General features: G+C 40.5%; 1 protein-coding gene across 4 annotated transcripts; it reads right to left on the bottom strand.

Moving 5' to 3' along the window:
• Nucleotides 1-1,563: 1,563 nt before the first annotated feature.
• NRP1 (neuropilin 1) lies at nt 1,564-115,746 on the bottom strand. 4 transcript variants are annotated; one of them, XM_054818693.1, is made up of 18 exons: nt 115,606-115,746; nt 114,922-115,407; nt 111,476-111,650; nt 69,004-69,185; nt 64,063-64,290; nt 56,276-56,431; nt 53,376-53,542; nt 35,724-35,879; nt 32,982-33,126; nt 31,212-31,543; nt 26,479-26,623; nt 23,453-23,536; nt 20,365-20,424; nt 12,991-13,128; nt 8,881-9,152; nt 8,283-8,376; nt 6,610-6,666; nt 1,564-5,359 (listed from the first exon to the last, which is right to left on the bottom strand). In XM_054818693.1, exons 2-18 carry the CDS (start codon nt 114,986-114,988, stop codon nt 5,070-5,072), a joined length of 2,748 nt encoding a protein of 915 aa, XP_054674668.1. In that variant the 5' UTR covers nt 114,989-115,407; nt 115,606-115,746; the 3' UTR covers nt 1,564-5,069. The 4 variants fall into 4 exon arrangements, with proteins under 4 accessions (XP_054674668.1, XP_054674667.1, XP_054674666.1 ...); XM_054818692.1 differs by having other exon boundaries at nt 8,881-9,155; XM_054818691.1 differs by having other exon boundaries at nt 23,432-23,536.
• Between the last annotated feature and the right edge of the window lie 28,433 nt (nt 115,747-144,179).

Here is a 144,179-nt window from a genome sequence, read left to right on the forward strand (position 1 = left end):
CGTACGTTTGACCGGTGAAATAATAATAGGGTTTGCTTGTGTCTACCTGCCAAAGATCCTTTTTACAGACCATGACCCCAATATTTGAGCCTCAGACTTATGCACTCCTGGCACTGGTTGTCTGTAGCTGACCCATCTGTTATTTCTATCTGCTTTTCTTTTTCTTTCAAGTTTACAAGTTATGTTCTGAAATGCGCTTCAGATCCCATTGCACCATTTTTGTATTTCCTTTATGCAACTTATTTAGTGTGGAAAACTGAAGGCTTAGTGCTAAATAGATGTTAGCTTCTAGGCTAATTAATTTCCCCTAAATGAAAGAAAGAGTTAACTTAAAATACTTGTCTCTCTTTTCTGAACTTCATCCTCAATGGATTCACTTTACAGATTTCTTTTTTTCACTAATTAATTCCATTGCCATTTATTTTCCCTCAAAGAGCCCCACGGCTGATTATCACAGAAGGAAACACAGTGCAATGAAGTAAATTTCTAAGGAGCTGGGATGCAGTGATTATATGGACAACAACCTTCACAACTGACTTTTGAAAGCAATCCCTATTTCGACCACAAAGCTAAGTTTTACTCAGGCGCATTGCTCTAGTTCCATCTCATATTTTAAACAGGTACCCACAACACTGCTCTCCTGAGGAGGAAAGATTTGATACTTTCTCTTCAAGTGTAGCAATCATCAATTATGTGGTAATAAGTACAACGTTATTCCCAGGAGTAGTACATTAGCTGAAGTAAAATGTTTGTTCATGAGCGCTCAACCTAGTGACATACTGACAGTATGTGCATTGTTCATATGCGCAGCTTAAAGAAAGGATTTGGCAAACTTTAATGTGCAGACTGCTCAGTATTAAAAAGAAACAAATAGGTAAGTACTGCATAAAACAGGAAATGTGCCATCTAAAGCTTATGGTCTGGATGTAAATTTCTTGAAGGTCTCCCTACCCATGGTTGTATGTTCTACAGATGAGTTCAATACCCAACTGAACGCTGAATCAGGCCCAATGGGCTGCTCTTGAAGCATTTGCTCCCATCAGTAACTTCTGCTCTGCATTGGCAGATTTGACCATGGTTGCGTAAGTCCTGATGACTTCAGTCAACATTTGCAGGGAGCTCATCAGTGCAAATCTTACTACTGGAGCAGAGACATAGTGGAGCAGCTATGTCCCTGGTGAAATTCACCCCTCTAAGAGCAAGCCACAAGGCACGTGCATGACCTACGCAGGGTGTGCGGCTTGGGCCTCCCACAGCAGCAAGGTGAATTACAACCTGTGAGCAGTGGTGGCACGTTTGTCCTCTTAAATCCCTAGTGTTTGGCTAAAAGTTAGGCATGTAGTGGGAGTGTCTTCCAGCAGGGAGAGAGAATTGGGCAGGCAGTGGGTGAATCGCTCCAGCCTAAACCATGAATGGTCCCACCATGGTGTGTGTTTGTTGGAGATGCCTACCAACAAATGGAACCATGATTAAAACATTGTGTTTGTTGCAAGATGCTAAATAAAACCAGCCATTTAAAAAAATCAATCTGTTTTAGTATAATAAAATACATCAGGTATGGGATATTTTATGAAAATGTTTAATTCAACTGTTTCTTTGGAATGTAGTAGTCATAGTTTGGAAATTTAAGTTACAGTTCAGTTCTATGTGATTTTTTTTTTATGCTACTCAGTGTCTGAGAATACAAATGTCATTTAAAGTTAAGGCTTCGCTGTTCATTTTGAAACAACAATTTACAAGTGTCTTATTGTCATAGAAAATAAAAATTTCTGTAAAAAAAATTTGCACAAAGTTTTATGATGGTACAAAACATGAAGCAATAATATACCAGTAAAATGAAATCATTTTACTACAGAAGATTTTTATAGTTTTTCAATAAAGAAAAAAATATGTTATTTTACACTTTAAAAATTATGAAACAATCTAAAACAATATAAACTGAACATTTTGTAACACTGCCTTTACAAATTAATAACTTTATAAACATATAATTTTTTTAAATATATTTATCAGTGCAAGATACTTTTCAATGTAAAGTTGCAGTATCATTTTTCCTTTATTGAAGGGCAACTTTCATTCTATTACCTTCAGAGAAATCAAATCTTCAGTGCTAGATCCTCATTATCATAGTAAGGTCTGAAGACCACAAAGGAGATGTATTTCTTTTTATGTTCACTATTCTCACCATGTTAAAAGAAGAAAAATACCACCAACCACCAGCTTTACTGTTCAAATAGATCAAGACCAAGAGCTGGTCCAGGATCTATTGAAATCCATGGGAATATTTCAAAAGGTTTTGGGCTCAGGCTTCCCAATGGGATTTTCTCTTCAAGGCAATATATGTATGTAACTCGAGTCAGGGTAGTGGACTAGAAGTTTTTTCGGCTAAGGAGAACAGACCCTAACACCTGAATCATGCAGTGGTGGTGTGCTGAAAATAGTTTTGAAAAATCCATTTTTTCTTTGGGTTAATTAATTAGCTGCTGCGATACCATTATGGTCAAATTACACTGTTGGATACAAATGAAATTTCTGCCTCTGCCAAAGTGAGTTTGTCACTCGGGACATTTCATGGACTAACTTTTAGGCCTAACTTTCAGGCCTTAGGTGCTGTGTCTTACCTTCTGGAGGACCCAGGGTCTAGAGCCTGGGGAGGTTACTCTTCCAATTTAGGCATCTCAATGGGTATTTGAATATTCACTATAGTCTCTGTTGTTAGGACTCCTTTGAAGTAGCAACTGTCCACTCTTTTTTCTATTGGATCTTCCTTTAAAATATTTTCAGTTCCCAAACTCATATTTTTTACCTCTAGTGTCCCTCCCTTTTCTTCAATTTCTAGGTTACTGGTGGATTTTCTACATGTTTTTCTGGTTTATCTTTTGTATTGATGAAGCGATATGCTGCAAAACACTTAATTGATAAATAGGCGTGGATTCTGTTGCTCTAGTAATTCAAGGCTGAAGTAGCCCTTCTTTAGTCCTAATCCTGGACAGAATACTTCATTGCTCTACTACAAAAGCAATTGTGGAAAAGACTAACTCAGAAAGTCACAATCACTTCCCTGACTCTACTTGAGGAATTCAGTGAGGAAAAAGATGAATTCAGCAGTTTGCAGCATGTTCCTTTCCCCACGTTTGCGCTGGTTTTAGCTGCTGGTTGGTAGATACCGAGGGGAGGGTTAAAGCTGCCTTCTTCCACGGCCTCCCCGGTTATGGCTGTGCTGTGTGCGGGTCAGCGCAGAAAACACAGAGGTTCCCCTCGCTCTTGCAGGAGGGGACCGACCCCTCCAGCCCCTTGCCTCCTCCTATGGACCCCTGCGGGAGACATACTCTCGTTTCTTTTTACCCTGTTGGACCAGCTGCATAGGCTGTTGAATATTCTTTATCCAATAATATTTGTCCTAAAATATTAAAAAATTGCCACGTAATTGTCAAACACATTTTTCTGACAGCTTAGGCTACTCAGCTCACTGAATCTGTCACTATCTGCACTTCTGGTCAAACAGAAACCTCCTGGTATGAAATGCCAATTGGGTATAACAGGATGGTAAGAACATACCCTACATACACTGTGGGATTTTATTCTGCCCTCAGTACCCATACATAAGCCCAATTAGCATTGATTAGCATGAAAATACACGTTTACTGAGAGAACAGAACTCTGGGTTCAGGTAGGGGCAGGAGGAGGAAACTTCTCATTTTAAAGGCAATCTTTTCAGTAAGAAAATCATTTTCCCTCGTGTAATTAACAGGCAAGCTGTTCAGGATAAAAGACATGTTTCATGACTTCAGGAAAAAAGATACTGTCACTTTATGCTGTTAAGAAGAAACCCAAAGTTCGACTTTGGAGGGTAAAGTTAAGAATTTTCCCTTATTTTTTAACACAAACTCTAATAAAATCCTTTGCCATTACCAACAAGTTAAAGCTGCAGTTTTCTTTCCTTGGCAATGGCAAATGCTTATGCAATCTAGTCAGAGAGAGAAAGAGAGAGAGAAAGAGAAGAGAAGAGAAGAGAAGAGAAGAGAAGAGAAAGGGAAAGAGATTTTACATTTGAAAATACATTCTATATGAAAGAACAATAAAAGGGGATATTGCAGCTTTATACAAAAGGGTCAAGAGACATGAAGTTGAAATACAGAAAGCAGAACAATCAAGCCAGGTTGTCAAATCTGTTTAGCCCTTGCCTTGCTGAGGCTACTTTCTTACACTAAAATATACTTTTCTTTTAGCCAGTGAGCCATCAGAATATGATTAAAGACAAGGGCATAACTGCAGAGAAGCAGAGCTGTAGTTAATGTTAACACAATGAGAAGCAGTACAAACAAAAAGGCACTTGAGAGGACATACACTAGCCAGTGCCAAGGACTTTTTTTGTTTAGTTTTTAGGCAGTACACTCGGTTACCAGTTGTGTCTGATGATGGCACATACTCTTTTATGGAGTTCACAAGCACAAAATTTAGTACAACACTGAAAAACATCAATAAAATTTGACTGTATTGCTTCGTAAACAGAGCTGACACACTATATCAGTACTGATGCAGCAGTACTTTCAAAAACATCCTAACCCTTCTTTGCCTATGCACAACACGAGCAATTATACACAAATACAAGTGCGGGAGTCCACTAATTGCTGTTACTCCAATATTTTCTGGGCACTGAGCTACAGACAGCATGTCCATCCAAGGGACCCCACTGAATACATTTTGTGACAGCATCTTGGATTTTGCACAGTAAAAACAAAATTATCCATTAACGGAAAACAAAAGAGAGGGAGAGAAAGAAAGACAAAATGAACTATAAGTCAATCATACTTGGTCTCAACACCAGCATTTGATTATTTCAAATAAAACCAACAGAAAAAGCAGACTGTACATGATTCAGATTGTTAACACAGATTGTTGTCCATGTTTGTTGGTTACACACTCATTGAAGCTCCTGAGAAAAGCTTGGCTCAGTGTCATCAATGCACTTTTCAGCCTGTACAGTAAAAGATCAACAGTTCCCCAGCACGACCGAGCTATGTCCTTCCATCCCGATTCTCTGAAACTTCTCCAGTCGCTTTATACCTTCATGCTTCTGAGTATGAATTCTGTGTGTTTAGTTTATCTTTTTTCAGTTTTACACCATCGACCAGTTCAAAATTGTAGTTCTCCAGTGCAGACAAGTTCCTCTCTGACATGCCATTGTGCCAACAGGCACAGTACAGGACAACTCCACAGATGGCTCCTAAAAGCACCCCGAGGGCACTCATGGCTATGATGGTAATAAGGATTGGATCTAGGGTCTTCAGGACGTTGCCTGGTTTCCTGGAGATGTTATCATCGTAGTCCTCGCCTGTATGGTATGGAGGCGTAAACCCTGAAATGGAGTAAAGAATTGCAAAATTTTCAGAACTGATTCTAGTTAGAACTTCGATGAGTTGGAAATTTGGAGAAAAGACATCAAGTTTTTGACATAAATTGCTACGTAATTTGAAAACCTAGCTTCTTGGAGGTAGTCATATATAGCTGAAAACTATAACGTGGCCCAAATAGTTGTTGATTTTTTTAAAACAGTTCTTCAATCCTTGACTCTGCTGCATGTTAGTAGGGGTCAGATTCTGCCTTGGACCAAGTGGGACTCTTGAGAATTAATAACCAGACCTTTTGATTATATTTTGTCAGCTTGCAGTATTTAGTTCAAAAATGGTAATTACATCTTATTTGCTCAGTGTGAATGTTTATAGCCTTAGACATTGGGTGGGAATCTGCAGCCATTTTGCATCCATCTCCACTTCATTGACTTCAGGATTGGACCTTGAAATGGAAATAGTGACAGAACTGACACAGAGAAGCACTCTACCCCCTTGTATAAAATATTCACTGGGTATAACAATGTTTTCCCTCAACCCTTTCAGTTTATGAAAGAGATCCAATAAGCTTGCAAACCCTGCTAATTATTGCAGGAAAAGCCAGAAGTCTTTTTGGACAAACTCTGCTTTCACTGAAATCAATGATAGCAATCCCATTGACTGTAACAGAAAAAAATTAAGCTCATTGCCTGCAAAATGCAAGTACATTTTATTATTGGGACAATATGACAATTATGATCCATTTAATGATCCATTTACAGCTATCATCATTGAAAATGATAATGCTTTGGTAGACTGGTCATAAAATGACATTTTCAGCCAGGTCTGTGAAACAATTAGCCTGAAGAGTTTTGAGCCTAATTACCTAGACACTGTGCGAGTCATAAATCGTAAGATATAATGATAGCTGTTTCTTCAGCTGTGGACTAACCTTCTAGATAACAAAATATTAGAGGAGCTATAGTGTGCATGCATATATATGCATGCAATGTAACAAATTATGTATATAAAATTTGGAAGGTTTGAGATAGGTATAAATAATACAAAGTCCATAAGATAGAGAAGACATAGAAGAATAAGACTATTATGTCCTTTGAATAAATGTAAGCCTTCTTAGCATCTGATCTAGATAAATCAAAAAACCTTAATACAATATGCAGTTAGAGATCTAATCTATAAATAAATAAATAAAATACACAAATTCACATGAAAATACACTTTAAAATGCATTCCCTCTTAACAATAACACAATTTTTACCTGTTTGATTACTTTCTGGGTCTTCTTCATCTATTTCATTCTCCACATCAGTTGATTCTAATGAAGCAAAGAGAATTGACATTGATTATTAGGGTTACAAACACTGATTGACTATCATGCTGGCAATAATGGTATAGCAGATTTTCCTGTGTCAGAGCATCATTATGTCAGCTTGACAGAACTGTTCATTATGATGGGCTCTGAAAATTAATGGAGGGAAAAAAAAAAAAAGATTTAAAAACTCCTCTCCGCCCAGTCTTGGCACAGTTTTAGTTATCAGCAGGGGTTTTCCATGCCTGGGAAAGAGAAATCAGTGTGATGAATTAGCATCTCATTCATTGTATTTACAATTTTGGAGCCCAATTCCATAACACTTCATCAGCGTAGGCATGGTTAATCACAAGAATACTTTCACTGACTGCAGCGAGACCACTTGTGTTTGGGCTTCAGACTGAGCTTTTGGCTTTAGCTCCCACAGGCCAAAATCTTTGCTCAGCATTCGGTTTGAACAACCAAAGCACGTGGAGGTAGGAAAGAAGTTACTTTCCTCTCTCATTTTGGAGGCAGGTAAATACCATCACTGTGGTCCCAGCAGCCTCTTGGCACTGAGGACACTGCAGGAGGACCAAGAGGTGTGTCCTGCCTCTTTCCTCATAACTGTCACTCTGGTGGCGTGTGATGAACCCCAGAAAATGGACTGTCATAGAAAGAGATTGTACAGGTTTCTCATCCTGCAGTGAAACTACCATGTAGCTGAAGTCTGTCATGTTACCCTCAAAAGGGTGTTAGCTACAAAAGGTGAGGAACACCCTCCGTTACTGCTCTCAGTTATGTGACCAACTCACATGGCATAAGCTTATCTTCCGAATGCTGAGGGCTCTCAGTTCTATTCCCTCTCCTACGTAAAAGTCATTGCTTCATCTCCATCATGAAGGACAGGGTTCAGTTGCTTGCATTTATCTGGGGTTGCTTCTGCCAAATTATGTGCAGTATGCAATGTGCATACGATCTGCAGTGACTGGAATAACTCAAGACTGGCCAGAAATAGAAGGACTCAAATAGCCTCAAATAGGACCTCACTAACAGCCTGGCTCAGACGTGGAAAAGGCCACATTCTAAGATTACTTTGTGTCCGACGTGCCTGGGAGCTGGTGACTACAGCAAATGAGTCACAGCAAACTCAGAATTACAGGACAGCAGAGGACAGAGCAGGGGCCATTTCACCCTATCTGTGTATCCTGTAAAGGTTTGATATGGTCCATTAAAATAGAATTCAAGTAGGCTTGGTAATAAGTGATCTAAAAAGGGTGAAGAAATAAAACTGGATTTTGAGCATTAGTTAATACAGAGAAAAGCATTAGGAAAAGCAGAGAAAGGTAAAGAAGGCAGCAATGTAAAATACAGGGGGAGATGTGAGAATATGAACATGCTGTGACCTATGTCAGTAGGATGCCAGTTCTGATCCAAAAGACTGCAGTTGCTGCAGTACTGAGATGACACCAGTAGCAGTTACTACGAATAAAGTTATGGGCCAGATCAGGACGTTTTCCATGCAAAACTTCCTATATAGCCAATAATTATCTATCCCTTTCTCACAGATAAAAACAGCTATCAAAACAAAATAAATAATGTTTTGGATGAGATTTCTATATGTTCTTGCTATTCATACTTACTTCGGCAATCCTCTTGTGCTACGTGATTGTCAATTTTAATATCATCCACAGCAATTCCTCCAGTTCCTTTTCCAATTTCTCCCTCAATAACCACCTGGCAAAACAAGATAATGTTCACATTGTTTTCATGTTAACACACAATTGCAGCATTCAGGATATCTTACTTAGTTGTTAACACATATCTTCACTTGTCATTATGCCACATTTACATGTACTTTGATTGTGGCCTGCCAATCTGCACTGCATGCCTTTATGAACTTACATATGCAAATGTTAATTTATATAATGTCATAACTTCATTAAAGACTTTTACATCAGCAGCAAAACTGTGGCAAGGATGCAGTTTTGTGACAGATGAGAAATTATTTCTAAAGCATTTATTTGGCCTTCGATAAGAAATTGCTTGTATCACTGTCATCTGAGATACCATGAAATATGCCACTATTATTACTGTCACAGCAACAGCACCTCATCTGTAGGTATAATACAGTCTACACAAATACTTCAGTGACATCTTCTGCTACGGTGTATAAAACATGACCAGCAAGGTCTTACTGGCCTCGGCTCTGTTGGTTCAGCGAGGAGCAGCCAAACTCACCTGATAGTGCTTCACGGACTTGTGAAGAAGAACGCGTCCTTCCTTCCAGAAGTTTGCCTGGTGCCCACTCAGGGTCCACAGCACCTGGTCGTATTCATCCGGCTTTTGGTACCGCAGTTTGATCTTCAGGGTGCCTACGTGTGCGCCGGACATGTGGTACCAGAAAGTCATGCAGTGGGCAGAGTTCTGCGAGTAAATCACGGGGCTCAGGAGTCGGGCAACTTTGCCTTTCTGGCTTTCGTCAGCTTGCGAGTAAATGAAATTGCCATCTCCTACTGCGACAGAAGGACTGTGTTAGGAATAGCCACCAGTTTTCATTTTCTTTCTTTACCCAAGAAGCCCTGACCACCCTTGATCATTTTGCTTTCTTTCCGTGCTGATGGGTCAAGCCTCACAACCAAGAGAGTCAGAGGGTGTTGGTTTGGGAGCTCTAGGAAAGCTGATGTGCTCTAAGGAGAGGGCCACAAAAATGATCAGAGGGCTGGAGCACCTCTCCTATGAGGACAGGCTGAGAGAGTTGGAGTTGCTCAGCCTGGAGAAGAGAAGGCTCTGGGGACACCTTATTGTGGCCTTTCGGTACTTAAAGGGGCTTTTAAGAAAGATGGGGACAAACTTTTTAGCAGGGCCTGTTGCGATAGGATGATGGCTAATGCTTTTAAACTAAAAGAGGGTAGATTCAGACTACATATAAGGAAGAATTTTTTTACAACAAGGGTGGTGAGGCACTGGAACAGGTTGCCCAGAGAGGTGGTAGATGCCCCATCCCTGGAAACACTCAAGGTCAGGGTGGATGGGGCTCTGAGCAACTTGATCTAGTTGAAGATGTCCCTGCTCATTGCAGGGGGGTTGGACTACATGACCTTTAAATGTCCCTTCCAACTCAAACTATTCTATGATTCTGTGATTTCTTCTGGCAGTCTCCTTTGATGTTCACTGGGATGCTTTGTGCCAAGAGTGAACTGTAAGAACATGTTCACTATGTGGCACACACAGGGCATTTGCTTTTGCTCAGGGAAGGAGGCGAAGCATGTTTGGTGTGACAGCATATGCTCCATTAGTCAGCATGCACCTCCTGAAGAGAGCCAGCCCTAGTTCAGCAGGCTAGACAGAAATCCCTGGGGCCTACTCTACACTAATTGTGCAAAGAGCTATTTTTAATATCTGTTTAAAGTAATCTGTGCTTGAGAAGGCAAGATTAGAATGGGAAGAACACTGGAGGATAAAATAGCTTTGAACAGCTATGGTCAGAGATCAGGAACTGAAATCTAAACAGTGCTCCCCAATAGAGTCTGAGCATTGTCATAAACGGTGCCAGAGTTATTGCCTTGATTTTTTGTAATAATATATTGGGCTCTGTATATTTGTGAGCCGTTTCCCAAAAGAGTAAGATTATGGCTGGTATTATCTGAAGAGCACAATGGATTTATACACGTTGAAATCTGAACACCTAATACCCTTAACTTGGAAAATTACTTGCTTAATCACACTGGGAGAGAAGCACGTGGGAGTGATTAGTTTGGTAACAGAAAATTGCTAAGTAAGATACTGACTACGGAGAAGTGCTTCTGATTTACACCAGCCAGGCATCCATTCCAGTCAGCTTTTGAACAGCTTCTTTGCAAAGAATTACGGTAGAAAAGTATGAAGTTCATTCTGATGTGTGCAAGAATAGATTGCACGTGTAATGCACTCGCACAGAAGGATGGAGACAGCATTTACTGGCATTGATATAAAGTTGTAGGAAGGAGAAAAGTAATAATAATAAATGCTGTTCCTCAAATGCTGAAATAAGTATACATATTTCTGTTTATACCAATGCGTAAACAAAATAAAAGAGGCAAAAGAAGATATTTTGGAAGGGTGGTGCTTTATCAATATTGTTCTTTGCTTATACATGATATTCTTGAATTTCATTTGAAATAATGTATAATGGAGACTTGCTGGATTGTAAAGGTATAGTTCTGCATCAATGAAGAGGGAAGATGAGCATTTCTACTCTGGGAAGCATAAGAAGGACAGGGTAGTAAAAGGTGAACCAGGATCAAAGAGAGGTGGGTTAAACCCAGTGGCTGGAAGGAGTGGGCCTAATAAATGAGAAAGAGAAATATGTCTTCTAACATGAGACAAGGATGTTTTCTTTTGTTTGGATTTTTCTGAGGGCAGTCAGAGGTATCCTGGCCAATATGCATGTGGAAGTATCTGGTCTTTGAAAGAATTTTATAGGGGAAGATGATATTAAATTGCCAAAAAAAATTAGGCTTTTTTTTTTTTTCCTTTTTTCTGTCTTACTGTAGCAACATCTTGTCCAGCTTCTTCAGCAGCAGTGCTTGTGCCTGTATGTTCTTTCCAATTTTGCAGAGGGCTTTTCCTTTGTGCAGAGGGCAGCACAACATGTGCAAATCTCATCAAAGAATGGTGATAGGGAAATCCAAAGGGAGGAAAAAAGGAAAATAATCACAGCATTAGGATGGCTGTCTCAGTTGGAAGACCTAACTCTGGTCAGATTTAATCATAACATGTATAATTTGAAGTGACATACAGTGTGTCCTGCTGTCTTAAAGCAATTGCTGTTGAAGATCACTTCTGTGGAGTTTCTTCAGCTTTATACGTGTGCAGCTGAGAGCAAGATATGCCTGGGAGCTGCTCAATGCGGTTCTCCCAATATGTAGGGTGGCCTTGCTGTGTAGCGGTGACACTGAGGAGCTTGTCTGGGACATCGGTGCCATTCAGACTGCTCATGGTCTGCATTCACACCCACCCCACTCATTCCGTACCTGCTGGGAGGCGAATGGCAAGCCTGGCAGGTGAAGGTGCCCTTAGAGTTGAAGGAAAATTTTGGAAAATATTGAAAGTTAGTGCAGTAAGGAGAAGAGGCTGCCTCGAAGACTTACTGAAGCTACAGCTAATGGAACAAATAACTAGTAGGGCCCAGTGGAAACAACAAAATCTCATTTGAAGAATATAATTTCTTCTTCTCTTGATTGAAGACAGGTTCAGTCTCTCTATAATCCTTGGTGGCAAAGTGCAGATAGCTCTCATTTCCAGAATATTATTGCAGTGCTGGGTCAGGAACTCTGTCTTCATTGTCTTAATTAGAGCTTTACTTATGCATGCCTTTTAGATTTTGTCAGTCTCTGGCTAACATAGCTTTTAACCTCCTTTCAATGTCAGATCCTACTGAGCCATTTCACTTTACTCTACATCAATTTTTCCACCATTACAGCCTTCACTTCAGCTAACTGCATTTAGTTAATTTGATGCCATTTATTTGTACAATGCCATTTATAGTCAAAGTATTATAAGTTTTTTTTTTCCCTGAAACTACTGTACTTGTCTTAAGATTCAATTGAAAGTGTCTCAGAATTTAAAAAGTCCAATTTTGTCTAATTTCCTTGTCATTCTCATTAGGCAAAGGGGTTGCAGAAGTGGGAAGGGGGATTCATCTCAACACATTTGATTAATCTGCACGTATGCAAGAGAGAACACTAAAGTGAGAGGCTGTGCAGGTCACGCAGTGCCCTCCCTTCTCCACTAGCCAGCAGCATATTTATTGCCTAATTATGCAGAGCCATGAGTTAGATACTACAAAACCAACCAATCAATTTCCCAGGGTGATATTTCTGGAAAAACTGTGTGAGCAAAGGGATGGCTATAATCTCTAACTCCTGCTGGAGAGGAGAAGGGCATGGAAATACATCCATCTGGGAAGTTTCACTTAGAATACCTTTCTGTGGTGGGCAAACTCCCTGTAACTACAAACAGGAATAATGTGAGGTTTGTTCATGTCTGTATCACTTGGTAAGTGATATTAGCAGAATATTTGGTCATTCAGATTTTTTTTCTACCTCAGATGATGGTTATCCAAAGGCAAGTCAGGGGAAGGGAAAATCTTCAATTCCTGACAATAAATGATCTTTATTCCCCAACAGAAAGGACAATTATGGTCAGTTGTGACTGCATATAACAGATTAGGTCGCCTAGAGAATCATCTTTGTGACTCCTCATATTTTAGGTATAATTCAACTCTCCTACAGTTTTGGAAGGCATGCTGGAATTAAACAGAACAACCTCTTCCCATGTAAAATGGCTAAATCATGAACTCATGATTACCTGTGTGGTCTTGAATCGGCCCAGTTTTGCTGGTCAGGATTGCCCACTTTAAATCCACCTGGTTGTCATGCTCCCAGTGGCACAAAGTCTTTTGGGATCCCCAGCCAAAGGCACAGTTGAAGTTGTATAGTGGCAGCTCTGCAGGGAAAGAGGGAAAAGGAGGGATGAAATGTGATTAGTAATTGCATAATTCAGATTTTGTACTTCAAAACCAAATGCATGCATCTGACCATTAACAGAACCATTCCTACCTGAAACTCTGAGAAGCTATAGCAAGAGCAAGCCTGCTGGGAAACAGATGAAGAATGACTATTTCTAGTAAATGGTGTAGTTGTTTCTTGTCTCTTTATGACCCATATTTTGGAATTTTTTCTAGTTAGATTAATTCTTCTGATTTGCCCACATTAGCTGATAATTGTGCTGTAACATATATGACTCAAAAAGAAAGCTCTGGCTTATTATCAGATAGATTTTCTGGTTGCTAATATCTATTTGTGCCATAATGGTGCAACATTTTGCAACAACTCACAATAAGATTTGGACAAAAATAAGAAAGGGCAGAAACACTAATGGAATGTCCTTGGCAGGAAAGGATTTCTGGTGAAATGTATAGTATGTGGCTTCAGTAAGGGACTTATTTCAGCATCTTCCAGACAGTTAAGTAGGCCCACAAGATGGCAGCATTGAAATGGACAAATCGAGATGGAAAAGGGACAAATGTGGCTGATTGCCAAATGAACTCAAAATAAGCTTCAAAACAAGCTCCACGTAAAACAAGGGAAGTCTGGTATTATGGTCAGGATGAGATCATATCTTGTTTTCAGCTTCTCTTCAATTCTGCCCAAAGGTTTAATACATAGTAGCTTATTTTCTTCAATAGGACTTGGAATTTGAATGGAAAGATTATACAAAGATAGTATATAAATCCCTTGCATTTCTTATTTTCAGAAGCAGTTTGAAATCTTTTGGGCTTTTGGTTCCTATCCCATTGGTATGAACTTTTACCTCACCTTGAGCAATGACAGCTCCTAGCAGAGCAATACCCTTCCCACAGCAATGTGACCAAATCCTGAAGTCTTTTCTCAGGCATGACTCACGCCTTATTAAAGGAATAACTTAGGTTTACTTTAATGAGATGCTTTGTGCAAGTATGAACTAAGAACAAAGGACTGTGCTCCCATCAATATAATCTCTGGGGGAAGAATTGTGTTTCTTGCTCATGACTAAAAAAAAAGCCAGGAAAGATAATGCAACCCCTAGAATGTGTTTAGTTTATTGTGGGAAAATACAGAGAAATATGGGAAGTGTGTTGGGACCTGTGGCTGGCCAGACCTTTGAGGTGGAGCTCTTCCAGTCTGAAGAGGCAAAGACATTCTCCACATAGTGAGCTTCCCAGGGAAGATTGGAAAGGGTTTTGAACTCACAACCCAGATTTTAATGGAAAGTAAACTAGAATAATCATTGTATCAACACAGAGAAAACCTCAGGTGAGTAGGTTGAGACAGAACAGATAGAAAAAGGGTTCATCTATCATTCTCTCCTTGCCTGCTCTGTTCTTGTTTGGTGGGTCCTTGCTCCCAGACACAGTTTTAACTCAACTCACTGGATTCCTGCACTGCAGCCACTGTACCCTGTCCCCTCTGGCCCCTAGAAAATGTCTTTATATCAGCAGAGAGGTCTGAGCATGCAGCAGCTCCTGCCCCTCTCCTCCACCTGTCAGAACCTCAACCATGCTGTGGCATCTCTCCACGCTGAGCCCTCATTCTTCACTCCTTCCTTTCATCCGCCCCATCCTGCCTGCTTCCCCCCTCCCTCCCGCTGGCCTCCGGAGGGGTCTACTCCACATTGTCACGAATACGGCATCCTAGCTGGGAACAAATGAATTAAACAGATAATGTCTGGCACAGGAATTCAATGTGGAGAAAACATGTTTCCTGGAGGACCCTAGCCCTTTCTAGGAATAATCTCTCTTTGGGCTCAAAGCGTTGAAGAAGCCTGTGTGCACATGAGTGCAGAAAGGCAATCCATTATGCTTCTTTCTTCAGTATATGGTCTTTTTTTTTTTTTTTTTTCTAGACAATGGGGCCATGATCAAAGACATCTTGCCCAAAAGGGGACATCTGAAAATCAAGGGGAGTTTTTCAAAAAACAGAGCGACATTGAAATGAATTAAAGGGTTTTAAGTTCGTGAAAAATAGCCTTTCATTGTCAAGGAAGCCTAGGGAGAGCTATATTGCATGGCTTTGACATCAGAGCCATGAAACAGAACTTTAGTAAAGGTCTTAGAAAACGTAAAACAAAATTAATCTTATTAATCCCGAAGGATTATATCATGCAAAGGTAGTGATAGCCTGTGTGGTATTCAAACCACAAGAAAGGAGAACAGTGGTAGACAGATCACATCAATCTGAAGATATCACACAGCATAAATGAGCACATAGCACAAAGAGATTGAAAGGACTGGTTTTGTTCAACTCTGAATAAAAATAAATAGCAGAAGACACAGGAGAAGTATGTAAATGGGTGAAGAATCCAGAGAAGGAAGATTACAATATTCTCTTTTCTCCATTTCATAGTCTGAGAACTGTAAGATAATCCAGTGAAGTTCAATGCGGATCAAAGGAAAAAAATTCTCATATAATGCAAGCGATACTTGTTTCCTTCAAATGCTGCTAAGGCTGAACACAATTCAAAGAGAATTGGACACTGAAATGGATAAGGAAAATATCCAGAATTTAATTGTTAATTCTAAAGTGCTGGGAGTGACAGAAGCCTTTTGCTTCATGGTCTGGAGCCAGTTCTGAACATTGGGATTAGAAGGTGAGTTTCAAAGCAGAGCTAAATTTCACAGCATCTAATAAAGAATTTCTTACACTTTCATTTGAAATATATAGTCCAGGAAATTGGCAAAGAGCCTAAGTCTGATATGCTTTGGCCATGCCTGTATTCCTTGGCTTTGGACTCACAGACAGCATGGTGTAGCATAAAAATGAACTTCTTTTCCATGCAGAAGTTAGGAAGAATCCCCTGAAATTGAGCAGAATTTGAGCAGTAACCTGCTCTCAGTTAGCTATTTCTTTCTAGGTTCTTATTGTTTTCTTAAAAGTGATTGTGTTAATATATTGCTTAGACAATCGCAGCAATGGGATTGAAGGTCAAAGGCAAGGCATTTCAGAGTGCTCTTATTTTATGGGCTCCTTAAACATGCCATCTCTTATTGTCTATTCTTATGTCTCTTCCAATGCTTCTCCCAGGGACCCATAAAAAGAAAAAATAGACCTGCTAGCCAATTAATAATAGACACTTGTAGCATCAGGATAGGTTCATTAGTCGTATGGACAATGGATCTGCCCCAGCAAAAGACAGGGTAGTTCAGCACTTCTATTAAAGGTCCCAGGAGGCTGATACAGCAGCTCACAGTAAGCTACAGGCAATCTGTCCTCTTCTTTGCCCTTGAACCACAGCTTGGCAGCTCTGGTGGGAGGAAGGAAAGTAGGGACGAGTAGGATATGGTGGGCTTCCTCTGCAGCGCTGGCCCGTTCTACTCGTAGGATAATTCTCCCGCCAATAGGTGATTGATCTCCAGGTTTGCGTGGATTGAGAGGATGAAGAAAAGCAGCTATTATGTAACCAAATAGCAGCAGTTCAGATGAGAATCTGGGAGGGAGGTGTGACGAAATCCCATATGCCTTTTTCAAAATGGAGGGTACGTGATACTGAATTAAAACAGATTTATCCTCTCAAAGAATAACCAACAGCTGTACTTCTTGACCACATCTTGCTCACAGCTGGAACCATTACTGCACACGAACAAGAAAGTCATTTGAAAATCTACTTGAGTGAGTTTCTTGCAAGTCCATTAATCTTTCGTGGCCCACAGACTTTGACATATTTTTATAACTCCTCCAACAAGAGGCAAGAAGGAGCACGATGGCATTAAAGATGCTATGAAAATTCTCTATAGGATCCTCTTGCCAAAGTGTAAATCAACATTAAAATGGGAAATTACAAACATAATTTGGACCACTTCAAAGTAGTATATTGGTTCTGGTTCATATTTGCATTTCACCTTTTTATACCACTTATCCTGGCAGCACAGAATTACCTTAAATGATAGTAAATGATAATTTAACTGCTTTAATATCCCTTTATTGATGCAAAGTTGTCCCATCGTAAATGAGAATCAGACCTATTCTACTTTTAAATGATTTCTTAGCAGAAATTTTAACCTCAGGATTTCTTAGTTATATTTTTCTGAAATAGCTATTACGTGTGTGAAAAACAAGATACTTTGCTTCTTGAACAGTGTGCTTTACAAAGGACTGAGCTTGCATGCTGAGAGCACATAATGTAAATGAACAGCTTGCTCTGTATGTAAATAGCTAAGAGTCAAGCGTTACAAATAGTCCTTTGGAGTTGAAAAAGATGTGTTCAAAAAGACTAGACGTTGGTGAGTCTTAGGACTGAGGTCTGAAAGGTATTTACCTTGATAGACAGATTTGTTAAAGGCATCTTTTTAAGTTTGAGGAGGAAAATAGATCCTCTCTTAAAAAAAAATCCAAACCTTTAAACATTTTTAGCAGTTTGAAATCATGATTTCTTTTTTTTTTTAATTTTCTTACAATTCAGTGCCCTTAAAATGAACTGTAAAAGTCTCCTTGATGGAAAGCTTGTTTATACATGGAGGCTTTCCAGCTATTTGCTCTTAACTGTTTCCACAGTGTATGAAAGCTGGTTGGAATAGGATAATCTCTGGCTTTGACACACACAAGCACGTTAGTCTGGGATAACAAGATTAGAGGTGTTTGCAGGCTTGAATGCAGGCAGGAGGACAGCAATACACAGCGTTAGCACCTATTGCAAAAGTATCTGCACCACGGCAGGTGCTGCTACTGAGAGAGCTGGTAAATCTCTGTCCCCAGCCATCGTGGCACAAGCTGCTGTGGCCAGCACTGGCACGACATGACTCGTGCAGGGGTACCCGCCAGAGCCTGCAAGTGATCTGGAATAGCTCTTTGGCTTGGAGTTCATTATTTACCTCAAGGTGTATTAGCATCTTGGTTGACGGTTGGACTTGATGATCTTAGAGGTCTCTTCCAACCTTAATAATTCTCTGATTCTATGATCTTAAGGTAAACCAGCCCTTAGAGGGAATTAAGGCTGAAGCTGAAGGCTCAGTCCTTGGCATGTTAAATTCATACCTTGTTCATCTTGAGAATAGCTGAAAGAGCTGGAATGCACCGATCCCCTGATCCTCAGCCAGCTGAGGGCTGGGGGGCCAGGGGGGCCCCTGAGCAGCTCTGTAACTTCAAGGCCAGGTTAAAGTGTTATTCGTGGCTGCCGTAGCAGACTCTCGCTCCCAGCTGCATGGCCCCTTGTTCTGATGTGCTTCATCATGCCAGCCAGGTCCAGCTGTGCCCCTCTAGCAGAAGGAAATGCTTACAACACCTTCATGCCAGGAGGGGTTTCCTCACGTCAGGAGGAATTTCTGTCTGCCCCTTTTTGGGAGTTTTCTGGCTCATTTTCAGTGAGGGATTATGAAGCAGCTGGAAACCTTTAAGTCTTAAACTAGAGATTCTGGAAACCTTATTCCTATTTATTAGCATCTGACTGATCTCTATCTATGATCTCTGTAATGTGCTGCCATGTGGGAGCCTGGAGTTTGGGATGTGAACTTGTCCCTTATTCCCCGGAAGGAAACAGTTCCTACCAGCACAATGCAGGGAAGTAACATTGGCATGCTCTGAAGGGAACCTCAGAAACTCCTTTAGTAAAGAAAAAAACTTGGCTCATCACAGAATAAGCGAAGGTGGTGCAGGAGGGAAGTAAGGAGAGAAAATGAGGATATCTTAATCTCTGGCAGAAACAATCTGTTACTGGAGAGTCCCACCCAAGCCAAGGGGACTAAACGCAACCTGCAAATGCAACTGGCACTCGGGAGGAGGGAGGAAAACCGCACTGCACAGAGGCACTTTGTGAATTTGAAATTTGTTTAAATGCAAGAAGATAGTTAAAAAACCTGTAAAAAATCCTTCATCTCAGCAAAATAGAAAGCCAAAAGACCATTTCAGACATAAAACTTAAAATGTTTTACTCTAAAACCACTGCACAGTATCCTTTCTTCCTTTGCATCCCCCATCCCTTTCCAAACTGTGGGATCCCCAGCAGCCCTCCAGCCCCTCAGCAACGCGGACTGTGGTAGAGCAGCGCGGAGAGGTGTCCCGCGAAGGCGGAGCAGCCTGCCGTCGTCTTTCTCATTGCACCGGTACGCCACAGTCTCCCTCTGCTCATAAAGCAGGGCAGAGCTAGAAATAGTGTATGCTGACTAAGCCAACTGGATCGCCCTGGAGACAAATTCTGAGAGGAGAAAAGCATTTGCTTCTGCAATATCAGAAGGCCAAAGCCAAGAATGGGAACAGCGCCTGAGCTAAATCAGCTCGCTCTCTTAATCTGGTCAACGCCATCAGTGTCCTTTAGGAAACTTTTGCATTATTAGTCCCTTTCTTTTACTTGAAGCAAGAGCGGATTGTGTCACATGGTTGAGGAAACAATGATAAACACTTACCCACCCCGTTAATAAATCACTTGCAAGACCGTGCCTGACTGTGCTTTAATGGAGGAAATGGGAGTAACTGAAAACTGACCTCTTTACGGCTCCACAGTTATTAATGAAAAGGATTTTAAACTGGTGCTCATAGTTTTTGGAGTTTGGATTTTCTGCCCAAATCTAGCCTCTCCCCCACTCCAGTAAACTGTACAGGATATTAAAAAATAGTATGAAAGCTGTGGAAGCAGCAAACTAAGGATTTTAAAAGCTGCTAGTTATTGTATTGATTAAGTACAAAGGACCTGCTGCCAGTGACAACTTGTTTTTCCCTTTTCAAGTTTAGGGTAGCAGTTTATGTAACCCCATTTTGAGAAAACTTGCTAGGAAACAATATTGTAAAACCGCCAGCTCCCTGGTGGAGAAAACTGGCAAACTTTACTTGTCTTAGTTTTGTAAAACCATGGATATAAATAGTGAGTAGGCCTGTGTGGCTGTTTTTGTTTTCCCGGAGTTTGCAAACACACTTTGTGTCACTGACATGCCACATTTAAACAGAGTGCACTGTGTGATTAAGTTAGTTTAATTTTGTCAGCATTTGGCATTTGCTGATGCAGAAGGAAATCTTGTTCTCTGCTGTGTCTACATGTGGATGAAAGGAATAAAATATTTACTGTACAGAGCTGAGAGACCAGATGCTTCTTTACTTCAGAGACTTTTAGGGAATGGGAAATCAGGAAGTGCTGCAATTCATTATTTTGTCTCTGGCATAAAATTTGAGTATGGAATTTATTATGTTTTCAATAAGAAAAAAAATTATTTTTTTTTACCTGGTTGTAATGTGTTGTCTATTACTGTTGGCTTTTCTGTATTCAGCACTGTAGTACCACCTGGAAAAGAAATTATACATATCATGATACATGGGACACAACAAAAGACACAGCAGTCATTAGGAATAGCCTATATATAAATCTGAGATATTACCATCTTTATTAGATGTGTAGGTAACTGAGTATGTGAGCTTAAGCCTGAAAATACGACATTAAAGATCTGGTTTCCTTTATCAGAAAAGAAAACAAGAACTCATCATTAAATAAAGCTGTATATCTTTGGAGTCCTTGCAAACACCAACTGATCAGTCCTCACCATGTCCCTGTGGCCGTCCTTGTTTTACAGACACTGATTTGCTCCGAATCACATGGGAAGTCAGCGACTGATCTCCATCGCACCTTCTGACAGTCACCAGTTTGTGCATTCACCCATGACATGTTGTTTCTCGTACCAGGGACGTGAGGTCCTCCAGCCCCTGCCCTGCTGGGTCCTCCTGGTGCGTAGTTTCACAGCTGCATCGAGAGACCAGCTCACGAGAGGTGCATGGGAACTGCCCGACTTTAGGCTATAGTCTAAGGCAGGTTTCACTTCTGTCTCAAAGAGCAGGAGGAATTAAGGACTTCCCCTTTATTGTCTTCTTCAAGCAGATGAACAAGAGGTGAGTGGGGTCATGGCCCTCTCCTAGGCTCACTAATTGATATTTTTAAAATACTTGACTTTTTAAAGAAAGGCTCATATTGATAAAGGAAACAAAAAGTAAATTAGCACAATTATAAATGCGCAGTGGGGTGCTGATTACCAGTCAATGGCTTTTCTCCAGCAAGCAAGTGCTTAAAGCATTATAGAAAAGATGACTATGATGACTTCCAGTGAGAATGAATGCCCAAGCTATATCAGCTTTATGTTTGTGAGAATGATCTGATGGGAAATGCTATAAGGCACGCAAATAGAGTAGCTCTGTATGGGGTCCAAATAGAGCAGGAAGGAATCTGGCCTACAGCACAATTACGGTTAATTGCAAGGGAGGCTTCACTGTGATACTCACATATGTGCAAGTGCTATCAGGGAAGCGACTCTAACAGTCGTACCCATGAGAACGCGGGTGCCACACGTGCATCGAGAGTGGATAAAAGAGGGTAAGGCACCGGTGGAATCCCCTCTGCACTGCCCTGCTATCCTTTATGGGCCATGAGATTTACATACTTTCCTTCTATGCATTTTGGAGGAAGAAGAGAACGTTTACAATGAAGTTATTGGTAAAATCACTTCTGTGCATTTTAGTGTTACAAGTAACATCATACATACAAAGCAGCGTTGTTACAGCATCCAGAACAACTGGGCACGCACTGCTCAGGGTTTCTAGGTGGTATAGTGATAAATTATAGTAAAGTGTCTGCGCTTTTGTTAGAAGGGCAATGTAGTAATTTTCAATTTTAGTACCGAAATAGGTTCAGTTTCCCAAAAGAGCTGGTGCTCAGGAAGGCTGGTGACTGTTCACTTGTCTTACAGATTATAAACTGCTCCCTAAGCACAACCTGCAAAAATTGCCAGAGGGAGTTTCTACTGCTCAATAAGGTTTCCCTAAGGGACATGTGGGATGCAGTCCTGAGCTCCCCGAAGTGCAGAGACTATGCGTGAACAGGGAAGGTGCTTGCATAGATCTGTCTCCTTCCCCTCACACAGCCTCCATCTATGTGAAATATGTCTCTACCTATTGGGCTTTGCAAGCCAGCCCTCAGCGTAGGGCTTTGCAGGAAGCCCCAGTGTTTCCTGATCTGACTCTTTCCTTTCAGAAAAATAAATAAATTACAATGTTTAGTAACACTGAAAGCTTTCTGACCTACCTTAACACAATACAGACTATTTTATCAGACTCCCTGCATGGCTGTTTTCAAAAAGAATAAGATTCATCTGGGACACTGATTTGAAAAGCAGTGACAGTGACCGTGCGGCGTCTTTTCCACTCAAGAATTGCTTTTCAATTTATGATTTGCAACATGCATTTACAGGAGACATTGGCAAAGCTCAGAAAAGGTTTGATGCTGAAACCGCACTTTCATTTGTATCTGTTTTCAGATGTTCTACTTGGCTGCTTCCAAAAAGACAATCTCTTACCTAAGGTTTCCCAGTGTCCTCTTGGACAGCTATTGCCAGATTTTAATGCTATTTTATATCATGTATATAAGAAGCAATAAACATTTATTAGATAAGCACACCAGAGAGCAGTGATGAAATAGCTTGTGTCGCTGTGTCCAAAAATAAGCTCAATTGCTGTAGATGTATAGATCTGCTACAGGAAGATCTCATCAAACAGGCCCAGAGCTTTGTGGAGCAAGTGACCTCCAAGAAGAGATCAAAAACATAGTGGTGCAGTGTCAGGTCTCTCAAAAGGACAGTGGTTCTGTGCAAAAGTGGGAGAATATGACAACTAGCAAGCTTCTTCCATTCCAGATGCAGACTATGTTATGTCTCCCCCTCCTATTTTTCTGCTAGTGATGGCAGTTTGGAGAACATCAGCCCCTCTGTGGCTGTAATGCAGCGTTGGTGGGGAAGCTCATGGAAATATTTCTGGTGGTATATGTGTGAGTATGCTTTGATGAAACCAGTCTGCTTTGTTTCTATCTGGGAAAGGTTTGGGGCTGAGATTTGAGTCCTATACTAAATTTTAGGTATGGAAGTGTGTACGTATCTTGAACCTTAACAATATTTCATTTTGACTTCTTCAATCTCAGACAATAAACCTCAAAAGGTTTGTCCAGCTTTTTTCTTAATAACAGAAGGTTTGATTAGGACATTTGATTAGACACAATTCCTGCTCAAAAAAATTGCCCTCTCTTCCAGCTAGTCACTATTATTTGCTTCAAAAATTACATAGCTGAGAAAACAATCAAAAGTATTGTCATATGTAAAAGGCAGATGCCTATGTTTTGACAGCACTGACAATATGAACTGCATACCAATGTCCATTTATGTTGAGTGATTAAATCAGTGCAAACGTTTAGCTGGTAACGGGTGATGGATATGAGCTACAATGAAGCTGCAATGGAATGAGGATGGTTTCTGCACCTGTCAGTTGGTAGTCATCACCTGTGCCACTGTGACAGTTTGCCTGGTCATCATCGCACTCATCCATGGGTTTGCCTTCAGAAACGGTAGGGACAGCAGTAGGAGCTGAAACAAAATCCAGTCGTTCAGTTAAAAAATGTGCTGGAGAATCAGCATGCAATTGGCAGTAACATTTGATAAGCACCGTATGCTGTCTTCATGTGTTGTATCTGAGGAAAGGAGCAACTCTGCTTTGCAGGTTAGTTAGTATTTCTTTGCAATGGGACGTATCCGTTCTGCCTTGTTCTGCCAAGGCACTCTGCTGCATCTGAGCTCAAGGGCTGAGCAGAGTTGGGCAGCAAAACTGCAGACTTTCTATTCACTAGCTGATGAGTGTTTGTTGTTTCTACCAACAAAAAGTGACAGTCTGGCAAGGCAGAACAGGAGGCGTGGGGAGGGGTAGAAACCCCATCATTTTATTGCAGGCCAAAATGCCTGTGAGTGGACCTGTGCAGAGGAGCAGGAGAGGTGCATGCTCAAGGTGGCACTTCTCCAGCACCCACCACATTGCTGAAGAAACCTCTGCAGAGCACATGTAAGAAAGGAAATGTCTGAGCAGAGTCCTGGTAACAGCAGCAGGAAGGCAGTGGGATGTAGAATCGCTTTGTGCTCAATGAGGAGATCTGGAAGGAGTTTCTTTTGTTTTTGTTGAAGTTATAAATAAGACATCAGTGATGTCAGTCATCCCTCCCGGCCACCTGCCTGCTTCTCATTGGTGATGATTTTCCGGTAGCTGCTGCATAACCAGTAAAAGTCTGACCATTGTTATTACAGTTAAAAGTTTGAGATTTGTGCAAGGTGCCAGAAAACATATCTGTACCCCAGAATCTGCAAAACATATCACATCTGGAAAATCAGAATACAGATACTTGGTGTTATGTTTAGGTTTATGTTTTATGCTGCAAGTATAGTTCCCTGGCTTAAGATAACCACTCCGGGAATGCAATCCAGGCTTTTGTCTGTTCTCACCTACTGTTATTTTCATTAACAATGTTTTACTCTCATTATAAGCTATAACATAATGCATGCCTTTTTTGGATTCTTCTTTGCTCTTCTACTGCCCCCAGAGCCTGCTGGCCACGTAAGATCTTATGCACTGACATTTTGGCCTGAAAATGTCAGGAGGGATGGTAGTTTCTGAAGTAGCTATATTCTGGGATGAAATATGGCTCTTTAGGACCCCGACCTATGCTGTACAGGTACAATCTAGCCCTAGTTAAAGAAACAGTTCTGTACCTGTTATGAATTATGCAGAGCCTCTGTTCCCCACATCTCTTTAAAAACCGCTCTGGGAGCTCCCTCTAGCTTTCTACATTGAGTTAAGTTTCCTGTCTTGATCTTCGTGCCCCTGTATAGCCTCAAGCTTGCCTACATCTCTGCCATCATTTCATATAAGTCCCCTGGGATGCTTTGAGCACACAAAGCTTCTCCTTGCTCATTACTGCTGGAGAGCTGATTTCTACTCCTTTCTGTGCCTACCTCCACGCTTTTTTTCCCCATCTCAACTCCTTTCCTGTTCAGTAAATCTCAAGTGACTTCTCTTCATTCAACTCCCTCTTGTTATAGTTAAACAACAAAGTTTTCTTATTATGCTTCTCCCACAGGTAAATGGGAATTGACCTCACTCGTCCATGGGTGACCTACAGTTGAGCACCCTTCAAAAGTACACCATAGCGGGAAGACAAATGGTAGTAGATGTGTCCCAGGAAAAATTATACTTGCCACTTCAGTTTGCCTAAAAGCAAAGGTGTTTTGCCTGGTCGGTCTCCTTTTTTGGCTCCTCCATCTCACTGAGCAATGTGTTCTTGTAAGGTGGTCCAAGAGCTCACTTCTCGATGCCTAGGTGGCTACAGGAGCCCTGTGGCTGAAGGACTTGGCCCACAGGTTGTGAGTTTACTTAAGGCAGGTGCTGGGTTTTCTTTTTTCTGAGCAAGTAGCACAATAGTCTGCAGGAACTAAGCATTCCCACAGGAAATGAAGACTTCCTGCAGGAACTAAGAAGTATTTCCAACCTCCCCACTTTCCGGGCCAAGTAAAAAGCACACTTACTCAATCTGGCCTTCACTAAAAACAACACAGAACTCATGACTTCTCACAGCTAATGCCTCCCACTCTTCCGCCTTGGGGGAGAAATGACGGGAAATAAATGGAGGCAGCGCAGTTGGTTCCATTCATCTTGGGAGCCTGTTCAGCTACTTCTCTATGAGGTATCATATGAAACCCTGAATAACATGGTTTGTTATTCTGTGTACTGTTAAGCTGTGTGGTTTATAAACCATGCCACTGTCCCATCATCCATCAGATAAAATCGTGAAATTCACATGGTGTTATCTGTAGTTATCTATGAAGTTAAGTAATTATTGTTTATATAACAAGAATCAAAGCTTGACTTCATATCACAGTCCAAGGATAAATGTCTAAACTTTGCTTTTCTTGGTCTTTCATCTCCTACATAGTCTTGCAAAATTAAAGCTTGGTAAGGAACAAAGAGGCCCCCTCTTGTCCTCAAAAAGGAAGAGCACAGAGCCTGTCCAGCCAAGTAATCATTGCCCACCATAGTGTCTGGTGTGACTTTCACGTCCTTTGAAGGAGCAAGGGACATAATTGCTCTATTTGGTGCAAAGCTCCCTCTTCATTCTCAGAAAACATCTCTTCCAGGGTTGTATCATGGTAACATATAATATAAGTTCCTGTCTTTATTCTTTCCTAATAGCTCTATGCTTCTTGAAAGTGTAATCACAATGCTGCTTCACGGAACAGAAAACCATGTGGAGAATATCACTGTGATTCAACAGAGGGATGGGAGAAAGAATAATATTTGTGCCTTGGGCATATTCAAATGTCTGCAGAGAAGGAACTGATTAGGCCAAGAACAGCATTAATGGCAGTCACGGAAGCGAGAGTCCGATGTGCTGCCTGTACAGACACAGCAGTGTTCAGCAGTAGTCCAAATGTAGGATGTATTTATGAAAACAATAAAGTGCATTCATCTCTAGCAGAGCAATTACCTTCGAGTTCACAGCCCAGCAGCTCCATCCGCAGCCCCAGTCCTCCATGTGTGGCTCTCTCAGGGTAGACGCGGATGAATCTTGTTGATACAGGTTCAAAAGTCCGCAGTTCAGGCGTATCATAGTTGGTGTTGCCTTCAAAAGTCTGCAAGGCATGACAAATGCTACTTGTTAAAAAAAAAGCAAGCTATTTTCAACACTCGTCTTTTTCCCTTCATTCTCTAGTCTTTGAATTCGGTGAGCAGTAGGCCAGATTCTAAGCGCTTAATAAGTGTCAGGCATTCCTGTCCTAAATGAGAAGGGAAAATACATAGTTAAAGCTTCTCAGAAAAGTAATGCATTTCATTTTTCATAAACTCAGTAGCAACCAATCCATCAGGGTCATAACAAGAGCTGAGTGTTTAATGAGACATGTTTTTAAATGGCGCTCTGATCTGGGGTTTAACTGGGTGACATTTTCAACACTTCTCAGGGAAAAAAAAATGGCTGAGGTGAAGATCCTGTCACCTTTTAAGTGGTTACAATAATAATCCAACTATTCAAGAGAAAATTTCAATCTGGTTTCCCCCAGTGACAGAGTTTCACAAGTTGTAGTTATTTCAAAAGGCATAAATTAAACTCCAGGAACAGTAGCTGCAAGAGTTCTTCCAGTGAGCTTGCTATTGAATAAGAATAAAAAGAAAGAAAGAAGAAAGCTGCTTCCTGACAAAACTGCAATATAATCTAACGGGCAAGGCAGGTCAGCAAATGTACATTTCAGACAAAAATCCCTTCTCTGAGTTGCACTCTGGGTTCTTCAGCCATAATGCAGCTCTCAATGGCATTTGTTTGATACCTTCAGCTTCTCTTGTCAGTGATCTTTTGCATATGGAACAAGTTATAATTTGTACTTTTAACAACACCTCCAGTGCCTCCATGGAGATGATTGGTCCTTAGAATGAATTAATAGTACAAAGAAGCAGTCCTTGCCGCGAAGACTTTATAACCCAAGATAGGCAAAAGGAGTTATTTTCACCCTATTTTATGGTAAAAAGACAACTTTGGAATATCAATAGTGACATTTAGAGACTACTCTAAAGTACCAAATATGAAAATGTGTGTAACAATGAAGTAAAAGTATTTTCAACTTTTCTTTTCTATGAATTAGTTAAATGGCAAAACATTAAAAAACATCTTCTTTGAACTGGAGTTCAAATTTGGGATTAGAAGTGCTATTTATAAGATACTTCTAACTCATGGCTGCAAAGCCTCAAAGCCTTCTTCAGGAAGAAACCACCAGATGTCCTTCATTTTGGATGAGAACAAAACCCAACCTGCAATGAACTCCCCTTATTGATCTGAGGGCAGATAAAACAGAGGCCATGGGAGAAGCTGGCTATATCTCCCAAGGCAGAAAACCAGCATAGGTAAAACTGATAGTTGCTTGTATTTTCAGTGCTGTCCTAAAAGCTTTGCTTGTTTTTGCTATACACCTCTATATTATGACCCAATGGTCCACAAATCCTTCTGGACATTGGTTAGAGTGCCAGTCACAAAAGCCAATAATTATAGGAGACTATGACCAACCAAATAAAAAAAAATAATTTCAACATTAATGCTTCTGCTCCTATTTCCTCAGGGAGGTTGTACCTCCAAGGTGGCTTCAAGGGGCACTGGCTGACCTGGTGTTCTACCAGTGCTTGGAAGACAGTTGTCAAGAATTCACATGTAGATAGCCTGTCAGATCTAATTAACATGCAATTACATATTATTATATTTGAATAGCAATATAGTGCAAATGATCAGAAAAGCTACCTACCATATAAGAAAGAATGAATGCCATTTTATGTGTAAAAAGTAGACAGACACATGTATCTGCGGAATCCTTGCTTCCTTTTTAATAGTAGTCTTAATAGCAACATATAATAATGAAAACTGTTTTATAAAAGACATCAGTACTGGAGTACTGACACATAGACATTAGAATTCAATAGGCATCTAGAATTGTATTGAATCATAATTATATTGAATCATTGTCCTTTGTAGTGCAGAGCTGCCTGTGATTCAATTTTGACTGTTCATTTAAAACACGTACTGATATTCTTTGTGGGGGAGGAGAGAGGAGTACACAGTAAAACTTCACTTTGTGAGTGTCTTTTATACAGGCTGTGTCACAAATTGCTTTACTTCATTGCAAAGATAAGCTATAATAAATAATAGCTAAACAAAAGAAAAGCTAAACCGGTGAGAGGAAAAAAATTCTTCCTAATATCTTTTTAAATCAAAATAAACATGGCAGAAAAATTTAAAAAGGTTGTTCCAAATGGCAGGATAGTGAGAAGTTTCTTGTACCAGAAATGATGAGAGGAAGTGTAAAAAACCCCCAAAAAGTCATCAGTAGGTAAGTGGAAGGAGGAAAGAAGTATGAAAGAGAAAGATGACTTTATGGAATAAGCTTGAGTAAGACTCTGGAGAAGAAATACAAATTGTATCTTGAAATGAAATGGGGTTCTGTGTGGTTGTTTGAGGATTTGAGTGATGTTCAGTCCTTTGAGTGCCTGAGCTAGGCTAAAGGGGGAAACTTCTGCACGTTCAAAAATAGCAGAAATTGGGTCAGCCACAGAGGAAAGGGTTATGGCAGTCTTAGTGAAAGGAGCTGCAGGCACTGATGATAAGATCATGTTGAGAAACAAGGTGATGTTTCATCTTTTGGACATATTCCATTGTTATGTTTAGCTTGTCATTGCTCTTTCTTTTCCTAAAATGCAGTTGTTTGTTTATTGAAAGTCAAGACTTTAACCAAGTGAAATGATGTGTTTCATTTCATATAACAGGGCTGTTTCTAATCCACATTCCTGCTGTGACTCATTATAGAATGCTGTCCTATCGAGCTCACTTACATTTAAAAATTCTACATTCCAGTATTAACATTTTAAATCTCTGAGACTCCCAAATCATAGGATTTATCTGATTCTCTTTAAAGACAACTTGTGCTTTGGAAGAAAGTTTATTAAATGTCTTGAATTTTTTGGGAAGGATTATAATTATGCCACAAGAGATTTGAATTCCAGCCCTCTCCATTCCATTAAGCTTGAAAGTTAATTTCTGGTAGTGATGAAAGCTGAGGATGGGCTCAGTGCGTTAGTTAGCACACTAGTTTTCTTGTCAAACTGCTAACTTCTGACAATGACGGCAAGTGCTTGTATTAGAAAACAGAGAGCCATGCAGCAGACGGCGCACTGCTTTGAAAGCATATGGCATTATTTTTTTCCCTCTTTGAGCCACAGTGAAGAAGTACATGTCAAAACAACCTCTATTTTAGAAAGAAAATGGTTAGATCCCATTGTTGATTTACACTCTCTTCACACTTTATGATGAAGTCAAAACTCATGGTAACAAGAGAAAGGCGCTGACTGCAAAGGCTGAATTCATTTAGTTTTAATCCCTAAAACAAATGATGAAAAGTGATGAGAAGTGAGAAAATGCAGACATATTCAGTGAGATTAAAACAGGAGAGAATGAAGTCCAATATTTACCAAATGTGCCTGGAAAAGCTACATCCATGGGCCCACTCAGCTCTTCCTTTAAGGAAACACAGGTTTGTCCAATGGATGAGTCTACATAGCAAAACAGCTTTTACATCTAATTTTCAGACTAACGCAGCTGAGATACGGAGCAACTCTCAGGGTTCCTATCTGCCAAGCACCACACTGATTTGCCTTTTGAGGACACATTTTTGGTATATGATTCCCTGATCACCCCAGCACCGCAGCACCAGTTCCTGAACAGGACTGCATGCCCACTGTTTTCCTCAAGGAACAGGGTAGGAGGACTAAAAAAGGGTTATGCCTCTTGAGGCAAAAATGCACTTTGTGAGCGATGATAACAAAACAGGATAGAAGACCCAATGAATGGGATTTGGGGTAAATAAGCTAAACAGTCATGTCCTGAAAAGCCTATATTCAAAGACAAACCAAAATAGGTACATTCCCAGAAACTTTTCTGGACCACACTCATTTTCTTTTCCTTGGCATCTAACCCAGCAATTCATTTGGCCCTCCTCTGTAAATGTCTTGCAGGTTCTGCTTGGACCTATGAACCAGTTGCCCTATTTTCCCAAGCAACCTCCAAGATGCTTCGCTTGTGAGAGTACGATAGTACTTTTCACTTCGGATGGGACAACAGGCCAAAACCGCTATCACTTTCTTTCAATGGAACTTGGATCAGACCATTACAGAGAGCCTGTGAAGCTCTCAGAGCAGTCTACAGGCAGTTCAGAAATCCAACAGGTACCCCATTGAGTTAAAGAACACCATTCTCATTCTACAGCTCAGACAAAAAAGCAGCAAAGGAAAATTAATTCAGTGTCTCGAAAAAGTTCATTCACTGTCAGTGGAAACACTGCAGAGGAAACTCTACTTTTTTGGCAGTGTTGCATATTGCCATTGCATGGGATTTTGCAGTAACCTAGGAGCCACAGAGGTGCACCACCCTTGTCAGAAATCAAGTCTGAACTAGCTGTAGAATAAACAAAACCTTTGCCATGGAGGCGAATGTCCTAAGGCCAGCTCCTACCCTCAGGCATGGGATGGTTCCCACAGCATCCCTTCAGGGCTGCTGCCCTAGGAGTCCTCCTGCTTGGCCTCATCCCAGCTGTTTGCCTTTTCTAAGGTCAGAGATAGATGTGTAGAAATTTAACACAAACTTTTTTTTTTTTTTAATGCAATGTCTTTTTAGTGCAGAGCTTTCCTCACCTTTATCTTTTTCTTGCTGGAATCCATGATCATTTTCCAATCCGATCCATTGTTGCTGTAGCCAATTTTGAATTTTTTCATGAATACTTTGTTTTCTCGGTGCTTGCCTCCTTGGACAATTATGCCCCTCACTTTTTTTTCTTCACCAAGGTCTATTTGAAGCCATTCATTTGTATATGGATGAGTAGTTGGTGGCAGCGCCCAACCTGAACGGCTTGTTATGAGGCGAGCATTTTCTGGGATCCAGTTTCGATCAACTTGAGTAGATGCAGTAATCTGAGAGTCAGGAATGAGCCCAGACACCATACCCAGCATCCCAGAGCAAGGATAATCTACAGAGAAAACAACAAATAAATAGTTAATCTGAACAAGCACCAAAACAGAAACAGGACACATCAGTCAATTCAACTATCACAAGCAATTACTTATTTCTTTCTTCTATCCAAAATAATCTAATTGGATTTGTATATAATTTTCATTTGTTCAAACTTGCACATCCTAGTTTTGGCAGGAAGTACAAAAATACCACAAGTATTTCTGGCTTGATGAGAACCAAAAGGATCAGAAAATCCTATTCTATTCTTGTTTTCTATTCTTCTTGCTAAGGCAAAGAGTGCAGGGTCACATTTGAATTTGTGAATACATCCCTAGAGAAAACTTCCAAAATCAGCCAAAACCTGGTTGCACATTACTTAATTTTGGTGACATTGGAAATGGAAATCTTTTACACATTCTGTAAAATATAATTTATTGCTGAACTTGGGATTTTCCTATTGTATTTCTTTGCACTCTCAGGCTTTTTCAAAGGACATAGAAGCTAAATAGTTGCTTCTTTTACCTTTTCCTGAAAGGAGGTTGTAGCGAGATGGGTGTTGGTCTCTTCTGCCAAGTAACAAGTGATAGGACAAGAGGAAATGGCCTCAGGTTGCACGAGTGGAGGTTTAGATTGGATATTAGGAAAAATTTCTTCACAGAAAGGGTTGTCAATCACTGGAACAGGCTGCCCAGGGAAGTGGTGGAGTCACCATCCCTGGAGGTACTGAGAAGATGTGTAGATGTGGTGCTTAGGGACACGGTTTAGTGGTGGACTTGGCAGTGCTGGGTTAAGGGTTGGACTCGATGATCTTAAAGGTCTTTTCCAACCAAAATGATTCTATGATTCTATGATTCTTTTATGGTCCCACATAAATATAAATTAGAAATAGGAAAAGCTGCTAACAAGGAATGAAGATTTCCAATATAGAATGTAACAGCAGTTCTGTTGGTATTACCTTTATCTAATTTGAAAAGATTTCATAGAATGACCTGGAATTCTATAACATATTAATCAATAATCTTATTTTCCTGATGTATGGAACCCAATCCTAAGAAACATTTTCAAGACTAAAGAAACACTTTGAGGGAAAAAAATATATCCATAGTGCCAATGAACTGTATTAAGTGCTATAATATGGCACTAGATACTTTTTAGAAAAATCAGCTTTGTAAAAAATATTAAATTATTATCATAATTGCAAATAATTGCAAGAAAAGTAATTAAACCTTATTTGTTTTTCACTTCTTAAAGCTGAACACCTAAAAGATAATACTAGAACAACATTCAGATAACACTGGGTATTTGGGTTGTCGTGTATTATTTTCTTCACCTTTTTTTTTTTACATTTCAACATTCAGACCACAGTGGAAATAGTGAAGATGCATTTCACTCAGAAAAATAAACCCCACAGCATAGGCACGATAAATTCCATTGGTTTTAAAACCAAGACCTACCTGTTATCTTGCAGCCATAAACTTCAAATCTCAGTGATACTCCATTTTCCCAAGACACAGGTCTAATTCGCACAAACCGTGTTAAAACTGGTTTGGCAAAAGGTCTGTAAACAACGTCAGTGGGATTGCTATTCCCTTGAAAAACCTTTGTGTGGAAAGAAAAAGTAAATATTTGTTAAGCTTTCTCTTAAATGGTGCTTATAATTCTACGGTTTACAGATACTTATGATACAAGGTCTAACCAGGGCTATTTTCGGGGGAGATAAGACAAAAGACTTGCACGGGGAGCTATTTCATTAAACTCCTAACCAATTTTTCAGACAGATAAGCTTTCCTTGGGGAGGAAAAAAGAAGATGTAAGGTAATGATACTAAAAAATACTTGCCACTTGCGGAGCCCCACAACACACCGTAACGCTGCAGAGCTGAGCAGAAGTCAGGGCCATCCTAAGAGCAGGAGTTCACCTGAGCGCAACAAGGGTCTTTCCACTCCCTGCCTGTTTTGAGGTGTTCCTAATGCCCAGATCTATATGCTGTCCTAGGGCTTAAGAGTTTTGCAGAGTGTATCATGCAAACCTTGCTTTGTTAACCTTCCATTTTTAAATCCTTTTTAACAAGTACTCAGACTTTCTTTCTCTTTGCATACTGAGGTGGAAATCTATTTAAAATCTATATAGCAGGCTCTAAGATTTTCTCTGCGTCCCCTGAGGCTAGCAGTCAAATTAGATGAACAATGAGACTTCCACAAGAAGGGACAGGATTGTGCTGTGCTTTCATGTTGAGGATCCTGCAGACGCGCTCCTTCCTAGCAGAGCTGCAATGTTCTAGTCCAAAGAACGTGATTCAGTTTCCTGCTTCTTCCTCACGTAGAGAGGACCAATTTCCTGTTGTTTTCCATGGATATAAACCCCTCTCCTTTTATGGGAGATTCTCCCATTTCTTACACACACTGTCTACTTTCCTGTTTGTTACTTGCAATAACTGCACTAATTTGGAGCGGAGGCCAGCAGCGCACAGCTGTCAACTCATCAGGCTCAGTTATATCTAGAGTAATTTAATATAGGAGTTTCATATCCAGCAAAAGATTTTAAATGGAGCTACATTTCTTTTCAGCAACTTTTTTTTCTCTTGGAGGACCTGCTGTAGTTTTCTCAAGGTCTGCATCTGGCAGAGGAAATGACTCTTTTCTCAAAAGTACACAACTCTTTATATGTGGTTAGCGCAACACTTGTGTGAGGCTACCTTGAAGAGATCTGCGGCTGCCTGCTTTTGTTGATCCTTCAGTAGCCAAGTCTCCTTAACTTTTCATCTGAATAAAGATAGTAGTTTCTGTCCTGATCAACAGCAAAATATTGCCATTTTAGAAACCTGACTTTTTTATAAACCCTTTGAACAAATAAGAGGTTTAGGAACTGTTCTTAATAATTAAGCATGCAAAATACACTCTTGGAGAGTTTAAAAATTGAAATTGGTAATGAAAATCAGGCCTGGCCTGATTTTGAAAGAGGCATTTGTTCAGATTACAGGAACCAGGGCCAGGAAACCCTGTGTCTCATACCAGCCACAGCCTTGGCTCCTCTTGTGACTTGGGGCAAGTCAGTTATTGTACCTTTATACATCATTACACAGTGCCCACATTGTGGCTTTTGACCTTCTAAAGTTCCTTGTCTGTAAAACCAGGATAATACCTGTCAAAGAGAAGCTTTCAGGGTTCATTTTTTATTGTTTTACAAAGTGCTTCAAAGAAGAAGGATGTATGCGTTAAACACTGCTACCATTTTGATTAGATAAATGCAGTGGACTTGGCATAGAACTTACAGATGAATCAGGGACAAACCAGTAACCAAATATTTAGAGCTAGATATGGTTACACTGATAGAGTTTAATATTACATAGCTCTTCTGGGTCCTCACAGAAGGGTCACAAAAAAGCTATTTTGAAGGGAGGTACCACAAAACCTTTCCGGTTGCATCAGCCCCTGGCAGCCCCTGGGGCTGCTGCTCCTGGGTGCATCCTGAGCGAGGTGGGAAGGAAGGCACAGCCTCACTGGGACTATTCATGTGAGAGTTGGAGCAGAACTGACTTCTCAGTAACGAGCTTTATGCTCATGATAGAGGATAATGAAGATTTTTCTTATGAGTGTCTAAAGCTGTTTCATTACGAGGTCACAAAGAGCAAATCCACTGATAAAATGGAAAGGTGATAAAAATCTATAAGGATGGAAAGATGTGCCTAATTATCTGTCTGCATGACCCCCATCACCGAGACACTTGGAAGTCTAACAAACTACTAATGACTTGCTAGCACTCCTGCAAGAAGGCATGGCTATGCACAGGGAGCTGAGGAGCTGACACACTGCATATCCCGAGCTTCACTGCAGATAAGGGACCTACCTATTTTTTAAAAGGTTTCCCATAATGTTTTTCTCAAGGTCACATAGAAAATCTCTGGCAAACTGCAGCACACTCCAGGGAAAGTACCCAAACCACTCAAATTATGATAGGTACAACAGATGGGGCAACACCTCGCATACTTTTCAGCTGCTCCAGGCTTTGGATAAACAATTTCTGTGGCCCATTACTACTGAGGCAACAGCTATCTTTTGGATTTGGGACACTGTTAACCCTGATCATGCTGATTAAACCTGTGATACCTTATTCCTCTCTTTTTAACAACTGATACTAACCAAACAGTTCAACAGCCTATTTCTTGGCCAAAGAGAGGTAAAAGAGAACAGACTTACAACAGGCTTGTTTCCCTCCTTCAGTGTAATCCAGTCCTCTCCATTGGAGCTGACATCTACGCGGTATGTTTTCAGGTAATATTCTTTCTTTGTTTCCTTTGAGATGGCTCCTTGCGTCCCAATCCCAGAAACAAAGCGGAGAAGGCCTAGATCTACCTGTGGTAAGGAATTGGGACTTGAGGACAATCAGTTCAGAGCATAATGGGAACGCAGAAGTGACACTCCCTCTGCCCCGCCATGTTTTACAGAGGTAATAAGGATTTTATGTAAAAGAAATCACAGCATATTGTTGATAATAACATAGCCATAATCTCCTCTTTTGTAAACAGTGTCATCATAGCAGACAGGAACATTTGCCTAATTAGCCAGGAGGGCTATTCATGTGCCAGGGAATTATCTTTCCTCTGTCGGGGAGGAACCAGAGACCCCCATCAGCGCAAGTGGGAACCATCAGACTGCGAAGAAGTTACTGGAGAAGTTCCTCAAGGACCGTTATGGTGAACAATCTTACTTAATACTTTCATTAACTACCTTGCACAGATGCTAATGAAATTGGCTGAGGACACAAAGCTGCAAGGCATTGTCAATACAGAGGAGAGTCGTGCAGTGAGAAGTGAATGACCCTGAGGACTGCAGTATTAGAAATGGGATGAAATTTAATCGTACAATGCCAAAGTAATGCACTTAGGGAATGATAACAAGAATTCTGCTAAAACCCAGGAGTTCATCATTTGCAAACAGAAGAGGAGAAAAGAATCCTGCAGTGTATCAGTTAGTCACAAGGTAATTAAGAATCACTGTGTGATTTTGTTGGGAAAAAGGCAAATGAGTTGCTTGTACCATATGACGTATTTGAAGAAAACAGAAAGAAGCATTAACACAAGTGCAATAATTCTGTTCCAACTGTCAAACATAGCGAACCTTACTCATTAGAAAATAATGGTATTTTGAACTTGCAGGAGAAATGAGTGCTACGGTGTGCACATGAATGTGTGTTAGAGGCCTTCTCTCTTCTTCACTTATTCTTTGTCTTTCTCCTTTCATGAAGTTACATTGCAACCAAATGGACAAATGCTTTAGGTTAACCTTCCTCTCCCTCAGTTCTTTGTTTGTCATCCAGATCTGTTTCCTCATCTAGTTCGTCATGTGGCATCCCAGAAGATGTATCGGCGTAGCTGGGAGGATGATGTAGGGTGCAGGAGTGCGGTTACTCCAGTCAGTTCTGCTGGCAAAAGAATCCTTTGTCCTGGTGCACAAGTCCAGATGCCAAATGGCTGAAACTAGGCACAAAACTTTCTTACAGCCAGGTTGGTGACCACAGCTTTGAAACACCTGCCATTTCCTTACAGCCTTTCTTTAGCCATAACAACAAACCAATTAAAATCAAATTCATCACCCTCTTTCTATGCAGCTAGAACCTTCTCTTTGTTACCTAAAGCAAGCCATTTAATTTCAATATAAAATGACACTATTCACAAAATATTAATTAGAGTAATTTATTCCCCTAAAGTTCAGTTGTCCAGACTTTAGTAGGAAAATAATAATAGGTTGCATTAACCCTTCTCAAGTGAATGTCCCATGAATGTGTCAGGCTTTTCCATTATTTCCAAAGTACGCAGGATGCAGAATATACATCCCCTGTGTCCCACAGGCATCCTTTTTCCTGGATGTATGTCATATATCCAAAGGCGCTGGAGCAGTTACATCAACACGCTCTGCATTCTCTCTCAAAAGGCTGAAGGAAGTGCTATTGAGGACAGACTGGCTGCTCTCTCAATGCCCATGTCATATGGAAGGCATTTTGAAGCCTTCCAACACAAGAATAGCAGCCTTGTGTGTGACAGATAGAACTAGCTTTCAGGGCAAAGCCCCTGCCCCTGCCCCAGTTTTTAAGGCTGGTATAGTCTATACGTAACATTTTAGCCCTTGTCTTTCGGGGTGAAATACTGCAACACTTTGTTTTGTCGTGATAAAAAAATTCAGTCTTAAAAAAAATAAAAAAACCCCACCACCGCCTTACAAAAACAATCAAGTGATTTAAAGTAACTAGAGAGTCTCAGATGTTAGATTGTTGCAATCTGAAAGTTAATGGGGGAATCTGGGCATCATTGCGCTGAGCAATCTCAGCTTAACTTCAAATGCTCTCCAAACTGTACTCTGCTGATTGTAAAGTGTGCTGCACTGAGTTATGTCCAATACCACATTCACTTCCAGGCTGAAGTGCACTTGAAAATCTGGAAGTCTGAGGGAGTGCAGAGCTAAGTTATTTAAATGATCTGCTTCTCTTACAATTTGAAACAGCTCTTCAGTTTTGAAATGATTAGGGTCCCAAGCCTGTACCGTTCCAACTGATTTGAAATGATTCTAGTAGGGGCTTGTTAATATACAGTAAGTACTTCATTGTGAATAAAGTCAAGCAATGGCCTATTACAAGAGTTCTAGGTATCTGAAACCAAGTTAAAATTTAACATCGGGGGTTTAGGGAAGTTTTGATTAGTTGATGCCTGAGCTAACAATTACACCTACCAGTCACTGACCGTTCAGACGACTCAGGCTTGTCCCATCAAAGAAATTCAGGTGCCCAGATTTTTCTCAGTCCCACGTGCTGGTATTCAACATACCCCCTTAACTCTTGCAGCACTGAATATCCTACAGCGTCTATCCCGCTGCCCAGAAGTAAGTCCTAACCACACAAAGGATTTAGACACCACCTTCGTGCTTAAAACCCGGCAGAATTCAAAAGGTAGGCAGAAATTCTCCTGCCAGAAGTTAGCAGCTCACTGGGGGAGAGAGAGACTCTGAGAAGACATCTAATTTATTGCCTATAGGTAGGGAAGAAGGAACCTCATTAGTGCTCCTGGCTCCAGTAACTGTGTCATACAGTACAGGAGGAGGGGGAGCTTCTCTTGTCCTTAGGGAGAACGTCTCTTCACATAGAGGTGCTCTCTCTGGATCAGCAAATCTTTACGTGCTTCTTGCAAATGGGAACTATGTCAACAGCAGTCCTCTCCTGGAGCGCCTGGAGGCTGATGGCTCGAGTGTTCAGCTGCGTGCCACAGCTTTAAACCCCTCGCAAAGCAAGCTGTGACCCCCGACCTCTGCATGCCAGGGGTGTTTGCTCACAAGCTGATAGAGGAAAAAAGAATAAACTTCCTCCGTCAGTGTTTTGTGAGAAAGGAGCAGTGCGAACAAGAAAGGTGGGGTTAAGCAGCAGAGAAGCGGAAGGGTTGGAGTTTTCAAGTGCTAACTCTGTCTCAGAGCAGAGGTCCAGGAGAGAGGTAGAGCTTAAGGCATTTTCCTCCATTTGACAGCTCTCTGCAGTGGCCTCTGGAGGAACTGCTCCTCTCCAGGTGCATACAAACAGAATTGCAACACTGAGCACCCCTCTGTGGTGCCTAAGTATGTTTGTAAATCAAGCTCTAAATTTACTAATCTTCTTCTCTAAGTGAGGTGATAGAAATAAATTATGTAGAAGACTACCTTGGAAACTGCATGACACATCTTAAGGGGCTGTTAAGCTCACCTTCATTAATCACTTTGTGATGTATTTTGTTTTCTTTCCAATGTCTTTTGAAAGTTTACCTTCAGTAAAATGCAAAAATTGTGCATAAAACACACATTCGAAATGTCACAGGGACTGCTCAGAGCTGACGTTCAACCATACCAACTGCTTTTAACAACTGGAACCTGAAGGTACCAAAATGCAGCTGTGGTGAGACACAGCTCTTCTGTGGCATGTTATCTGGAGGAATCGTTGCAAAGCACAGCAGCTCTAAGACAGCTGTGTCACCGAGCAGATAGGATGTTCTCATGCTTTTGGGAGGCTTATGCTTATAGAGTCCAACTATTTGTGTGATTTCCAGTCAGCTTAGTATATCCTCTCCACAGAGGTCTCCAAGTGTTAACATGACCAGTGGTAACCCGTTTTTCTCAGATCTAGTCTCCTCCAGCTGAGATAGTAATACAGCTCTTTAACAACTAGATGTTTGCTTTGGGCTTCTTGTCCTTTTTCTGTTTCAAGAACTTGTGTTTCATGTTAAAATGAACTGTGGAGAGAGGTGGTGATGACCTACAGTACTTTTGAAGATGAACATCAAATGAGTTTCCCTGCAATTATTTGACATTTAACTTTCTGCACATATGATAAACAAACATCTGGTATTTATTTTAGAGGATGCGAACAATTTTCTAAGTTATTGCATGCTGTATGGCTGTGATCCGAGATAGGCAGCTGTCTCCAAACTTGAAATCATGACATTTCATTTCCATGACCAGTTTTAGCTTTGACTAACTGCAGTATATTGCTAGCTCTTTTTAAAAATTTTGTTCACTTTCATTCAGATTAAAAAGCATATCTCTTCCGGAAAATGATGCCTTCGGGCCTTATCCAAAAACACAGCCTTTGATAATTGCCTGCGTTGCAATGTGACCGCCTTTATTGGTTACGTACAAGACTGGGAGCAGACTTGCCTATCGGAATTAGCCCCTAACTTACAAGAAATGAGGAACATCTCAGGTGTGTATTTTTTTCCAGGAGAGAAATGTTCATGTAAAAAAAGTCCCAGTTGTTCCTACTTCTAAAATCAATTTCTTTAATGTGAAAGCATATTGCAAGACACTAGCTGTTTCTACATATGAATTACTTCTTCTCTATTTATTCTGCAATATCTTCTAGCATCCAGGAAAAATACTTTCATTACTGTCTTCCTGACTCTGAAAAATGTGGGTGGGTGACACATTTTTAAGACATAGATATGCAAGGGGTGGCATATGCATTTAATTAGAGACAAGTTAAGGAGAAGGAAAAAGAAAAACATTTAGCTCTGCACAATATATCACGCAACAAATCTTACCAAACTGCTGGATAAGGGGCAACATACAACATGCACAACTTGAAATAAATATTGCTGCTTCCTGTCGTCATACATAACCATGTCATAGCATGGAAGACCTTATTTTCAGAATGAAAATCTGCCTTGCTAAATAAAATACAGTCATTGAGGGAGCTGTAGCAAGGGAGCAGTTTTACCAGCTTTTAACACTCCTACTGTAGGTCTGTTCAACAGCCTGAGAAAATAAAGGACAAAGTGCTGGAGTTTGATTAACAACAGGAAGCTTTTTGTTGTGGGCATCTCTTGTGGCTTGAAAAGCTGTATAATCCATCACTTGACACAACATACCAAAGTAAATATTTTTAGAGAACTGTGTCATTTCCCTAGATAGCATACAGTGCTCTGGGTCAGATTAACTGTTGTGACGCTTCACTGTTCTTCTGTCAAATATTTAATTAAGCAAGAGTTGATCTTTGTTATTAGGTGTTGCTGTTTGGTTTGACCAGTCATGCTCTCCCATGATGTATATACAACTATCACTTAATTCCTTTATTTACTGAGCTTTAAGTGAAGAAGAATAGAATGCTAATTAAAAAGGGCACAAGCTTTAGTAGAAATTCTGAAAATAGTTTCACTAATTTGGTTGGAAAATTAGTTCCAAAAGTCTTCGTCCTTGAAATAAGTAGTCATTACAAGAGCACAACTCCTTGATTAATGACAGCGTGTAAATATTCATCCTGGGTTTAAGTGAAAATAGTTAAGGCTATAAACCATCTCAAACCTTTGTGCAAAATTCTCAGTGATATTTGTGGCAGCTCCATAAAGAGAGGAGAAAATATTGCTGTTAGTAAGATCTCTCCTGAGTCACCGAAGCCTTTCTCATTGACCTTGACAGCAACATCCTGAAAGCCCCAGAAGAGAAAGCAGCTAATCACACGCTCAACTTCTAGTCTGTGCCTAACAACTGTCCTCAGTCAGTATGCTTTACTGAACTGATGCTTATGTGACTTGGCAAAAGTGGGGAAGCATGAAAGAGAAGATGAGCAAACATTCATGCCAAAGAAATCGGATTGCTTGGCAGCAAAAAAGGAAATGAACTTTCTTTAGCAGTTGAAATATTCCTCACAATCTCCACCTTCTGCCCAAATCCTTTTCTGCAGCAGAAAAAAATGTAAGTGTAAAGATTCCCCCAACTGAAAACAAAGAATAGACTCAAAGGATGCTATCACATTGAGCTACTGGTGCTGGGATTGCAGTATTGAGTACAGGAATTTTTTTTAGAGGCAGAATAGCCAGTTTCTACAAGAGAAGATTTAAGATAATGATGAAAAAGTATGACTGATGAACATAAGAGAACTTCAGTCATCATTATGGGGCTGGTTTGAGAAGGAAAAGATGCAGAAAGTTTAAGAAAAATGAAATCCAGAAACAAAAGGGAAAAAAGAAAAGACAAGAAAAAATGAAAGAAAAGGCCTCTGTGTCTCTGACAGAGAAAAGATAATGCTTGTGTGGGCTGTGTTGCATCTGGATTCATGGCACATTCTCCCACTCTTATGTTAATTTTTTTTTGCATAAATCAGAAGCAACTAATTAAAAAAGAAATATTTAATTCTGACATGTTCTTTGAACTGGTGTTCCATCTGGTTCTGTTTGAATAGTAAAATCTGCTGTAGTTGTAAAAATTGGCAAGCGGCACTCTGGTAAAGAGAAACAAAAGAGACTCAGTACAGCAGGTTAATACACTAGCATTTCAACTTGAGACATTTCCAGAATTCAGCACACCAAATCGCTCCAGTATGGAAACTATAAAGATCAAATATGAAAGAGAAATGTTGCGAGCGGGCCGGGAGAGGCAGTGCCACTGGTACACATTAGCTCTGTGTGATATTTTTAGTGCGAGTCTTTGAAGGAGTTTGGTTTAAAAGCAAGGGCCATGCAACGCTCCCCTGAAATGGGCGCACAGTATTGTACGAAACGCGTCCAGTGCCCATGCAGTGACAGGGAACAATCCTTCTGCTATTCATTTGCAAGCTCCACCTTACGCATTCATGTGGCGCTCTGATGTAACACGATCGTTATTCAGAAGACTCAGAAAATACCTTCTTCTTAATTTATTTTTTTACTTGAAAACTACTTAAAACCTGAACACCGAGATACAATAAACTCTGATAACAAAGGGAGGAAAATGTAATCGTATTGGGATTTCTATAGACTCTGGGCTCTAAGTAATCAGCATCTTATGCCATTCGAACCCTCTCTGTAGCAATGAAGAGAAAGGCTGATTAACTCCCTGTGCTTTAGAAAAAGATTGTTTTACATCTTGCGGGAGCATATCTTGCTGTGAAATATTACTTCTTTAAAATGAAAACCTTTGCTTCGGCACTACATTAACTTGCAAATGGATAACCTAAGACATGTACAATGACTTGGTCAAAAAAGGAGGAATGTGAATGGCCCCTTTCTCCAGCTAAGATACTTAGGAACCCTTGCTGAGCAATAAATGAGTCAGGAACGTAATACTTTTAATTAACGTTTTCTGAATACTTATTTGTAATTTACATTTAATTTTAAACCTGAGCTTAATCCTCTGATCTGGAATGAAGACAACTATTTAGTGCGGTTTGAATGTAACTTTCCCCAGTTTGTGTTAGAAACTATAGAAAAGGGAAACTCTATAGCAATACTTGCAGAACCACTCTTTTCTGAGAGAAGGACATAATTGTAGGACTTTTTTTTTTCCCCCAAGTGTACTGAGCAACTAATGTACAAATGGGAAACAAGTAATCCAAAGCGTCTCTATCAGACTCCTTCACATTTGAACAAATGGGCTTTGGGTGGAAAACACTGAATTTTGCCTACAAAGTTATTCTGTGGCAATTTTTTTGCCAGCTGCTGTCCTGCTGGAATCAGAGGGTACAGGCAGCAGGGTTTGATTTATGATATAAATTTCTAATTTGGTATTTTGAATGTAAGTACGATATTACACGTGCATAAACGCACAGAAATAACCTCTGCCTCTTCCTGTTTCGCAGCATACCTATGCTAATTGGGTAGGAAGCTGGTAAGTGAGGGGATGATATACTATGCAGGATTAAATCTCTGCTGTCTCAGACAGCACACCTTGATGGTGTAGATAGATCTGACCGTGCAATCACTGTGTTCAGAGAGAGTTCCACTGAAATCACTGGAATTTGCTACAGTTAGATATTTCTGAAAGTTCAGGCTTTGGGTTTTCTATGAAAAAATAGCAACATAATGGGGAAAAAGTGCCAGTGTCAAAGATTTAATACTTTTTAAGCCTAATTTCATTGGCAATTGGAATAGGTGTATAACCTGTGTCACATAGAAATATATGTATTTTCTTGTGATCAGCTTTCTCATCTTGGAAAATTGTCACAGTCTCTTTAAATCAGTCAGTCACCCACAGGAGTCTGCATTCATTTATTCTCTGTTAAATGGAACTGTCAGTTTTGTTGCACCAAAATTCGATTTTCTATTTCATACACATTGTGTATGATGATTTTAATTTACTACTGGGTCACCAAGCAAGTCAGTGCTTTTTTAAAATATGAGTTTCTGCTGCCTTCTAGAAAAATGTCAGGTAGCTGCAGTTAGATGGTGTGGTGAGGGTGCTGTAAATGTACAGGGGAACATGAGAGACAAAGACTATACACGCAAAGATCACGTTGCTTTTTCCTTGGTATGTCCCTCACAGCTCTGAGGAAATGCTTACATGTGGATGAAATACTTGTGAGGCTGTGATTTGGAAGAAGCGCTGCTGGGAGCGATGCTCTCGCCCCGTGCCGGAGGAGGCGGTGGGACAGCAGAAGGGATGGTGCAGGTCAGTGACTGCCGAGGCAACTCCCGCCCTGGTGCTAAAGCAAACCAGGGAGACTGGCTGCTCCCCAGCTCTGCCCTTCTCTCAACAAAACCCGCTCAAACTACAGCCACGGGGATTTAATTTCCAGCTTTTTTTGGACCAAAGAATGGTGCCTGGCTTGTGTACCCCCACCTGGCCTCTCTAAAAGTTGCTCTATCTTCAGCTATGTAAAGAGCAAAGCTATGGGTTTTTAAGTGCCACGGCTTTTTAAAGTAAACACAGGATATATTTTCTTAGTTAAGCATATCACAAAAGGAGTGAGCACTGCTATGGACAGTTAATTTTTATGGCCTGATAAGAGCTTTTTAAAATTATTCTGTGCTATATCAGCCTGTAGCTTGAATTTAATAGGTTTTGCAATGGAAGAGCCTGCTTCTGTCTCTGTTAGGGCTGAAAGCCACCTTAGTCTATAGTACAATAATCTATAACTGAAATATGACCAGTTAAAATACTCCCTCGTTTTACATGTGATAGGACAAATCGATCTTTTCGGCAACTTCAGAGGATCAACACCAGAAGTGAGTTTGGCCTGAAGCGTTCAACACAGGAGGCTGCACCGAAGAGACAGACCAGACTACACAGGTACAGCTGGCTGGTGGAACTTATGTGCACACAGTGCTGCTCTGATGAGAAGCCAGTTGCTCCTCAAAACAGAGGCACTGAATGTTTGGTCAACTGTGTTTTCTCTGCTAGTAGATTTTGCTATGACGTGTACTCTGATGCCTTTTTAAAGAGTTTTTTAAAATTTTGAATGAAAACATTAGAGGTAAAGCAAAAATGGAAGTATTTCCCTGTTGAAATCTAGTTGTTCTTTTTTTCTTCTTTCTTTTTTCTTTTTTCATGGGAAGAAGACAAATTGCTTTCTGAAGGGCAGGTATTTACCACTTGGAAGAAATCTCATTTATCCTTCCACTTTACCTATCTTGCTGCTGCTGTAAAAATGTCACCTAATGGGCAGAACAGAATTAAACTGGGACAGAATAGCAGGATGATCCAAGGACAGGGGAGGCAAATAATAGCTCAGCAACAGAAAATCTGGAGCATGGATGCTGGGATGGGGAAGGGCCCGTAGGACTCATGAACTCTTCAGCTTCATACTACTGTGCAGGTGTGGAAAGACTGAATAAAAACGCACAATCGTATCTGCGAAGCACTCAGCAGTACACCTATCATCTCCAACCCAGGGTCGGCCCCGTGAGAGCAGAGACCTTTAGCTCAGTAACGACTCTGCTTATTATAACATGCCTCAGCTGTGCTTTCCTACCCAAGGCTGTGTTTCTAGCCACTATCCTTAGTCACTTAACTTCTAGCCTTGAGCTCTACCTCACCCGCAGTTTGACACCTGCCTAGTCTTGTAGATTAATTTATTTCTGCTGGACTCAGAAAAATATCCTTCTGAGATACCTCCCTTCACATCTGCAGAAAGTCCTGGCTGCGGTGGAGCAGATGTGTTGCAGCGCCTGGTAGCTGGGTGGGCAAGGCTGCCTCAGCCCCCACGGGGTCTGCAAGCCATCTGGGAGAGAGGTCTCCTACCAAGCAGAATGGCACAAACAACTGATTTTTTGGCTTGATGGCAATCTAAAAACCAGCAAACAATAACAAATGTTTTGAGTCAAGCCAAACACATGGACCTGGTGAACAGGAAAAAAAAAGAGAGAAGAATCATTTTGTACAGAGTTTTTTTAAGTGGCTTTAATTTCTGTGAAACAAAGTAGAAGAAAAGATGTTGTGATTTAAAAAAAAACAACCTGTGGTGTTTAGTTTAAGACCATATTTTAAGGTTTTAATTTCTTTGCCTCCTGGAACCAACTAGTGAAAGTGAGATAAATTTACAAAATTATTTTAGTAGCTGCTGAATCAGTGCTTTTGCTGGACACATTTTTAATTCGCTATCTCAGCTCTAAAGGGCCATCTGTCTTGCAGCCGTTGAGGGGATGTAGGGCTGGACTGGGAAGTGGATGCATAGGTAATTACAGAGTTATATACAAACTACTCAGATCTCTGTATAATGGATCCCCTGAAAGAACTGAAACTATTATAATGATTAGGCTGGTAGTGGAGGCTCGGAGGGGCTCAGCTTCTGCTGCTCCTCCATATGTTGCACGCAGAATTGCTCGAAGCCACACAGGACTCCCCTCTGTATTAGGGCTGATGCTGAAACATGTCAGAGGGAGGTAGAGAGGATTTTCTTCTAAACTGCATTTTGCACCTGCACTTCTGGAGCACTAAGGCTCAGTTCTCTGAGCATCCCTTCAGCCTCCCCAGAGTGATAAATCTATGGCTGGGAACTTTCTGGTACTAAAATAGCTCTTAAAGCACTTTGAATAATCAAAAAAACCTTCATACTTTGTAGGGCCCTTTTATTTCTCCCTCTCCCTCTTGTCTAATTTCAGTACTTGCCTTTGTGAAACTCTACCATTTATTCCCATGTCACAGTAAATAAAGGTACGAATGTATCCTGCTGGGTCAATTAACCCCGGTTCTGCGCTGTGTCACAGTTTGTACTGGCTGTGATTTCCAGAAAGAAATATTCTTTTGTCATTCTTTGCCCATGTGCAAAGTATGTTAAGACTGTAAGATAACTGTAACACTTTTCCACACAAAGCTAACTCCGCTTTTTGTAATTTCTGGAGTGCAGTTATGAACTGTAAAATGACATGAACCAAATACATGACTTGTATTCTAAATTGGTAGAGAAGACAAAGGACTGACAGTTTTTGTGCTTTCATGTCGGTGTGCTCCCTAATGATGGGCAAGCCCTGCGCAAAGCCTCTGAGCTTCAGCTCTCAGGCAGTCCTTCAAAGGCTAGGGGAACTGGGAGGCTGAGGTTTCCCAGGTTTCATGTTATTCTATGCAGTAATATGATGTACTTCATTGCAATATCAACCTCCAAAAGAAACAGAAATAATAAGAATAAAAATAACAGGCATTGTTGACTTGCACTTCCTTGAGCTTTCATGTGAAATATTTAGATAAGCTTGCTCAGTAAAATCAATCTAAACAGCTGCCTGATGTAAGAATAAACCTGTTAATGAAACAAATGTGCTGTGCAGCAGCATATATAAATACTGACTGTATTTTTAAGTGAATACCTGATAAGGAAATAAGCCATGACACATATGAAAGGTCAAGACACCAAATGATGAACTGCAATTATTTTCAGAAGTGCTACAGAAATAAATCTGTACTAATCTATATACCAGTTCACATCAGCCATGCATGCTTCTGGGTTTCACTTACAAAGGAGCAAATAATGAAGAACGTAGGTTACTGCAAATGTAAAGGAATGAAGACAAATGTGGAAGGAAAATTCCACCTCAGAGGTCCCTCTCGTTCTGGTGAAGTAGTGTATACAGAGAAGTGTTTTAAATCAATGGAAGCATATTTTCCTTGAATGGGAGAGTTAGTGTTAAATAAACAACTGATATTTCAATCAGTGGGGGCGAGCGGGATCTCCCAGGTTGCTTTCTGAGGAGGTCTACTCTTACCTCTCTCTGGCCTTTCTCCAGATCCCTAAATGCTGCAAGATGCAGAGGGAGAATTTTGCATCAGATCAGCTGATATTCCTGGGGCTGACCGGTCTAGAGGTCTAGAGAATTACTCTGCAAGAGTCGAGGGTGCCAAAGGGACGGGTGGGCAACGAGGCGGAGTCGGGCAGGCAGAGCCCAGAGGGAGCGACCAGACCTGCTCCCTGTGCCAACCTCTGACTCCGGCCGTTTCCGTGTGATACCGGGTCTGTGCCCTGCTGAGAAACCCAGCAGTACAAATTTGGGCTGGATTAGCCATTTATGTCATGTTAGCCAGAACACACAATGGGGAGTTGATCTTAGTGTATGGCCTTCTGTCAGCTGCAGAATGACAGATAATACCCGATCCAGAGTACAATGTCTATTTATGTTAACCCCCCGTTAACCTTTTTTGAACAAATTTGAACTGGCAGAGTGCGTTTATACCAGAGTAGTGCTTTTTGTTTTATGGCTGCAAAGTTTTGATCCGATACTAGGATTCTTAAGCTGGATTTATGATTTCGTCCAACCCTGGCCATAATATGAACTGAAGATCTTGTGTTATTAATGAATGTGCTTTGCTTTCTGGGCAAGCTGGAGGTCTCGCTCAGTATTACAGGATGCGAGAAAAATTGTGCCACCCAGAAACTATCATCCCGCTTGGAGGGAGTGTAAAGATTTGTGTTATATGCATTAGAAGAAACATTTTGATAGAAAACATGCGGATTCTGCAGTAAAAGTACCCAGAAGGTGTTGCTCCTTGCGGGTTTGAAAACCCACACCATTACAAGGATTGATGATAGCACAGGTTCCCAGTGACCCTGGTAATGGGCAATCGGTCTCCCTTCAAAACCGCACACACGTGGGTCTCAAGTGTGTTTAGCTGACGGCACCTATCCGGCCGGGCGCTCCTCCTGGAGCTGCCCCCGCTCCTGCGCTGCCCTGGGGGGCTGCTGGCCACGACCCACCGGGGCATCCCTGAGGCACAAGGGCTTGCCATGCACAGCGGCCCGTGGCTCCTGCTCAAAGGCTTCAGAAATAAGCTGAAAAAGTTCCCTAAATACAAAGATTTCGCATGTTACTTTTTCAGATGAGTGTAAACGTAACTGCTGTTCTTAAATACGAACATTAAATCTACTCTGTAAAAACACAATTACTGCTGCCATGGCAGAAATCAGTCGTCCCTTTTGAAGGAATGCCTTGAAAATGCAATCATAAAATCCCTGCACGTTATGGATTTCATTAACATTGTACTCCCCTAGGATTCCCAATTGCACAATAACAGGAGTTCTTTAAATTTTAAATACCACAGACAGGAACAGTTTCACTAAAACCAGATGTGAAACCCTCGCACTGGCCTTCTCACTGGTTCTAAGTACTGGAACTGGCTGGTAATTGATACCTATTAACATGTTTGTTGTTCAGATTACAGAAATGGAAACACTATACTATTTTTCCTGTGAAAGGATACGTTAATGAGGGACAATGACTTGTGTTGCAATGGCAGGTCCCTGCTCCTGATTAAATTAAAGGGCTGTTTTTATTTTTTATTTTAAATTATGCTATTTCACACTGAAGGGCAATCAAGTGTGTGAAACGTAAGTGTAATGATCAAGTAGGCTGAGCCCAAGGTTGAGAAGCTAATAACATCCCATATGACACTAAACTAACTTCATGCTTATTTTTGGCAGCCCTTGCCTCATGCATATCTTTATTCCATTCATATTAGAAAATCCACAGACTTTATTAATGTGTTTTTAAAGAAGAAATTCAATCTGGAGTGACTCTGTTTCTGATTATGGAGTCACTCCAAATCTCAAGTTAGTTGAGCAATTTTCAAAAGTGTGTTTGAGGGTAAAACTAAAATGGAGAAAGTATTGTGCAGACCTATGGTGTGACTGTGTTATGGATATTTTGAATCTAAGCTTTGACATTTATTTCCAAACAACTAAGGAAAGGAACAGCCAGCCAGCTTTCAGCAGAGCCTGGTAAGCAGGCGGCATTCAGATGAACTCAGGAGTTAGTACCTTGTCAGCCACAAAGGAGCAATCTAGTTTTTCCACCAAAGAATGGATTTCACATCCAGAGATGGAATTCATGCAAATCCATTACTAACAGCAAGCCAACACTATTTTCCTAATTATTTTCAACGAAATGGTCCAAAAGACTTCAACACCTCAAAGGAGACAATCATATCACATGCCCTCTAGACGTCCTCTATAGATATCAATCTCCCTTTGCTAATACTTAACTGAGGTTTTCTGTTGCTTTTGTCTTACCAAAACATTAACCTTGAGGGGAGGAGTAAAAGGAAGGGAAAGGAGAACTATAATATTTCTCCTGTAGAAAAAAAGGATACAATAAGGAAATTAGTATTTGGAGCTGAATTTTCAAGCTGCTTTGCCCATGTATGGTTGCACATATCTCATATATATGCCTTAGTTGCATATGCAAATTAGCAGTTTAAAGGCAGATATCACTACTTAACCAGCTGCAGTGTGTGTGCAGGTATGGAAACCTGCAACTGTGAAAAAATTAATGAATACTGACAAACACAAAATCTCTGTCTCTCAGACAAGGGCATATAGGCAGAAGTTTTCACTTTAAAAGTTCCAAGTTCAGCATTGCTGTATCCTTCAGCCTGTTTTTTGCAGTCGAATATTTTCTAGAGTGAGTTCTTGCACTGTGCAGCAAAAATCCATTTATGCTGTACTGCACAAAAGCAAATTCTTCACATAAATGACTAGTTTACAATAGCATACAGAACCAGAAAGAACTGTGACCTCAGTCCTTCATATACAAGTGCCTTCTGCCTTTTATAAAATATTTTTTTTTTTTTTCAACAGGTAATTTCAGAGTATTTTATTAGTTACATGTCCTTGGTTGTTTGTCTGTAAGCCCTTATGGAGATGAACATCTGCTCCTGGGGCTATTTGTACAGAGGAAATATGGGATTTCAATATTTTCTCCAGATACATACTCACAACATGTGCTTACTGCCAATGGCATCAAGACTTGTAGGAGATGGTGGTTCATGTGCACAAGGACCCTGTTATTGAGGTGTCTGATGGTCTGAGGCATTTAGCACCCATCTCAAGATTATCAATTAAATTTAACAGGAAAGCATTTAGAACACACTTGGAGGCTTGAATTAGCAATGTTAGCATTGAATTAAATTATAATAAATAAGAATTAATATTCTGCTGACAGAAGTGGAACCAAAGATGAGTTAAACCTTTGTACCTTGTGAAGAGCCAGGGGATGGCATACTCAATCTCCAAACTAGCCTAGCAGTTCAGCTGCTTCTGCTACATAGATCGAATGGTAGAAGGGACTAATCATTCTTCTGCAACCCGTGTAAAGCACACCTATTCGATGCAATGAATCTTCAAGCAAGACTTTGTAGGCTCAGTCTGGCAAACAAGACCGAACTCAGCGGCGAAGGCTGCTACAGCCTAGTTGCTCTGTCATGAAGTCTACCTGGGGGGTGCCGGTCCCTCCGCGTGGGCCCTGGGCGGTGGAGGAGATGCCCTAAGGCGAGCAGCTCCGGGAAACGGTTCATGCCGCCTTTTCCAAACCAGGGACTGGGTGAAGTAGGTGAGAGCTGTGGTGTGAGCAGTACAGCATACAAATCACCACCAACTTCTTGGCTGATGTGGTAGCTGGAGGCAGCGTAAAGCTGCTAAAAATTATGGTCGGTGGTTGTTTCAGCCCCTGAGCACCCTGGTTTATGGCAGAATGCAAAGGAAGCTGAGAAATTCATGGGCAGGAGGACCGAGGTACCTTGAGCTGTTTTAAGCAGAAACCCCAGAGTAGCTTGGATTCTGCTATGAGTTTGTTATTAAAAAAAATGGTTAAAAAAAGTCCTTTGAAACTTTTTCTCAGAAATATCTAGTTCTAAGTGAAAGGATTAAGCTATGTATGTAGTCATCATAACTTAATAAAGTTAATAAGCACACAGAACACATGAATGAGATTTGACTAGCTCTCTTGTTTTGATTATCCAGTCATAAATGCGTAAGTGACAGCAGAAAAGAAGGAAATAAAGAAAAAGTGGCGGCCCTCCGACCAGATGAAACACATGGAATTTGATTCTGATGCATTCCACCCTTTTTCCATGTGCATTCCATGGATTGCAAGTGGCAATGATTAATAACAAGCCTTGCACTTAGATAAGACTGGGAAGATTTTAACATTTATTCCTAAATAAGGAAAAAGGATTAACAGAATTTTTTTGCCACTCTGAAGTCTGATTAGGTCCATCATATGTGATTACCAATTTGCCAAGAACTCAGGATGTGTAGGGGCCCCTAAGCAGGACACCTGAGAGTCCCATTGTGTGCAAAGGATCAGAAATAAAAGATTTCCCCCTCTTTCTTCCCTTTACTAACTACTACTCAACATGTTTTTAAGCTTTCTTGCAGACGGCAAACCTCACAGGAAACATCAACGTGAACATTCGTATGGACGGCTAATAAGGCATTGTTTTTATATGTCAGTTAGTAATTTCCTATAGAAAACAACAGAAGCAGGAGGAATATTTCAAATACATGAACAAGTTTTCAACAGTAGTAATATTGATCTAATATGCTCAAGCCTTTCTCTTAGCTTTTGCCAAAAAGAAATAGAGTCTAGATCGTAACTAAGAAGTATAAGTCAACGTACAATTGACACAAATCACTATTTTTTTTCACCTAATGATATTAATACTTGCTGGCTAGTACAGATTATTTGTATACAGTAATTCATATGAATAATTCTAACCTGTTCAGGAATCATGCACCATTAAGCTATGGTCCTGATGGCAAATAGCAAACAACAAGCCTAAGCAGACTAACTGAACTCAAGGAGTCTCTTTGTGGGGTCAAATGTTTGCAGGATTTCTCCTGTATTAACAGAGCAAAGCCAAGGCGGCCGATCTCGCTAATGAATGTTGTGTTTAAGGACATGGAAGAACAGCCACTAGACAGATCACTAAACTCATTTCGTATTTAACATTCTAGAAGGGACACAGGTCTTCTGAGGTGAAATCTGAGTGCATGAAAACACCATGCTGTATTAATGCTTAACTGTAATCAGCTAGAGACACAGCACATGCTCAGTTTACTGGGACATTCCACTTTAAGTGCATGTTAAACTAATATTGACTTTTCCACTAAACCAAAATCTCTGTTATTTGTGCCCAGAAGACTGAAAAAACAATAGACGTGGGAAGCAGAAGAATTAATCTTCCTGACCTTTTCTTTTTTTATACCTTTGGGAGTCAGTCTTTTTTTGTGTGTCTAATAGGGACTGTGAGCTATTCATTTGCAATGATTCTTAGATTATGTAGAAGTACTCTACTGTGTTATTTTTTTCTTTCTTTTGCATTCTCCACATTCAATAAACTCCACAGAGTATTATTAATAATATCTTTAAAACATTATCTTTTTACCTGTATCCATTCTCTGATAGAATCTTCCCCTGGGGTCCATCCATTCTCAGGGTAATTTAGTCGGGACCTTTCTGAAGACCAGATAGCGCTGTACTGGGAGGAGACAGTGATTTGATCAGAGTGAATTTCTCCTGACTCCATACCTAGTGGTTCCATGCACTGGAAATCTGAAGAAAAATAAATTACCATCATTATTATGGTCAGCTTTTTGATTTAGACTTTGAATAATGAGAACGTTTTCCTGCTTTGAATATGAATATCTGAAGAATTTATTTTTATGTGACTTTGAATTCTTTAGCAACTTTAAGTGAGGCAGTATTGGGCTTATGGTGTCATTCTTAATACTGTCATTTGAGTTGCCATGGCAATTCCTGCAATAATAATGCTATACAAATATTTTTAGCCCAGTATTGTAGCCATTTCAATATAGGACAATAGAATTCTCTTTTCTAGGGTAGCACAGGCACTTCTGTGGGTTCATAATATAAAACAACGTATGTTCAACTCATAATTATGCACAAAGCCAAGAAAGACAAACCAGATGACTGTATAAAATAATTTTATTTAAAAACTATTTACTCCAGTACAAAAAGTATAAAATGTTTTAAAAATATTATTAAAATTCTAGCCATTTTCTTTTGATCCTGGACACTGGAAAGAAACAGTTCAACAACATTTGAATCCAAGCCAGAAGAGCATTGATCTAAGGGGATTACCACCTCTTCTATAACATACTGTATTTTAAATGAGTTGATCATCTCCATCACAAAAATTACCAAGATAATTTAGAATAAGTTGATAAGCCAGTCACTATAGTGAGTTCAAAGGCTGATAGGGCACAGAGACTAAATTCTTCTCTCACTTTTCAAAAATAAAGGCCCCAACGCCCCTGAAGCAAGAGAGGCAGGTGGCTTTAGAAGGATCCTCCCACCCAGTTGCTCATACACCTCTTTGTCAGAGGTTTACCAACCCCATTGCAAGGGCAAGAGAAAAAAACATGTGCCTACACTTTTGTTCAGGGACTTCATAGTATATGAATATAATTCATTCCTTCATTAGCAGTTTAAGGTAAAATACCAGTGTGTGAAGTGGAAGGCATGACATTTGGGTACACACTCCTTTTTATCACACGTTCCCTGGAGCTGACGTATCTCTAACAGAGGGCTAGGTGCTGAGCTGAGGGTTTCAAAATCTATGAGTTGGAAAAATGAGCTTTTAATAAGGGAAGTTCTGATTTTTCAGTGAAAATGAAAATATTCTGAAAAAAAAAAGTTTAAAACCTTTTACCTGGGATCCAAAAACTTGCATTTAGAAATGCTATCAGGGGACCTTACAGGAGTTACAGTTAGGGTGCCCCATAACTGATTTACCAAACTTGTTGCCAAACTGCATTTCCCGTGGTGTACCACTCTTTCCACTATTTTTGTGCTACTTCAACATATTAGGGGCCTTGGGTGAAGTACTGAAACTGAACGACGTTAGGGTAAGACTCAAAGTAAATTAACTTCTTGGAATCAGAAGGAGAGCCCAAGCTACTACAAAGAACTTAAGACATGGTAGGTGGGAGTCATATTAAAATATCTAAAAGGTAGATGTCTAGTTTGATCTAGACATGTGGGCTTTCCCTGTAGTCTACTGAGAGGGACAGGTACATCCTGGGGACATCTCACATGTCTGAGACAAGCAGGCTGAGTTGTCCTCTGGAGGTGACCCTCTCTGTAGTGACAATATAAAGAGCAAGGGTGGGTGAAATTAAGTGAGAAGAATCACTCCTCTGTCTAAGCCTGCATCATAGAAAATGTTTCCTCCTGCCATCCAAAAGGGTTTTCACACATGCTAACTTATCCTGTTGTGTTGTCCTGTGTTTAAGAGCTGAAGGCATCCCAGCGTAGCAGATATTAATTCTGGCTCCAGTGGTGCCTCAACAGCCCAGGGAGGTGGCAGAGGTGGACATGGGGACCCAAGCTGGCTGTGCTAGCTAATGAAGGGGTAGGAGCAGCACCTACATAAGGAGAAGCCAAACTCGCTGGATGTACAATCTGAGAGAGATGGAGGAGAATGCTTCCCATTTGCAGAGGCCAGGGTATGTCCCGTTCCCTCTTCCTGCCTACGCATGTACCAGAAAGCTAATTAAGAGGCAAGGGGCAGAGGAGAAGTGGGGAGTAAAGTGGATAATTTCTGTTTATTCATTTTTCTTTTGTTCCTTCTTTGACTAAACAAGTACGTCAAATCTGGGTGAATCTGCTCAAAAGTCAGTAAGTTGCAGAAAGGAGAGTTTGATTTAAAGTGTGTGTTTTATCATCGAGCAAAGCAAGGAAATCTGCAAGGACATGGTCTAACACAGCCTGTTATTTTCCTATGTCTCCTTCACTTCGTTTCACTGTCTGTCCAAAGGGTAAGCATGAAAATGAGGCAACTGGGAAAAAAATACAAGACAGAGAACAAAGCTTAGATAGCTTATGAAATGGTTTAACAAGAGCACATATATTAAATGGGCTCTTTTTATTCAAGAAATCGATCATCAAAGCTTATTCCATGTAATAAAAGAAAGCTTTGGATAGTGCATTCATTGTTCATGTTTCATTGTTTTAATGCAAGTGTTCAATTGCTCTGCATTCCTGCATTTCCTTGGTCAGCACAGTTTTTTACAATAATTATCCCAACTTCCTGGCAATACTGCAGAATAAAACTGTAAGGAGAATTCTGCTTCTTGCACAGCTTTTCAAAGGGCAGCTGTTCTTTAAAAAAAAAAAAAAAAGAAAAAAGCAAAACAGAACCAATCCTTCCCCACCATCTTATTTATTTAAGCTTTCTTTAAAGTTTCATGCAACACCTGGTGTGCAAGAAGACATAACAGAGAATATTTTCCAAGAAGCTCTGCAGGATAGATAAATACTGACCTTCCGATACACTGCTCTGCGACACGCTGTAGTTTGCTGAGAATCCCTCTTTTGCTATTGCACTGTCAGTGTAAAATACCATTGAAAGAATCCCTGTTGAAGACCGGACACGTCCCGGGTTGTTCTGCCCACAATAACGCCCTATGTGTGGGCCAACTGCAAAGAGACAGGATATAATAGTAAACTACCAGTTCTGCTACAACAATAGATGCCACTACAATAGCCTCCTAAAGAGAGTCCCCCAGCAGGAAATAGTGAACCTCTACAACAGTTCAAAATCACAATCTCATCAATAACTTAGCGGTGAAGAATAAATTGCTTATCCTATCCTAGTAATCTTGCTTCTAAAATGTTCCAGATAGATAGCATTTCATAAACCTCTGAAAATGTACAGAACCAGGATTTCAAAAAGTGTCCTTTAAAGTGTGCAGGGAGGGCAACAATCCACAAAATTGCATGTACAAAACACCAAAAGTATTTTCCAAAATGTGATTGAAGCACCTATTTATGACAAGGACATCTGAACAGCCCGATTCGCCCATCCAGTCTACAAGATGCTCTGGGTATAGGAGTTCAAACAGCACCTTCCAGATTTTATGCTCAATACTGCAGATAATCTGTTAATTTTATAGAAAACTTAGAAAAACATTTTTGCACTTATATTGAGGCTATGACCAATGACTCTTTATCCCTCCTATTTAGGTTTTCAGCACACCCTCATGGATCTTTTGCCCATATGCTCAATATTAAAGAATACTGTAAAAGATTTCAAGAGGAAAATCTTAATAGTTTCAAAAGAGCAAGGATTTCTTAAATATATCTCCATGTCACAGAACACACACATACACACATACATGATCTCTCTGTGTTAATAATGTATAAACCAGTTCGTGATATTTTTCTGGATTTCCTGTGCAGTGAGATAATCTTTTTCCTTAATTAAGCTACTCAATTCACAACCAACATATGTGGCCTTCTAGCACTTGAGCATTCCCTACAGATAAGTCCCCAGGCTGTTGAATAGTGGTACATCTGTGCTTACAAACAATAAGAAAAGATAATGCTAAAACCCATCCATGGAGTCAATCATGAAAATAATCTTAAGATGTCATTCTAATGCTTACACCACTGGATTTCCAGGCTTAAATTAACAGCTTGCCATTCCTCTAGGAAGTCCATTTCACTTTCAGTTTAAAATACAAAATGTTTATATATCCTAATTATTCACAGTTCAAAGAAAATCCTCAGCTAACATAATTTTGTAGTCATTTATTGGCATTTTTCAACAAGTAAAACAGTTCCAGCTTGGAATAAGTTTATTATGTAAGCTACACATTTCTGTAAGGCCCTAGAGTTGCCAGAAAGAGGGAGCTCAGATGTTATAGCTCTTGCTGCCAGCATGTGCTTTTCTATCTATATTCTGGCCATAGCTTGTCTTCAGCTGCCTTGGCAATCCCATGGCATTTAAAATACCTGCCAGTTCAGTCCTTTTCCACCAGGGTTGTTCAACGCAGTATTGATAGAATGAAACACCCTATAGAGAATATGAGTTGAATTCCTCCTCATCCTAGAAATCATTAAAGCTTTACAGATTTATTATTTGGAGTGAGAAAGTTGCTTCAGACTGTTACTGTTAGTGGCTTTTTAAAAACACGAAATAATGTCTCCACTCCAATTGCTGCAGGTTTGGTGGTGGTTTTTTTTTTAATTTTACATTTTCTATGTGCAAACAGCTCTGATCCTTTCCTGTGATGGCCTTTCAACATTATAGCTGCTGATGTTGCTCTAACTGCAAGAAAATAAGGAGGATAAGGCCACCATGTTATGGTGCTCTGAGCCTCCCTCCTCCCATTTCCTGTAGGGAAGCCTCTTTGAAATGACAAACAGAAGAGAACTTTGTTTAAAGCAGACAGGCTTTAAGATTCCCCATGACTCACTGGTTTATAATTTTTAAGACATATTTAGTGATTCTGCATTTCAATATTCTACAGATTGGCCCTGCTATCACAGTACTATTCCCTTTGCTAGCTGCGTAGATGCAAGAGCTAAAAACTTGCAGAATATGATACAAAGAGGTATTGAATTTTTTTGCACAACATGTAAACCTTAGCCCTGAGCTAATACAGTATTGATCTGAGCAGAACTGGATGAAATAGAGATTCTTATTCTTCTTACATAAATAGCTAACACAAAGTTCTCCTTTCTTCCTTTCAACTCTTGAAAACTTTTGAATGATAATAAATTACCAAATGCTTCAGGTGTCACCACATCAGATAAATACTGTGTGGGGAACACCATCTGAGCAATCATTCAGGGGATGATACTGCTGTCTACTTTTTTTTAACCATCTTCCTGACCCTTCCTTACGAACCAAGATGGGCTTTCCTAATAGATCATATACAGTTCTAAATGGGAATTTTAGGGTGGCAGGTGCTGGAAAGTCTTTAGGCCCAGAAATCTTTTTGCAGCCTCTACCTGTAGACTGTCACGTCACTGTCAGCATTCCCCAGGAAGGTCTACTCCAAATATGAGTCACTTGGAAATGTCCTCACTCAAGGACACTTCTACATTACCCACAGAACAGAGGCATTTTAGCGAGCCAGCTACTTCATTTGACTGCCCATGCTGTAGCTGTTTCTGGGACCTTGGCTCCTCTTTCCACTGGCATAGTATGATACAGTGGAAAACTGAGTAACTTTCAGGTTAAAAGATGGAGGGACAACTAAGAAACCTGTTTTGCAAGCTTTTCCCAACATGCAGAGTCTAATTCTAGAACTTGAATAAATCCTTGATTAATTATTAATAAATGTATGTTTGAAGGTTTACAGGGTCTGAGTGTGGACCATATAGAATATGGCTGGCGGTTTAAGACTAAACAGAAACCTTACCCTTACTAAGGCCTTACTTTGCCCTTCTGATCAAAGAGAATCAGTATCAGAAAACTTTGAGACTTACTGAAATACACATTTACCCATCCAGTTGAAATCTTAGCTTTTCAAATTCGGTTAAAAAACCCCCAACAAAACACAAGTAAGGAAAAATGGTATATCAGACTTCTAAAATATTAAAAAACCCGCTATGCTAACTAGCCATTTTAGTGAATTTTAAAGCTGGTCTTTAAAAGTATGCTGGTGTGCTATGGACAGTATTTTCACAGCAGTATGATTGTTATTGACAAAACATTTGCACACAATTTAGAATGCTAAAGAGAAAATAACTGAAAAATGAATCCCATCCTCACAGTCCAGTAGTCACCTACACTGAGCTTGTGTATATTCTTATCTCTTAACAGTTTCTCACAAGAGTGTAGAAAGCAACTGCAACAGAGGAGAAACACACCTAGATTAATAGCAACCTTCATTTGCACTGATGTTAATGACCATAGTAAAGCGTTCTGTTTTGCTCTGTAATTCAGTGGAAGCTCTTGTGGTATTGACTGAAGCAGCAATGCTTAGCCTCTGGTTCTCAAACCATATGTAAACTTCTTTAAATTACTTTTGAGCCCCTGGTAGACAGTCTATAGAGCTTCAAAGAGAGCTGCATGATGAATATGTGCAATTCATCACTTAAGCTAGTCCTGGTTTTGAGTGGGCTATTTTTCTTCAAAGTCATCAATGGACTGTTCTCAGTCAAGGCTGGCTGAGGTATATTTGTGCCTTGGGCAAAGGCATGTTTGGTGTATAGTTTATTCATGCAAAATCACATATTTCTATTCTGCGATCTACTCACTCTCCTGCTCCAACTCCACTTGTTATCTCCTTCAAACCATGGTCCCTTTTCTGCACAATGTTTGCAATATGCACTTGTAGTTCTCAAACATTCTCCAACAGGGTTTGTTTCACATACTGCTTTGTTTTAAAGAAGAGACCAAAGGGTGCCCTTGGCATGCAGTTATGCAGAAATAAAATGCCAGTTTTCCTGAATGCCTACCATTCCCCTCCTGAAACAGCAAAACACTTACACTAGTGTTTAACTTCAGACCTGTAAGGGTCCTCAGTGAATTCCTTTTGAAGTCAATCTAACTGCTCACATGCTTCAAAGATAAGCACGTGCTTTGCAGAATCAAGACGCAAGTACTCAGCACTTGCCAGATTCAATTCACTAAAAGGACATCCAGGTAGGCTGAGGACTCCATGGTTGTGATAGAGCTTTTCAGGATTAACGTCTTTGTGAATGACTGCTATAGTTGCTGGCAAATTGTCTAACAAAATTGTTTTCCATCAGGAAAATGGCAATTACATAGAAGCAAAATTTAAATGGAAGCATACTGATTTTGACATATCCTTTTAAACATCATTGTGAAAATTTGTTTAAGAGAACATTTCTCTTTTTTTTTTCTTTTTTTGGGGGAGGAGTGAAAAAAAATCATAACTGTAGAAAACAGCAAATTCATTTCCCACTGATCTCCAGTGACTGTAGCTGATTAAACTCTACAGTGAAAACTTTTCCCACTAATGGTGAGTTTCACCTGCTCTAACTTAGGTATCTAAAGTTTATGACCGAGTTAGTGATCTATAGCTCCCAGTACAATCAATGTGATAAGCACCTCCAGAGCTCCATCAGCTGCCCTAAAGTAGATGTCGGAGGCAAATCAGAGCGGGGTGCTGTTCTCTGCTGAGAGTGGGGACACTGGCAGTGCCTGGCTCAAATATTGATGCCTGGTTTCGAGAGATGGCTGAGAGCAGCATGTTCAGGGGGCTGTCCATCTAATTCTGCCTTGGTTGCAGCCACAACTTTTTCCATCAGTTTCCATCAAACTGTTCTCTGTGTCCAGTTAAAAACTGCCATCACCCTGGCAAACCGCAGCTGCGTTGGTGCAGGGGGTTTGAACTGAAGGATATAATTTTTTCCAAACATTTAAAAAATCCTGCTACTTCATGTTTATATCAACGTAGTGCAATGGGGGCTTTAACCTCGAACACAACTGGGCATGTGAGCAGCAATGCAGTACAACAAAGCAAACCAGCTTTCTTTTTTATGGCTGTGTGTCTATCACTAAGTAGAGCAGGCCAGGGACCACCCTCCAGACCCGCAGCCAGTGGCCAGGGACTGTTCCTGGGAGCAGACTACCAGCGTGACACAGCTCGCTCCCACAGGGCTCTTCCCTCTGAAGCAGGATGGCCATGTCCAACGTGCCTGTTGGGAATGGCCACCACCTTTCGCTGTCCTCCAAACTGTGCTCAGGAGTTGCTTGGAAAAGTGAAAACTGATGTGGGCTAAAATTGTGTAAGGGAGTATGCCAGCAATTAAGAAGTATGCACAGCCATGCCTTGGCCTCATTTTAGTCAACAGTGTAGATATAGCTTCGGAATATTTTTTCACAGACTAAGGGGAAACGGACGAATGGCTGAAAGACTCACCCTGGGTGAGGCTCCTTACATCAAAGGCAACCATACTGTCTAATATTTTTCAGAAATTTACTACTTCCATGTGGATGCAAATTAGATTTATTTTGTCTTTCTTTCTCCTTCCCCCCCCCAAGATTATCTGGATACTCTCTTTTTGATATCTAGCAACTTAATTTCTATCTTCAGTTTATGGCCAGGTCATATCAGTGGCTTCCTGTGTCAGCTTTGCTCTTTGGTTGCAATAGTTTTTCCTCCTCCCAGGGATTCATCCTGTGATGCATCTATAGAGAAGCAACCACGTCCTCTCTGCCTTTGCAGTGTTAAGTTAAACAAGAGGGACTGACTGCTGGCTAAGGACCCTCCTATAGTGACATGACGCAGCAAACATTTCCCTGCAACCGCCACAACCTCCAATGGTTTGTATCTAAGGAAACATTTCTTTCTAGCCTACAAATTCAGTTGAATATTTACAAAAGCATGTAAACGCCCTTATTGGATGTCAGGATCATTTTGGGTTTAGACAGTTTGTGAGGGAATTGGAAGGCTGATAATGCCTGTTAATTGCTCTTCAGTATGGCTCAGTCACTTTCTTGAACCAGGAAATTACCGTTTTGAAACCCTCTGACACTAACAATAATGCATTTCTTTTTGGTAATATTACACATAAATTGATTGATTGGATCATCTTTTCAGATGTCAGTTTAAATGCAAGTTCTACAGGAATTCAGCTTGGAAAGATTTGGCCTATATACAAATAAACCTATTATTAAATGTTCCAGACATTGTTATTGTAGTGTTACAATACTGTTTTCCTAACTGAGGCATTAAATACTAAATAGTCTTTCAGCTACTGTTATGGGTCTTTCTTCACTATTTATTGGAGTGGATTGAAAAGAGCCATGATAAACCCATTAAGCATAAACCAAAAAGGGAACACAAATATACGTTAAAAAGCACATACCTATTTACTGCAACATCAATAAAAGCTTTAATTAAAATTATATTGGGGATTTATCTAGGAAAACAGGCAAGTTTAAATGTGTTATTAAAATATGTACCTTAAGTTATATGTTTTCATTTAAATGAAATATTAATGTAGGATTAGCAGTCTGTAGAAACTGCCACTGCTGTTCATAAAAGCAAAGAAAATATCTATTAATATGGGTTATCACACCAGTGGAATACTGAAATAGCTGTAATTAGTGCCCAACACAAACAACATAAATCCTCAGTCGTTGAATTTTGCTACAAGTTACAAAATTAAGAAGAAAAAGGACAGTTTCAAGATGCTTCTTGTTATCAGCTTATGCCGTACATAGAAAGAGTGAAAAAGGCATCACAATCAGTTTTACATAGCTGTTTGCACAATTCATATAGGCATTTGGGCACCCTAAAGGTTAGGCATTCAGCTTGAACGGTCCCTTTTAGGCTGGAGCTGCAGCCTATCAACCTGGGGTCCTTGGGGAACTGGTACATGGCTGTTCTGCCTAGAGGGGACTTGGATCTTGCAGCCCCATTGCCGTCTATTAAAAAAATAGAGAAATCATGCAGCTATTTTGTTCATCAGTCTCAGTGTAAAACAGGGATATGAGATTGGGCGGAGCGTGAAATGAGGGCTCGCTGGCTCTATAGGCTTAGCTAATATCTAGCCATGCACTTAGTGAATTTGCAGAAGGTCAAGTGTGGTCAACAACTAAGTGGAAAATTACTGAGATGGCAGAGAAGTAAGTTCCAGAAGGGTACCCAACACACCCACCCTGACACATGTGCCCAGCTCACCAGAGATTATAAATTAACAAATTAAGATAAAACCTTTGGATTTGCTTAAACCACTTGAAGAGAGAGCACTATAAAGGAGAAACCCTGCAGTGCCCTATCACCGAAGCCACATGAATGAATAACTCAATGACTGTTTACTGACCTGGGTAGTCATTTAGTCACTATGATTTCAATTGTATGGACACCAGGTTTTCTCTGGCAAAGAAATTCTCTGCTTTGACAGCTGGTCTGTAACCTGGGTCCTCCTCAAGCTGGAGGGTTAGTACCTGAAGTCCAGTTTGTGCAAGTTGTTGGAAATTTCTGGACAATACTCTTTCGTGTGCTAGCTGTGAAAGTTTGGGGACCCATTATAAGGCTTCATATTTAATTTATTTTAGTGTAGGAGGTCCATCACATATTCCCTCTAAAAATAGAGGTTTCCCCAAAGCCAACTGTTCAAAATTAAACACATTTAATTAAAAAAAAAAAAATCATTCACACTGTGATATGCTTTACTGAATGAATTTACAGAGCATTTCCCCCATTTCTCTTTAATTCAACTAGTTTCACATAAATCAAGCAAGGACCTCTCTACTCTGACATTTAAAAAAATGAGAATATGCCTTCTGCAGCCCTCTTCAGAGTAATGGTTATGCATATCACAGTCCATTTTTCTCTTACCATCAGGGAATCCATCCCAGATTTCCAATCGGTCATAGCGACAGAACGCTCCCCCTGGAGTATTTGAATCAGGTTCTAGCTCAAAGCTTTCAAATTCCAGTATAATCTCTGACATCTTTGGTGCAAAGATAATATAAGTGCATTCAAGGCTATTGGGATATTTTTCAGGGAATCCAGGGGACTTTATCACTCCACTTGACGAAGTAAAGTTTCTGGAACACTCAGGTCCTGTAAGAGAAAGAGAAAAATCACCTGGGTTAACACTATGCTACTAAGCAAAGTAGTTAGCTGGAAAACAAATTAGGTCGTATTGTCTCTCCAGCAGCAAAGGTGGCTTTTCAATGAAACACCTCATTTTAATCGCTCTATTAATCATTCAGCCAGCTTGTTCCTATTATTGATAGTCAGGTTTTAAAGCTCAATTCGCATATACTGTCTGATCTCCAATTTTCAATTTGTATGGAACAATATGAAAACTTGTACCAGCTCTAGAAAAAATTATGACAAATACAAAGTCATGTGGGAACAATGAAAGTGTAAGCTGCAGAAATCTCGACAGAGCCCTAGAGAAATAATTATAGCCCCTTCAAGCTCAAATCTTTAAATCTTACAGCTGACAGGCTTTTATTGGTGAAATAGAATTTTTTACGAAAGCGGGTGAGTGAATTCAGTAGAGGGAGTAGTGGTTTCAGATTCCTGGAGCACTGACTCAGTAACTCTGCCAGATGTGACCTATGCCTCCTTGACAAACTAAATGTGAAAGGTAATTCGTACATGTACCAAGGGTGAGTGACTCATTCTGAGTGGTGTTGACACAGGTGCACCAGTAAAATGTGGCTGTTAGTGCAGGCATGATAAACTGTGTGATTACAGGCAGCGTTGCTAGAAGTCACCTAATGTCAATGTTGACACACCAGCTTTCCCTGATGTCCCCACCATGGCATAATGGGATGCTCCAAACACTGCTCGTGGTGGAGCAGGGAAGTGGCAGTAAAGATGTAAGGGTATAAAAGGCCAGATCAGTGGATTTGCCTTTGTGAATACAAAACTGGAGTCCCTCTCTTGTTGACAGATCGCATTTCTCCTTTATTTGGGTCCCTCAGGAATCCTCTCTGTGAATCCCACATCTGCAGGTGTGCTCAGAGCCAGCCGCAGGCACTGCCCACACATCCTCCCACAGGGTCAGCACAGGTACCCCTCTCTCTCTGACTTTTGACACTCCCAATTTAATGGAAAGTGATTTACAGGATTTGGGGCATCGGTGGATAGCAGCTGACCTGGGAGGTTTGGGTAGGATGACTCAGATAAAGGTCTTCGGACATGGAGCATAGGCAGGACACGGGCGATGATAGAGTTTGGTTGCAACAGGTTGTGCTGGAGGATGAGTGTGTGCGAGGATGATGCCCAGCATCCCTTGAGAGTGGAGTCAGGAGCCTTAGAGGATTTCCAATGCTTAACACAGATCATTGAAGGAAAACAGTCTGGCTTGTTGCATATATGAATACTCTTATTTCACCATAGAAAATGTTTTCTTGTGAATGTGCCAAACATATTACCCCCCACAGATTTGGCCACCTCCCAGCTAAATTCAGCATGCAAGAGAGAGGTCTGAATGAATTTAGTCAGTTCAGGTATTTTTGTCCTTCAACAGACACTGATAGGAAATGCTTGAGCTATCACATCAATATTCAGAGCACTTCATGGCATATTTTGGAAGATGTAGATATTAATGCTCATGTAACCTGACCCATTCCAATTTGGGAAATGACATTTTGCCTATAATTAAATCGTCCCCTTACACATTAGTTGGGTATTTCTCTCCTCTCCCTGTCATTCCCTTGTCTCCTTGTCATGTATGGGAGGGTTATATTCTGGTTGTTGCTCCTCACTCCCACCAGTAGCTGCTGTTTCAGGATAAAATAGCTTTGCTATGCCATTCATAGCATAAAGTGCTCTGTACTCCTCTTGGAATCCAATAAAAGATGCAATATAAAATGTAAGCCAGAGTCATTATTGCTTTATTAAATACAGCCAGATCCTGGCTCTGCGAGTGCACAATCGTCAGGCTCCTTACACTCACACATGGTATCTCAATACCAGCTTGCTTTATTTTAAACATGTTCAAGCCAATCCGGTGCAAGAAACAAAACCTGTTTTCAGAAAAGCTGCCTCACTAAAATGCCCTCCACAGATTTTGACCCTTTATTGACACTGTGAAGGAACTCCAGGAATTAAATCAACACTGAGGCTACAAGGAACTTCATGGGGTGATGTTCACAGAAAACTGGCAGAAAAGGTTCTAGCAGAGACCGGACAGAATAGATACTTCTGAGGTGGAGAAGCTACGTGTGTGTGTGTGTGTGTGTATGAAATAAAGGAAGAGAGATGAGCTGAAGGAAAGAGAGAGAGGAGGCAAAAGAGCGAGCAAAGAAAGAGAAAGAGATGACACTGGAGATATTTTCACTTGCTTTCTATGGATGTCACTGAGCCAGAAAATCATTTGCCTTCTTGACTGACATTGTCTTTTCTTTCAGTTTACACCATAAATTTAGTCAACTGACATTAGGAATATTGGATGTGAACTATGCAGAACCTCTTCTAGTGAACAGGCTACTTATCCATCCTAGGATAAGCTGGCTGATGGAGCCAAAATGATGAGCATTTCAGATGGGCTAAATGTTGGGCAATACGGGTTTCATGTTTTAGTCTGGAATTCAACTTCTTCTGTGTCTTTCTGGTTAAGGAGCTGGTTGAGAAGTAAAAGCAGCTCCTACTCTCAAAGCCCATACTACATTTATCACGGTCATTATATGTGCTGGTCTTTCCTTACAATTTCCATGGTGCGTGGCATTTTAAGCATCAGGTTTAGAATTCAGCTTAGGACACAGGTAGTGTAATGCAGTTTTTCTTTTCAAAAACTAAAGATGCTTTCACAGGAATAATGGGCAAAAATATACTGTGTGCTGGAATGCAGCTCAGCCTTCAGCTCACCACCACAGGACCTTGGGCTTGGGATCATTTTAATGCTTCTCATACCTGGGAAATGATGAGTTAAGTTGTGAATATGCTAAAATGAAGCATATTGGTCTGGTATGAGCGACTGAGCTTCACTTGCATAACAGGGTAAACTGGTCAGCGTTATTCAGTACAGAAATTAAAATGTAAATTTGGAATAGCATATATGCATTAACTCAAAAGTTAAAAATGGCTGTGTTCCCACAGCAACTATAACTTGTATCCTTTGTGTACACACAGCATTTCTAACACTGTACCTGGTGATAACTTTCCTGCCTTAATATACAGTTTATGTGGAATGAACTAGAGTTAAAGTTGCTCTGGGAGCCATAATTTTGAGTTTCCTGACTTCTGTGTGTGTAAAATCACATTCATAATGCCATCTTAACATGGTTAATGTGTATCACTGAGAGATGTAAATGACCACACAAGGAAATAAACACAACATTCCTGTCAGAGCTCTGAGTTGCCACTACACTATTAGGAAATAAATAAAAGCTCTTTTTTTTTTTTTTTTCCCTTGAAAACACTCCATTGCCAAAATAGCTTGTTTCACAGGTCATTCTTTCACTTGTTCTTGTGTTTCAGCCTTGTTCTTTACAAAAGATGGTACTGTATATATAAGCACTGAGAAACTTCAGGACACAGTTTCAAGAGTTTAGCCTCCTAAAGACACCAAAATAAATAGAGATATTTTTTCAGGAAAGCTTGGTGTCATTTGGATGCTGAGTTCTTTCAAAAAATGTGACCCCAAAGGTCACCACAAGAATTTCTGGGAGCCAAGAGTGGATTTACAGACAGGGAAGATGGTGAACAAGAGGTCTGTGGCCCCAATTAGCACTGTGCAGAGCAGCAATAGCATGCGATAGAAAAGAGACTTCACTACTGTGCTTCTCCTCGTTAACAGTACAGCTGCCACCAAGCGCGTGTACTGAACGCAGCTGAAAACCTGGCTCTGGTTTAGGTGCGTAAAAGGGACTTGAACTGGTTCTGAAAATGGGGCACTGTCTAGGAGTGGTGTGGACTGGAAATTTGGAGTTTTGAGCTGCTTTTGTGAATGTGACCCTAAACATAGATGTTGAAGTCAGTGTTTTTTTCTGTAAAGCTAAGCTTATTGTCTTTCTGTATATTATGAGTTTTGGTCCTCTATTCTCCAGGCATGGAACATGTGAATTCATCCAGCTATAGGGAAGGTGTATGCCAAAATAAAAAGATCTTAACCCCCTTCTAGCTATTGACTCAGAAAGAGAATTATCAAAGAGGGACTGTCTATAGGTCTGGTTAATCCTGGACTGTTTGTTTCTGTAGGCTTTCTCTGTGCCCCATACAGCTATCTGTGCTCACCAGCACTGAACTCCTGGCACAAGCATCCAGCAGGTCATGCCTGTGAACACTGTGAGCTTCTCCTCTCCTTTACCTCCCAAACACAATTTGTGAAAGCAACAGCAACATCATCTGCTGCCCATGTGTATTCTGGTCCTTTCCAAGCCCACAGCCATCTCTTGGGAATGCAGAGCAAAACACTAACCAAAATAAGTCAGGGACTCAGAAGATTACAGTGCTGTTAAGGCAGTGACATTGTAAATCATACAGCAATTATTATCACCTCCCCCCCCCAAAAAAAAAAAAAAAAGAAGAAAAAAAGAAGGAAGAAAGCTAATGGTTTTAAAAAGGTTGAACCAAACAGCTGATGAAGACTATCACATTACACCCAAAGGAGTCAACCCTCAGATGCAGCTGACCCATTGGATTCATAATGATTTACACCCATGGAATACATGCCCCACCTTGGAACGACAAGGGTAATTCAATTTTATCTTTCAAGCATTTTCTTGTATTCCCCACATCCCAAAGAATTATGGTGCATTTTTTGATGAAAGCAAAAATCACAGGTTATAAGCTATATAACAATGAATTGTTTCTCACCTCTTTTGAAAACTTCGTAACGGATAGAAAATCCTGCTCCGTGTGTCTCATAGTCGGAAACAAATTTAATAAAAAGATACGGTCCCGAAGACACTAAAGGAGGGGGAGCAATTTTTCCACAGTACTTTCCCCATAAGCGTCCTTCAGCATTATCTCCATCAATCACTTCAACATAATCATACCTGGTAGATAAATGGAAGGAAGAAACTTTTAACTTCCAGGAAAGAAGGAAACCTAATTAATTTAGAAACCATAACACAACATAGATAATCAAGAAAAATGCTAGCTTGCTTGGAAAATGCATTATGCTGAAAGATGTAAGCAAAATGAAATAATTAAAATGGACTACATTATGTCTGTAGACATCATCTGGCAACATGGAACTATTAGGAAGAATGGTGTCCATTATGCTTGCAGACAATGTCAGCTAAAGTAACCAATTAACAAAAAAAAAGGAAATCTCATGAGCACAATTCTGTATTATTAAATTGTGTTCCTTTGTCTGTGTAGTGTTGTTATCAATACATAATGCATAGCATTCTTTTCAAACTGTGAAGTTCTGTTATGAATTCAAAAATGTCTTTTTGGCTGGAGCTCTTTATGAACAATACTTTGATTTCCATATGCTGTCCTCCAAACATATGTCCTCAGAATAATAAATAAATCCCTAAACATTAGATTTTGTTCAAAACTCCACCATGTTTCACATCAGTGGTAGAAAAATCCGTTATTTTCCTTGTTAGCTGGACAAATAATTTGGAGCAAATCACAAAATTCACGCATCAGTCACAGCACTTGGCTTTTCTCAGACAAAACTTGTTTCATTACAAATCGTTTTTGCTTAGGTATTTGAATCAAGAAGGGCACGTTACAATATTCATACTCGTACAGCGTGTGATTACTGAACAGGCTGGGCTAAATCCTCCCCTGGTTACTTGCTTGATTCCTGAGGACTTGATAAGAGAAGGTATATAGTATGCAATAAAGATTGGTGGTAAAAGTTTGCCCGGGAGCAGCAGTCGCGTCGGGTTCCTCAGCCCCATGACCAGAGATGCTGATACGTAGCGCCCGGTCTGACGGGTTTGGTTTCAGGGGGCTGAGGAGAGCCCGGCAGCTCGGTGCACTGAGCCAGCCGAGAGAATACAAATGAGATTAAAAGTCACGCGGAGGCAGAGGCTGCAGGTGCGGAGACAGGTCTGGTTTTAAGTTTTATTAGCAGATGATTTCACTCGACCCCGGACGGGAAGGAGGAGCAGACACAATTTGTAGAATCAGTTTAATCTTTTCCTAAAAGGTGGTGGCATTTGGAGCCTGGGCTGTGCTCCGGGCTTCTTTCGGACGGCGGTGAAAGGCTTTTCTCTGCCCCTGCCTCTTTGTGTCTCAGCCGTGCCGCCGCTTTATTTAACAAGTTGCTGTTAGCCAGACAATCTCATTTACTTTTCATTATCCTACTATGACTGACATTAAAATGCTGCCATTAATTTGTTTAGACCTTTATTCTACCGTTATGTTCACTGAAATGTTCCGAGCGTATTAATATACAAGGAAGAGCTAAAAATGACAGGACAATAAAGTGTGTCTGACATTTTTAAAGAGATCAAAGGAAAAAAAATGTCATCATGATGACCAATGTCATTTTTAACAACTCTGCTCCAAACCGTCCAGGGCACATTACTTATGTTTACATGAAGCCCCGTGAGACAACTGCAAAGATGATATCACTAGTTAAAGTGGACAGCTTAAGGCTCCTTAAATTGAAAATGACATTACCTCATCAGTTAAAATTGTGTGCCAGCTTTGGTGTATATCAAGTAGAAAATAAAGCTGACACTGATGGAACTGTAAGCATTAACATATGTGAAATATTGTGTTAACTGCATTTCCTCTTATGTATTTGATTTTTCTAGTAGCAATTGCTCAGCTAGTTAGCTTCACTGTCCCATTTTGGTGGAAATACAAAGCGGAAATGTTAATTTCTGAGATAATTTTACAGATACTTTAAGTAGCCTGCGTTCTTTTTAAATTAGACTTCTCCTCTTTCTAGAATTTCTTTATGATATATGTATAAAAGGATTTGAAATTTGGGAGGAGAGTTGTAAAAAGACCTCAGAACTGGTTTTCTTTGTTGGTTTGGGTTTTTTTTTTTCCCCTTTAGAAATATTCTTAAGAATACCAGCTCTAGGTTCCCTGCAAAACCTATTGGAAGTACTCAGGAATGCAGGCTGCTAGATTTTATACTTTAGGGAAAAAATTAATGTTGAGAATTTGTAACAAGACAACCTTTCTCCAAATAATTAACTGCCCATTAAAGAGAAAGAGTAACCACATAAAACCACAGCATCTGAGTGACAGTCTTTGCTCTTCTCTCCATGATGACATTATTTCACCAGTTTCCCAGGCACCGTTCACTGCTCAAGCCTCAACAGTAGACAATTTTTCAAATGAATACCAAGAAGAACCCTATTTCTGAATTATTAAATGATTTGAAAAAAATTTAATTAATTTTTTTACATACTTTCTTTAATTCATGCATAAAGAAAAAAACCCTCCAAAACCCTAAAGGTTTGAATTCAGTATTTTTATTCTGCTACACCTTAAACCCAAACAATCTTCTATAGTCTTACTCAGTCTTTTGTATACAGCCAACAAAATAATTAACCTGTAGGTACCAATTTTGCTATTATATGAAGTAAATTTGGCAAAAAATTTTCAAATTAAATTCTATCACTCTCCTAGATTTTCTCCTTTATAGCGATAGCCTGCCCACACCTTTCCATTGTCCCGTATAGTGACAGAATTGTAATTTATGATGCTCTTTCTGGCTGCTGTGCAATTGTAAATGACACGATTTGGTTACTAAAAGGCTGTCTTCTAATGCATTTTGCAAGTTATAGGTCATGTAGCCCTGTGGAAGACTGGAGGATATTTCAATTTTTTTCTTTTGCTTTGAAAAATTACTGACAAACAGAAAGGAAGTTTAGCTGTAACACAATAGGTTCGAAGTACAATTTGAAAAGGGGAAACTTTAGAGATCAGCCCTACAAGCTTCATATTCTAACGTTCGTATCTTTCACTTGGCAGCTAAAAAATGGATTTGGATTCTCCCACACTGGTGGCAACATCTGATATCTGGGCTGCTGTATTTGAGTATTTATATTATTTTTGTTCTTATGGAAATTAAATTAATCTGGATTTTACTAGTTTATACGTGGAATCAATGTCCTGCTGTCACTTTTGCACTTTTCAAAATCCTACCAGAGACCACTGTGTATCACAAACAACTGTTCTTGTAAATAGGAGAAAGTACAGTCACAACTTGAAACTGGAGTTGCTGCCAAGGAAGCTCAGAAAGCAGCTTGCATCTCCCTCTGGACTTGGTAGCAGTTCTTCTCCATAAGTTTGTCAGGAGAAGATGCTGTGCCAGGGATGCAGTTGGCACATTGGCATCCCTGTGAGGAGACTGGATGTGTCACCTCCACAGCGACCAGTCTTGGCGCGCAGCCCAGAATACTGAGTTTGCAAATTTGGATTTCCCACTTGGCAATTCTTCGCTCAGTTACTGCTGCCAATGGTGTGGCAAATATTTCTTGTAATGTTATAGTCCTTTAGGGTTTATGGCACAGAGATGTAAATATAAACATGGTGCTAACCATTGCGTGTAGTTTCAGGTCAAAGACTAGAGCACGAGTTCATGTGCCAAAATTGGAGATGCCTGCCCAGAAGAGGGGGGTAATCAGTGGACGTGTTCATGGAGCCACTATGCCATGATGCAAACAGCATTCCCTTTTTGCTTGTCTGGGTCTTTCAGGATATCCCATTTTTGTTTGCTTTCTGTTTGCACCCTCTGTGGTGTGCAAGGACCGTGCGTTGCTCTCGGGTGGGAGCGTGCTGGAACGCACTGCAGAGCTCACACACTGCCCCCGCTCCTCCCAGCCAGTGCCTGAACATGCTATTGCTAGATGGTCCTGATTTCATGGTTCAGTAAAACAATGTCTGGGACAGATTCCCATTGGAAACATGAAGGAATCTAGAATTCCTCTACAAATTCTTGAAGGAATTGCAAAAAACTTGCTCTTTTTTTGGAAAGTTTAAGTTATGGGTTTGAGGAAAAGGCCAAGCAATACCTATAAAATGAGCACTGGGCAATGAAAAACGTAAACAGCTGCAGAATACAAATTTTGGTGATTTTTCTATTTCCAGTCTCTAGTAGGTGATAACAGTGCTTGCGTCTGGTTTCAGTTCTGAACGTGCTGGCGACCCCTGAAGTGCACCATAGCACCTTGTACTGCAGAAAGTGAAGTGAAAGTGCTGGAAAGCTCTGCCTGCTGCCAAAGCCAGCCACTCTGCCAAGCTACGCTCCGCTTCTCCACATTTTCCTGTTATTAGGGCAGTGAGATCTTATGCCTTTTGCCTAAAAAAATTCCTTCCCAAGGCATATGCAGAACTCAGCTGAAATCTAAATATCTGCCATTTTGCCTTATGAAACGATCAGTGAAGCGCATACAACTATAATTTACATCTGAATATGCCATATTTTTCTCCAGCCTACTATGATATGCATCTATAGGGTGGTTATGAGTATTTTGGTTATTCACCTGTTAGAATGAAAATATTTTCCACCTCTCTTTTCTTTTATCACTCTGATTCCACTACCACCAAGCTGCTAAATCTCTCCCTAACATGAATGATCCACCATGGTCAGATGGTGTTTCTGAGAATTTGCTTCTTAGTATGTATCTATCTTTTGCCTTTATTTTATAAAGATTTTTTATTATTATTCCTAGCAAGGCTCCATTTTAGCTGAACAGAAGGCATTGCAAGAGGAAATCTAAATAAAGAGTTTCGAGTTGTTCTGCACTATGGATTTGTGCCCCATTAGTAACTCAGGGTTAGTGGTGTGGGATTTACTGCAGTGCTTGTGGCACAAGGCAATCTGTATCCCAGAGCTAAAAGCTTAAGAACTGCAGGCACTCGAGGGACACTAACCTTAATCCCAGTTTATTAGCAACAAGAAAAAGAAGTACATGCTGTTAAAAATAAAAAATTAAGCACAGCCCCAAATGAGCTGGTTTTCTGCCTGTAACCTCAGCGCCTGTTGGGATGCTCTCCATCCCAGCCTCTGTGCAGCCTGACTGCTTTCTGGGACCTCCTGTGCCCCACCCCAGCAAGGTGACCTGTCTAATGGGTGGTGGAGGGTGCCACCTCCCTCTGGAGACAAGTCAGCCTCCCCGGGCAGCTCAGAGCAGGTACCTGCATGGAGGAGATATAACTCCTCACACATGGGCCTCAACACACACCTTGATGGAGGTGAAAGCACATGGCCCTTGAAGCATCCTGGGTGACCGCTGTGTCTGCAGTCAGACACCAGGCCTAAGCAGGGCATGGGTACTCCCGGAGCATTGGGCATTGGGACGCATGGGAACTGTAGGGAACTGCAGGGTTTTTTTTTCTTTTTTAGCCCCTTCCCAGTGTGTCTGGTGCCATGGTGTCCTGCATGGTGCATTCCTGCCTGCCTGCTCATTCCCATCACACACCACCAGAGACCAGAGAAGTCTTTCTGAATCCCGCCAACTCAACTCAACTGTTGGTGTGGATATGTCTTTGGACTTCCTTCCTTCCTTCCTTCCTTCCTTCCTTCCTTCCTTCCTTCCTTCCTTCCTTCCTTCCTTCCTTCCTTCCTTCCTTCCTTCTTCCCTCCGTCCCTTTCCCTCCTTCTTTCTTTCCCAAATGTATTACAAAGCCCAACAGATCATTTCTGTGCGTGCGGACACGCATACAGCTGAATCGGCACCAGCCAGGCAGTGCAAACTCGGTGAGAAAGGGGGAGGCGGGAGCGAGTGCCCGTGGCAGGAGGCTTTTAAACTGGTTTTGCTTCTACTGGATTCATGGTGCGAATGAAGCCTCTTAAGGGACACAACATATCATCTGAATCCCACAGTTCTCTAAAGTGCTGGATATTTAAATACACAATTTGCAATTGATTAACAATTTGTAATTTACTGAAATCTCCGTCAGGCTGGGGGGCCTTTGTTTCCGTTGGTCTTTTGTGAGCTGGTGTTTTTATGGTCTTCACCCAGGGCCAAAATTCACTGAAGTTACTCATACAAAGGTCCTGTCAACCTAAGAGATTTCTGGGAATAAGGCCATTGGGATTTGGCCACTGTTCAGTAATTTACTAATGCCATTAGCTGACATTGGGTCTCCATTAAGAATGAACTAGTGAGGGTCTATTTTAGTACAAGACAATGCTGTAGTGAAAAAGAGAAAAGATGTAACAAAGACATTGATGAAGATCTACAGTTACCCACTGTAATGGTTTGATTGTGATGCATGTTAGCAACAGTTTTGTTATTACACTGGTTTTTGGAATCATCTTATGCTTTGGGATTTTCCCTTTCATTTTAAAACTAAGCTTTTAATTCTCTGCAGAACAGAGGAATTTGAAATAGAGCATACCTTAAGCAATAGAAGTTCAAAACCCAGAAGTAAAAAAAATAATCATTACTATTTTAAAATCTGATCATCCCTCATCTTATCACATGTTTCTCATTGTTTGGCTCATGCCTTTTGAATACCTGGGACTGGCAGAACTGGAGATCTGAACTAAATAAGCAAGATTTTATCTGCACTTTTATCTATACAGCTCCACTGAGAACAGTAGACAGATCTTTAGCTGCTGCAAATGAGATTAGCCCCTTTATGTCAATGGATCTAAGCCAGTTTACATTGATATATGGCTAAAGAGGGTGCAAGTGGTGACAGAATATTTTACCTTGTATTTACTTAGTTCTATTCTATCAACACCAAATAAAACCTGGAAAATTCTTCCAACAGAAATGCGAACTCCAGGATTCACTCTGGGAATAAATGTAACAACGTCATGAAGAAAATGAAGAAGAATCAGCGGCTGTGGACCAGGTTTTGCCGTATTAGCATTGCACTGTCCTAGGGGATGTAAAAGCAAAATTCATCTGCTAAGGTCTTCAGCATATCTATCTGCAAAAAGCATTTTACCAATGAAAAGACTTGATCTTGAAGTTAGGGCAAACTCCATTGATTTCACTGCTTGCCATATACTGTAATAAATTATAATATAATGATCCCAGTATATAAAAATGAAAACCTCTTCTGGGAAGAAACATTCAATTTTAAACCTCTTCAGCGAGGAACTTCAGTTCATAACTTTCTGGCATAGCAAAATGCTATCTTTTCATGGAAAAGGTTTCTGTCTGTCAAATAAGACAAATTTACAAATCCATGACTTCCACTTTAAGTGGTGGAAAAAGAAACACTTAGCAGTTTAAAGACTTCAGAGACTAAGGAGCTTTCTAGTGTCAAACTGGTGAAGTTTAGTATTTATAGGAAATTCACATGCCTCTAATTACTCTAAAATCAGTTCCCAAGTAAAATATGCCATCTGGAAGATATTAGAGTCATTTACAACTTGTTCACCTCCCTATTTCACTGCAAAATCTTAACTCTTGCCAACTTTCCGGTGTTCTTCACAATGTAAAATGCAGTCTAGTTTTTACTGGTTGTTTCATAGTTACTTTATCTACATCGAGCCAGCTAAGGGCTTAAGAAACTGGAAAAAAATTTTTTTAAAAAGTAATTTTCTTGTTACTCACTATATCTCAAGCTTTACATTCTTTCATACGGACGTTTCAGGTATGAGGGTTATGCCTTGGCTTGGTTTGGTACTTAGCCACTAATTTGACATGGTTAGATATGGAAAGATATTGTAGGTGATAAGAGAGAGAAAAAAAGAGGGCGCAAGCAATCATCTTGCATAAGAGTAGGTTCTTGTAAGCCAAAAAAAAAATATTTCCAAAACCTCAATTATACAGTTTTGTTTTTGTTTTTATGACCTCCCAAGAGACGCCCATCAATCAGAAAACTTCTCGTTAGTTAGGCAACTTCATCCAAGTATGCCAATCTGTTTATAAATGAAGCTTTGCAACATTCCTCTGAGGTAAAGTTGTCATTCTCATTTTACATATGTGGAGACAGAAGAGAGAGACTGAGTGCCAACAGTCTCCCAGAAATTTTGCAAACAGCAAGGAACAAAGCCTAGATAGCCAGATACCGTGTTTTAAATATAAGACCCCAGTCTAGCTGCTCCTGAAATAATGGAAAGATTCCTAACAGCTTTTATGGGTTTCAAATAAAGCTTCTTAACTGAGGCTGAAAACTTGGAAGTTTTCTTAAGCCATAGAATGAGTGGAAGAATGGGCTGCAGAGTCTCACACAGCCTCACAAATACATTTGTGTGCTTTCTGTAGGACAACTAGACTAAATTACTTGCATACAGAGACTCATGCGTATATACACACTCACACTGCTGCAAGGAGTCAAGCACTATCTGTACACCTCTATATCCATTAAACATTGTTTTCATGTGCCTAACTAGTATAATGATTTGTGGTTGGATTAGTGCTGTTAGCATGTACTGCTGAATTCACTAAAAAGCCTGCTTAATTGGTAAGTTATAGAAGCTTCAGGTTTTCTTCCTCGAATGCCTAAAGAGCAGAGAAAGAGTTGTATCAAACGGAGATCAGAATCGTTTGCAATTTCTTTCTCTTTCCATGAAAATAGAAAAGGAATGCTTTAAAGTGATGGCAACCTTATAGTACTCCATTTGGGAGTTTTGAACTGCTGATTAATTTGTAATTATCCTATTGGGATCTATGTGGTCTATTAATCATAACCTTAGGAACTTGACTTTTAAAAGTATTAGGTAGATGTTAGCTTTTCACAGAAACTGTGAAAGTTCAAAACATAAAATAAGTTCCATGCTTTTGAAACTCAAATATTTGTCCCTTGTGGGCTGTCTACAACCTCTCTGAGCAACACCCATAATTAATGAAACTAAAAGAGGCTAAAGGAGAAAGGAAATTGCAGAAATACGTATCAGCTTTAGAACACAAGTTATGGCAATTTTCCTCCATGGCAACCATGTCCTGAAGCTCTGTAAACACAGTAAAATGATGGGTATTTTCATTTATTTCCAGTTAGGAACTATATTAAGAGAGTATTAAGGATGCAGCGTTAGGCACTTGGAACTCAATATTTCTCAATGTTGTTCCCTTTGTTCTGATTTCTGCACCACATTCCCTTTGGGCAGACTGTTGGCCAAGTGAAAAGTCCACTGTGAGATTAGTGTCTTCACATACCCCGTCTGTATTGATATAAATGTATTGCTATGGGTCGTCTTTGCCTGAAAGTGTGACACATGTAAATGAGTCGATTGGCTTTTGCTGAGACTGTGTCTAAAACCTGTATATAGCCACACAACTAGGCATAGGTACAAACAAGTGGAGTTACCAGAAAAAATACAGCTTTGTTTTTGAAACTTTTGACTTGCCAGTGTTTAATCATGTACCTGTAGTGCAGCTTTTCCTATGGGTTTTTAAGGGGGGAGGTGGGGGGCAGACTGTCTTAAGCTATCACTGAGGAAAAAAGAGTTTGAACTACATAAAGGAGGTCAAAACTTTCAAGGCTTTTCTGGATTGAAAATGGAGTCCCAAAGTGTGTGCAATGTGTGGCATTAGTAGCTAAATATTCTCATAATGCTGAGAAGACCTTTGGCAGTCTGTTGTAACAGTTAAAGATGAAAACCATCTCTCCTTCTTTCATGTAATACAAACTTGGAAAGACAAAGTGTCTGGCCATGGGATCTAGGAGCGCTCTCTGGCACAGGAGGTGCACAAAACTGAATAAAAAGCATTTGTTGTTCAGAGATCAACCCCCTTCCAAGGTTTGCATGTTTCCTGTCGGGCCGTTATCTCAGCACAAAATCATTTCGTTGTGTACATTGCCATTTTAACAAACAACCCTTAAGCAGCATGAGTAATACGCATAGCCGGCAACTTGAAAGAAGTCCTGGCTTTGTGAAATCTAAATGATATTTCACAAGAGCAGTGCAAGGAACATTTACTCATGGATGGTGCTTTCAAATTTCAGCCTCTGAGCTTAGTAAGTGCGGTTGAAGAGCTGCCTGAAAAAGTCTCACGGTTCCTTTTCTTCTGTTTTGCAACGGGGACACGTGTATGCACGTATGTGTGTGTGTGTCTGTGTCTATATTTTTATATGTACAAAACCAGATCTGAATAATTTTAGCCGTCTCTTTCCAAAGTTCATTCTCAAGCAGAGGATCAGCCTGGGAAATTTTCAGCCTGGAAGATGTTCATTTCAAAACAACAAAAGCAAATGAGAACAGGGAAGCAGAGCGGAAACCTCTGTGCAAATTTAACTATAGTAATTGCTACCAATCCTTTTCCATTAATTTGTTGTCCAATTTCAGTACAGACATTATGAAAAATACTTCTACTGATAACTTAGTGTGTTTCCTTACAGGTGTTGGGTTTGGCACACACCGGTGTGTCATTACAACATGTTAGTACAGACCTCTCCATGAGTTTCTGCTCTTGTAATCTACATTAGGAAATTCAATAGCATCCTCAGCATCATTTTCTTATAAAGTACATGAATACTTAACATTTATTGCAAACAGATCGCTATTTCTCTTAAACTCAGTTTCATACAGAGTTACAGTACATTTTTGTAATAGAGCTCACAGTTAAACTGTACCAATTTGAAACATCAGTATATAAAAGTTCGTCCCATTGAGCAATTTTATTACCATTTTATTGCATGTATCATTGAACTAAAAAGTATATATAACTTCAATGAATGTATTTATATTATGATAAAATATACCATAGATGTTTAAAGCTGCTAAGCCTGAAGTTAGTTCATTTGTATCCCGTATCAGAGAGAATGTCACATTTTTTATGAGTTTTGTGCCCTTACGATTTATATGGGTCTTGAGAAATAACTATGTGTTTAGAATGGAGGAAAACAGTTGCCAATAAACATTCCCAGTAGCCTAAAAACAGGAACAGCTTGTTAGCTGAGGTCAGCCATATGACCCAGCGCCTAGTGAAACTGCATTGTTACAGCGGGAGCATGGGGCAAACCAGCCATACAAAAAAACCCACCCCAGTGATCCACCTCTCATAAAAATGTCTTTCTTAGAAAGAGAAGCATGTGATAATGACTTACAGGAAGGAAAATATGCACAGCAGATCAGCATCATCCCTGGTACAAATTTACAGAGTTTACTGGAGCTGCATCAGAGGTGCATCGGCCTACGCTATTTTAAAATGGAAAACTAAGTTGAAAACCTGCCAGAATTGACAAGTGTCTGCTAAAGAATTTTGTATAGTTTTCTTCTGTATTTCTTCTAAATACTTACTTGTGAAAGCAAGCAGAGTAATGCGCATACACACACATACACAGCTCGTGGGCTTCAGTAATTGGGACCACACAGCATACGTACGTGCCAGCTCAAATCCCCAGCAGGAGCTGCACAAATGTCAAGGAAGTATTCATTAGATGGGACCGAGTTTATCTTCTTTCCACTTCCTTTTCCTCCCTCATCAATGCAACATCTTGAGATAGACTCTCTTAAGTCTACTGAGCATTTGGACCTATACTCGGTGAAGGCTAAATCTTGTTTGGAGCCGCATGGCTGTGAGATGACCCCTGCCTTTGGAATCAGGGCAGTGTGAAACCTAAGTCAGGATTAACACACTCACACATAAATTGCTGGTTTTGAGGTGTCAGCAGTAATGTTCTTCTAGAACCACTCTCTCCCACCCTTGTCCTGGCTGCTTCGACAGCTGTAATCCAGAAAAACATAGTCTTCAGGAAAAGGCTGTTACTGCGTCCAAGAAAGCATGGGATAATGATATGATTTGTCTTCTGCATTTCATCGGGCAGGCTTCTGTCCTTGCTTTCTACTCAGGGAAATGGACAGTGTGACATGGAGCTATAATAATGTATTACCTGATATATCGAGGGGACCTGTAGTAACTCAATGAATTGCAAACATAAATGGTGTTGCAACTTCTTTCCTTTTGTTACCCATAAGAGAGTGGTGCTCTAAGTCTTCATTAATCAATTACAATAAATAAGCCTTGAAAGGCAATAAACCATTACATGGCTGATGAAAACACCTACTCTGCAATTAAATGGATAAAATCCCGATTCGATGGCTTTTGTTTCATTTACACTTCTAGTCAGGTATCTATTAATGCTTTTATTTTTGTTTGTCTACTTAGTAATGATAAGCATACAAGAACAATCTGTATGAGACTCTGTGGTATTAAGCATTGATTCTTTCCTCTCCTTCACTCACGGCCAGCAGCACACTAACCCAGACAGACAAGCCGTGAAATGTGTTTGGGCCGGATTCTCTCGTACGTGCAGAGCATCTGAGCGAGATAACGCCGTGCTTTCCTTTGCGGTTTAATAATGCAAAAGACAGGCTTTCGCACACTAGGGAGAACAAGGTTTGTTTGCCTTATGCATTCTTAAAGGTATAAATTGCCCAAAACAGTAGTAGGAAGTCTGGGAAGGAAATGAGATAATGCCCCATCCCTTTCCTCGCTTCGAGCCCTCTGAGCTGGCTCACAGAGATGTCTGGCCTGCACAGAAGGAATCAGGGACTCCTTTTGGCAGCGTAGTCTCCATCCTCCTGTTGCAAACCCTCCCCGTGCTGTGTGGGAGGTGGTGCAGCTCCCGGGGTGCACGGCAGGTTGCACGGTCTGCTTCTGGGGCCATCCGCCCTCCGCCAGCGGTACGGCCAGACACTGTCACCTTGTAGCGTGTTGACGGAAGGGAAACCTGCAGTTTTGTTCTCTCGGTGCTAAGATACCCAGCGTCACACCCAGCTTTGAGCCAGATGATGCATGCGCTGTGTTCATCCCCTACTCTGAATAAAACAGTTGGTACCTGGCAGGGGGAGGGTCTGTAGTTGGAGGAATCCCAAACTTTTTGTCAAAAGCACTTGTTTTTCTCAAACTGAAACATTATTTTCCTAACTTTTAAATGCAAACCCTTCCTGTTTGAAGAGCTCACCTGTTTCATGCGGTTGAGGCTAGGTGTCAGTGCACAGTCCCCTTTAAAATTTTACAATGTAACATAACCTCATTTTGTTACATTGTAAACATTTCCAAGATACAGGATCCTGGTTTTTATTACCAGGGTGAAATGGTAATAATCCCCTCTCTTTCCTGAAACATGTAGAAAAACCCTTTAACAAATTAAACGTACACATTCCTCGTTAGCCTTAACCAGAATTTGGTCTCGCGGGCACCGTAAAGCCAGTCCTTCTTTCTCTCTCTCTGAACAAAGGGATGTTAAGAGACTAACAGAGTGCTGGAGAGGCAAAATGCTGCCTGACTCACAGTATCAACACATGTTGAGATGAACAGATTCCTGAAACAGCTCCAGTGAACTGAATTTTCACATATTTGGCATATAACAGCCCGCATTTCAGCTTTTCCTCAATTACTGCACATTTCTCCTCAAACAGATACCACGAAGTGTCCTCTGCCCTTGCATGATTGCCACACGTCTAATGTAGGAACTGTACCAGCCAGACAACTTTGAGAAATGTTTCAAACCTTTGGCCCTTCCCCATGAAAATTCCACATGGGAATTCACAACATTCAGAACTAGCAGAGGGATAAGAGAGGAACTGATGAAGGATTGTTATTTTTTTCATATGGGGAGAAGGATCATAGAAGAACCTCTCATGCCAGCAACAAAAGGATCTATCATCTGGAAAGAACCTGAGTAAGGTTTCTGTGCAGCATTATGCTCTGGGAAAATAACAATATTGCTTGTTAATGGCACTGCTCAGAGCAGTGATAAACTCTACCAAAAATTGCTATTCTTGCATTTGGAGATGTGACTACAACACAGGGACATGTCTGAACTATTTTTATTTAACTGGCTGAGGTACTAATAATGTCATAGACTGTTCAGTGCTGAATGTTCCCACCAGGGACAATAAAACCTATGCCACCGCAGCTTTGCCACTAACCGAGTGAGGATTTGGCACCATTATGGGTGCTGCAGTCACGTCTTTGACTGCAGCGCGGATACAGATGTCCAACATGTGGCCGGTTGGAAGCTGGGAGTCGTTCTGCTTTTGTGAGAGCCACCGCCCGGGAAGGCAGGAGTGCTGGAAGGGAATTGGGCAGGACTGCCATGTTGCTCAGGGGTTGCCTGTTTAGTCACCTGTAAACTTTCTATATCATTACAGCTCAGTACTGCTCACACAGTAGCTAACAGGGCCACAAAGTCAGGAGATTAAAGACAGAGTTGAGATTTCATGCCTGAAATGCAAGTAAATGTGAGCCTAGATGGCCCTCAGTACAATTGGGCTTAGATTGTTTAGGGACATTGGAGATGATGGGAGAAAGTGGGCAGAGACTGGACTGGAAGGCTGGAAGCACAGGCTCTGTTTCTGTTCCATCGCTATCCAGTGAAGCCAAGTGCCAGCTGACTTCCCCATGCCTCAGTTTCTCAGTCTGGAAAATCAGATATTGATATTTCCCTGAAAGAGTTTGAAGGCATTGGATGAACTGAGGTGGCTACAACACTAGTGACACTGTCATTAATTTTGTGATTTAATATGTCTTTTGCAAAGAGATATATTTACTTGACAGCTCTGCATTCTTGCCCCTAACCCTTTTAGCTGTGATTTAAATTTTTTATCTTTGCAGATGGATGATGAACAAGAAGGACAAAAAGAGACTTAAAATACTATATATTTTTTGTGAGCCTCCATTTCAAAATGTTCATAGTGAAATATGGCATTTTGCTACCCTTGCCACTACATCAAACCTCATTCTACTAAGCACATTATAACAAGCAATAACATTTATTTATAATGCAGAAATACTCAGGGATGTAGTCTTGTCTAGATGTGCAGGGATTTACACAATTAATACCCAAAAGTATTAATAAGCATAAATCCCTAGGTGTGGAGAGACTACCGTGTATCCATAAGCTGCTTAAGATGGGTACTTAGAAGGATTCTGAAGAACAAAGGATTTGGGGGAGAGTCTGTTTTTAAGCAGAAAAACATCTGGTCTGACATCTGAGGCACCCAGAATTACTCTGAATTACCCTGTGCTGAGCATCCTGCTGCTCTGGAGAACTGGTTATCTGAGGGAGATGCTCTGTTGTGTCGCGGCAGTGTGCCCCAGCAGGTTACCCACACTTGTTTCACTCTTGGATAAGCATATTGGGCAAATGGATTCAAAGGATTTCTTCTTTGAAGAGGGGTATTTCCTGTACCTGAGCTCAGGTGTGAGAGGTTGGCCACCTTTCCCCCAGACTTTCTAAATGATGATGGTGATTATACTTCAGTCAGTAAAACAGAATAGGAAACAAGGGTGTGTGCTACCTCCTTCATAATCCTGGCAGTATTTTCTAGTTGAATCTCAGCTTATTGTGCTTTTTCACCCTTTGATAATCAGCATACAATCCAGTAATTGTACTGTGGGGTGGAGTCTTTTCACATAAAAGTTATTGGAAAAAACATCTCGTTGCATGAAAGCCTTAGCCAAATTGTATACAGGATAGATTACATACACACCATGAAATTGTCAAAACATTGTGATTTGATTAATGAGGCTGTTAATTTTCAGACTTGTCTCCCATACAGATCTCGAGCCTCTTCAGTCACATCAAGACTTGTGAGGTTAACGATATTCCCTGCCAGCCTTAGCATGAGTCTGTCACGTTATAAATGACTCTCCCTCTGTTTGCCATGTAGGAACTGTCTTAGATACCTGGGGCAATGCGAGAGGAAGCGAGCATATTAACAAACACTTCACTATGGCAAGTCGTTCTGAATGTGAAATGCCTTTCATCCTGTATGACCAGTGCCCTTTACATCCAGAACTTAAGCTCACTCCTCTCCAACACACATTTTGTCTCCTGATGCTTTTAATTCGTAGAGATGCAAGTCCTGTTCACTTCAGTTTTGCAGTCCCTTGCCTATCCACCTTAAGCCAACACACTTTGTGAGAAGAAAATCAGGGACTTGCTATAAGGTAAGTGAAAATGGTTTCATATGAATTGAATCCTAAAAATAGTCCATCCTGTTTTCCTTAATCTGCACTATCTGTTTTATTCTGTAAAAGAATCCCAAAGGTATTACATAAGTAAGGAAGACAGAATGGTGCAGAGATCTTCTTTTCCCTCATTTCAGCCCACCCTCCACACACAGAGACACACAGACGTGCAAATCCGTGATTAGGAGGCATGGTGAAAACTGCTTTTAAGTGTGGTCATTAATCATATGTATATTGATGACCTTTTATTTGTATTTCTTTCATTTTAAGCACATCAGTCTTGGCTGATTGGTGCTTTATTAAATCAGTACTATCCACTACTCATATGATTTAGAAACATGAATTACTCAGTAAGCTAGAGAAGTTCAATATTCAGACAGTCTCATATTCAGGCCATATGCTTCACCTTAAAAAATCTGAGATAAAAATGACAGTGTCAAGAATTGATATGTACATGACATATTTTAAGAATTATACTGTACAGCCCTGCTTTTGCTGACGTCAGTGAGACTATTCATGCGCACAAGGATTTAGCAGCATAGAGGTTGCCCATAGAGCTTGGGGAAAAGGTTTTACTGTTCTGCAGTATGACATCAGGCTGGGACAGTGTCTATCTTTCTGCAATAAAGCCAACATAAATAACAAGAAAAAAACCCTCTTTTTATATGGTTTTAGCAATTTCAATTGCTGGAAACTCAAAAAAAACTTTTAGCATAGGTATGTGAATTAGAAATGTGCAATTCTTAAAGTTGAATCACTTAACAGAATTACAGGTAAGCCTTCTTATATTCCCTAAGTGCTTATCAGCCTCACCTAAGGCAGGTTTCTGGTTTTTTTGTCAAATTAGTTTTATTTCAGTCAATACCAGTTAAGAACCTTTTACAAATCCTCCAGCTTCTACATGATACACATACCTTTGAATATTACATTGTTTTACAAAAACATGTTTTCAAACGTTGTCCAAAGTGATGCTGGAAAGCAGAAATACAATTTCTACATGCAATTTGCACCAGCTTGTCAAAAACAGCATAAAAGGGAGAGAAGAAAACAGGCTACGTGATATGTTTTGCTATTGTTAAAAACAAGAGGGCATCTCACCTAATAATTTAAATAAGATCCTGTTGCATGACATTTTTAAAGCCTTTTGATCTCTTTCTTCTGGTTCCCCGGGTTGTGGCTCTGTAGGGTGCAGTAGATGGAAAGCTATGGATTAAATTTTGTGTTGCCTATGCCCCCCTGTACCTTGCCAAAACCACTGTTAGTGGGCAAAATTAACGTTTTCTTTTATGAAGCACCACTCCACTGGAGATGGTGGAGAACAACCTTTACTAAAGCTTTTTAGACACGGGCCAATCTATAAAACTGCCAAGTTCAAATTTTCTGTTATTATCAAGGCAATAACTCTTTGGCCCTTTGTTAAAATGATTTACCAATTTTGTTGGCACAAATTAGGGACTGAGATTTAACCTCCTGTAATCTGATTTTGAAAATGAATTTAACACACACTGCACCCCCAAAATAATGTAGAGGTAATGCATTTGTTTCGCAATTTGCTGCACTTGGATATAATGCTAGGAAATGACAAATTTTATCTTTCCAGAGCAAAGACAGAAAGAAAGATACGTTATTATCGCTGGTTCAGTGCAAGCGGATAAGCCTGAACAATCTGAAGATAAAAACCTTAGCAGAATATTTAGAACTTCAGCCACACATCTAACTTATGCATTTCTCACTGAATGCAAAGTTAACACATTCATTAACTTTGATAGTGGAATAGATTGGTTAAAAACTTAGAAATACTAAACTATAACAAGAAATTTGTGAAAATAAATATAAAACAGGCAGAAGAAATCATAGAGACTGGAGCAGACTTTTTCACCGTTGCAACCCAATTAGTTTTGAAAGAATCCTATGAACTATTACTGCGGCCCCTTAAATTTCCAGTGGGTCAAATTTAGTGTAGGAGATTACAAACTGATTTGTGGTGAACAGCTTTAAGTATTTGCATTCAGTTTACATTTAGAATATGTAAGACAAGCTGAGAAGAGGCTGGAAAAGTCCTTTCAGAGAGCTCCATTTTATCTGTACATAGGCATTAGCTCCCAGCCAGTCTGTGAGATTCATCGGCTCCTTTGGTTTGGCAGAGATCTCTAGCGGAGCCTCCTGCCCCTCCCCCCGTTCTTATTAATTATTCTCTGAACCAGCTCTGATAGAAAAGTGTCACTTCTAGCCTTGACTGTCTCCCTTGACAGCCTGCTACTTTGCTTAAGTGATCTCACAGTTAGAACATTTTTCATAATATTTAACCTAAATTTTCCTTGCTGCAGATTAATCCCACTCCTCTCTTATCAAGTGCAATAGCTTCACGGCTCGCAGACAGTATTTCTAACATGAAACAGGGATCCAAGCGAGGGCTCTTTCTTAGAGAACGTGATGTCAAACTGACCTTTGACTCTCACACTTTAAATACATCTCTTGGCATCCTGTGCAAAAGAAAACAGACACCACTTGTTTCCTAAAGATTTTACAACTGGCTTGGGCTAATTAATCAGTCTCCGGCGCACACGGCTCTGCGCTTACCTGTCTGGAGGAAGTGCAGATCACAGGAGCAAAGCGAGGTTTCTCAGATCTATCGTTCACCAGGTACTTCATTAATTACTGAACAGGCAAAGGGAAATCTGTTCATGGTTGCTTTTTCCTTTCTGCTACTGTGCAGCAATCCCATTACCCATTTGGCTATTTCATCATATGCAAAAGTAGATTTTGGTTCCACGGCCTATTTCGATTCCTGGCGTAGCTTAGCCAAAGCCAGTGAAATTCCAGTAGGAACAATTTGGCCCACTGTCTTTAAGTATTTAACCATCTGCACAAAAACCACAAAAGAGACGCCCAAACCAAAACCACTCATTTACATAATAAGGATGTGAACCTACTACAGCCATGTGAAACTATCATTTTTCACATGTGCTTGTGAATCTTTTCCCAGGCTTTTGCAGAGGGAGGGGCAATCTCAGGGTTGGGATGTATGAAGTGAAGAGAAATGTGTGGGTGGGGAAAAACGAGGGGTTTAATTTTTTTTCCCTTTTATTCTTTAAGAAGTATGCAGCAATTACTTCTGTATTTTAAAGAAATGGTAAAAATACCCAGAGGTTATAGATTGATGCTTTTCCTTAATGTTTATACAAATATAAATACACAGCTAAAATAAATACAGAAGTAAATGGAATACACCCACCTCTGCAATTACAAAATCATTTTCCCATGGGGAAATTTCATCGTATCCCCATCTGTTAGAACTTGGATTGTGCCATGAACCATTATGGCTTATATCCCTTAACTATTTTGTATCATATGAAATGTAATTTTGGATATTCCACATCTTCATTGTAAATCCTTCATTTTCTTTCATAAAGCTACCTATGTTCTTGGCCTAGTTCTGTGTTGTGGAAATGAATTCCCAGGGTTAATTAGGTGTAACAGAGTAAGCTGCGGTCCTGATCCCACGGTCTCTGCATAAGTTAAATCCTCACAGAGATAATAGAACTTTTTCCAGGCTGAGAGGAAAAGAAAAGGGAAAAATGTGCCCATGACAGTCTGCCATGCAGCTGAGCCCAGGAGCTCCAAGGGAGCTGTGCAGCAGCCGCCCTGTGCGTGGTTCTGTGGCAGACACCTTACCCAACAGGGAACCCAAACCCTGCACCCTGCAATCACACTCTCCTCTCTGGCTTTTTGTGAAACTCCGTGGACTTTGGCAGCGGAGAGCGTGGCAGTATGAGGGTTCTGCTGGTGGAGCCAAATAGTCTCAGGAGGAGAAAAGGTGGTACCGATTGAAGAGTCTCAGCTCTTAAAGAGCAATTTGAAATCTGCAATTTGAAAATATGCTCAAGTCCTTCTCACAGAACTTTTCTGGTCCTGCTTGCAAGACCTGCATGGTGTCCTGTCCTGCTGCTCCAGCTCCACCAAAGTTGAAAACTGACACGGCTCTATTAATTTAAGTGGATCCAATTTAACCCGCTGAGGCCTAGCCCAGGGCAAGTCCTCCTTAGTACACCTATAAACATGTAGCAGTAGGTATATTTAATAGCTGCTTTTATACCTTGCAGCTGAGACACGGTTTCAAGTGTTCTTCCTCCAGTGAAGGATGTGGAATTCGTAAATTATGGTGGTTTGACGAAGCTTGTGTAAGACCAGATATCGCAAACCTCCCTAAGCATCCTACGAGCAACCGCACATCCTGCTTCCAAAGTTTGTACACCCCTAAGAGCAAAGGGGATTTATACTCCCGGGTAGTATTCCTAAAAGGAATAGTGCTTCTGATATTACCAGCTGATGGAAATAACAATTTTGTGATTTTCATTTGAAAACATGGATTTTGTTATTTTTCTAACAAACAGCACTATTTCATGACTTTGAACTAAGGCCTGTTTTATAGCTGCGCCCATTTTTGCATACTGTATGTATCCTCTTGGTCAGAAAAGAGGCTTATTACAGCAGACATGAAAATATCATGAACGTATTTTCATGATGGCTCAGCAGAAAGCTTCAGATCCTGAAATCCAGAGGGTCGATATAACAAAGACGACAGCCTCTGGTTGAATTACAAGGCCCTCCTGCCAGAAAACAGGTGATGGATTTCTTACGCATAATTTCTTACTAGATATTAGATATCCTCTAATAGACTCACAATAAACTACAGCAGATGTTTGAAAAGCACATAATTTGCAATTGATTATACACATATATCACAAATCAGACATTGTATAAATAATAGTTGCCCTGTAATCATATTGCTTTTGTGAATCAGAGATTCAACTATTCAATCGTTGAAATTTTATCACCGATCTTCTACAGTAAATATAACTTTGAGGTACTAATACCTCCCAGCTACAGTGATGTTCAGGATACAAATTGAAAAGCTGATCTGTGGCTTCCCTGTGTGCAAGCACGTTTTGCACCCACAAAATGAATTGACCAGATGAGTAGTGGCATTTGCACTGCTTGAATTTCACCTGATACTCATTACTTAGCATGGGATCTCTTCAGGTGTATGGATAAGATGTGGTCAGAAAAAGAGAAGGCATGCTGTTTTGCTCTCAGGTAAGGAGGGAAGTCAGTACTGGGTTTGGCCTCCATGCCTGAATCAGATGGAGCAGAGGAGGAGGCTCAGAGATGGAAACCCAACACCAAGAGCAGAGTGTCAGGCTGGAAGGGTTTGAAATGAGCTTCCTTGTGCTGGATGGAAGCTGGAAATGGAAAGGAGGATTTCTTCTGAAGATTTTGAAAAGAAGAATAGATGCATCATGATCACTTCAGTATTGTTCACCCGCTTTGACACAATCTTTGTCTCCTTGGTTTGTTCCTGTCTGCTTTCACATGAACTGAGCAGTGTTGAAAATATACAGACATTTCCACACAAAAGAACACAAATATATCATTTGAATGTGAAAGAGGTGCTAAACAGTACTCTCATTTAAATGATGCCTAAAGCCAAGAGACACAGGGTCTAAGATATATGAGAACAAGACACAAAACCATCTCTACTGTGTTTAAAAGAACATTTGTTTAACTACTCTGTGCTGAGATTATGTTCTGTATTTTTCCCTAGGCTTGGAGTTGCTGAGACAGACAGAACATCACTGACCCTTGGAGTGGGATTTTTGTAAAATAAATAAACTGGATGGCAGAGTATAAAAGTTACAAACCTCTTTAGCATGCCATATGTGAAAATCTTGTAAACAGTCCATAAATATCACCTGCTGGGTAGGACTTGCAGAAGCTGCTGCAGAATTCTCTGCTAACATCTTCCTCCCCCCTTGAAAAATTGAACCATCTGGTAATGACAATTTATTCTATAGCTTTTCTGTTGGCATGTGCCTATAATTATAAAACATGTTATTACCAGCTTCAGTTTGAAAGCAACAGCATCCCACAGCCTGGGATGAGAAGCACTGACACTGACCAAAATGCTGGGGAAGGCTGAAGCACCCATGGTGACACCAGCACAATGTTTGTCTTCCTGTCTCAACTTTACTGATACTATAGACAAACATTTTACCAAGAGTTGTGATTTGAAACCTGAGCTCTTACTTTTTCTTCCAGAATCTAACTTCTTGAGGAGGAAGTTAGCATTTGATCTAATTACCACTGAGGCAAATGGGGTTTTTCCATTAGCAAGGCAGAGAGCTGTGCAGCGGGGGTTTTAAAACTTGGTAACTTGTTTGTGACTAGCTTTTCTACAACTAATTTTCTGAAATGACAAAGCCATTGACTGCTTTAAGAGTTAATTTCTTAGTGAGTTAATTTTTGAAATAGATTTACTTTTCAGTTACAGATCTGCAAAAAAATGTTTTAAGACCTTATTCCTTTTTTACACATAAAATTCCTCAACCACAAAAATTATGTCTTTTATTTTAACAAATTAGGCTTAAATAGTCACTCCTTGGCTGACTTTTATCCTAGGAGTGAATTTTTATGGCTGATATTTAAATCCTTGAAAGTAGGGGCTTATAACAGAATCTCCGACATGGTTTAAACTACTGTGCAGCATTCCGGCTGGCACTGCTCTAGTTAGCACTCCTTTTAATCTGCTGTTTGAATATACTGCTGAAGAAATACTTTAGATTTTAGTGGACAGAATAGTTGTGGATCCTAAATGACTTGCCATGAGAAATGGAATTAAGAATAGTACATATGGTTTAATAGCTTATCATTATGAACAGACACAAAGGCTGACATTTGAAAGTCATTATCCTCTTGCACAAGCTGGTACAATTATACTTTTAATCAAGAATTTCTACTTCTTTTTTTACTTCCTGCCTTTCCGAGTTCCTGTGATATACAGTTCCCATTTTGGCCTCATCCTGTTTTGCCTTGCTTCTTGTATGTTAAGGAGTCTAGCTCTACTGTAGGCTAGCATTTTTCAAATGCAGCAGCATACAATAAACAGGAAAGATTCCCTTAGAGACACTGTTGTTTTTAGCTGATCAAAAGGCCATTCTGGCATCCGCTTCTTGCTCAATAAAAATATTATTTAAGGAAAAAGAGAAGCAACTCTAGATTAGCATTGCGTCCTTAGCTTGGCTAAAGCCTCAGCAAAAGAAAACGCTGGCGTCATTACTGCTTACCCTATTGCTGCTTAAGTTCACCCTATTTTAGTTGCATAAGGTAGAGACAACAAATCAGGTCATAAGTGAAATTGCAGTGTCCTCTATTTTTCTTGAATTTTAAACTACAGAACTGCTTACTGCAATTTAGCAAAACATTGAAAACTTAAGGACACTGCCCTGACAATCTGCCAGGAGTCTATGAACTGCATCCGATTTGCATGTTCTGTGGGAGTTTTGCAGCAACAGGAACTTCAGGATTTGGGCTTCATAACTTGGCCTAAGACACAGTCATTGCTTTAACCCTGATTAAGAAAAAGTTTTGAGCTCAGCCCTGAATGGATGCATGTGAACAGTCTTCTGAACAGAAGCATTTCATAGTGCCTCATCATCCATGTGCTGTGGTCTGCAGTGACTACAAATCCTAGCGTGCAATGTTCCATCTTAATAGAAACAGTCTTGTTCATGTATTGAAGCAGGAATATGCGGGCCTTAATTCAGTCACATTACTAAGCATGTGCCTAACTGTAAGCACCTGTTGGCTACATTCAATTAAGCAGAGTTCAAGCATATGTTAAACAGGGCTGAGTGTGTGCTGAGAGAAGAATGAGGAATCTCAAGTGAATGAATTGCATTTGCTGAATTAGACAGTCCATGTTGTGTGCACGTTTATTCTGGTATTTTCCTTTACATTCCCTTCCACTTCAGGGATGTTGCTCATATCCTTAATTCTTTCAAGTATCTTCTTTGCTACAGAAGATCTCTAACTGCTGACCAGTGCACTCCTGCAGTGTGTGTGCTCTGCAGAGGTGACTTTGAATGCCACAGACCAGTGAGCACAGGTCTGTCAGACTGCCCTACCGAGATTCAAAAATGCTTTGAGCCAAGCCACAGAAACAGCAGGTAACGCTGCCCAAGCAAACACAATTTTACACTGTAAGTACATCAACATGTGATATATTTTAAGACAACAGTTTCAGTTCCTGAAGAAAATGCTTACTTCTACATGAACAGAACATAAAGGTCTTGTTTTCATTTTCTGTTTTCATTTTCACTTGTAAACCAATTACACTGTTTGTTGTGCATTATGCCTGTGACATGGCAAATATTTTCCAAACAGTTGCAAGATTTTTTTACCTCATTGACATGGGCAATACTGTACCAACCCTGGCAATCAGCTCTGTGTCCACCATGACAGAAAAGAGCTTCTGCAGCTATCTAAGTCTGCCAGCTTTCCTGTCCACTTTGGGCAGCCATTTCCAAGGACTCTGGGTGGAATTTATTTCACCTTACAGTAGTTGTCTAAAACCCAGGGAAATACTCTGAGCTAGTTATTCTTCAGTAGTCTAGGGAGAGAGATAGAGGCACCTTGAAAGAATGATTTACCCTGGTGATCTGTCTTACGGTGGGATGTATTTTTTCTGGAGGTATCTCCCTCCCCATAAGCCACGGGAAAAGCCCAGATATCCAGTTTATAGGAGACATTCGGCTTTTGGAAGGATGAATTAGGTGAAATTAGGTGTTCTTTCTGCACTTGCTTGCTATTTTTCTCATAATCAATTTCTAAATGACACTTGCTTATCACTCCTGCTCATGCCTTGCACTTCCAGCTACCTGGCAACTCTGCAGCAAATACACTGTGTTTATTTCCTACACACATGCCAACGCTGCTTTCTGCTACATGTTCCCTCCAGGTCATAATTAATACTGTGCAGCACTTCTTTTGCCAGGAAGAAGCCTCTTTCTTTGGTGGATCACTCTTTCTCAACTGTTTAAAATGGCATTATTAAGCTCAGTTTTGAATTGCCAGATGAAGAGAGAAAATTGCAAAGGAAAGACAGGCAGGAAAATTTTAGACATTAACAGTGATCTTCTGAAATTTAAATTGGGAATGCAGTTATAAGGGTGGATGGGAAAGGTGTAATGTTGGGGAAAAAGATTAAATTTACCTTGTAAATTTGGCTTCTGGCTCTAACTTTCATGTGTGCATGGTACAGTTACTAGACACCTATGCTTGGGACTTGAAACTTGGCTGATTGATTGTTGCATCCACGTGGTGTAAAATGGCACAGTAGGACTTTGATCTAATGCTGTGACCTAATCTTGCAGGAAGGACAACTCTGGCCCTTACCCCCTAGGTCTGGGTGAGCTAGTGATTTTTGTGGATGAACATGCAGCAAGTTCGGAGAGTTCAAAAGTGAGGGATGCTGCTCTTGCAGACAGATGCAACAAAGACAGGCACTTGGCAAACAGAACCAATTCCTGCCTCTCTTATCTTTGACATGCTGCCACAGCTTTACAAACAGCTTTCAAAGGAAACATGTTGCAGTCAGGCCAAAGTAGCAGTGTGTGCTTCCACTGGTTTTGGCTCACCAGGGTGCTGAAGTGGTTGTGCACGTAAGCACAGAGGATGCCGGGCACTCCCAGAGGAGCACGTACTTTGTGCGCATCAAAGGCAGCTGAAAGCCAGGAGCCGGCCCACAAAGCATGTGTTCCTGCTGTTTACAGCCTGCAAAAAGGCAACGAAGCACTCCCGGACGACTGAGGTACAGATGTGGGAGCTCTGGTTCATGAGAGAGGACTCCAGAACCGGTCTTTCAGATAGCAGCTACAGAGATGTTTAAAGTCTGATTTACTGCAAATTGGCTGGCTGTTGTTTGGTTGTTGCGTGTGATCAAAATGGGTCATCCCTGCCAAGGGAGGCAAATGCAATTCTGTCAAACAGCATCTAAGTGCTTCCTTTGCTAAGTGGAAACAATTGCTTCTCTTCACTTCGCAGACTCCTCTTCAAATTCCTGAGGTGGCACTGACACAGTTCACAGATCAAGCATGCCAGTGCTGCTAATATTAAAGAAATAACTGGAAGAAAATGTAGGAATAGGTTTTTTTCCCACAGTAAAATTTCCACTTCCACTACAAAGAAATATGCAATAATGTTACCATCTGTGTCACTTTATTCAGGCCAGATCCACATTACAGCTAGAACAGTGTTCCCATGCTGAAACACTGCATCATTATTAGCAATTACCAACATAGCTCCATTATTAGCAATGGGATGTCTACAGCCAGTTTGCATCGTCTGTGCTGCTTTTATTTATTTTGGAGAAACAATGAGCATAAAATGTCTCTGCTGGACTCTGACATGGTGTGTACAAAGGCAGATGTCTGTCGCAATCTAGGGGGCGGACAGGGAGGAGGTGATGGAGGCAACTGCTCAGCCGCTGAAAGTTACTTTCATCAGTGTTTCCTTTGGCAAAGACTGTTCAGAAAATGCTAGTGGAGAGGGGGGAGGGAGACAAAGAGGAGGGGGAAAGAGGGAGACAAAAACCGCCAAAGATGAAAAGTATTTTTCTTACTGTGGTCGGTTCAGAAGCTTTTTTAACAGATAATTGCTAATTATTTGAGAGAGATGGGCATTTTTCTGCAGATAACTGTCTCTCATGCCTTAAAACCCTGTAGAGTTAGACTGGAATAGCCTTTAACACCCGCTTTAAAAAACCCTAAAAACCAGCAGACAGCAAATGGTCTATTTAACACCTGGGAAAAGTAGATACACTGCAAGAAAATATTAATCTCTGTTCAAAACCAGAAGATTCAAGAGCATATTTGTACAGTGCCTTTTAACTTAGACACCAGTTCAGTTTTCTGGTTACTGGGTCAGGATGCTTAAATGGCTGTGTCAAACACAGGGTGATGCACGAGTGAAGTCCCTGGCTCAATGACTGGGGTCTGAGATCTGCTCTAATGTCTGAGCGCACAGTTGTGACTGCTTCTCTTCAGAATTCACCAAGAATGCACATTAAAAGAGGCTGCAGGGTAAAAAACTACAGCTGCCTGACAGACAGGCAGCAGTCTCATTTTACAGAACTCTTGTCTGTACTCCACTGAAATAAAAACAACAGGCTGATTCATAACTTCCAAATTATCCATGCAAGAGAAGTGGATTTTCCCCTGCTATAATGAGAGTGTAGGAGCCTCCATCCTCAGTGCCGTGCTGGGGAAATGGTCCACAATCTGCCCCATTGCTGCAGCCGATCCAGACCATACGCACTAAAACAGGCTTTACTCACTCATTAAGAGCTTTTTCATTGCATACATCTGATACGGTCCTTAACAGAAAGATTATTTTTGATCCTTTTCTCCAGGTCTCAGTCTTGGGCCAGATACCCTGTGAGGGTTTGCCATGCTGGCTGTGGCCATGACTGCCATGGATTCAGGGGGATGGATGCACAGTGATGGCTCCCCAGAACGGGGTGGAAACTGCCAGACACCTGTAGCCTTGGTGAGCTTTGGGCAAAACTTACCTCCACCTGGACCAAAGCTGGCTATTTTGGTCCTAAGTCCTGCCTGCCCTGAGCCCTGATACTGGGACAGCTCACGCTCATGCTCATTCTTCAAAAAGGTCTTTTCTGGGCTTAGATGAGATGGAGGATCATGACCCAGCAGGGCCCTGTGGCCACTATGTAGGGACTTGCTTATGGCCCTACCACCCCTCAGCCCTCCTCCTAGGGTGGGTCAAGTCTACATAATATTTCCATGTATTTTAAAATGGAAAAACAGAAGGGAGCCTTCTTTTCAAGAAAAGCATGCAATATAAAATTTTAGGATGATTAAGGAGAGCTGGTGAGAAACTAGTATTTACTTGAGCAGAAAGGCTGGGACAGGCCTTGAAATAAAGGTTCTGAAACATCCTAACTAGGTCTGTCTTTGGTTTTATGGAAATATTTGGTTTTACATGGATTGCTTCATTTTAGCTTTTGTATCATAAAAAATGCAATTCCTCTGAGTAGTAAGTTGGACGAGATGATTTCCTGAGGTCCCTTCCAAACCAAATGATCTTATGATAGAATGAAGCAAATTTAATACAACTCAGTAAAATTTTATTTTCATATAAGAATCAAAGAAAAATAATCAAATTTAAAAGATGCTTCAACATTTTATCATCAATAATTGAACAAAATTCATGCCAAAAATTGAATTGAATGCCGACACTCTGCTTTCTGGGGGAAGAGAACTGGACAGTTTGATTTTAAGCCATTCCACGGCAACTGGCCTCAGAGCCAGAAAATGGACTTTGCCTGTTTATTTACTACACGTTCACAAGAAAACTTCCTAATATGATTTAAATTAGTTTTTTCAATGAAAAATATTTTTTCTAGGAAAGTCTTCAACTAGTAGCAAACTGTGTTGCATTTTTTAGTGCAGTTCCCACACAAGCAAAACCCACCAGCTGTCTAAGAAACACTTTCGCTGATGCAGGGACTGAACTCATCTGGAAAATTCTTGTAATACTTTTCTGGCAAAAGCTATATAAGATCATACTTTACTAAAAATGCATTTTCCCTCCAGGTTCCTTAGTTCCTTAGCAATACAGCAAAAAAGGTGTTCCTTGGGATACGATAAATAAGCATGTGCACGCGTATATCTGCAGATGTGTGAGATTTCTCCAGCACAGGAACATACAGTTGAGGTTACAGAAGTGACAGTTCCATTATAATCCCATTTTCACGTGCTTGGAGCTTTCTGAGCTGTATTATTTTGTCACAGAGGTTTACATTTGGCCCCTAGCTCATAGGTGATATTTTCCTGAGGTTTCACAAAATCTATTAATCCATTTTTGAGTTACCAGAGGGTAAAGAAATGCTTTTCCTGCCTCTTAGATTCTTGTAGCCCTGTTATGGCATTGATTTTTACACAGAACTCTCTGCAGAGTTTAATAGCAATCGGCAGCATGATGTGCCTTAATGACTTCCTCTGTGCGATCAAAAAATGGCTAAACTTGACAAGTTGAAACCTTCCAAGGGGCCAGTGCTCACTGAGTAATAGCTCCAAGGTCAGTTTGGGATTATTATTTTAAAGTAATAACAGAATAACGACATTAAAATTTCCTTGAGTTTATAAAAATGTTTTGAAAATTAGTTTTGTCCTCAGAACAGCCCCTGAGTTTAGAGCTGTACAGCCACTTCTCGGCTTCTCTGCACATCGGATAAGACCCACTGTAGTAATTGTAAGTGCAGCAGAGAAGGATCCAAACCGTAAAGGAATTACAAAGCGGTCAGCCACAACTTCATTGACTTCACTAGAAACATGCAGACGTAAAAATGGCATAGTTAGGTGGAGGATGGGACCCTTAATGTCAATGTTAGCTATTTTGCACAGTATTTTTGTGTAGCATTTGAAAGAGAACAATCCCTGTATGACAACATAAGCCTGCACAACATGTAAAAGAACATGGCATAAGAAAGTTCCGTGTCAGTTCACCTCGTTTATCTCCAGCATGCTGGCCAGGGGATAGCAGTGGGACAGTGCAAGGGTCCTGCAATGTGATCTTTGTCCCAAATATGCCAGCAATTTGCAGATCAGGGTCTTCCTGAGCCAAAACTCGTCTCCTTGTGTTTAATCAATCAATTTTCTTCTCATTGGTGTAAGCTGGCTTTGAAGCCAAGCAAACATTTAGCCTCCATAACAATAGGACTCCTAATGCTATTTTATGTGCACTCAGAGAAAAGGGTGATAAACTCAGAGGTTGTGTTTTGTTGTGGGTTGTTGTTTTTTTTTTTTTTTCTGGGATGAATTTTGCTTTCTGAAAGTTTTGATCATGCAGTGAGGGGTGAAGAAACATAGCCAAGCAGTCAAATCAACATAAATACTTCTATTTCCTCTTGATTCTATTTATCTTCTATAAGTCTGTCGTTTGAGTGGGAGTTTTAGGGTTGTGACTGAGAACTGAAACAGCATCAAGTTGGGACTTTAGCAAGAATCCAACATTGTCAACTCAAGTTTTTTATCATGAGTATCATGAAATTTGGTCACAAGTTTTAAAGCATCAGCTGCTGATATCATCATACTGCCAAATTTCTCATTTAAGATGGAGGAATTCTCTGGCTATTATTATCACAGAGGAAATTCCCAAAAATATGCTAGATTGAAAATGAAAAAGAAATCAACAGTACTTTTTGAGATACAAGGATTTTTAAAAAGTTTCACAAATTTTTGAGGCCTCACTAAAAATGTCTAAAACTTGGAGTGGACAATATTGAGAAAGAAAACTACTGTGTTTTGCTCAGGAGACTGTGAGCTTTCACATCACCTATAGAGAGAAGATAGGGAAGGATGAGGCATCAGGTGGAACAAGCAAACCACAAAATAACCTGAAATGTTCTGAAAAGAGATTAAGAAACAAGGTAGGTGACCTAACACAGTATTTCATGCATTACATGTACTCTAAGAACAGAAAATTGGGGGTTTTTTTATTATTTCCGCATTGTTCTAGCAGTAGAAATGCATTTGAAAACTCATGGGCCTCTCTGCTCCCCTACACACACTGTATCCACTGGAAGGAAAGTAATGTCCAAACTGAGACAAATTCTACGATACACGCTGGTACCAGAAAAGTGCTCTTCGGAAATGTTTTTTCTGGAGCCTAAAATAATTTTTTTTTTTTCATTCCAAGCAAGATTGGGAAGAAATTTTGCCATTGACTTGAAGGAAGCCAGAATTTCCCCTATGTGCAAGGATGGGGAACGCTCCCCCCATAGCAGACAGAGCAGGGCCAAAATCTTTGTGTCATCTGCTTCCACCCAATAACAGCTTTATAGAAGTAAGTTAAGAATGAATAACTTAACAGCTGCCCAAGGCGGCTCTAAAGTGCTGCTTTCCCTCGCTGCACATGAGAAGACAGCCATTAGCGTTGCTGCTGCTAGGTTCACTACTCCTTGGGGGACGCTGCATTTGCAGAATGGCCGGGTTTTGTACTGGCAATATGCACACATTTGAAATTGCTTGCATTTGGATGCCGTTTGGTGCTCAGTTTTGAGTTAGTGCCGTGTCTGTTACAGATTCTTCTCATCAGGGATAATGTGTCTCTTGTGAGCATGAGTCTTATTCTTTATTTTTGTTTGGATAACACTTCTCTCTGAAAGTCAAAAGATTGCCACATGCATTTTTGCACAGCAGTATATTGTCAAAAAAAAAAAATTAACAGCGAGAAGATGAACAAATACAAAACAATGGCAAATAACTATTATACTGCACTACATTTCCACCCAGCAGTCTCTAAGTACTTCACAAACACTAATTAGTGCATCCTCAGATATTTGCAAACCAGAGAAATATTATCCTCTCTAAGGAAACTGAGGCACAAAGATAATGACCGACTGTCTGGCCCAAGATCAAGCAGTATGAGAGTGTTAGCACTGTAAACAGCCACAGCGCCTACACCTAATCCTGTCTACTTCTTTAAAGCTCTTTTAGTGGAAAGAAAGTTTTGTACACATGACAGAGGACTTCGGTCTTTATTTCACCTCCTTTTAAGAAACTCCTACCCATTCTTCATGAGTATTGAAGTCTGATCTTGCTGAATGGCAAAACTTTAACTGACTTCACTCTGAGTTAATGTCGTTTCAGCTACATTACTGGCCTTTCTTCTGAGAATTTCTAGGGAACTGCAGAAATGTAGAGTCAGCTCCTCACTCAGCTGATAGAAATCACTGGTGCTCCACTAACTTCACTAGAACGACCTTTGGACAAATTAAGAATATGGCCCATGAAAAACAGCTTCCTTTCTTTACATATTTAAATCAAAATTATCTGGCAGCTTTCAGATGAGAAAGAGCTGAAGCTGGGACATGGCAAGGATGGATGTATTTTCCTTTCTATGCTGAGCACATGGGGACATGAAAAAGTTACCCGGTGATCAGATGTTTATTTTCAGAGCACTCTGAGTTTGATTTCAGAGAATCAGCTGAGATGTGGTTACACCTATGAGCATGTTTGTACTTTGCAATGTCAGGCATGGGGGGGAGGAATAACTAAGAAAAGGGATAAACTACCTTGCATGTCAGATGGAATATCACGGGGTGAGAGTGTGCATACGGACAATTTCCATGGAGTAAGCGAGGTGCCTGAAGGTCACACGACAGTAATTTATCTAGCTGCCTAGGGAGGCAAGTTCAAAAAAAAACCTTCCTGGAAAGCCTAAGTTACAGCAGGCAGAGGAACTGCTTAGCTTAGACACTTCGCCTAAGCTTTTGTTCGAAGAGTAAAAGCTGGGAGAAAATGGGTGTGTTAGTAAGTCCCCCAATATGCACACACACACATGTATATGTGTGTATATATATATATATGTGTCTATATTGCAATATAGTAAGGCAATCTAATTGTTGCTAACAAATTCAGCTAATACAATACCCAAAAACCTCTACTAGCATTTCTGACTAATTATGTAACACAGAAATAGGTCTATACATTGTTTTTACGGACTCTTTAGCTATACCAGTTTAGAAACTGTTATAGATAAAGCAGGACAGTCCCTGCTACAAACTGCTGACACTAGCAAGGTTTATTTCTGCAAAAGTACTGACATAAGACATCTTTATATTAGAATACATGTATTCACCAGTGCATGCTGAATTGTTTAAACCATACACAAACAAAACCTTATTGAGATCACTAAATCAGTACAAAAATCAGTGTATGAAGACTAGGCTTTAGAAGACAAAGATTCAAGTCTCAAGGAGTACACAGGTACGGTTAATGAAAAAGTGTAAAAATGTACGAAGTAAAAGTGTAAGAAACAGCAGAAGGACCCTAATTGCCTGGGAAATGTGAGACTGGCTCTTGGTAGTAAGTTTTAAGTTTAGTTTTGGGGAGAGCTATTTGTGTGGGAAAGGCTGAAGAGCACTGGTTTCTCGAATAATGACATGCTATGGTGGGAAGAATGAGAAGCAATTTGGGCACTATTAGTTACACTGTTCAAGAGTAATAAGGAACTTGAAAATGATGTCAGAGAAATGAGATAAAGGGGACTATTATGCTGTTTGAAGGCCATCATCTAGTATAGCTGTGGAGGATAAATGAAAATGGAAACCAGTGAGGAACATAATACGATATGCTTATGGTATTTTGTGTTTGAGCTATTAGCAGGTGCAACACTATTGGCATCAGCGGAGCTGTCTTCACTTGCTTCGCAGCTCAATGTGGTCCTGTATCTATTTTATATACCTGCATTATATAGTGTATGTGCTATTGAAACACAACAGAAAACTTTTGAAATGCATTAGAACCTTAGAGTATATAGAGTGGTTAAAATGCATACCTGCTTTAACTGCTTGCCATCTGAAATACAAGGAGATGAACCTAAATTGTCTGCTGTAAATGCATGTAAAGAAGTTTTGGATTTAAGCCCAGATATGAATATACAAATAGATAAAGTTTATAGAATCGTGACACAAAGTCTCAGGGGTTTTGTGGGAATATCAAAAAACACTCAGCAATCAGAACATATGCCTGCCACGTTAATACATCTTATGCCTCTGCCTCCAAAACAGATTATGGAGATGGCTGTGACACAGAAAAAAAGAGCTTTTATTTAAAAGCTACCTTTGCATATTTTTCCAGACTTAACTAAAGCTACTCAAATAAAGCGACAGCCTAGGATTTCCTCTAAGAAGGGTTTTTAGCATGAAGGATGCAAGCCTCCCATTTTGCATCTGGCAAAGTGGAGTGATCACTATGGAAATAGGCAGTGCAGCCTACGTTTCTGCATGGTGATCAAGCTAAAGCTTTTCTAAATTGCTGATCTGCTTCCCTTGTTACAGATGAATACATCAGAGGAAAGTTGGTAGAAGTTGTCTGGCTTAATGACAGATTGGCACAAGATCCTGCAAGGTGAACTTTGATTTTTACCTGTGCACTTAGCAACTTGTCCCAAACCTTCACTACTATGAGCTAAGATTCTGGAGAAGAAACGATAACTTATTTATAGTGATTTATGAATTGAGGAGACAAAAAATAATTAAGCTGAATTTTCTACTGTATTGTAAATTCCTCTACAAGCATCTGAAAGCCATTGTTATGAAAAGTAATTATTAATTTGTGTAGTGCCATAAATGTAAGTCCCAGCTATTAGCCCTGCACAAGTGAGTCTGTTGTTTTCATTGACTTCAGCGGGACTGTTTATGTGAATAAGATGAGTAAAACTTTGGCTGTGAGGGAGCATTTCTCAAAGCTTGAGGCAGAATAATCACACGGGTGCAAACAGACCTCTCTATTTTCCTCTAGGTTACCAACTTTCGATTTAAGAAGGAGTGTTGTAAAGCAGAAACAAACCAAAACAAAAACCAAACAAAAAGAAAAAAAGAAAAAGGACTATCAGTATCTTCTTTTCCAACACGAAAAGCAGAGGGGCACAGCCCCAGCACAGGGCTGAGCTGCGAGGGCAGCATGTGGCCCCCCTGCAGTAGGGTGCTCCAACCCCCCTCCCACCCCCGCCCAGCACTGACGGGCTGTGTCTTCACATGGGGGCAACGCAGCAGCCCACGGTGCAAATATGCAGTAGAGTCCAAGGTGCTGGGAGTGTGAGGAAGGGATTAAGCCAGGCTCTCATTCAGTGTGAGGCTCGCCCATCTGTATTTAGGGGAGGCATGGGGCATGCAGCCACTGCAGTTCCACATCAGTGTGGAAGGCAGCAGACAACCGCCCAGTTTCTCCCGTACAACAGCTGGTTATTGTGCTTCTGGGAAATATAGTTATATACATAAATATAGTTTCTTCTGGAAGAAATCACCACGTCAAATGGGTGTCTCTTCCACATATGGAGATATTTTCTCAATGGTCCTTTTGAGCCATCTAAATTCTTCATTTTATAGCATTACGTAAAATACTTGTAATGCTATTAACATGCAAGATGAATCTAAATATGCACAATCCTTTTCTGTTTAAATGAATTATTATAAAGCTCACACAGTTCACAACCAGCTTTGTGGATCACAGAATTTCACAGTACCTTATGTGTGAGAAACAATCAGAAATTCGATTTTTTGAGGTTACATTTTTAAAAACCTTTGATATTGCCCATGAAAATCAATTTCCTCCATGGAAGTTCAGGACTTGGGAAGGGGGTTATTCTCACATTTTTGTGAATTTCTACAGAAAAGCAAATGACCTATGCTCCCAAAAAGTTGGCAGGTGACTTATTAAACTTCTCTCAAATCTCCTTCAGGAAGTTCATTAAAACTCTATTTGGAAATGGCCAGGTGCTCGCTTCCCACAGTGCAAGAGGGAAATCTGTCACCCTGTTTAAAAAATTGTTTGGTTACTTGGGATAAAGAAATAAGCATTATACCAAGCTGTGTGGTTTTGTGATGGAAAACTGTGGCCTGGTGAGAAAAGTGCCAAGGTCAATGCAATGAAAGACCCACAGTGAACTCAGACCTGATTTCAGAAGTCAGTGGTGAATGTAGGCCAGGAGAACAAAGTCTTTTCTGTGGTTCACTTGAAAACACTTCTCAAGATTCTGGATAAAAATAACTCTCTAGCTTGAGAGGGTTTTTACTTGAAAAATATCATTAGAAAAGATTTTTATATGTTTTATGAGGATCACTAAGGCTGACAAAATTACCTTGTTTGACACTGGATCCTGACCTAAATACTACGGCCAAGTCAACTAACAGGAAAATAGTAGGGCTAAGCCTTTTTCATTCTTTATTCTGCCAAACCACTGCCTCTTGCAATCAGGATTGATTACAAACACCCAATTAAGAGGCATTTGGAACATGATCTGAACACTAATCCTGTCTCTTTTTCTCTTTATACCTAATTATTAGCCTTAAGATGGGTATTAGCGCTTTAATTAGTAGATTTACTTTAGGAACTTCTACATAAACTAAGAAATCTATACTATATGCATAAATGTGTGTACAAATGCACAGTCTTAAGGATGTGCATGTAACACATGCCTATGTGCAAGTAGTTCTGTGTGATATATAAGTCTAGACGTATACATGTGAGTGCATGTATACCCTGTTTTCAGACATAATTTCATTCTTTGGAAATACTACAAAAGAAAATAATTGAATTTGGTTTTACATCAGCTGTATAAAAATCTCTATATCATAATTATCAAATTATGATCCAATGTTATAGCTTGCAATAAGCTATAATTAAGAAACTAATTTTCAGCAACACATAGGTTTTTGTTTTAATTACGTTAGCACAGGAGAGGGAGGTGGAGAGAAGAGCAGGGTGGGGTTGAGTTAAAACATACTGAGCACTTCATGGGGCTAATGCTAACGACTCTGGGTTTCAATTTAGAAAAGACTCAGCCTTCTGTTCTGAATTTGTCTATCTCTGTCCACAGAAAGGATGAAGGATTAGGCTCAGGGGAACCCATATTTGACCCTCAATTTTTTTCCTGTCTGAAGGTTATCTGGTTGTAGCACATCAAGACAGAACTCCCCCCACAGTTCACTTAACTGTCTGGATTAATAGAAACACCTGTATATGATTGTTATAATTTCAATGTGCTACTGTACAGAGACCCAAGCCAAGACTCTACTGGGCCAGGAATGCACCCATACACATGGAGTATAAAACCAGGCTCTGCATCCAACACCTCAGCCCAAGCGCAGGCCAGCACAGACTCTTCAGCTATGACCAGGCAGTTTGGTCATGGTTTCCCTAATACCTTTTCCTGAGAAAACTAAAACCCAAACCGCTACTCTAAAAGAAAGAATTGTTAAACAGTTTGACAATAGAGACTTTCACAAGAGTGAACTGCTTGGATAAACAACAAAAGAGTTGGTTTATTACACTGCGTAATCAGAAAAACAATATAATTTCCAACTTTTTTCAACTCTTATTTAGTCTCTAATGCACAATAAAATAACAGCATTATCTTTAGATACATGTGTCTAATACTTGTGTGCAAATACATGCTGAATCCTGTACCAAAGACCACATACTTGTATATACTTTCATGATCCAGAACCTTTAAGTTAAGAAAAAGTATTATTTTTTTGAGCGTCTGTGTGGTAACGTGCTCCATGTCTACTGCAACAAGTGGTTTTTGCTTCCCTGGTGCTGTGCGGGCTCTGGGCTGAGTCCTTCCCTTGGCAGGGTTTACTGTAGCCTTCCAGAGGCATGGAACAGCGGCAGCCAGCAGCAGGGCTGCCTGGAGCCAGCAGCGTGCTCCCTGGGAAAGCCTGTCCTGTGCTTTATGTGCAGAAATGCCCTCACAGTGCACACAGAAACATCAGATATCACGTGTTCCTCAAATCCACTGCAACGGCTCATCCTAAGATATGCCAAAAATACATGTTTCTTGTTTTGGGGACAGAATGAAGGATAGTCCCCTTCATCCCTTCAGTACTCCCAAATAATCTCTCAGTAACCCCAAACAGCTTTTGAGGGACAGATTTTTGAGGGATACAAGGGGGTGGAGATGCTGCCCCTTCAGCTCAGGTACAGCCTTCCCAAAAGCCTGGTGCCGATGCCCGGAGGAGCAGGGCCAGGCCAGTAAAACCGTACTTCTGTTTGAAAGAACAGAAGTCCTTGGCTCCTTCAGACTTCTCTGCTCAACCACGGGCAAATATGGCCCCTGCCTCTCACAGGCCTGAATTAATCCACTCCTTTGCTAGCTGTGCTGCTTACCTCCCGCTGTCAGCCGCAGTCACCTCACTGCCTGCTGCACTCAACAGTGGCGGAGGGAGAGGGAATTAGGAAGCTCTGACTGACATTTGCCATCAAAACAACTGATACAGTCATAAACCAGTCCTACAGGGCCTGCGCTGCACCCTTCCTACAGCCTTAAAGAGTAACAGGAGACAGCTCCATGGAGGTGGAGGGCAAAGTTCCCCTTGCCTTCAACAATAACGGGGCTGCACTGGGCTCAGACCCTCCATTACATCCGACGTGCAGCTTGTGGGAGCAGCCTGAAAGCAGCTATCATGTGCAGCCGTTGACAGGACCCTTCTGTCAGGCAAGGCTTGACGGGCAGCCCAGCGATGACCTTTACAGTTGGTTCTCCTCCAGACGGGTAGCGAGGACATGAGCACCGCTGCACTGCCATGGCAGCTCAGCACCCTCCGGGGCTCCTCTTACTCCCATCGGCTCAACCCAAAGGGCTCAAACTGCCTCTGCATGAGAGAAACATGAGGCACAAAGTCTGCACAAAGCAGATCTTGCTGCATGGAAGAAGAGGAGCCAGGATTTAGACAAAAGCAAACGAAAGCTTAAAGTTTGCAGAAACTAAAGAAAGGCTGAGCCGTGGCTTGCCTTGCTCCTGTTTATTTTACCAGTCTCAGTTTGTTATACCTACAGATTTATAGCATAAATCCATTGACATTATTTAGAAATAAAATGGATGGATGAATTTCTAACGTCATTAAGGTCTATAGGAGTTCCGTGGGGCTATAGTTTCACTCTGTATGCTTTCTTCCATACTCAAGGATCTGGAGGAGCTGTTTTCTTCTATATAAACAAACATAGGTATTTTTTTGCTCTGTATTCTATAACTGACTGCAATTTTTATACAGCTCTAATCTCATCAGTGTAACTAATCCCTGGTAAATGCAATATAAAGAACAATTATCTATGACATCTCTCCTTCTACAACTTGAATGTTTCCAAAATGGGCATTTTTTTTCCATCCCAAGTGATTTGACAGCATTGTGCATACACTCTATAATTGTCAAGCAAGGATGATATTTATTCTCTATATCTAAATGATGGCCAATAAAGAAATTTTGCTGTGTGATATATCTATGAAAACCTTGTGAAACAATACAGTCAAGTCTGGCAACAAAGTCAATAATTTGTCAGTAAGGAAACCACTATTGGGCTTTCTCTACCCAACCCTCCACCTTTCTTAAGCCCTTTTCTTCTGAAGCTTCGCATTCATTTTCTTAATGTTTTTAACCTAGTGTCTGTGAAATTTTTATTGCTCCCTAGATAATGACATCTGATCTGAATGTAACCACACACCTCTTTGCTCAGCAACATTTGTCACAAACCATTATAAATTATCATGCTGATAGTGTGCATTGCTGGGAAACCGGAAAAGTTCTATAAATTCAAGGTACTGTATCAGTGACATTCTTGTTTATTATCTAGGTATAAAGTTTTACTAGATTCAAGATGGCTACATTTACACAGTAGGATACTTCAGCAACACGAGACTTGTACAGCTTGCACAAAGTGCTGAAAAGCATTTACCACATGCAACAAACACTGGAGCATTTTAACTAATATGTAGCCATATGTTTTGTCTCTTCTATTCACTTTAACTGTGTTCCTGACTCCAAAAATGCATGGCTATTATTTGGGCTTGCTTGAGAAAAGGCAAAACGGCAAACAGAAACTAGTTTTCGCTTAAAGTACAACCATCATTTCTGGTTTTTGGCTTCCTGAAGAGGAGGCATAACACTCATTAAAGTTAAAAGTTGAAAAGAGACTGTGTATTTTTTCATTATGTCCTTGATAACAATCTGTGGTTGACATGATTCTATACTTCCTGTCGAGCCCCAGTATTTCCATTATGCTGGTTCAGTAGTTCTGGCTAGAAGATTTTTATTAGATGAACCTAGCTTGTGTGAACATATTTTTAATTATTTGCGTATCTTTATTCTTCAAAACTGTGAAAGTTGAGTCCTTTGGAATGCCTCCAGAGAAACAGGAATTTTCACCATGTTTGCTTGAAATTTAAAACAACTCAAATGGTTCTGATCATCAGAAAATCATACATATATGAATTTTATTAGGAGTCATTTGAGAAATACTTCTTCATTAAAGCATAGCATAATAAGTAGGTAAATCAAGGGCATATTTTGAAAATTAATTCCAAACCCTAACATACAAAGAGACTAACTGGGAACAGCTTCAGTACAGCTAATGCTTAAATTTGCTGCTTTTGATTCTCCTCAGAGAATCAACCTTTCACCAGTTTTACATTTCAATACATCTAGCCCTCTATATAGAGTAATATTTAAAAAAAGTTAGATAAGGTCTCTTAATTTTCTTGTTGGCACTACAGAACAAGAAGGTAACCTTTCCAAAGTCACATTGTTTCCCTCCCTGGACTCAGAGGGTTCTTGTTATTAAAGTTGTTTTCAATGCTAACTAAGGTCTAAGATGCAATGAACAGCATTATAAAGAGGATTTTGGGAGCTAGGCCAGCAAGCTAATCTTCTCCTCTAGTCTACTCTAATTGTATGGGGCATTTTTTGTTCCCAGACATGAATTCCCCTATCTCCCATTTTCTATCTGCATTTCATATTTAAGTGCTTATTAATTTCCAGTGCTAAACCTTTCAATAAAGTAGACTGTAACCTAAATTGCACATTTCTAGATTGCGGACCGAGTTGCTAATAAACTAAATATATTAGGAAATCAAAATGTACTTAGTTGCAAAACTAAAAAAATCTTGTGATATGTTTTATTGCATTAATCTCCTGTTGTGCCCAATATTTGGTACAAGGAATCTGAATTTTGTAAGTAGACACTGAAATTTCAAACCACAGAGATTGTTGACAAATTCCTGTTGCTGAAATAATTTTCTATTATTCTGGTCCTAAGGTTATTTTTGGCACAAATACAATCCCTCTCCAGTTAAAAAGAGCAGTTTTAAATATAAGGGAAGTAGCAGATGAGTAATTTAGCATAGCCTAGAAGATTAGCATATGGACATAGACCAAATGACAGTAAAGTCATCATCGCACACTGCAAAGACAATGCAAACAACCCTGTTTAGAGCCTTCCTTCCACCCACTACCATCTCATTACTGCACTGGGCCCCCTTTCAGAGAAAGAAATAGTGCAGGAGGGAGAGTGGACAATGAATATTGAGAAGGGAGCAACGAAGGGAGGGAGTCAATCCCTTCTCTGGACCCAGTTCAGCTCAGTCTAGCACTGTTTAGTACAACACTACGCCACAAAGATTACTTGTTCTTCAAATAATTGTATGCTGTACACCACTTTAGGGCTGTCAAAGACCATGTTGGTTTTACAGCGTTGGAAAAACATGTATTCTAGCAAGGAACAAAAAGGGTTTGACACTGAAATATGCTTGATTTAATTTCCTAATCTCTATCTAAGAGACAAAGAGAGGCAGACAAACATTTTAAAGCATTACCACTGTCCCACAGAACAAAAGCAAAACCTGTGTCAAGAAGACACAGGGAAGTGAATCATTGCCTGAGTACAACAAATTAAAAATTAAAGAATGGGAAGTCAGCGTGTGAACATATGGTGTGAATATGAGCTGCAGCTCCAACACCACAGTAAAAACTCATTTTAATGAAAAGACAGTTTAGTTTTATGAGCATAGGGTTTTCCTGCATTATCACTCAACTATGGTACTGAAATGCTGATGTATAAGAGATTATAAAAAAAAAAACCCAACAAAAAAGCAACTAAGCACCACACTGCATCATTAAAGAACTTCATTTTAAAAGAAATCAATAACTGTGATCTAACTAATCAATTTATTAAATAGTAGGAACAAAGATGTGCATGGTAAAAATTAAGTGCTCAAATACACTTGCTCTCTTTCTCTAAGTCCAATACTCCAGCCTCATGGTCTGTTACAACCATTCCTGATGATGCTGAGCTTCATTTTACAGGACCAAATCCTGTAAAATCTCAAATACTCCCATGAAATGCCAAACACCAACGGCTATTGAGTTCAATCTCTTTCTGACATGCAGAGAACAACCTTGACTGGTAGCATTAATGAAAAATAACTCTCTTTTGCAGTTGTCAGACGGGGATGAAAAAACCATGATACTGAAGAAATTTTTAAATAATGAATCACTAAAATATTTTCTTCATGAAACAAGTAGGCTGAATTTAGAGGGCATGTTGAAGAGGGGAACGATCTGACCATGTGTTGCCTTGTGCAAGCTATGTGATTTACAGATTTGGGGAAGGTGCGGAACAGCTTCAGAGAGCCTCTGACTCCCCTTCTTACTCCTGGAAATAGATGGTCAAAGGGGAGGCAAGCACAGGGGAGCAAAGGGAGCCTCAGCTATCCCCTTCCTCCTCCCAGGGCACTACTGCGGAGCAGGAGGAGGGGAAAGAAGAGCTACTGGCTATAAATCAGCAGCAAAGGGAGAAAGAGGGATGTATGACTATCAGTCCTGCAGTCCACTGCCCCTTAATGACTGAGAGTAAATGCCAGACTAACTCTGAGTTAAGAGGATTCGGCAATTTATAAATTGCTTGTTCCTCCCATAGGCTGTTTGTAGCTGTGAGGATACAAAATGAAAGGCAACTATTTTTTAAAACTCTAGAGACTTACTCAGAAAAGCAAGCAGGCCAACAAACATGCAACGGTGCCTCAGCCTAACCGCACCCCCATAACGCACATCATCAAGATCATCCACTTGCCTCTCCCGTCAGGCCGGCAGAATTCAAACATTATAAAGCTCAAAAACTTGGAAAGATCTTTTTAGACTTCCTCCCACCCCACCCCAAAGGATGCTCTGCTGAGCGCCTCCCGCATCTTGCCACAGCAAACACCGCCCGCAGCCCCTGGGCAGGGCGCGGAGCCCCGCGGAGCTCAGCGCGGCGGGGGGATCCGGGGGCGCAGGGCGGCGGCGGCAGAGGGCCGGCAGGTGGCGCCGTGGTGCTCCGGAGCGCGGCGCGCACACTTACTTGCAGTCGCGGTCCTCCAGGTCGAAGTGGGGGTTGAAGTTGATGAGGATTCTCTGGTAGGGCTCCGGGGCCTGGATCAGCCACTCGCATTTTTGGCTGGGGTGGTAGGACTGGGGGTAGCCGGGAGAGGTGAGGTACCCGGGGTTCAAAATTTTGATCGTGTCGCCGCACTTATCTGCAGGGGAAGCAAACCAATTGGCTTTTTTCAGTCTCCCCCCGCGGCAAGCACCCGGGTTCAGCCCGCAGCAGTGAACCAGCCGACAGCTGTGGGAATGCTGGGGTGGGGTGGGAGCGCAGCCTTCTTCAAGCAAACTTTTGCTGCAGCTTTATGCCTTTAACACAAAGGCATCTCTGCAACATTTTACCAAAGGGAAAAGGCCTGCTGCTCCATGCCCATCCTTAAGTTCAGTGGCTAGACAGGCAGCAGGTAGCAGAAGATAAACAGTATCCTTTTAAAAAGCCCTCCACTCAGAGCAAACAGTGCCCCTTACAGTGTTAAAACATTGCATCCTCACAACAGCGTTTATGTTGGCTCAGAAGGGTATCTGAGACACAGTTGTCTCCAAAAAGTATAATCTTCTTAAGTATGAAGTTTTAAGAAAAGCTGGGAGGAGAGCTAAAAGGATACCATTTGACCCCCTGCCCAGCTATGGGATAAGCCTGCTCTGTGTCGCTGACCACTGGGATTGTCTTGGTGGATCCAAGCTCATTTGCAGCAGACCCTCCCTTTGTTTTATCAGTCCATAAATCTAGGCAGGTTGAAACTATCTGTGCTCTTCAAACCAGGCTAGCAGAGAACAAAGTGGTTTTAGTGAAGCAGAAATCATCCACTATTTATTCCTTCAAGGAAGTTTGTTCATGCTTGGAGACTGCATCAAAGTAATGGAGCAGAACAACATCCTTTCCTCTTCCCTCCGTCCCTTCCTCCCCCCCAGCAACAACAAAGGTTTATTTCTAATAGCAAAATAGTTGCAAAAGTTTCCAGAATCACCAAGTGTGACTGTAATATGTGGTATGCTGCATCTTGCCCCTTTGGCCAGCATTGTCAGGGTTGCATTTTAAGGCTTACAGGAAAAATAAAAAGGGACAAGAAATCCATCCAACATGGTCACTCACTTTACTGTCCAGTGCAGGTTTGTGTTATCACTTTTTTACTGTTATGGATTTCTTTCTATAGACCTTCAGGGAGGAAAAACTTTCTCCACACATTGATTGTTTAATTTTGAGCAATAAAATATGACGGTAAACTACAGACAGGAAGAATGTCCACACTAAAAAGTGAGACTATATATCACTACATCCCAATAATGGTATGTACAGGCTGCAGTGCTGTATCTAATACATTCCCTGTGAATGCAAAATGGCATTCCTTGCTCTCAGCATGAATTTATAAATCTACAGGATTTTATTGTAGGAAAAAACAGGTCAAATGGAAATGAATGAGGAAGTGCACATCAAAAATGCATAAAGCTACACTCTTTATAGAAATTATTTGCCATATATTAGGAGGGAAGGGGATAATACGTACTCAGTTGTATGGTCAAAACCCAGATATTGCTAAGCATGTTCCTGGGAAAGGCTATCTTATTATTTATTTCCTCTTTGCCTTTGCAAAACAGGCTGTTTTCCTCTGACCAGAACAAAAGGCGTTGCAGCTCAAAGCTCAAAAGCTGTCACTGGTGATCTTGCTAATCCACTGTCTGGGGCTCTCAGGGAATCTTGCCTTTTCCTCCCTGTGTAAGCACACTCGGAAAGTGATCCTGTGTCATTAAGCCCACTCCAGCCCTGCAAACAACATGGCAGAGTCTGGCATCTGTTAAATGCCTGAAATAAAGCAGTGCTGCTTCTAGTCACTTGACAGAGTCACTTCAGAGGACGCTGAGGTGGACCCACTACCACCAGCGCTCCTTAATCTGCGACTTCTGGGAAAGTGACAGTGTAATAAGATAATGCGGTCTGCTAGACTCCCTGGCTCTGTGCAATCTCTCTCACACTTGATTAAGAAGAGTAGTTTCTAATGACTTTGGACCATTAGTTCTAAATAAGGTTAATGAATTAATTTAGTGGACACTAGTACCGCATGTAGGTGATGGTGGCATTAGTAGGTCTGGTAGGTTATGGAGGAGGTTAATAGCCTCGGTGACTCCAGCAGGGCCACCACATTAACTGCTCATGGTGGAGGCTTCTTCCCAGCAACCCGCCCTACTCCCCTTCTTTTAATGGGGAGAAATGATCCACAAGAGCACTGGGTACCTCCCTCCCACCCCTCAGAGGGTGCAGGACTAGGGGCAGTCCTGGTTTATGTGGGAGCCAGGGAAGTGGCTGCCTGCTCCTCTCACCTAGTCTGGGGGGGTGAGCAAAGTGCACCTCTTGGAGCATCCCCAAACTGGGCTTGGTGCACGCCTCTAGCGCCTTTGCTCCTGTGCCACAGCACTGGAGGAGGCAGCTTGTTCTGTTTAAATTAAGCAGTGTCCTCAAAACGTATTGGAGAAAGAGATTAACTTCCATCATAAAACATGCGATTTTAATACTCTCTCTTCCACGACACTCCACTTGCGGTCCCTTATTAAAACAATATACCAGCATAAGTGGAGGATGCTCTCTTCTTTTAATTACTTTGATTGAAAACCCAGTCAAGCAAAACTAAATATTTGATAATTAGTTAATAATAATTGTTCAGGATTTGTCGGTAAAGGAAAACTCGCACGAGCTGTTTCATGTGCGAGAGCTAAACGTCAAGCAGTTCCACAATTAGACCGTCTTTAAAAATGCATCATGCAGTGAAATATTCACGGTGCCCTGGCATTGTTCGGGGAAGGAGGAGCACGCTGCTTTTAATTAGTTGTGTTTTCAAGGGCTGCCTGATAGTACGCTAGCTACATCAGTCATTTGTTACGGGATTTCTCTCTTGGAAGGGAGTCTTGAGCTTTCACAGAGAAGCTCAGCTTCTCTCTTGGCACTGTGCAAGTTACACGTAAACTGCAGACTTGGGAAAGGGGTAGTCTAGAGAGCTCTCCATTTGAGGACTACCCGCAGGTACACACACAGCTAGTAAAAGGCACGATAATCTGAAATTACGCTTTGGAAAAAGAAACGGGGGGGAGAGAAAGCCTTCCTTTAAAGTGTTCATTATCTTTCAGATATCGAAAACGAGACTCATTTAATTGCCTATGGGAGGAAACATTATTAAGATAATTAGCTGTCCTGATCTAGTGAGAACGAGCAGCCTGCTTTATACAACAACCCAAAAGAGCGGAAAATAAAGTCGGAAGGCCATGCCAGGGCGGGCAAGGACCGCGCCGCCTCCTTCCTCCGGCCGAAAGTTCCCCCCAGCCGGGCTCAGGTCGGTGCCGGCCCCATCGCCCGCCCCCGGCTCTAGCCGCCCCGCAGCCCAGCCCCGCAGCCGCCTGCCCAGGCTGAGACCCTACGTGCCCCGTGACACTTACCGCTTCGCAGAGCCCTGGCGAGGGTGAAGGTGAGGGCTGCACAGTGCAGGAGAAGTCCCCAATCCATTTTCCCTTCCGAGAGCAGGGAAAGGAGGAAAAAAAAAAAAAAGGAAAAAAGAAAAAAAAAAAGCCCTCCACGCACAACTCTTCCTAGGTCTTAAATCCTCCAGCCGGCGTCAGGAGCAGAAAGCACAGTCCGCAAGGGCAGTCCCGGGCACAGAGGGAGGCTGGCTTCTTTCTGTGCCTTAAGTCGCCCGCATCCTGTCATTTAGCTCCGGCTCCCTTTCCCTTTCCCCACACTTGTTCCTTCTCCGGGCGCCGCTGCCCCTGCCATTCCCAGGGAGACTAGAAAGCCAAATGAAAACGAGGGGGGAAAAAACAACAAAACAACAAACACACAAACAAGACAGACAAAAATCCTGGCGGCTGCTGGCACCTCGGGAGCGCTCTGCCGGGGCGGGCTCCGGGAGACGGGGCGGGGGTGCTCTGCGGAGAGAAGGAAGGGAAAGCGGCCGTGAGCGGGGACCAGCCGGGCGTCGGAGTTTGGCAAACTGCGTCCCCTCCCGCCTGCCCCGCTCTCCCGCGGCCGCGGCTCCCGCGGGGCCGGCAGCCCCGGGGCGGCGATGCCCGGCGGTGCCCAGCACTGCCCGGCCGGAGCGGCGGTGCCCGGCGCCCCGCACTCACCTGCCCCGGCGGGAGGCGAGCGAGCGCGCTGCCGCCGCGGGGACTCCCGGCCGGCCGGGGAAGGGGGAAGCGCCCGGGCGGCTCCTGCTCGCAGCCTGAGGAAGAGGAGCGCAACTCAGCGGCAATAAGAGAGGCCGAGGAGCCGCCGTCTCCCAAGCCCCAGTCCCCTCCCCCTCCCCGCCCTCCTCCTCCTCCTCCTTCTCCTCAGCCCCCCAAGACATCGGCAGCGCGGAAGAACCAACAAACAAACACGGCAAGCCCCAGCCCTGACACCCAGCCGAGGCGGGAGCTGGCTCGGGGGGACGCGGAGGGAGAAAGGGGGGACGAGAGGCGGCCTTCCCCGCCACGGCAGGTAGAGCCGATCCAGGCGGAGGCACCCACCTGCACCCCGCCGCCCCCGCGGGCTCCTGCCCTGCCCCGCGCAGCCCTGCCTGGCCCTGCCGCCCCCTGCCCGGCCCTGCCGCCCCCCGTCGCCGCGGCCCCACAGGCAGACACGCAGACACAAGCATCCCTGCCCCCCTCCCGGCTCAGCCCCCCAAACGCTCTCTTTTTGTTTCGTGCGGGTGTGCAGCCAAGCACCCGGACCCACGCTTGTCCCTCGGAGTCCCTGCGGTCCCTCAGTGGGACACCACTGTCCCCTGTGATGTTAGGGGCTGCTGGCTACGCTCGTGTGGGCTGATCTGTGGGGACCCCCCGTGAGGGGACCCCCAGGTGGCAGGCTCACCCAGACCCACTACCCTTGTCCCCTCTGCATTTCTACATCTTTTCATGTCTACATCTGCATCCTGGCCCTCTCACCCACCCTGGCTGTCATTCCTGCTTCTCTCAGCTTCTCTTGCTGCTTTGCCCCCCCAGTCTGTCCTTCTCTCATGAAGGCTCTTGAGGGGCTGAGGAGCTGCTGGCGTCCCCCTGGGGCCTGCTCTGCTCCCCATGGAGGGTGTGCGGCATGAAATCCTCACGGGGGACTGCATATCTCATTCTGAGCAATCCTCCCACCCCTGAAACCACAGGACAGGCATAAAGCAGGGACATGGTGGGCTCTGAATCCTGCTGCTTTGGTTGCACGGTCTGGTGCCCACCAGCTATGGGACCTGTCCCTTCCTTGCCCCATTGCCCTGCCTTACAGGCTGTCCCTGCACCCGGGGAGTGATTACCTGGCTGAACCCCACTGTGTCCTTTATGTGGAGCGCTTTGAGCTCCCTCTGTGTGGGGGCAATCCAGTCATTGGGGTAGGGGTTAGAGGAAGAGCTCTAGGGCTGAAAGTTGAAACACAGTGTTAAATGGTCCCCAAAGATGGGTCTGTGCTAGGAAAATGACCTGCGGCCAACGGTGGATGTCAGCCACTCTCATCTCCCAGAGCAGTTTGAAAACAATTTGTTACTGGTGCTCAGCCGAGACAAACTCTGTTAACGCTTCATCAGGAAAAAGGCCTGTTAGAGGACCTACTCCTGCTAGGAGTCTTTCTGAAGGATGCAGAGGGAAAAGAGTTGGGCTTTGCTGGGGGCAGGGTCATCCTCCAAGTGCAGCCGCAGCAGTAAATCCCTGTCCACTCCAAAGATGTAACTATGTTTGAAATAGTTTTCAAACATAGTTGTAAGACTGCAGCCACACAGGTTAACTACAAATGTGTTACATCTGTGTTCAGAAATCATACACAGATTCAGCCTCCTCCATCCCTTTGTCTGCAGCCTGGAGTGAGCCTTCCACTCTCACTCTCCCTCGCTGCCCTTTTGAAGCCCCGACTTTAAGGTCAGCCGAAGTCTGGAGATTAAGTCCGTAGGAAATCTGTCTGCTGCTTTCGTACTGCACACTCTCTCATCACTACTTTCTGAGTTTTTGCCAGACATTCCCTTTCTCTTCCGTGATTGCAGTTCTGTAACATCATGCACCAAAGTGCAGCTTGATCCTCTTACACTCTCTGTACACTCCATTCTTCCTTAACTTCTGCCTCTGTCCCTGCCCTTGCCCCTGCTCCTGCCTATGCCCGTGTCTGTAGGCAAGGCTGGAAACCAGGCAGGCTGGAACTAGTCAGACTGAGTTATTGGGTTCAGTCTCATTTCCCTGTCTTTAGGCAGTCCCTGGATCATCATACACAATACTTATGCATTTCCTTGATTGATTGGGATGTATATTTTATGGGTAGCACATTAAGCCCCCTTTATTTTTTTTTTTTAGAGAAGTTCCCAGAACAAGGGGGAAGGGGAGAGTTAACAGTGCTTTCTGATTATTAAAACTCTCATGCTGCTGGACAGTCCTTGAGATAAATTGGTTCTGTCCTGAAGCACATCGTAGTCTGTGACTGACTGAGAGACAATAGAGGTTTTAAAATAAAGCACATCTATTTTTGAAAACAGAAAATACTGATGATAGCTTACTGGGGGGGTTGCAGAAGTGTATTCATACATGTTTGCTTTAAAAACTCAGTCTCAGAAGCCAAGATTAATTCTGTAAGTGAAAAGTAGTAAGCAGATACCCAGAGAGCATGTATATCAAAAATTACACTCAGCGCATGACAATGATGGCTCTTTTGCTTTGGGATTAGCGTTGTCCGTCAGGTAATTTCTACGAATCTGCAGAGAGGAAATACTCATTCCCAGCTGTACCCTGTAAAGATGCTCCAGACAAACCAACCAACCAACCAACCAACCAACCGCGGGGTTTTTTTCCATTTGTTTTCCTATCGGATTAACAAGTCACTTTCTGCAGACGCAGGCACAGCGTGATAGTAGCTAGTGTATTTTAAAGAAATTCCGTTCTCTGAAAGAAAAACTAAACACTTAAATGCAGACAGAACATGTACATTAGTGAAGATGGTACCATGTGATAAATTGTAAGACTAAAGATGGAGGTTGCTTTTATCACCTCAGCCTACCTTGTAACCACTAATCCATATGCCAAGGTTTATTTCAGCGTGCTCATGTCTCAAATAGTGCTTCCTCCTCTGGCACAGAGAGATGTGCACCAGGCTGCAAAGGCAGCAGAGCAGGAATGGCCTCTGTTATGGCTAACATGGCCCATGGAGGAGGATTTCCGCCTTTCTTCAGCACTCCATGGGCATTTTGGGTTTCACACTGGGATTTTTATTTTTTTTTCTTTAATTCTGTTGAATTCTCAAGGTCTAGGAAATATAGCAGAGTCTGGTACATTAACATCCTTCCCTATCATAATGTGAATGGCATTAGTCTAGTTTTTCTACCCATCTTTTTGTCTCTGGTTCACAGATATAGGTGCAGGTTTCTTCCATGTATGAATTGCCCTGAAATGATGAGTGAAGACATTCTATCCTTGGTTTACATATATTTATCTGAAAATGTTTAATCTTTAATCATCTTGAATTTAAACTGGCATCGAATGAAACATTCAAAAGTCTCTTTTTATAATCCACTTCTCACATTTTAGTCATGGTATTTTAGGTCCTGATCCTGCAACTGCTTACAGATTTGTTCAGCTTTCCATTTTCACATCAGTAATGGGATTTTATGGCAAGAATGAGTTAGTGTTACAAAGACTGAATCTGAATCCAGTGTACGTAAAAGTTAATGGAGTGGCTAGCTTTGGGGTTTGGGTTCAGGCCCATCTTTGCTTCGTAATTTGACTTGGTGCTTATAATGCTTTTTTGAAGATTGTCTGCACTTCTGTTATAAACCTGTTTCTCAAGAACTTTATAATTCAGCCATAAAAAATATTCGCCTTGGGCTAAATCATGTAATATAAAACTTAAAATTCCAAAGGAAAAAACACTTTTCCCATTTTAACAATACCAGAACAGAGCAACTTTGATGTTTACTCCTTTATGAACTCATATAGCACAGTAATGCATTTAATTAAAAACTAAGTTTGGCAAATGATTAATCCATGGCTGAAGACACCTTTATTTGGTATTATTTTGAAAAAGAAACACAACAAATTAAACCCATCTATAATATTAAATGCCTGAAAATTGAGACTTCCTACCAATATTTAGTGGAGAATAGAAATAGATTTGCTTTATGACTAGTACCTACTAATATCTTCATATATAGCCTGGTGCTCATTTATAACCTTGTCTCTAATGTTTTCCTTTTCTTTCACTTATCTTCCCCAACAATATCTCCAAAATTAGGCTTCTGTGTCATCTCCTCTCCTGTTGCTTTCGTCATATGAATCACTGCTTGGCTTCGTGTTGCTTACTGTACTGAACCAAAGCTATTTACCCTTATCTTTAAGATCAGACATACATTTTCACTTGTCTATATCTCTCCTCTCTCAACCCTTTTATCTCCTACATCTTTTATCCTCCTACTCAGTCTCTCACACCCAATGCTTTTTTACCCTGTCCTCTCATGTTACACCTTTTCTCCACGCACAGCCACATGCATCTGAATGATCCTTCTTTCACTGCACATCTTACCCTTCTCCAAAGAACCACTGCAAATACATGTATTTTTATAAACCATGCCATCTGATGTATACATTATTTAAATTTACATATAGCCATGTATTACAAAATACACTCAGATCCTATACGCCATTGGTTAGAGATCAGATTCATTTGCCTTTACAACATCTTCACACTGACTACATTGTTAGGGTTAGAGTGACTTTACAAATATCTTACCAAACTCCTTGGAATTACAACTGTGCCATCTCACAAATGCCTTATCAAAACATGTTCATCATCCTGTCTAAACACATTCCACTCCAACAAATTAGCACAGCCCAAGGCTTTATTAGCTGATTATCTGATTATCAAAAGTCAAATGTTTTCATCTGTGTCAAAGGCAAATCATCACACATATCATTCTACTCCCATTTCCAATTTGACAACAAGCTCGTCAAGTCTATCCTAGGCCTAATTCCTCTTCTTGCTACAGCTGCCACAATCTGAGCATGGTCACCCTGTTCTTCCAGATTGCCCCACTCCTTTTCTTCAGTAATGTTCATATATTCTCAGTGTAATCTGCTTTTCATCTGAAATAGGAAGCGGGGGACATATACAGCATATGACTTTTGGTAGTGTCCTTAATAATAATGCCTTATTAACTCAAGGGGTTTTGGAGTAGCTGTTTCTGTGGTGAAGGAAGTAATACATAGCAAATCCACCCATATGAACTAAAAATCTGCTTATATTTCCATTGATGGCAATGACAAAAATCCCACTGACTTCAAAGGAGAAAAGCAGACCCTGTATGACAATAATGGACCCTTAAATTATAAACTTGTTTTTATCAACTTCAGTTGTTTCCATTTGGTTGCACAATGGGTATATCAATGCCTGTGTTTACACTAAGATAACTACCGCAAAAAGCCAAAATAGCAGTTCCTTTCAAAGTAAGGCTTTGCCAGGCTGCAGATCTATAATCATTAAGAAGTAGGTGAAAATAGTGTTAGATGTATCTTTGCATTTCTTGTCTTGGTCTATTTTTGGCTGGGAAATTAGTGTCCTGCTCATGTAATCTATTCATCCGTAAAGGTCCATATTGATTATATCATATTATTGAAAATTATATGCACTACTTTATACGTGTTACATCTGATAGAATAATACTAGGAAGGGTGCGATGTTATTAGGGAAATGGAAGCTGTCGCAGCGACACTGCATGGTTGTCATGCACCCCCTTTAGCTACAATGCAGCAATCACTGTAAACAAGCAGTCGTACTGCATTCATTACAGATCAGATTCCCTTTCTCAGTCGTCTCTCATCTTCTTCAAGAGATGTTCTCTATCATAATTTTCTTTGTCACTTATTACAGCTGATGTTAAATGGCTTTTCAGCTAAATGCTTGTTTGGGTTATTTATTAACTAGAGAACATTTACATTGGCATACTTTGATGTTATACATGAAATGGAGAACCCATTTGTAGACTATAGTGGATTAACTAGAAAATCAGGGAATCGTATTCAAAGGGATTAACTCTTAGGCAATGGATTACCTCCAGTCGGTTAGCTTCATTGGAGGAGATGGAAGCAATCCTTAAAACATAGATCTTTATGCAGGTGATAACATATAATGGTAGGAGTACTGTTCAAATAGGTTAAACATAATTAATTTATATGTCTGTTGGTGGTGGTCTTGCACCCTAAGAATATGGACTGAGATCTGGAGGGTCTTAGGCTCTACATGGGCAAATTTTGATTCATATTGGGGCTTGAAAGTGGAAAGCAAGAAATATAACAGGTCTGATCTAATGGGTTCATTTTCAGAATGTTGGTTTCTTTCAGTATTTTCTCCTTATTGCTACGTCTGTAGAAAAATTGCTCTGAAATGTTGTGTTTTGTAAAATTGCTTTGAAAAAAACCCACAGAGTAATATTTTGTTTTGCTATTTTGTTATTTTGTTACTCTATCAAGAAGACACAGTTAAAACAGAAAGATATTTTGGCTATGGAATATGGGTGGTCTTTTTTTTAAAACCGAATTTGTAGGGTGAGTAGAGGGATGTCAGAGAAACCCAATGGGGGTGATAGAAAATTGGACCGGCAGACTCCTTGGTATATAACTAGAAAATGAAAAAGAAAGTAAAAGAGAGCCTGAACAAGGAATAGGAAATTACGTTTTAAAAGGCCTTACTTTTCTTGGAAATTTGTTGTGTTTGTTTTTTTTTCTCTCCTATCTTTTCTACTGCATTTTTACCTGTACTGGGACCATTTAGTTGCCAATAAAGTAAACTGAAGAACTCCTGCTTCGAGGAAAGTTGACTTAATAATTTTTATCTACTTTGTGGAAAAAAAAAAGTTTCCAAAGAAGCTTCTAAGCAATAACCAAAGCAGTTTTCAACACATTTCACAATATTCTCAATCTTATTTCATGAAAAGGGTAGCAGAATAACTGTGTTAGATTTCTTGTAATCTCCCAGATATGGTTTTACATTTCTTAGAGACCTTTCTGGGATCTAGTTTTCATTGTGGGCTCATGATTTTATATAATTCAGATGGGTTGTCATGAGGAGAAACACAGTTGTCCAGGTTGTCATAGCAGCTAAAACTTTCCTTTTTGTGAAATTGTCACCAGGCCCTTGGCTTCTTGTAACCAAATAACCAGAAACATTATTAGTTTAATGAAGAAGCTCTCCAACAGGCTGTTTCCAAATCTGTAAGTTATCTGTCCAACAAGTATGTCACTGCTGTGTGCAGTATTTTATTCGCAAAGGCCATCTGGACAGCCTTGACAAAGGATTCATATCATTTGCCAGAGAACATCTTGTTTGCTGTGAAATAAAAATTAAATTCAATGTTTTTCTAAATCTATCCAGAGACATTGCTTTTTTGTTCTCAACTGCTCCGTTGGCTTTACTGTGTTGAAGCTCCTTTGTCACCATTGCAGAATTTGTAAACATGACATTGTCTCCTTTTTCATCCCTGTAGTTATAATCTTACGTACACCTTTGCTCTTTAAGATTATTTCAGACTCTGATTAGTAACAGTTATTGATTTATTCTGGTGAGATTTGTGTTTGAATGGAAACTCCCTGACATTTATATGTTATGTTGTTTTTGAGATTTCCTTCATGGTTTGTTCATCATGCCATAGCATATCATAAAACCTTCAATTATTTTCTCCTCCTTTGGGGCAAATTCTTCCATCACAAAGACCTTAACGAGTAATAAACAGACAAAAGCCAGGTACCACATATAGACTGGAAAAAGGTCAAAGCCCACTTTAACGGCTTGGCAACTGCATGTAGTGAATCCAAAAGGTGCTTGGTTTTTATTGACTGGAATGAAGATGATTTCAGCTAGGCAGAAAATACCATGCTGTGACCAATGGCCAAGAACCCCACTTCAAATTAATCCTGCAAGATACCGAGCAATCTTATAAAAGACTGAGTAACCTCAGCTGCCATACAACATGGAATAGGAGCTGATGTTTTTTCAGCTCCTTAGTAAAACACTGAGCATCTTGCTGGAAAGATCTGTATCCTTCATGCAGAAAGTTCACATGTTAATATAAATTCAAATGTTCTTTCACCCAATTACCCATAATTAGAAAAGGGCTGCCAGACCTTTGTGATACAGTATCTGGATGAAACGCTAGAAAATTAATTAAATTGATTTTTTGACATGCGCAGTATCACTCCCTGAATGTAATTAAAATATCATTTTTGCGAATGATGGGAACTTACTGGATTTATTGAAAATGCCTCTTTTGTATTTACTGCCTTGATTTTGGTCTTACAAGATAGTTTTGTGGCACACCTATATGATCCTGGTGCAATCAGTATAAATGTAATGCATTTTATATTCACCAGTATATTCAGAATCTCTCCAAGTAAAGTATAGACACTCTATTTTGGAGAGTTTAAGGTGAATTAAAATTTTAAAACAAAGTGTATGAATGGTTCTTAATTATGTAAATGTGGTACTTGGAGAAAAAAAATTGAAGTTTGTGATGAAACAGTGTTGACAAACAATTTTTGCTTTTAAACGTTAACTTTTTTATGGCCAAAGAAGATCAGAGGTGAGCTGGTGCTCATCCTTCCAAAGGCCCACACTTTTGCAGATGAAATGTGAACATTTTATACACCAACTGCTTTCAAAAACAAAAATGTAGCTTAAAAGTTTAGTATCTAGACACGGTGGCAAGACTACGTGTAGATGCTAAAACCCAGCAGAAGGACAGTAGCAGGTCTTTAAAGGAGGCTGGGGATATTCGTGTGTAATGCTTCCCTTGGTGAAGAGGAGCGTTACTGGGGAAGTGAAGCTCACTATTATCGTCTGCTGCTGCATTCTGGCAGCACGCTGCGGCGTTGCCAAGTGAAGCACACTCAGGTCCTTTAGCCAGGATATTAACCTATTGACCTACTGGCCCAGAATGAGAATGCTGCCAGCCATAATCAGCTCTCATTGAAGAGTAAGGTATTACAAACATTGAAAAGAAACAATTCCTTGGCGACTGATCAGTTTTATCTGAGAAATACATTGAAATAAGTCAGTTTTTCTGGGAGATTCTGTTGCTTGCCTATGCCCTATGGAAAATTTTATCTTCATGAAATGCAACTTGATAGATATTAAAACAGATTAGGATAATTGTGTTCAGTTGTCAACCTATTTTCAAGTCCAAAGAAAAATCTATTTTTCTAAAGGATAGAACAAGGAAAGAATGTTGCTCTGTAACTTACAGTCATTCTAATTCCTACTTATATCAACTTGAAACAGCTTCTTATTTTTGTGAATTAAACAGACCATAAGTTAGACTGATAAACTAATTAGGGTGTGGTGTGGATCTGACCACTCCTGATAATTGCCAGCATGATTTCAATATGGTTTTGGTCAGTGCAAGATAGTGCTTGCCTGGGTGAGGTCTGGGAGTTAGCATGGGCCAGGGACCATTCTCCATAGGAAGTCTGGACAAAGCTGTCCTGCGTAAACGAGACTGGGTTAATTGCCATCAGGCCAGAGCACAGTCCCTGACCCGTTTCATCAACTAGCATAGACATAGTTTTAGTAGCTGCACAGACAATTACATCTTTGCAAAAACTGGTGCTATCCAGCAAATGGAAAGCTATCAAAGTAAGAGTTAATCAAAATGAAGGGCTACTTTTTTGGGGGACATGTTTTTGGTGTGGAGAGGAAGCATTCAAAGTGATGGGTGACCCTATGTACTACAACCTGTTGCTCAGCTCCCCAGTGTGGAGAGCAGTCCCTGTGCTGATACATAGGGATCAGCCCCTGCAGATGTTCCAGGCAGGGTTTCTGGGAGGGTGTCCTGGTTTCAGCTGAGATGATAGAGTTAATTTTCTTCATAGTAGCTAGTATGGCGCTATGTTTTGGATTTGTGCTGGAAACAGTGTCAATGATATAAAGATGTTTTTGTTACACAGAGATTTTTAGTTATTGCTGAGCAGTGCTTACACTGAGCCAAGGCCTTTTCTGCTTCTCATACCGCCCCACCAGTGGGATGGCTGGGGGTGCACAAGAAGTTGGGAGGGGACATAGCCGGGACAGCTGACCCCAACTGACCAAAGGGATATTACATACCATATGACGTCATGCCCGGAATATAAAGGGCTTGGGGAAGAGGAAGGGAGGTGATGGCGTTTGGTGTGACGGTGTTTGTTTTCCCAAGTCACCATTACGTGTGGTGGACCCCCGCTTTCCTGGAGATGGCTGAACACCTGCCTGCTGATGGAAGGTGGTGAAGGAATTCCTTGTCTTGCTTTGCTTGCGTGAGTGGCTTTTACTTTACCTATTAAACTGTCTTTATTTCAACCCATGCGTTTGCTCATTTTCACTCTTCTGATTCTCTCCCTCATCCCACCAGGGGGGAGTGAGCGAGCGGCTGTGTGGTGCTCAGCTGCCAGCTGGGGTAAAACCATGACAGAGGGTCTTGAGCATGAGGACATGAAAAGGATTCATAATCTCTCTCCTTTCCAAATTCCTATTATTCAGTTACTAGGTGATAGCCCAGATTTCCCTATGTCACCAGGCCAGGGTGCACAGGGCTTCCAACTGTTCTGAGAAAACACTGAAGGCAGTGGGAGATGACCTTTCTCATGCCATATCTCCCTCCTTCCTCTTCCAGGTCTTGAGCCTGTCCATGGTACTGCCCATCTTACCCCTGCACGCTGGATCACCCACAGATGTTCCCTATGCCTTGTGTAAGGCATAGCTAAATCCCTCTAAGCTCACCTTGGCCAACTCTGAAGGAGTTAAACACTGCAGTGTAAAAAGATATCAGGAAACTGGGCAAGGTGAAGGCAAGGAATGCCTTTTAGACACTGCCTTTGGGATACTGTCAGGATAACTTTGTTGTTTTTTGAACTTGTGTGGTACTACCAGCATGGCCTGTGGATGGTGCAATATCCTGATGTTTCTTCTGGGGCATCTGGCTGGCCCTCCCCTCCTGGGCTTTCTTTTTCCATGCTGAAAGGAGGGTTGCTCTCTCTGTGAGGCCCAGGCTGGCTCCACAGTGCTTCTCAGACATTTGTTGACGTGGTGTTAACAACACTTGTCATCAGGACTGGGTCCATAGGCCAGGCTGCTAATGAGGAAACTGCCTTACAGCCTCAAGAGTGGGATTTTAATAAGTGTGATGTAGAGAGTATACACATGCCCTGGAGTGTTGTGTGAATATTTTGGGTTGCATGTGAGAGTATGAGGTCTTCTGAGTTAATGTTGGAGGATGGTGACAGATGGAGATAGCTAAACATGGTATGGCCTCATCCATACTGCTCCTTGGTGGAAGCTAACCCCAGGATGAACCCAAGCTTCATCTTGAAGAGACGTAAGGGCAATAGTCCAAACCTCTACAAAGGAGAATGCAGAGTGGACATCAAGGGCTGACTGCTCAAGCTTGCACACTCGCTCTTTTTAATTTCACAGGGTATGGATATGCACTGTCAGTCTTCACCGGAACTTCTGCCTTTCCTTGGTAGAAACCATGGTTCTATTACTTTAATAAACGACACTGTTATTAGTATCAGGCTAGAAAAACATTTTTTAAACAATTTTATTAAAAAAGACTTAATAGCTTCCTTATGATCCACCTCTGTGTGCTGACACAAGAAGGTGTCTGAATTTCAAAGCTGGCATGGTTTGAGTCACATCCTGGTGAACCATGGTCACTATCACTGCTGTACACCATGTTCTGATTGCTGTTTTGCAAAGACATTAATGAGTTTCCCAGATCAAAGCCGGCTCTTTCTCAGCATAGTTTAACATATATAAACAAAATCTGTTGCAGTAACTGTGAAATCATTTGCATTCATAATTATAGTGGTTTTTCTCATAAATTGCAATCATATCCAAGAAAACATATAAAAATAGAAATACATTACTTATGCTTTATTGTTCAAAATGGGCTTCTGTTTTATCAAGCTGAAATGATAAAAAAAATACATTTACTCAAAACAAGAAACCTGGAATATCATACTGTGGCAAGGTGGTGACAGATCAAAATCAAGAATAGTGCAGTTATCTCTTAAAAAGGAGCTAGAACCTTTGAAATCACTATCACTGTAGCGTTAAAAGCCCCCAAATAAAAACAACACCATGCCGTATAGACATGAGATGACATTATTCTGGCTGAGGGCCTCAACTGAACCAAAACATTTGAATTTTTTATAAGGTTCTACATTTTTGATGAAAATATCTTAGTAAGGAACTGTTAGTAGATTAAAAAATATGTCTGTCAGATATTCAGGTTCGTGGTGTTGTGAAAGCTCTTGGAAGTGACAGTGGATGTGCAGTTGATCAAAAGTCTCAGCCGATTTAAAATGCTCAGTAAAATCCAATTAAGCAAAGTGGAGACCAAGGAATCGAAATATCTCCTTTTTCCATCCAAGCACCTGCATATCTTTAGGAATTTAAATTATTATTGGTGTACGTAGTCTATATAGGAAATAATGAAATATTTTCCCTTCCAAGAATTATAAATTACATCTAAATCCCATTTACTCAGAATATTTGAGACAGAGATACTGTATTCAGATAACAAGGCCTGAACTGGTCAGCTGGAGTGACAGAGGAAGGAATTTGATTCTTGTATTATCATAAAGAACAGATTCTGCCACTGTAACTCTCATAAAGTTGTAGCTTCGTCCTCGGTATCTTACACCATTTTGGCAGTTTCACTGCTGATGGAGAACAGGGTTATCTGACATGGATACAGATAACAAAATCTGTCTAACAGAAAAGATTTTTTAGTATTCTGCATTAAATACACGGTAGTGTAACTTCTAACTGTGGTATTGTACTTAAGCTGTCCCCTGTAATGGATGATTTGGCTGCAGTAAGGAGTGACAGGCTTTTCCGATCTTAGAACTAAACATAAAGTCCTTCTGAAATTTGAAAGGATCTTTTTAATGTCCTAAGGATTCCTGTCTGTAAGTCCTGGTTTTAGCTACAACTTGAAAAAGAAGTGCTGAAATGTAATAAATAAGGCTACTCTCTTGAGCTTTCCAAACCACTTTTGCTGACCCAAGAGGCAGGTCAGAAAAATATTGAATCCTGGGAGTGCTTATCTGAACCACGTATTTTGAGGAGCAATGGGTCATGGGTGGAATCTTTAAAATAAGAATCCAAACTTCAAGGCTGTTTAGATTGAGTTCTTGTTTTCAGTTTAGTGCAATTTCATGGGGAGTCATAACTCTAGTGCAATATTAATGATGATGTTAAAAAGCTCATGAATACAGATGCAATTATTATGAGATTCCCAAACCAGTCCTTTGTGATAAGCGTGGTGATAATCCAATGCCAGGGAAAAGTGAAGGGTCATTTACTGTGCCAAGCTTAACACATTTGGGCTCTGTTGGAGTAGTTGGGGAAGCCAATTTTGAAGCTGAGAGCTGTTTGTTTTAAAAGCATTGCTACTGCCTCCTATTTGTTTAATTCCAGAGCTCTGACATTATATTGTCAGAAATTGCTTTGAGACTTCACTTGGCAGGAGATGTTTTCTCAAGAAGATAGGACCCAGGTCATTTAACACTAATTCAGTGTAGGAGCCAGATTCAATAGGGAGGGAACCATCCCTTTGGTGGGGAGGGAGACAGAATTTTTGCCAGAGAAACTATCTAGTATGTGCTCAGTGGCTCCCATTGCCAGCCAGGCAAGCAGCTGGTTTCAACACGCACTATTGTTTCCAGTTGGTCCTCATCTGTAGCCCCATATAGAGCACATCACAATAATTAAGTCTAGAATTTACAAAGGCATGGATTGGAGGTGGCACTGTCCGAAGCCAAGAAGAAATGTGATAGATGTCTAACTGAAGCAGATATGAAATGCTGTCTTCGGCCCTTAAAGCCACCTGCGATTTCATACAGCAAGAGGAATCCAAATGCACTGCAGGTCGAAATCCTCCCAAATGGGAAGTGGAAAAGAAGTAAGATCACGCCTATTTTCCGTTACACAATAGCACCTCCTCCATCTTGTCCAAATTAAGCTTCTGTCGGCTTGCCCTTATCTAAGTATTAATCTCTGCCAGGCACAGGCAAAGCAAAGATGCCGCACCATCTGGGTTTGATGAAAATGAGGCATAGAGCTGCGTGTCATCTGCATCTTGATAGCACAGCAGCCCAAATTGTGTTATTATCTCTCTCAGTATCACATAGAGGAGGGGCGCTAAAATATAGCCTGACAGAACCTGTGTGAAAGTGTTCTTTGGGCAGATGAGCAATTGATCAAAATCACTTTCTTTCATCTCCTGGGGCCCAAACCTGTTTTAGTTGAAGCCTAAAGCAGTTTTGCAGTTGAGTTCAGTGGGAACTGGAGTTGACATTTCGAGAGGAAAGAACAAAATCACTCAAGTGAGTGATAGCATAAAAGCTATGCTGTTTATCACAACCAAGGACCGCAGGTATCAAAGCCTGCTGACTGATCTAAGAAATTAAAACAAACATCTGAGATATTGCCCATTGCTAGGGAGAAACCAAAACCAAGTGAGACTAGAACAGCCTTTGTGCTCTTCTCCTAACTGAAATTAACCTGAATTAAAAGATTAAGGACAGGTTAAGGTTCCAGACTGGTTTATCTATCCTCATCTTCCTTCTCAAAGACCCTTAGAAGTGAGATTTTGGAGCAATGTGATAGCAACAAAATTGCAAATACTGAGACATTCATGTTTAAAGAAGACCAATGGCCATGTAGTTTTGCAAAGATGTTATCTTTAGTTCTTATGAGGAATCAGAAATATCTGATTTAATGCATTTGAGCTCAGCTTGATTCTAAAATCCAGGTTGCAAAATGAAGTCCTTCCTCAAACTTCAAAACTGCTGCTTCTTAAACTGGCTGACATATTACCAGAGAAGAGGTCACATTTATCTCTTCCAATCCGGCTGTGTGACCACACGTGGAGACACTGCTTGTCTTGGAGAGCACTGAGGGTGAGGAGTTCATTTGTCCTTCTCCTTTAGCCCAGGTAATTAATTGCAATGAAGTAGGTTGGCTTGGCTTCCCCTGTAGGGTCACCTTTATTCTTCTGAATGGAGACCCAGCTTTCACTACCCTTTGGGGTCTGCACAGCTTAAAAGCCTTATATATTTCACCTAGGGTGACACTCAAAAGGTGTGTAAAAGATGGGTGACGACACAGATACAAGATGAAGGCGAAGAGAAGAAATAGCTGCTTGTAACAAAATTCCCTCAGTTCTTTTTTATTAACCACAGCATGCAAGCTGTGCAAATGTCCTGCTGGAGTGGACACACATGTACTACAGATCGTGCTTTATGTCGGTCTGCACGTATGTCCCTTGAATGGGATAAAAGATTCTCTTCTAAGCAATCTGGGTTACAGGCTCACATGAGTTGAAAGGAAATCTTTATGGTATTTTAATCCTAGTAATTTTCTGGAAATTTGTGAGGGGAAAAAAGACTCAGATTAAAAACTTAAGCTCTTATACTAGTTAAGAAAACCCAGCATTCTAACATGATTAACATTAATAAGTAGCGATTTTAAAAGCAGCAAAAGTGGCTAAGCCATGGTGGAACTGCATTTTAGGAATTTTAAGATAACAATTTGAGTATTAAGCTGTGAGAAATTGGTCTATACCAGAAGGGAGCAGCAGGTTTGATAACTAATGCAGAAGGTGAAGCGAAGACGACAAAATCCTCTACAAAAATGGTGATTTAATATAATAATGATGGGGGGATACATGTGAAAAGTATGAGCCAAAGTACCTATGTCAGAAATGGCTATTTGAGAAAACAAGTAGTTTTCTGATGATCCCTGAGAGATGAAGTATTAAAAGAATGAAAGAGAAAAGGACACTTTAACTCATGCTAATATCTCTTTTTAATTTAAACACAATTTTATGATAAGCACTACTTCCTTGGAGTAGTAATGGTATTTAAAAAAAGAGTATGCACATTAACTTTTATGGTGTCATCATGACCTGTAAGTATTCAAATGTGGCAGCTGAAGACAATGTCCTAGATTTGTAATTGTAGAAAGCCAAATCATTTAATAGTTTATGGACAGTAAAAAGCATTATGGTTTGTATAGGAGGGAGCAGGAAGTTCTTATTATTATCTTCTCTGCATTGCCATTCTTGGATTTTATATAAATATTTTCAAACTTCTTTTATTATTAGATTTAGTAAGTACCCAGGGTCATAAGAAATAACACTGAGAAATGAAATTTCTTTTTCACAAAAGCTTCCATTTGTGTGCTGTTGCAAACTTTATAATGTGAATGTGTTTCTTACGATTTTAGGTTAAGCTGTGCAGGCTGTGTTCAATATAGTTACATTAAGATTTTGATGACACAAAAGTTCAGAGTTCATTTTGCCTAAAGCATTCTTTCTCTATTGAGATTTCAGTGAAGCTCAGTGAAATGTGACCAGAATAACCAAGTAATGACCAATACTCTAAGTTATCAGAAAGATAAAAAGGATTAAAGTGGCACTTTGAAATACAGCTCTGAACGTGGAACATATTGGAGAAAACATTTTCAAAGAGAGAAAAGAGTTTATAAACTACCTATAGATTAGCAAAGTGCTGTTAAAAGAGGTGGTTGAAAGGTGAGCTCTGTCCTGTCAGTAAAGGAAATCAACGGAGAAAAACAAGAATTCAATAAGTCTTTCATAATTTGAAAAACTATGTATGATCCATGCATACTTACAGTTTGTATAAATTAAGCATGTAGTTCCATAACATCGATGGAGTAATGCATCATACAAATTAGAAGCATTTTCTAGCCAAAAAACATTTTAAGGAAGATAACAGATCTCCTATCCTTTTCCTCTCAGAGGAATAAAATAGATTATGTCTGACTGCAATCTACAAATAGTGAACAAACCCATTTAATTCAGGGATAAAATCAATTCCCCCAAATTATCATGCTTGCATACATTCTTTTTACATTTCTTTCTACCAGTAGACGTATAGAATGCTTTTTTTGGAGCATTTAGTAGTGTGAAGGGTATGTGGTTGTTTTCAAAGGGTTTAGATGTCTTACTAATGGACTAGGCTGCACGTGCCCTCCGTACAGGGGTCTAAAGATGACAGTTTAGAGTCAGCCAGGTGTAGGGGCTATAAAAGGAATGTCTGGAATCAATTGTTCATGCAATTGCATGGCCAGCACGCATATAGACATAATTACTTTTATTCACTTCTCTCTGTGCATAATTTTCTCTGTTTTAAATTGCCCAGAGCAGACAAATGGGAGAAATTGTTTGGGATGAACAAATCTGGCCTTTCTGCCCTTGCTCCCCTAAGGCACTCTGTTTTGTAGGTGGGCATGCTGAAAGCTCACCTAGCACATTGGCAATGCTGACTTCCACACAACATGACTTTCACAACAAACGTGGTTGGGAAGTTCCTAGAAACAGTTCATATAAAAGCCCATGAATACGAATAGCAATCTACTCAGAAATTAAAGATCTGAACTTCGGGCACGTGGCATCTTTCACTACCTTAACTAGTCCCGAGGTTAGAGGTTAAGATTTGGGCTGAGACGCATGACTTTAGCTTGGTGGCCACTATGCCTTACTCAAGAAAGGGAGATAAGAGCTGTGGATTTGAGATGCTCTAACCTCAAACATCACCAAGACGTAGCCACCTGTGTGGTGGTGTTCTGCAGGTGTTAGTGCTGGAGTAACCCTGTTGCTGAACAGTATCAGAAGGAGATCACCAAAGCAATCAGTGTTTCTGTTTCTAATGTACTCAAGGAGTACTGAACGGTTAATTCTTTATTCCAGCCTCAAAATACTTGGAGCTCCCGTCTTTTACAAACATAGAAATAGCGTATCGGTTGTGACTGAAATAGTGTATCGGATATGAGTTGCCATAAGGTGTCTCTGACAGTAGCTACTGGGATCACTTCTCTTTTTTTCTCTGGGTATTCATTAACTTTTAAAAATCAAATTGCTTTAACTCTGTTTACTCACCTATCAGGATCACCTTCTACATACATAAAGTACATCATGGGAGAAATATTCACAAAACAGTGAGGATAAGGTCTAAGCTTCTGTGAATTCTACTTAGTCCTGGTAGTGCCTGTTTTCTCTTGAGTAGCAATTTCACTGGGAATCAAGCAGTTTTAAGCCAATTTTGAAGAATTTATGCTGATAGAAAATTAAAAAATCAAATCAAGCACACTCACATAAAAAGGTCATAAAATATAAAAAAAATCAGGTCACCTGTGTATCTTATTTTTGGCACTACAATTTTGAATTTTAGTGATTAAATACATGCAATGAATTGTTCACAGATGAGCTACATAGCAAAAATTATTTGACAAATTGTTTTGAACAACGGATGCATTTAAGAAAGTTGTTACCTGTTTGTAGACAATGCATAGGCATAAAAGGCAAAATTAGTCAAATAAATTACGCATTGCAAATCACTATCTCGGCTCTTCTGATATCCTATCCCTTTACTGTAGCTCCTGCTTTCACCATATGGAGAAATAAAATGCATTTCTAATTTGTTTTCTAATAAGTACTAATTAGTCCAGGCCTTTGAGATCCATAAGGAAATAAAGTGTGTCCTTGTAGCCTTCCAAATAAAGCTCTAAAGCTGCAGCTGGTACAGTCCCACGTTGCTGTTCCTTCCAGCCTCCAAGAAGAAATTGAAATCATCCCTCATTTAGATTTTAATATGAGATTAAGTTAAAATCAAAATGACTAAAAGTAGCGGCAGTCATTTAGTCAATGGGCAATGTATGGAAGCTGTGCCTTTGTGGTGACTTAACAGAGGATGATCTGAAGGAGCACACACAGAAAATGTTAAAATAGAAAGAAGCAAATGATTTTAAACTGCTTTTGTCAGATGATACTGTTAGCAGAAATAGTTTCCTGGGGAAAGCCTGTTTTGCTGTGGAAGCACCAGCTCCCTCCGCAGAGCCACTCTGGAGCAACGACGTGCGGAGCGTGGGGAGCATCTCCCAGGAGTCGCAGCTGGAACGACCCGTGCGTTCGTTGAGTCAGTCTCCCGTGACCCACTGAAGAATCTAATCATGTATCCTTCAGCATTTGTCCACCTAAATTTTACTATAAAACTGGACTCCTTCTTTAAACTATGGACACTTTTGTAAGGAATAATAATGTATTTGGATACTTTGGCTGTATAACTGTATATATATATAAATTCTGTATATATATATATATATTCTGTATATATATATATATATTCTGTTCCTCTTCTTCCAGGGATGCTTTCTGGGATATGCACTCTGGTGCATTTTTAGGGGGCTCATCATGTCACACTGATGATCTCTGCAAATGTACTCATGGTGTGTGAGAAGAGAAAGGGAAATGCTTTATTACCTCCACTACTTCCTCCGCCCCTTTCAGCCTGTTTTTTGGGGTCTCCACTTGTGTTTTTTGCCTAGTCTGGACTCTGAATCATTTTCTACTGCCTGTTCTGATTCACATGATCTCCCCAGCCAGTCCCTGTGAAGTTTCTTTTGTCTCTCACTTCAAATGTTTCCTAAAAATCTCCCTTCTGATGCATGGACAAATGACTGCTCATTAGTCCATTGCACACAAACTATATGGAGAAAGGTGATTTTTCCTTGTAGAATATTTTAATATTTTAATTTTTTTCCAGCTGTAATTTGGAAAAAGCAAAAAAAAAAAAATCAGATTTTTCAAAAGGAGGAAAGAAAAGATATTTGCTGATGGTTTTGGCCCTGCTCCTGCGAGGTCATGCTGAGGTTATGTCCATGCCCCACAGTGACTATGGAGAAGCTGAGCAGATGCAATGGCAGGAAACCCAGGAGACTGTCAGCAGAGATCGGGCAGGCGGGTAGGTCTATGAGACCTGATCAGGCTTCTGTCACAGCATTGTCAAAACCAAAACACTTCTTCCAGTCTTTTCAGTTTTTATGAGACAACAAGTTCTTAGGCAAAAATATTTCCCTGGCCCTTTTCTGACCTAAGAAAGTGTGGCTGTATCTGGGGGTACTTGGGAGAGCACTCCCCATCGCGTGGAGCAGCGTTGGACTTTCTCCGTGGCAGTTCAGCTGGTTGCTCGTGTAGCTTCTCTCCATGGGGCACGAGCCGTTCTCCTCTCCTCTCCCCGTCAGCAAGCGGGGCTCTGCAGGCCACAGCGGGCTCTGCTTCACTCAGCTGAGCACTAAGCACGTGCTAAACAGAAGCACATGAGTCATCCTGCTGACATGAACTTGAGCTGATGAACAGCGACTAGTGAAAAAGAAACAACAAATACTTTTGTTCATGCATGAAGCCCTTTGTTTGTGCAGGGATACTGTTATCTGTATGAATAATACCGTATCCACCAATGTTTGTCTGAATGCCTGAGGAAAAATGGGAAAAGGGCAGGGTACTGATACTGTGGGATCGTAGTCCTTGGAAATTTTACAAATAAGGTCACTGGCAAATATTTTTGTTACTTGGTCATCTCTTATGAGGAACATTGGTAACATTTTCTGGCATGCCCAATGAGCTAATATTTCTTTGATTTTGCTAGCCAAACTGGACTAAACCAAATTTCTACATTCGCCTTCTTAACATTATAAGTGCACCCACAGTAGGTGGTTTTTGGTGGCATTGCTAAACTGAACAAACTTTTCTAGGCAAGCCTCAAGAGCATTAGGGAGACTGCCATCTGGACATCCAGTGTTTGTCAGCCTGAACATCCCTAGGAAGAAATCAAACCTAGGTCTTCTAATTCATGACCTTAAGTATTAACACCTTTTTATTGGATAGGAAAGTAATTGCCACCATGTTTGAAAAGAAGAGTGTCTCTTTTTGTTGAGAGCCTGATTCCATGCTCCAAAGGAAGCTTAGGTGGATACATGTCTACTTCCAGGTGCCTGTTGGCATTACTGGTAGAGTTCTGCAGGAAATAAAAAATGGATTTGTGGAAAAAAATGTCTGTATGCACAGGGGGAACTTTGTTAAAAAAATAAAGTCTCTAAGGAATTCAGGCTGTTCTTGAGTTAGGTGGCAGCCAGGGGAAGAGAATTTAGAATAGCATTTAGTGTAAAGGCTACTCAAGCCCCATTTGTATATGCCTACAGAATTTGCTGTGTCTAGCTTGTGGGGACGTGCTAAATTTCATTTTGCAGTTGCCCTTGTTTTCCTCTTCTCTTTCTGAGAACGATAATTTTTAGAAAGAACACTGGATGTCATATCCATTTTTGGTACATGGGATCTTAAAGGAGATAGACTGTGATGTGAATTCCTAAAAACTGGTTGTGATCCAAGCTCATGTTCTTTGCTTGTGTGTTATTTTTACTGATACCTATTTGGCTGCTTCTAGCTTGTGCGTTACTTTTTCTGCTCATTTCCATAAATAAAATGTTCTTTCTCTGCCATGTTGCTGTTCCCCCTGATTATTTCCCGCTGTGGCCTTGGTGTAATAGTGTTTCTTCTTTTACTTAAAACAGCATGCAATTGCATTTTGAGTTAAGTTAATGGGGGATGGAAAGGATGTAGCCAAATCTCTACAGGACTCCCTGAGTCTCACTGCAGCATCTCTACAAAACCTTTCTATGGGTCTGGCTCAGTTTTTCTGCTGATTTCTGTTGGCTTTGTTTATTACCTACCAAAGTAGAGTATTTTGTATGTCGCTTGCTATTTAATGAAATACCCTACAGTAACTTGGATTTCTAGTATTAGCTTCCAGGGAACCAGTAAGAGTCCAGATATTGTTACTGCTATTTGGGCTGTATTGGTTCTTTGCCATCATTAAAAGAATAAAGTATTACATCTGCTACCCTTGCATTACAAAGCAGCTACATAAAGCGCAATGTGAGCTTTATTATCTGTTGGACTTCCCATAATGTCTAGCGTACAATACAGCGCACCTATTTAGCAAAAAGGTTCCTTCTGCAATTGAACCTTCTCTTAGAAATAGAAAAGGATTTTCAGGCTGTGAATCTGCAGGTAGTAATTTTAATAGCCACTAATGTGAATTAATAATTCTAATAGCCTCATTTCTGATGCATTATCAGAATACTGGAGAGTGGGTTGCCATGGCTGCTATATTTTATCACTCACAGCTGTGTAAACTCTTTTAGACCAACCTCTTTTTTTTTTTTTTTTTTTTTTTTTTTACTAAAAAAGCTTTCGTGTGACTTCTCACTGGGATTGTTCTTCGGCCTCTCATTCAGCATGGACTAACACAGCTCCCAGGAAAGTACTTTTTACCCCTCTGGGAGACTGAGCCATATTATTAGCAGCTAGAAGAAAATTCACTATCCAGGGAAGCATTCAAGGTAAAACCAGTTGTCATCACGCTGGCATATTTATCATTAGGAATGCATAGTCTGCCCAATACTCTTCAAGAAATTCAATTGCTTAGTGAAATAACCAGTGAGACAGAAGAATATATTCTCTGTTTTTCAGGATGCAGTAAGCTCCAAAAAGCACAGCACATTTCTTGATTTGCAAAACTGTTATATGTGGATGGGATTTTCATGGATATAAATTTCAAAGTTTGAATTTTTTGTCTAATACCAAGACAAATCTTTAAGTATATGAATAACCTCATTCCTGCTTGACAAAGCACTTGAGCACATGGAACTTAAGTTCTTGCTTAATGTAAGCCCTGTACCAGTTGCTCATCGAAGGTAAAAAAGTAAAAGCTCAGGAGGCACAGCACTCAGTGTTTTTTATCTCTGATATTTTATTTATCAAAATAAAATAATTTCTGTGCCATTTGTGGACATCTCAGTGGTAACATTGATTTAGGGAATGTCTTAATCATGCTGGCTCATATCACCAGTCCATTCATATTTATAAGTCTTTTGAAAGCAATGTTACAAACATTCATGTCAAGGAGACCCTACCACATTTGTACAATCATTATATTTCAACATACTTCAATAGTCTAACCTGTTAATGGGTGGACATTAGAGTGGAGATTTGCATCTGGTAATGAGACAAACTTTCAATTCCTTATCTGAAGAACATCCAGCTCTCTGCAGTCAGCAAAACATCTCCAAATCTCACAGCAACAGACTGTATAGAGATAACAGTGGTATTTCCCAGAATTGCAAGAATGGTCTTTCTCACAGAATTTCAGCACTGCTATTTCTGGCTCTGCATTCAAGAAATGAAAGGGAGGGACATTAAAAAAAAAAATTAACTTAATGTCATAAAACTCCCCCTTTGTTCCTGTTTGGGTGCTACAGACAGAGACAGGGAGAGGAAGGGATTCACCTACACTCCTGTGCTTTCCGTACACCCAACCTTACTTTACCTCAAGATTTCTACTGAACACTTTTCAGGCAAATCCTGTTCTACTGTGCTAGGAAGGGCTGCAATACCTGCTTATCTGAGGATGAGATGCATCCTTAAAAACCTCTCTGTAGCATTGCTGTTTTGGGGTGGTGGGGAGAAGACCTTTCTCCACAGCTCAGAGCTCTGTGAGGCAGACTGTGCTGCCCTTCAGTGGATACTACAATTTGCTTCCCGGCCTCTCTGCTCTCATTTGCAGCGTATTCACCTTCACATGATGCCTCCTTTGCTTTCACAGCTGTTAAGAATCATCTCAGTTTTTGTACTTACAGTTAATGTACATTTTGTACCCTTAAAACCTTAAAAGGATGACCATGGCAAAGCCAGGATTAAAAATCTTTGATGGATGACAGTCTTCCTCTTCACAGAAAACATTTTGTCTACTTAATATTAGGACAGTTAGACAAGAGTACATCTCTTTGAGTATGCCAGAGTATGTCCTTTGTTATGATAAATCACACCAGCTACATAAGGCAGGTAGCACAGCACTAAAATGGATCTTCATGTGGCACATCTAACCAACAGTGTCTCTGCTTACTTGGACTCAACAAGACTATTTTATGTAATGTAGATATAATATATGCAAATACACACACATATGCACACAGACAGTTATTTTGAAATATAAACTAATATAAACATAGTCTATTTTTTAAGTATGGAAAAAACCTCAGGGAATTTTTTTTTCTTGACTCATTCTACTTCTTAAAAAACAGTTGATAACTGAATTCTTTTAGATTATGAAAAAATATATTTCTATAGCAAATATAGATATCCACGCACTCTCCCTCGAGAAATAAGTATGTAATCGGATTAGAAGATATTTCAGATTTGGACCACTCTAATTAAATTACTTCTAACTTTTACTGGCCTCTGTGGATCAACCTCTTCTTGACCTTCACAATCCATCAATATAAACAAAAGCAAAGAAAAAAAATCTTCTATCTCAAAAAAGCGCGCCTTTTTCTTATTTAAAAGAAAACCTGTAGCTGGGTGGATTTGCTTGCCACTTGACCTCATCATGCATTAGCCTTAGCTTAAAAAAACACACCTATTTTTTACATTCACTTTCTTTCATGGTACAAACCCTGTGTAAAGAAATTTCTCGTGCACTCTGGTTTTCTTTTGCATATATCATTTGCCATCTTTTGAGGTAAGGGATTTAAATGTATGCTGATGCCTTTATCATCTTGACAGTTTAAGGATAAAAGTTCTGTCCAATGTGATGAACAAAAGACTTTTCCCTTTAAATGTATAAAGTAGACACATTTCCTTTTCTTCTCTTAGAAGATTAAACGCCACATATTATTTTGCATAACACTTAGGAACTCTTTTACTTGAGAAGCCTAGGATATATGTCTTTGAGGTCCTATTCTGATCCTTCGTATTTACATAGTGTAATTGTAATCTGATCATGCATCTCCTCACTTGCCATAGTAATAAATGAGGACATACTCTGCCGGAATTCTGTCCTTTTGATGTAGATGATGTGCCTGAACAGTAGGCAATTTAAGGGGTCTGGAGGTAGGACTGCATATTTAGTTGCTTGGCTCCTGCTGTGCATACTATGTGCCTAAAATGTTCAATGTTAGCATCTATACAGAAACAAAAAGAAATTAAAAGTTTTTAAAATTATCTTTCTTTTATGAATTAAATTTAATTACAGTGATGCCAGTATATATTAAAGTGAAGGCTGCTGCTATGAAACCACACAGGAAGAATCAAAAGAGTTTTCAGTCAGCAATGTACAACCACTATATCAAATTCAATATTGAAGTAAGCACAAGCCATCTCAATTAGAACCATGACATTCTGTGTGTCTCAAGACTGTTTTTTTTCCCCACTAATTTTTGTGTAATTTAATGAGTGCATCTACAAGAAAAATGCAGCCTAATGCTTTTATCCCATGTGTAGAAATGATTCATCATAAGCTTCACACTGTCACTGCTGAGGATAGTGCATTGACCTTGGATGACCCTGGTTCAGAAGGATGACCCAGCCTCAGAAGTTGAGAATTGTTCATCATGTAACATTTAGGAATGTGCAAAATATTCTTTTTGGCTGATGAAAAAAATTTAAAGCTTCTGTGAAGTTTTGGAACTTCACTGAGAACAAAAGCTACTTTTCCTGGTAAAAAAAATATCTAAATACCTTTTTTTTTTTGCTGCTCAGGAAGAAGATGCTTGCCTGTAAAAATGAGACTTTTCACCAAAGTGCAAAGTCAGAACATTTCACAATTTTATTTTAATTCACACTTATAACTTGCTAGAGAAGAAAATCTTTAGTTGCTAGGAGAAATATTACTGTCTTTCTCTGAAAAAAAAAAAGAACCTTCACAAAATGAAAAATGGTAAATCAGGCAAACTCGAGGTTTGTCTTTTGCAACAGAGACTTCACAGAGACATATAACTTGGAAAAATAAAAGATAAATAAATCATTCCTTCACTTCTGTTACTCACACTTCTTTTCTGCTTCTCTAAATGCTACTCTACACTTAGCTGTCTCTTCTTTTCTCCAGATATTTTTTCTTACTTTCTACTCTCTTCTTCCTCATCAAGCAGTTGAAAACATCTTTACTTCTTGCCATGAGGGAATTCAACCATTTAATGTAAAATTACCCAGGGATTCTCCAGATGGAATATATGAGACATTTCCTAAAATACTAAGTGAATGCTTTCTATGCATGGTGAGCTGAGAAAATAGTAAGTTCCTAATCAGTTCCAAAACTCATCCAGCTACAATGTGATGGATGTTGGGTACATGAAGCCTCAAATGCTTTCCTAACCACTTACTCCTTAATCCTTTCTCTTCCTTTTTCACTTAAATGATCTCTATCACTGCAAAATCTAACTATACACACACCATCCTTTTGCTGTCTGCACCATGAATAATGAGGAACAATTCCTCATCAACCTTCTGTCTTCCCAATTTGAATGCAAGCAGGGCTAACACAAAAGGGGTTTCTCTGCAATGACCATAATAACTGTTGAATGAACCCCCATGTAGATGGGCCCATTAGGTGCAACTCAACATTGCAGTCCATGTGAGTTGGGGTTCTCCTGCATGCTGTCTCTTGGGCAGCCCTGCTAACAAACCACATAGTCTGGGAATGTCACCTAATGTCTCTTCCTTTGTTTCAGAGACCCAATTTATAAAGTATTCTCCATAAAATAATAGTAAACAGAGATGTGGGAGCAGTGGGAAAATCCGCTATAAAACTTCCATTAGTAAATGAAAGTGGCTGTCACAATCATGTGAAAAGTTCAAGGAGGCAATCTTGTTAAACAGCCATTTTGCATAGAGAAATTTATACTGCTATAGACCTTTTCAAATAACTTTGATGTTTTCCAGAACAATTTATGAATGCTGAGCTTTGGAAGAAGAAAGATCAATCCACCACAAAATAAAGTTGGCTAGCAATGACCATTTGGTTACAGCTCAGACACTCTATATTCATTTATAGCACACTTCTGTACAACTCAGTAGGGATTTCTCTCTGCTGAAGAGCTCGAAAAGCTTATTTGATTCCATTTCACATTGGGAGTTGTTTTAAAACATCTCTGCAATCACATTAAATGCTCCAGCAACACAGTGTTCCTACCACAGATGACAAATTACTCTTAAATGAATAGTGCCAAAGCCAATGGCCTCACCACAACTCAAACAGCATGTTTTCATTTGTATTGCCCTCTGAACCCTTCAAATCCGTCCTTGTCTTGAGGTGACCAGCCTTCTGAGGTTAACATTCATACTTAGAACTCTGAATTTCTTGACCTACGCAGCCTCAAAAACTGCAAACTTCAAAGTCAAAGCACAAAAAGCAGAGTTTTAATCTATCTCCTCAGCCAGTCATCTCCCATGCATCTAAATCTAACAGCCAGTCCTGAAAAGCATACACCCAAACCAGCCAAATACAATTAACAAAACATTAGACGAAGCACCAAAGCACAGGTCCCTTTAAAGGTACTACACAGACAGTGCTTACCCATGTAGTGGGCGTGCGTGACTCTGAAGTACATGGTAAGGGCAACCAGTGGCAGTCCTATAACAAATACACCTTAAAAACACCCCACGTATGCTACTTGTTATAGGCAGCTTCATTACACTGTTACACATCTGTATTGATGACTGGCCACGTTGTCTGTCTGCTGGGTCCTCATCCTGTACTTCCAAGGTGTCTGCTCCCTGGTTTTCTTGGGGGTCTCTGCTGCAGCCTTGTGATTGCTTTCTGCTACACATGTCCATATCCTAGAGCCAGCAGTAATTTGCTCTGCCCAACCAATGGTGTTTCAAAACATATACATATACAACATATTATTTTAATTTATTTATTGGTATTTATCTCATTATTGCAAAGTTAAGGGGTTTGAATCTGGTTCTGTTTAGGTTACAACCATCTCTTCCTTTACAGGGACATATTCAGGTAACTGTGGTCTTATGATTCAGTTGGCTAAACCATACACTCCCCGACCCGCGTTGACTGGTTATTGCCATGAGCCTGCTGACTGGACAGTGTATTTTGAATGCTTTGGTCTCACCTCATCAGATACTGACTTTTCGATAATTATTTGCAAATAACCTTGCTGTAATATGCAAATGTTTTTGATAAACACGTAAATATTATAATGATACATAGCAGGATCCCAGCCTGTATTATTAACAATACAATAAGTGGATGAAATAATACATGTAATAGTTTAGATGCTGTGGAACTGTAAAATATATAATTGCATTAAAAACTCACCATATATTGTTTCAAGTTGTGATGCCCATGTTGTTGTGACATTTTGCTGGATTTGTTCAATCTTCTTTTAATTTTGCTGGAATTCTGTTACTAAATAATTCTCTCTAGATGTAGGTATAAGATTTTTTACATAATTTCTTCCATCAAGTGGCCCTGTTGGAGTAAAGTTTTAAATCAGCGTAAAGGCTACGTGTTATTTTCTATTACTGTAATGGCAGAATTTTATGTTTGATTATGCACTTGAATCCATCTGATTGAGTGCACACAGCATCAAACATCTTTGGATAAAGTTTGGTTTTCAATTACAAAGTGTGGTCTAACTGCCAAGATACCACATGACAAAGTACATAAAGTGTGTGCTTTTTCCAGTCTGAAAAAGATAACTTTTGCATTGAGTGATTCTTCATGGTGATGGATATTTGCTGCTGTTTTCCTGAAGCAGGAGAACAATTGTTGGACATCTCTAAAGCTACTTGATTAGCTCCTTGAAAACAAAATAATCTTCCTACTAAATTGGTACATGCTTGCATATCGTATATTTGTAGTGTTTTGATTATCAGCATATCTCCACAGTCAGGGAATTTATGGCCTCCACCATTTCTTAGTATTTTCTTAAGACAAACATGAGGCCATTACCTTATACATATTTATTTTTAAATATTCACAATATAGCACTACACAAACTGTCCTCTTTCCCAATCATAATG

The sequence above is a fragment of the Grus americana genome, chromosome 2 (genome assembly GCF_028858705.1).
Source record: "Grus americana isolate bGruAme1 chromosome 2, bGruAme1.mat, whole genome shotgun sequence".
Taxonomy (NCBI): Eukaryota; Metazoa; Chordata; class Aves; order Gruiformes; family Gruidae; genus Grus; species Grus americana.

What these genes read in the sequence shown, in the direction of transcription:
- NRP1 (XM_054818690.1), bottom strand. Translation starts at nt 114,988, where the DNA reads ATGGATTGGGGACTTCTCCTGCACTGTGCAGCCCTCACCTTCACCCTC. An exon ending in AGGAGGGAAACAAGCCTGTT is followed by an intron (nt 33,127 to 35,723) that starts GTAAGTCTGTTC and finishes TTCCACACAAAG; the next exon opens with GTTTTTCAAGGGAATAGCAA. An exon ending in AGCACAAGAGGATTGCCGAA is followed by an intron (nt 6,667 to 8,282) that starts GTAAGTATGAAT and finishes TTGCTTCATTAG; the next exon opens with AATCAACTGATGTGGAGAAT.